At 42.1% G+C, this 144,179-nt stretch overlaps 4 protein-coding genes across 5 annotated transcripts; 2 read left to right on the top strand and 2 right to left on the bottom strand.

The window, feature by feature from the left end:
* Positions 1 to 7,270: 7,270 nt before the first annotated feature.
* LOC132498826 (negative elongation factor D-like) lies at positions 7,271 to 13,295 on the top strand. Its single transcript, XM_060112972.1, has 2 exons — positions 7,271 to 7,426; positions 11,061 to 13,295. Exon 2 carries the CDS (start codon positions 11,103 to 11,105, stop codon positions 12,837 to 12,839), a length of 1,737 nt encoding a protein of 578 aa, XP_059968955.1. The 5' UTR covers positions 7,271 to 7,426; positions 11,061 to 11,102; the 3' UTR covers positions 12,840 to 13,295.
* Positions 13,296 to 35,849: 22,554 nt separating this feature from the next.
* On the top strand, positions 35,850 to 40,480 carry NANOG (Nanog homeobox). 2 transcript variants are annotated; one of them, XM_060112926.1, is made up of 5 exons: positions 35,850 to 36,000; positions 38,141 to 38,409; positions 39,741 to 39,827; positions 39,974 to 40,053; positions 40,138 to 40,480. In XM_060112926.1, exons 1-5 carry the CDS (start codon positions 35,850 to 35,852, stop codon positions 40,478 to 40,480), a joined length of 930 nt encoding a protein of 309 aa, XP_059968909.1. The 2 variants fall into 2 exon arrangements, with proteins under 2 accessions (XP_059968909.1, XP_059968910.1); XM_060112927.1 differs by having other exon boundaries at positions 39,974 to 40,110; positions 40,198 to 40,480.
* A 30,456-nt stretch (positions 40,481 to 70,936) lies between these two features.
* Positions 70,937 to 83,382, bottom strand: SLC2A3 (solute carrier family 2 member 3). Its single transcript, XM_060111912.1, has 10 exons — positions 83,207 to 83,382; positions 81,517 to 81,609; positions 80,813 to 80,973; positions 79,728 to 79,968; positions 79,088 to 79,250; positions 78,613 to 78,800; positions 75,515 to 75,619; positions 75,048 to 75,149; positions 74,225 to 74,428; positions 70,937 to 73,683 (listed from the first exon to the last, which is right to left on the bottom strand). The coding sequence occupies exons 1-10, from the start codon at positions 83,219 to 83,221 to the stop codon at positions 73,471 to 73,473; spliced, it is 1,485 nt and encodes a 494-aa protein (XP_059967895.1). The 5' UTR covers positions 83,222 to 83,382; the 3' UTR covers positions 70,937 to 73,470.
* Positions 83,383 to 97,508: 14,126 nt separating this feature from the next.
* On the bottom strand, positions 97,509 to 110,261 carry LOC132499090 (large ribosomal subunit protein eL28-like). The gene is made up of 2 exons (XM_060113435.1): positions 109,990 to 110,261; positions 97,509 to 98,043 (listed from the first exon to the last, which is right to left on the bottom strand). The coding sequence occupies exons 1-2, from the start codon at positions 110,259 to 110,261 to the stop codon at positions 97,509 to 97,511; spliced, it is 807 nt and encodes a 268-aa protein (XP_059969418.1).
* Positions 110,262 to 144,179: the final 33,918 nt, after the last annotated feature.

Here is a 144,179-nt window from a genome sequence, read left to right as displayed (position 1 = left end):
AGGACTCATTTCAAGTATTTTCGTTTCAGCATACTTTGTAATAGGAGTATTATAAAGTGAATGTTTTAACAAGGTAAAGTATTTTTATATTGTGGAGTTACCTTCTGAACTTGTAGAAATGAGTTAGACTTTCCAGAACGAATTGGGCAGGGTATCCGTAACATCTGTATTTGTATTTTTTAAAAGTTATGTATAAATGCTTTTAAGAAGTAAATCAAGTTGATTTACTTCTCTCTTTTTTTTAATTTTTTTTTTTTTTTTTTTTTTTGGCTGTGCCATGTGGCATGTGGGATCTTAATTCCCCTGCATTGGGAGCACGAAGTCTTAACCACTGGACCTCCAGGGAAGTCCCTCACATCTATCTATTGAATGGAGAAGACTCTTACAACCTAACTTATCAGCACTTGTACTGTACTTGTACTCTGCCTTTTCTCCTGTTACAACAGACAACCTCTCTGTGCTCCTAATGCTAAATTCAGCATTTGTGCACTGGATCCCATCGCCTCCTGCTTAGTCAAGTACGTTGCTCTAGCAATTCTCTCCTATCTCCTTCTTTATCAGTATTTTCCTCTCTGTGCATTATATCTGTGAGCATCAAAATTGTTCTCATTTCTTCCATTCTAAATAGGCCTTCTCTTAAAACCCTTTCACCATCAGCTACTGTCCTGTGTCCTTGCTCCTCTTCACAGTAAATTCCTCAAAGACTTCAGTAGTCCTTGCCGCTATCACAGTCCAACATGAGCACCCTTGGATAGGTGGCTTTCCACATGACCAACACCTAGGCTTCTTCTAGCATGTGCGCTGCCATTTTCTAGGTTGTAAGAGTCTTCTCCATTCAATGGATTGATGCAGAAAGAGAGAAAGGATCATGCATGGGAAGGTTTTTAGAGCCCAAAATGGAAGTGGTGTCCATCACTTCCATTCACATTTCATTGGCCAGAATCAATCACATGATCATCTTTAACTTCAGGGAAGGCTAGGAAATGTACTGCAGCGATGTACCCCCAAAGAAGAAAACACAGATATTGGTGAAATTAGCAACAGGTGTCTTATCCCCATTATCCAGGCTGCTTTAAAAAGGGCAAGACCCTTGTGTTAGCAACAATTTTCCATACCTTTGCACAACCTCTAATCCTCTAATCCCTCAATATTCTCTCTCTCCTTTAGGTCCATCTTGCCGTATTCCCCTCCTTAACCATGGCCTATAATTACAATCACTCTTGGAGATAGTTTAACATCCTGGTCTTCCTCTTTCAGTAATTTCTACTACATAAAAATCCATCCCTGTTGGGCTTCCCTGGTGGCGCAGTGGCTGACAGTCCGCCTGCCGATGCAGGGGACACAGGTTCGCGCCCCGGTCCAGGAAGATCCCACATGCCGTGGAGCGGCTCGGCCCGTGAGCCATGGCTGCTGAGCCTGTGTGTCCGGAGCCTGTGCTCCGCAACGGGAGAGGCCACAGCAGTGAGAGGCCCGCGTACCGCAAAAAAATAAATAAATAAATAAATAAAAATCCATCCCTGGGACTTCCCTGGTTAAGACTGGTTAAGACTCCCTGTTCCCAATGCAGGGGGCCTGGGTTTGATCCCTGGTCAGGGAACTAGATCCCACATGTGGCAATAAAGATCCTGCCACAACTAGCATCTGGCACAGCCAAATAAATAAATATTTTTAAAAATCCATCCCTCCAGATCAGTCTGCAATCCCACCAACCCAGGGGTTAACCTTAGCCATATTTATTGTGGGATGACTAGAAATTCCACTTGTCCTGATACGAAGCTATATAACACAGGCATCCATGATTTTATATTGTTGTCAATAAGATTATATTATTACTAAGCTTATTTAACTTCCAGTTTACAGAAAACATATGGAATATAAGAATAAGCTATATGATATCAGGAGGAAATGACCAGAAAAATCCAAAATATGAGACATTAAAGAGTATCCAGTCTCTTCAGCATGTCAGTGTCATGAAAAAACACTGTTCTAGATGACAAGAGACTTAAAGGATGTTACAAACAAATGTAATGCTTGGTTTTAAATGGGATACTGGATTGGATGGTGGAGCTGCTGGATCAGGGATTCTGAACAAGATCAAGCTCCAAGAAATGGATGGAGATAACAATCTTCTTCAAGATTGAGGAGAAGTGGTCTGATTTCCATTTTTTCCTGACTCTCTAAAACCAAATATTTCAGATGAGATAGAAGCAGTAACTAGAATGATGGTTGAAAAACCACTGGACTCCTGCAGCTCCCATGAAGCACTTCATTTCTTGGTCAACTGAAACAGACATGGGCAGAATTGTCAACTACTAACCATTAAAAACGACCGTAGGAGATAGGTAGGTGCTCATTTCCCTCTGCCAACCCCCTAGCCACCATCTACCCCAAGGTCTTTATTTTTCTTCCTCATGTGGTCATTTGTATCCCTGAATATTTCTTCCTTATTGTTGCTGTATACTTAGGTTTTATGACTGCATATAGCAGTTAGTTTGGTTTGGTTTTTCAGCTTCTCATTCTTGAAGTCTCATTGGCCCTCCTCTGGGCCAATCTTAAGAAATATGTCTTGAAAGTCAGGAGAGATCTTTTTTGTTTTTTTAGTATTATTTATTAATTTTGCTGCACCGGGTCTTAGCTGTGGCACGTGGGATCTTCATTGCCACGTGCAGGATCTTTAGTTGCGGCACGCAGGATCTAGTTCTCTGACCAGGAATCGAACTCAGGCCCCCTGCATTGGGAGCATGAAGTCTTAACCACTGGACCACCAGGGAAGTCCCGGAAGTCAGGACAGATCTTGCCTAGCCAATGCTGATACCATGTAAGATACCAGCAAGTGTCTCTCTCTTTTCCTGGGGTCGACATGAATTCAATCTTCTTTCTCTAGAGAGGTTGCACCAGTGGTCAGTCAGTGATGCAGGGAAAGTCTGTCTAGTCCAGTGGTTCTCAAATTCGGCTACACATTGGTGTCATCAGAAGGAGCTTTAAAAAACAGACCCCTGGGATCTACACCGCCCCCCCAAATTCTGATTTAATTGGTCTCTGGACATCAGGATTTCTTAAAGCTACTCAAGTGATTCTGATGTTGAGAACCACTGCTCTAGTCTAGTGCTTTTCAAACTTTTATGAATCATCCAGGGATCTTGTTAAAATGCAGACGCTGATTCACTAGGCATGGGGTGGGACTCAATTTTGAGATTGTCTCATATGAACACAATTACATCAAGAATTTCAATTTTCTCATTTTCTAGAGCAACTGGGAAAAAAATGAACAGCGTAAGGAATTTTAATGCCTACTATCAGATATCCCCAGAGGGCTCAAGAATTCTGCGTTAATAGCTTGTTTGTATGCTGACGGGAAAGATCAAGTTCTGAGGGAAATAGTGATGATGCAACCGAGAGCAATGAGAATTCCCAGAGTTATGACCTTGAGCAGTCAGGGAGGATGAGATTAAGTGCACAACAGGAGGTTCTGGCCCTCCAAAGGAGTGTGGACCCGTCATGCAAGGACCGTTTTATGATGCAGAACTATACCGGCTTTTTAAAAATTTTTCATCAATAGATCAATCTATCAATTGATCGGATAAATAGGTATATCAGAGATTTTTTTAACAGTTGGACTAGAGAAAGAAAATTTTTGGTTCTCCAACTGAGAAATGAGCAAATGGTGGTTCTGCATTTTGTACTGAATGCTGAGATTCATAGATAATTGCTTGAGAAAAAAGATGATCCTGCACCTCTGTGTACAGAACTCTCCTTGACACCGTTGATGCCTCTCTGCTAAAACAAGCACCCAGGCAGGGGGGCTGCTTGGAACTGATCAATAGCCACAGATCTATTTGCTTACAGTTTGTTTCTCAGATACACTCATTATTTCTGTTAATGGTATTTCTGGGAAGATAGCTCTAAAGCTTTGTATCTTAAATTTAATTCATGTTAGTTAATAAAAACATGACCTTGGGCTTCCCTGGTGGCGCAGTGGTTGAGAGTCCGCCTGCCGATGCAGGGAACACGGGTTCGTGACCCGGTCCGGGAAGATCCCAAATGCCGCAGAGCGGCTGGGCCCGTGAGTCATGGCCGCTGAGCCTGCACGTCCAGAGCTTGTGCTCCACAACGGGAGAGGCCACAACAGTGAGAGGCCCGCGTATCGCCAAAAAAAAAAAAATTGGGCAGAAGATTTAAATAGACATTTCTCCAAAGAAGACATACAGATGGCCAAAATGCACATGAAAAGATGCTCAACATCGCTAATTATTAGAGAAATGCAAATCAAAACTACAAAGCGGTATCACCTCACACCAGTCAGAATGGCCATCATCAAAAAGTCTACAGGGACTTCCCTAATGGCACAGTGGTTAAAACTCTGTGCTCCCACTGAAGGGACCCAGGTTCGATCTCTGGCCCGGGAACTAGATCCCACATGCATGCCACAACTAAGAGTTCACATGCCACAACTAAGGAGCCCGCCTGCTGCAACTAAGACCCTATGCAACCAAATAAATTAATTAATTTTTTAAAAAGTCTACAAACAATAAATGCTGGAGAGGGCATGGAGAAAAAGGAACCCTCCTACACTGTTGGTGGAAATGTAAATTGGTACAGCCACTATGGAAAACAGTATGGAGGTTCCTCAAAAAACTAAAAATAGGGCTACCATATGATCCTACAATCCACTCCTGGGCATATATCCAAAGAAAACCATAATTCGAAAGGAGACATGCACCCCAATGTTCATTGCAGCAGCATTTACAATAGCTAAGACATGGCAGCAACCTAAATGTCCATATGTCCATTGACAGAGGAATGGATAAAGGAGATGTGATGTATACACACACACACACACACACACACACTGGAATATTACTCATCCATAATAGAGGATGAAAAATGCCATTTGCAGCAACATGGATGGACCTAGAGATTGTCATACTGAGTGAAGTAAGCCAAACAGGGAAAGACAAATATCATATGATGTTACTTATATTTGAAATCTAGGAAACAATTCTCACAGTAAGTATTTAAGGACTTCCCTGGCGATCCAGTGGTTAAGACTCTGTGTTCCCAATGCAAGGGGCACGGGTTCATTCCCATATCGGGGAACTAAGATCCTGTGTGCTGCGTGGCACAGCCAGAGAAAAAAAAAAAAAAAGTCCCTGAGTCATCACTCTCATTTATTCATTCACTCAGCAATACTCCCATTAATTCAGTATTCATTTTTTTTTTTAAAAAGTATTTAGGGGGCTTCCCTGGTGGCGCAGCGGTTGAGAGTCTGCCTGCCAATGCAGGGGACACGGGTTCGTGCCCCAGTCTGGGAAGATCCCACGTGCCGCGGAGCGGCTGGGCCCGTGAGCCATGGCCGTTGAGCCTGCGCGTCCAGAGCCTGTGCTCCGCAACGGGAGAGGCCACAGCAGTGAGAGGCCCGCGTAACGCAAAAAAAAAAAAAAAAAAAAAAAAGTATTTAGGGACTTCCCTGGTGGCGCCGTGGTTAAGAATCTGCCTGTCAGTGCAGGGGATATGGGTTTGAGCCCTGGTCCAGGAAGATCCCACATGCCGCGGAGCAACTAAGCCCATGCCCATGCACCACAACTACTGAGCCTGCGCTCTAGAGCCTGCGAGCCACAACTACTGAGCCCACATGCCACTACTGAAGCCCGCGCGCCTAGAGCCTGTGCTCCGCAACAAGAGAATCCACCGCAGTGAGAAGCCTGTGCACCGCAACGAAGAGTAGCCCCTGCTCGCCGCAACTAGAGGAAGCCCATGCGCAGCAACAAAGACCCAACGAACACAGCCAAAAATAAATAAATAAAGTATTTAATTTTGCATCAAATATAAAAGATACTCTGGGTACTATAATTAGATTATTTTGAGGCAGACAGAGAGCTGTTATCCCAACTGATTTGGTATGTTCTGTAATCAAGAAAATGTTCACCAAATTACACTTTTTAGGGTTTTTTATGTACATTTTATAGGGGACATGTTCTGTGTATAGTGAATAAATAACTACTATAGTATCACACACACAGAAAAAGAATCACTTCCATATCTATCTGCCAGAAAAAAACCCTATTTTCATATTTTGGTGTATAATCTAGACTTCAAAACACAGTTTGCTGATTACCTAAGTGGTAAATAAATATTTATGGAATGAATATATTTTTTTATAAAATTGCATCATAATGCAAATAATTTTTTGTATATGTACACCTCATTATTTAAGATTTTGTTTCTTTGCACCTTAATTAAATGGAACATTTTTCATGTGCCAATTGGAAACGTGTTCTTTTTGTGTTTTTGGTTGTTTATACACTTTGCCCACTTTACCACTGGGGTTCATTTTTGTGGCCCACTGACATCCAAGATTTGAACAACAGTTACCTTAGTTCTAGTCACCATCATCTCTGTAACCTCCCCACCAGCAAATTATTGGTCTTTCCATGTCCTTCACCCAATCTGTCTCTACCCTAGAGTTCTCCTCATCACTTACCACCCTTTTAGTACAAAACCCAGAGCCTGAATTGGAAAGTCTTCAGGATGGTCTCCAGTTGAGAACTCTCATCAATTCTCAGATTTAAATTTTACCTAATCACAACCCAGATTAAACCCCCAGGAGGTTCCATTAACTCTCCTACTCTAATCCCAAATCCCTAACTGTCTTCTCTAACACAGACTGCAGTCTCATGTTTGGTCACTGCCGTGTCAATAAATGTACTGGAAAAGAAACCAGAAGAAGGTAAGAGAACAAGTCTTACTTTTTTCTGGAGACCTAACTTTCTAGGCAGAGCAAACGGCTCCGTTGGGACCATGCTTGGCTTGTTAACTGAAAAGCAAGGCAACCAGAGGGGATGGAACAAAATGAGTGAAGGAAAGTGTTAACAGGAGTCAGAAACGTAGCAAGAGATCAAGCCGGACTTTTCTGACAGGTTGAGTTTGCACCAAGAGTAAAGAAGCAGAGTCACAATGCTGAGGTTCTTGACTCAATCAACTGGACTAATGGAATTGGCTTTACTTGAATGGTGAGGACTGAGAGTGGGTCAGGGGTCAGTGCAGGGCATCATGGTTGAGGTTGGGAGTTTTAAGTTTGACTTATGACCTATTAGACGTCCAAGTAGGGATACTGAACTGGGAATTTGGATATATATACACCTGGAGATTAAAATCCAGACCTAATCACTGTGTGGGTGGTAGCAAAATCCTTGTGATTAGATTTCCGTGCTTGGACAGTATATATAGGAGCTCAGAGCTCTCGGGCTTTAGCTTTGAGAGACATAGGAGGTCCAAAGTCAGGGAGAGGTAGAGAGAAGGAGAAGGAAGAAGCAAAGAAAACTCCCAAGGAGCAGCCATTGACATAGAAGGAATCTCCGGAAAGGATTGGGTCCTAGGAGCCACGAGAAGAAAGCCTTTAAAGTGGAGAGATCTCCGGATACTTCAGGTAAGAGAGGGCTGGGAAATGATCACTAGATTTTTGTAATGTTAAGATCATTAACTGGTGACTTTGACAAGAGGGGTGTCCATGGGATGTAAAAGCGTGACTGGAGTAAGTTCAAGAGACAATGAGCAGGAAATAAATCACCAACATGCAAACAGCAAAGAGAGAGAATGCTTTAAAAGGGTTTTCCTGTAAAAGAAAACTTAAAAATGGGGTGATAGCAATAGAGCCTTGTGGGATTCAAGGGGCTTTTTTCTTTTCTAACCTGGTAATAATTATAGTATGTTTATATTGTGGGTGGAAATGACAGGAGAGAGGGGGGAAAGGTTGTAACTAATGATTTGAACCTCACACATTTGAAGTTGCAAATTTTAAAATAGAATTAGTAACTTTGAATTTAAATTTTTTTAATTAGTTAATTTATTTATTTTTGGCTGCGTTGGGTCTTCACTGCTGCCCGTGGGCTCTCTCTAGCTGTGGCGAGCGGGGGCTACTCTTCGTTGCAGTGCGTGGGCTTCTCATTGCAGTGGCTTCTCTTGTTGTGGAGCACGGGCTCTAGGCGTGCAGGCTTCAGTAGTTGTGGCACGTGGGCTCCAGTAGTTGTGGCGCACGGGCTTAGTTGCTCCGCGGCATGTGGGATCTTCCCAGACCAGGGCTCGTACCCGTGTCCCCTGCATTGGCAGGCAGTTTCTTAACCACTGCACCACCAGGGAAGTCCCTTAAGGTATTTTTTGATGTAATTAAAATCCATATCAATTGACTTGAAGTAATAAGATTATCCTAGATAATCCAATAAGCCTGATCTAATTAACTAAGGCTTTAAGAGTAGAGTTGAGGCTTCTCTGAAGAGAACAAATTCTGTCTGTGGAGAGCAGCTTCACTGGTGCCAAAGGGTGCCAGCCTGCCTTTTCTGACGGCTGCCCCAAGGATTTCAGACTTGCCTAGACAGTTCCCACAATCCTGTAAGCCAATTCCTTGCTGCAAATCTCTAATACACATCTCCTACTGGCTCAGCTTCTCTAGTTAATCCCTGATTGATAACACAGGGTAATTAATACTGGCCTCTTAGAGTGAGCTGGAAATGTTCCTTTCTCTTCTGTATTTGGGAAGGGTTTAATTATTATTTTCATATTAGTAGAATTTCCCGGCGAAGCCCTCTGCTTATGTGAACACTTATCAGATACGCTTTTCAATCTAAGAAATTTATTCTGCTGTAAGTGTTCATTTGATTTATCTCAAATATATCTGGGATGTCATTTCACATCAGTATTTATTGACCTACTTCATAGTTTTTTTTATTGCTGCCTTATAGTCCATGGTATGGACTATAAAAAACCATGAGGTTTTTTATCTTGGCTGAGCTGCGTGTAGATCCTAACCACAAATCTTACCAGCAGTGTGAGCGTGGGCTGCTCTTCTTGTTGTTTCAGGGACTGGGATAGACTGGATAAACCCAGGACTGAGGAGCTTGGGTTCTCTCTGTAGCCCTCCTGTTCTCCAAGGGCCACATCCCCTTGGAAGTTCTCAAGCCTTCTGCTTTTCCTTGGTTTTCTTCACTCTGTCTCAGGTTATGTAAACCTTGACCTTTGGAATTTTGTTGAGGAAAAGCAAATGAAACAAACAAAACACAGATGCTGGGACTGGAGTTGCCTGACTCTGTTGCCATCAGTTACCACAGGCATCCTCAGTGCACAGTAAATTTTCTCTGCTAATACTTACGGATTTCAGTGGTAACAGAGTGTAGGTTCAGCTGCAGCAGAACTGAACAGTTGAATAGGAAGAGAGGCTTTATTATACAGAGAATATGTGATCTTCTGAGTCACAAATGGGGAATGAGCGTGTGTGTGTGTGTTATATTTTTTTCTCTCTGCAGCGCTTGGTGGGTGAAGTTAAGCAGGCTGTGTAGACTGTAGCTGATTCGGGAAACCAGATTCCATCTAAAGGGGGCAAGTCCTCCTCAGGTCCAGACAGTGGCTGTTCACCTGGGGATTTAGGATCACTCATATCAGATTTTATTTTTCACGTCAAAATTTGAATTTTAACATTGAGCCTCTTGGTGTTTTGTTGGTTTTTTTTTTGCGGTACGCGGGCCTCTCACTGTCGTGGCCTCTCCCGTTGCGGAGCACAGGCTCTGGATGCACAGCCTCAGCGGCCATGGCTCACGGGCCCAGCCGCTCCGCGGCATATGGGATCTTCCCGGACCGGGGCATGAACCCGTGTCCCCTGCATTGGCAGGCGGACTCTCAACCACTGTGCCACCAGGGAAGCCCAAGCCTCTTGATTTTTAAATGTTGGCTGTAATTCAAGATTTTGCTTGAAAAAGAACATCTTACAATATAAACAAACTATGTGTTTGCTGCTTTCTGCCCACAATGGCCAATTTTCAGCATCTCACTTAGTGATCTCACTCATTTCCTGGCTTCAGTGGTCTTCAAAGGGCAGTAGGTTCATCCCGTCCACAGTAGACTCAGGATCTCCTCCACTAAATCACTGTCTTCAGGGGACACTGCTCTGTCTGCCTGGATGGAGCCAGAAACCTGGTGGTCAGTGGTCTCACCCGCTCCCGCCCCACCAGCCCCCAACCTTCACTGGACCCTCAGTATCTCTCGGTGCTGCTCACTCCTCCACCCCTCCCCCTCCCTCCCCCTCCAGCCCACATCCACTATCAGCCTAACTAATACCTGTCTTCCTACTGGCCCCCTTGTCCCCAGTGGCTCCCTTCTCAGCCATTCTCCCTCGGCAGCCACAATCTCTTTCAAAGAAAATCATTTCATGTTAATTCTCTGCTTAAAATATTAGAAAAACTTACCTTTGTTCTTAGCTCAAAAACCAAAACCTTTCACTGTTACCTAGAGACAATTGCTTGGCTCACGTATAAGTGTTAAGATTATAGTTAAATGACTAAATATGTAGCAGGAAAAAAATTAATAAAATCAAGAAAAAGAAAATTCTAACTTCAATGGAAGATTCAATGAATGAAGAGGCATAGCAATAGCATATAAAAACACAAGGCATTTAGGGGCTTCCCTGGTGGCGCAGTGGTTGGGGGTCCACCTGCCGGTGCGGGGAACACGGGTTCGTGCCCCGGTCCAGGAGGATCCCACATGCCGCGGAGCAGCTGGGCCCATGAGCCATGGCCGCTGAGCCTGCGCGTCCGGAGCCTGTGCTCCGCAGCGGGAGAGGCCACGACAGTGAGAGGCCCGCGTACCGCTAAAAAAACAAAAAAAACAAAAAACAAGGCATTTGATCTTAGTCACTAATTTTGAGTCAAGATTTGTTTCAGAATTATTGCTTTTGATCTCTTGAGTGCCAAAGGTTAAAGGGACATGTGATTAGATTTTGAGAGAATATATTAGTTGTCTGGAGAAAGTATAGTTTTTCCTAATTTTTAAAAAGAGTAATAATTTTATCTGAGTATACATGCAGCATGTGATCATTATAGAGAAGCATCTCAATTGGCCAATGAAATCATCTCTGGGCCATAAGACTCAAATTACATCAAAAGTAGACAGTAGAACTGTCCTCCTATTATCTACTCAGGAAAATGCATACTCCTATCAAGAAAGATCAGTTTTAAGTATTAAAGCTTTGAAAAGAAGGGGGAACAGATCATGATCCTGTTTCTCTTCCTAAACAGGCAGCCAGGGTAGAGGACGCGAGGGCCCTGACGGGCGTCAGCATGGACCTGGACCAGGACGACTTCGGGAGCGCGGCAGAGTGGGGCGGCCAGCAGGAGAGGGGGGATGCACAGGAAGAAGAGGACGCCCAGGTCCAGCAAGAATGCCTGCAGAAATTTTCTAGCAGGGATTATATCATGGAACCCTCCATCTTTAACACTCTGATGAGGTATTTTCAGGCAGGAGGGTCTCCGGAGGAGGTGATCCGGCTCTTATCAGACAACTACACAGCTGTGGCCCAGACCGTCAACCTGCTGGCCCAGTGGCTCATTCAGACGGGGGTTGAACCAGTGCAGGTTCAGCAGACGGTGGAAAATCACTTGAAGACTTTACTGATGAAACAGTTCGACCCCCGCAAAGCAGATTCTATCTTTACTGAAGAAGGAGAGACCCCCGCTTGGCTTGAACAAATGATTGCACACCCCATGTGGAGAGATCTTGTTTACCAACTGACTGAAGCGCACCCAGACTGTTTGATGCTGAATTTCACGGTCAAGCTGATTTCCGATGCAGGATACCATGGGGAGATCACCGGCGTGGCGGCAGCCTGCCAGCAGTTGGAAGTGTTTTCTAGAGTTCTCTGTACCTCTCTGGCTACACTTTTGGATGGAGGAGAAGACAACCTTGCAGAAAATCTCCCTCAGTTTGCTAAGATGGTGTGCCATGGGGAGCACACGTACCTGGTGGCCCAGGTCCTGATGTCCATGCTGGCCCAGGAAGGGCAGGGGGGCTGGGCCGTGTGCAGGATTGCACAGGAGGTGCAGCGCTTCGCTCAGGAGAGAGGCCGCGATGCCAGTCGGATCTCTCTCGCACTGGGCACAGCTGCCTCCTACCCCAAGCTGTGTCAGGCCCTTGGGGCAATGTTGTCCAAGGGGGCCCTGAATCCGGCCGACATCACTGTCCTCTTCAACCTGTTTACCAGCGTGGACCCGCCTCCTGTGGAACTGATCCGGGTGCCGGCCTTCCTGGACCTCTTCATGGACTCACTCTTTAAACCAGGGGCCAGGATCAACCCGGACCACAAGCACAAGTACATCCATATCTTGGCATATGCAGTGAGCGTGGTGGAGACCTGGAAGAAGGACAGGCGTGTGAGCATCAATCAAGGCGAGCTGAAGTCAACGGCCAAAGCTGTTGAAACTGTTCACAGTTTGTGTTGCACTGAGAACAAAGGGGCTTCTGAGCTCATGGCCGAGCTGAGCACCCTCTATAAGTGTATCAGGTTTCCAGTGGTGGCAATGGGTGTGCTGAAGTGGATGGATTGGAGCGTATCAGAGCCGAAGTGCTTCCAGCTGCAGACCCACTGCACCCCCGTGCACCTGGCGCTGCTGGACCAGATCAGCACCTGCCACCAGCTCCTGCACCCCCAGGTCCTGCAGCTGCTGGTGAAGCTCTTGGAGATGCAGCACTCCCAGCTGGACGTGATGGAGCAGCTCGAGTTGAAGAAGACTCTCCTGGACAGGATGGTGCACCTGCTCAGCGAAGGCTACGTCCTCCCTGTGGTCACTTACATCCGCAGGTGTCTGGAGAAGGGGGACACCGACATTTCCCTCATTCGCTACTTTGTGACCGAGGTGCTGGATGTGATCGCACCTCCCTACACCTCTGACTTTGTGCAGCTTTTCCTCCCCATCCTGGAAAACGACAGCATTGCTGGCACCATTAAAATGGAAGGCGAACAGCACCCTGTGACGGAGTTTACAGCTCACTGCCGGTCTAACTTCATGCTGGTGGACTGATTCAGAGCATCCTCCAGAGATGGAGCAGAACATTCCAGGAGACCCGTTGTGGAAAAAGCCTTTCCAGAAGCTATCGATGAAGAGGCCCAGTCAGCATCCTGGCAATGGGCTCTGGAGGGAGGAGGTGGAGAACTTCTGTAAAAAGGAAAATGTTAGCAATGCAAGCGGAGAACTGCTATGATGAACAGTCCCCTTTCCTTGTAAATCCAGGGCTACCCCTAAATCCTGTTTTCGGTATTCATTTACCCCAGTATTGGAACTAGGTTCCCATTATCCTTCGTGATGTAGCCAACCGGCAGCCCCAGGGTGGTGGAAATTCAGAAAGTGGGACACTTAGATGAACTATTTTCAAAGTTGACTTAATTTTCTCACAAGACCTGAACAGTCAGTTCGTATTGCTCTGAATGCTTTAATTCTCCAAGAACAGATAAAAGCCTTTCTGTGGGTGGAACATGTAGATCCCAGTGTTACGTTGTTCTCGTAAATTAGACACTTGTCCTCAAAATGAAAAAATAAATAACTAAAAATTTATAAGGCATATGACTTTCTAAGTTTTTATGAAATAACTGCCGTCACCCCAGATTCAACAGGCAGGATTAAGCATAAGTCCATCACCAGCATAAGGAATTTTTCTACGTGCATAACTGAGCACACACCACTGAACCCACACATGCACCCACACAGGCAAGTCTAAGTGTGACACAGGCTGGGACCTGGGACCCTTTGCTGCAGGGCTCGCACCTGGACACACCTCTCCTCCAGCAACAAAATACAAAGAAACTATAAGGGTAAAAATCACTGCATGCGTGTATCGTTGGGGCAAATTATGGACAACAAGATACAAAAAGATCGAAACCCCAACTGCCACTTCTGAAGAGCTGGGAGCAAAAACAGGATGTATGGAGCAAAAGCGGGGTACTGCGCAAGCCCCCTGCACTCACCACCACCAAAGGGGCGGGCATACCCCTAAATCAGCCCTCTGGCCTGACCCCTGGACACACCTCTACCTTCACCCCATAGAAGGAACCATCTCGCTCCCTTGGGGAGCAAGCCAGTGAGCAGGGGAAACTTACTTGTTCTCACTCCCTCCTGCTACAGCAGGGGCCCCCATAAAGCCTTGACTGGATTTCTTGTTCAGGCCTGTTATCAATTTCTATTGATTAAGGAAACCAAGAACCCCGGTCGGTAACAAGGGCAGGTGAACAAAGACTTTCAAGGAAATATTCACTGTCTCTATTGTGAATTATCAGGAGACAATTATATTACTCTATTTGATACTTGGAGAGATCGAAATGATGGGAAACAATGATACACTGAAATTAGAGTCATTGCAACCAATCCAGTGCTGGACAGTGATCATCGAAATTTTAGTAATAAACATATTCTTGGTACTTTATTTTATTTATTTATTTATTTTGCTGTAAGCATGTTACTTGGAAACATTTTTATTATAAATAATACTTATTATACTTGGAAATTCAATAACTTTAATGTCCTTTTTTGCAAATCAGAGACTTTCTAGAAAATAGAAAATTCAGTCATATATTTATAAGAGCTTTTGAATGTGTTTCTATAACAATAAACTATATTTTCAGGACTTTTCTTAGGTAAAACTGGTGTTGAGAAGTTTATCTCTGAAATTCAAGCAGAGCATCTGGGAGAGAAGACCTAGAGAAAGACAACCATGGACCTATGTCAACAAGGGCTGGAAGCTGGTGACAACGTCACAAAGTCAGAAAGTTGGAGTCAGGGTGAATTAAGTAGAAATCAAATAATAAGCAAATTCATTGCCTCTTATCTTAGACTCTATTCTTACACCTATAACCAAATCACAGAAACTCATTACTAATTCACTCTTAATTTTTAGGCTACACGGGCACATCTAGTTCACAGAATAACTGGATTCCCCTGAACTACATTGCAAATCAATCTTTGGAGGATGGCATCAAAGACCTGAGCTTGGAAGAAATCATGAACTCAATACTACAAATTTTAGCCCAAGATGCACAATATATGGACCATCTGCAACATCTTCAGGGCACAAAGAGACATGAAAAAGGCTTCCTAAACAACTCAGACGCTTCTCAGTCTGCAGGTAGTCCATGGAATTATTAATATGATACTTTTTTTTTCTTTTTTCTTTTTTTTTTTTTTTGCGGTATGCGGGCCTCTCACTGTTGTGGCCTCTCCTGTTGCGGAGCACAGGCTCCGGACGCGCAGGCTCAGGGGCCATGGCTCACGGGCCCAGCCGCTCCGCGGCATGTGGGATCCTCCCGGACCAGGGCATGAACCCGTGTCCCCTGCATCGGCAGGTGGACTCTCAACCACTGCGCCACCAGGGAAGCCCTCTCTCTTATTATTCTTACAAGAACCCCATGAGGTAGCTACTACAGCTGTTAACATTTTACAGATACAGAAACTGAGGTCCTACATCAACTAGTAGGATTTGAACAGTCTTCTAGTCAGAAACTTCCGATTGAACTCAAAATGTTGTGGGTAAAAAAATAACCTGAAAAAAAAAAAACTGAGATGCTTGTTATATGCACAAACTTCTAGTCACCACCTCCTCTTTTTCCAAAATTCTAATTTACAGAGTTTGGAATTGGGTTATGGCATCTCAAATCTAATATTTAAAACAGCTTTATTGAGATATAATCAATGGACATACAATTTACCAACTTAAAGTGTACAATTCAATGATTTGGAATATATTACATCATTACTTTTTTTGGAATTTACATTTTCTACAGGCATCCTAGTTAATTCTATGTAAGTGTCCAAAGTGCAATAGTTTGAGAAAAATTATCTTAACCACTATGCTCAGTGCCTCTTTAAAAAAGTACATGTGGGGAATTCCCTGGTAGTCCAGTGGTTAGGACTCTGCGCTCCACTGCAGAGGGCGTGGGTTTGATCCCTGGTCAGGAAACTAAGATACCACATGCCACGAGGTTCAGCCAAAAAAAAAGTTCATGTGAACAAGCCCAGCACAGTACCTACACAGTAAAATTTAGACACTCAATACACATCGAATATGAACGTGCAGCCTGCAAACAACCATAAAAAGGAATGCAAACACCGAACTTCTACTTCATGTAAGACATTATGGTGAAAGATTAAAATTTGATATTCAGTGGAATCTAATATCCAATTTCTTTTAGATGATGAGATGACAGCATTTTATAGCAGAAAAATATTTTCTTCATAGTAGGGCTTGCTTTTATGTAGTGTAATTTTTAAATTCTTTCAATTTGCAATATTATGTAGTTCATGGCCCCTCTTCATCAAAATCTGTATTAAAAATATTTTTATTCATTTAGCATTTATTAAAATATTTACTGAGCATCTTCCTATATAAGTGACATGATGCTAGGTGCTAGATGAGCAAAGTAGACAAAAATCTTATTATCATGGCTTTCTCATGATTGAAGAGTCTATGTGGGGACTTCCCTGGTGGTCTAGTGGGTAAGAGTCCCCGCTCCCAATGCAGGGTGCCCTTGCTCGATCCCTGGTCGGGGAACTAGATCCCGCATGCCACAACTCAGAGTCTGCATGCAGCAACTAAAAGATGCCACGTGCCGCAACTAAGACCCGAGCAGCCTAAATAATTTTTTTAAAGGGTTTATGGGGAGTACTTAATGTTAATCATTTGTACAGTTTTTTTTTTTTTTTTTCCTTTTTGGCCATGCCCTGTGGCTTGGCTCTCAGCAATGAAATCACTGGACCGCCAGGGATTTCCTGTCCAGTTTCTTAATTTTCAACTTATCCCAGGCAATTATTATTTATCTCTACATTTTGGTCATAATCAGATGCCACAATTATATTAGCAACCTATGTTAGAAGATAGGTGGTCATCACAGAAAATTAAGCCATAAAAATGATATACTAACTGCTTTTTGAGTCATTTTCCTGTGAAGAATCACATATGTAAAAATATTAAGTAAGATGAAATGCTTTTCTCTTGTTAATCTGCTTTATGTCGACTTAATTCTTGGTCCCAGTTAGAGACCATAGGGTAGACGTAAAGTTTTCCCTTCCCTATAGCTATTTTATAGATAATGGAACTAGAAATCAGGTTAAATGAACTTGCCCAAGATCCAAATAGCTGGAATAATGGTAGATCTGGAATTCAAACCCGGGTCTGACTAACCTCAAAACTAAAATCTGCCTTTCCAACTTCCCCAAAACCATACCGCACTACCTATAATTTGTAGAAGTGAGTATGGAAGAATGTGATTAATCTGAATTTTGCAAGAGGAAAACAATCCTAAAAATGCTAGCTATCTACCGTGACCATAGAATCTTCATCTTTTTTAGTTATAACCTTTGACGTTTTGGAGAACACCCGCCATCCTTAAGATAAAGATCTTAAGGAAAAATAATAATGCCTTTAAAAGCAGTGAGTATGAAACAAATTATGTGTTCAAGGAGTAGGCAATAAATACAAGAAGAGAAAAAATGCAAGTAGAGGAAAAATGTAGAAAAAAGAGAAATAGAATCTAGAATAGATGAGGACATGGGTGAAATGGGAGTCCTTAAAACAAAATAGACCAACTGTCACAGCCAAGAGGAGCCTTGGGAGGCGTAATGACTAAATGTAATGTGGTATCCTGGACGGGATTCTGGAAGAGAAAAGGAAAATAGAGTTGAGCCCTCCTGCCCCTAGGCAGCCGGCAGCCGGAAAACGGAACCTAGACGCGGGCGTCCCTGTTTCCGGCCGGCGCACCGGTGCAGCACCAGAAGCGCAAGGCTTTGCGGGGCTCGGGAGAGCCTGCGATTGGGAGCCGCCCCACCAGGCGGGCTGCCGCGGCTTGAGGAGGCGTTTTCGCCTCGATGGCGACCACTCGTGGGCTCCCGAGGACGCCTGGATGGGCACCCACCCTAAATACTTTAAAATGATGGAATTAGATATAGGCGATGCCATCCAAGTGTATAGCATTCTTTGTTTACCAGGACCCCATGGAGAGTAAACACTGGCGTAAAGTAAACGGTGTTTAATTACGCGACCGCCAGTTCAATTTGACAGGAGGTTACAGACTGTGGTGCCTACACCCATCAGTGCTACGCTCAACCATTACAGATTCTTTCTCTTAGAAGATGGCATCTGTACTTAACGATGCTTAATTTATTCATAAAAGGTGGAATTTGAGACCCATCAGACTGCTTTGCTTCATCTTTTACCTGGAAGATAGTCAGGGTTGACTTAGCTACCCCCATTCCCTAAGTTTTCTTGCTGAAAAATAAAACTTTTCCAGATAAAAGTGGGGTATTTTTGTTTTTTCTTTATTTTTGTCAAAAATATAGGGTAGTTGCTCTAGAATGTTCTCACCTGGAGACAGTTTAATTACAGTTGTATACAAATTTATGCCTAGGATATGTTCGGAGGGGTGGAAGACACATGTTTCTTCTATCAACCGACACTCATAGCTTTCTCTTTCTTCAATGCTGCCACTGCTACGTCATTGTTGAGACTGCTACCTGTTTCCCTTACTTAACCCTCCCAGTGTCTTTTGGCCCTTCAGCTAGCCTGGAATGGCATTACATACACACTTTGACACCTGGAGGGTTTACTTCAGCTGCTTTTTCATCTCCAGGAGAAAGTAAAGCTTTTCTTTCAATTGGTTTTCATTCCAATTACTGTTACATCCCTCTTTAGTTGACTTTAAGTCAAAACTAAAAATATGCTCTTCCAGAGTGTAAACTCACAAGTCTAGATGAATAGGGACCAAAGAAGTTCTACCTACCAGAGCACTGGGCCTTCCTTTCCATGCTTATTTCCACTGCCCTTATTATATTGTAGGTAGGATATTACAAGAGAGATAATGAAGGACAGTATAAGCCTTGAAAACATCTTTATTAAATAGATCCAGTGATGCAACTTTTGTCAATTCCTCGCAATTAAGTAAGTTGTCTAAAGTATAAATAAATTACATGCACAAAGATGTTCCAAGTGGCATTGCTTGGAAGAGCCTGAATTACAAGCCACTTAAAAGTTTAGGGCAGGTTTCAGCTAATTTCTTCTGTAAGGGGCCAGAAAGTAAATATTTTAGCCTTTGCAGGCTATATAGTCTCTGTCACAACTTTTTTTAAAAATAAATTTATTTATTTATTTATTTTTGGCTGTGTTGGGTCTTCATTGCTGCACGTGGGCTTTCTCTAGTTGCGGAGAGTGGGGTCTGCTCTTCATTGCAGCGCACGGGCTTCTCATTGCGGTGGCTTCTCTTGTTGCGGAGCACAACTCTAGGCCCACAGGCTTCAGTGGTTGTGGCTCGCGGGCTCAGTAGTTGTGGCGCATGGGCTTCGTTGCTCCATGGCATGTGGGATCCTCCTGGACCAGGGCTTGAACCCATGTCCCCTGCACTGTCAGGCGGATTCCTAACCACTGCGCCACCAGGGAAGCCCTCACAACTTAATTCTGCTGTTGTTGCACAAAAATAACCACAGTAAATATGTAAACAAATGCACATTAGCTGTGTTCTTTATTTACAAATGGGCACTGGTGGGAGGACCCAAACTGGGTGCTGGAGGAAGGCTCTCCATCTTTTTTAGCTTTAACCTTTGACATTTCAGAGAACACCCGCCATCCTTAAGATAAAGATCTTAGGGAAAAATTATAATGCTTTTAAAAGTGAGTATGAAACAAATTATGTGTTCAGGGAGTAGGCAATAAATACAAGTAGAGCAAAAAAAATACAAGTAGAGAAAAAGTGTAGGAAAAAGGGAAATAGATTCTAGAATAAATGAGGACATGGGTGAAATGGGAGTCCTTAAAACAAAATAGACCAACTGTCACAGCCAAGGGGAGTCTTGGAAGGCGTAATGACTAGATGTAATGTGGTATCCTGGACGGGATTCTGGAAGAGAAAAGGAAAATAGAGTTGGGCCCTCCTGCCCCGAGGTAGCCGGCAGCCGGAAAGCGGAACCTAGACGCCGGAGCCCCTGTTTCCGGCCGGCGCGCAGGTGCAGCACCAGCCACGCCCCAGAGATTGGGAGCCCGCCCCTGGGAGCCCGCCCCACCCCGGCTCCGGGGCTCTAGGAGGCGGTGTTTTAGCTCGGTGGCGTCCGCTTGTCGGCTCCCAGGATGGGTACCCACTCTAAGTACCTAAAACTGATGGAATTAGATATAGGAGATGCCACCGAAGTGTATAGCTTTCTTTGTTTACCAGGACCTCGTGAAGAGTAACACTGGCATAAAGTAGTTTGCCAACCCCTGGTCTAAGGAAATAGTCCCAAAGCAGAAATATATAGCCAATGAATGGTACATTATGTACTCATTAAAACTTAGTTATAACTCGGGCTTCCCTGGTGGCGCAGTGGTTGAGAGTCCGCCTGCCGATGCAGGGCACACGGGTTCGTGCCTCAGTGCGGGAGGATCCCGCATGCCGCGGAGCGGCTAGGCCCATGAGCCATGGCCGCTGAGCCTGCGCGTCCGGGGCCTGTGCTCCGCGACGGGAGGGGCCACAGCAGTGAGAGGCCCGCGTACCGCAAAAAACAAACAAACAAACAAACAAACAAAAAAACAACTTAGTAATAACTATAATGAAAGACATAAGAAAATGCTATATTAAGTTTAAAAAGCAAGATACAGGAATGTGTGAATGGGTATGATCATGGCTGTAAATAACACACCAAGCATATAATAAAAAGAAAAACTAAATTACTAACTATGGCAGGGCAGTAAATGAATGACTTTGTCTTTCTTCAATAGTTCAGGTTTGTTTTTTTTAAATTTGCATTACTTTTACAATAAAGTGTTTTAAAATAAAAAAGAAAGATAAGGGAATTGCCTGGTGGTCCAGTGGTTAGGACTGTACACTCTCACTGCCAAGGGCCCGGGTTCCATCCCTGGTGGGGGAACTAAGATTCTGTATGCCGCACAGCGCCGCCCAAAAAAAAGATTAAAAACTTAGGAATATGAAGAAAGTATGGGCTTTTGTTAATGACGGTGTATCAATATTGGTTCACTAGTAGTGACAATTGTACTATACTAATCTAAGATTTAATAATAGGGGTTATTAGGTATGGAGTATATGAGAACTTCATGTACTGTCTTCTTAATTTTTCTGTAAATCTTATTCTAAAATAGCTTATTTTTTAAATTACCCCCAAGTGAATAAAATATACCTAGAATATTATTTTATTTTTTACTCAATATATATTTGCTAATATCGTTCAAATAATATCAAAGGTGAGTGAGTTTTTAATGTATTTTCTTAAAGATCAAGAAATATTTAAATAGGCCAAATGAAAAGAACTTTGTTAATAATGAACGCCAAATTCAACAAACCAAATATGTCAACTGCCACTTTCAACACCTAGGTGTTAACTTTGAGTTTATTCATAGGTAACATACAAAACAGCTGAATCAGTCAGGATTCTACCTGTAGGTTATACATATACATGTATTGGGTGGGCCAAAAATTTTGTTCGGGTTTCCGTAATATCTTACGGAAAAGTCAGAACGAACTTTTTGGCCAACCTAATATATAGATATCTATTTCAAGGAATTGGCTATGTGGCTCTGTGGATCCAATAAACCCAAAATCCAGAGGGTAGTCCAGCTGGCTAGAAGCTCTCAGGTAGGAGCTGAAGCTGCAGTCCACAGGTGGAATTTCTTCTTCGGGAAAACCTCTATTTTGCTTAAGCCTTTTAAACTGATTGGATGAAGCCCACCCACATTAGTACGAATAATGCTCTTTTACATAAAGTCAGCTAATGGCAGATGTTAACTGCATCTACAAAATACTTTCACAGCAACACGCAGAGTAATGTTTCATTGACTAACGGTACTATTTTGACTAGCCAAGTTGACACATAAAATCAAGCGTCATAGCTCATCCCTTGTCAACACGACACCCATACACATCTCCTTAAACCATATTTAATCTCCAAGTAAAAAAAATAGCAAAGTCATATTTCTACCTAACGTAACACAACTATCCTGTGTACAACCAAAAACGTGCCCTTTCCCAGTAAGAAAATACAAAGTGTGGGTGATGTTTACTCTTCTCCTTGATACACTGTATCTTAAATACTATGATGTACAGTTAATTATTATCGGACTTGCCTGGCTGTCCAGTAGTTAAGACTCCGCTTCCACTGCAGGGGCATGGGTTCAATCCCGGGTCGGGGGAAGTTCCGCATGCTTCGCGGTGTGGCTAAAAAATAAAATAAAATAAAATAAAGTTAATTATTATCAATACATCTATGTTAGATGATACGGGGATCAGAGAAGGATGCAAACAAAAATATTTGCTACACACACACACATTTGTAACTGCTATGGACTGAATTATGTTCTCCTCAACCTCTTGCATTGTGGCCCTAACTCACAATGTGACTATGTGTCAGATAGGGTTTTTTTTTTTCTTTTTTTTGCTGCACCGTGCAGCATGCAGGATCTTAGTTCCCCAACCAGTGATGGAACCCATGCCCCCTGTAGTAGAAGCTCAGAATCTTAAACACTGGACCACCAGGGAAGTCCCCAGATAGGTCCTTTAAGGAAGTAAATAAGGTTAAATGAGATGATACGGTAGGGTGTGAATCTAATAGGACTAATGTCCTTGTAAGAGGAAGAGATACCATGAGTGCACACACAAAGAGGAAAGGCCATGTGAGGGCACACCAAGAAGGCAGCCATCTACACGCTCAAAGAGAGTTCTCACCAGAAGCCAACCTCACCAGTACCTTGATCTTGGGCCTCCAGCCTCCAGAACTGTGAGAAAATGAATCTTTGTTGTCTAAGTGACTAAATCTGTGGTATTCTGTTATGACAGCCCGAGCAGATTAATACAGTAACCAAAAAGGGAAGAAATACTCATGACAATTACAGTCTGTTTCGGCAACTGGTCACATGGTCACATGGTCATAAGAAGTAGGAATAAATACTACTTTCTTCCACTACGCATTCCATATTTCCTTTGCATGCCAAAAGTAGTCTACAGGGGGCCTCCCTGGTGGCGCAATGGTTAAGAATCCGCCTGCCAATGCAGGGGACACGGGTTCAAGCCCTGGTCCAGGAAGATCCCACATGCCTCAGAGCAACTAAACCCATGTGCCACAACTACTGACCCTGCACTCTAGAGCCCATGAGCCACAACTACTGAGCCCACGTGCCACAACTACTGAAGCCTGTGCGCCTAGAGCTGTGCTCCACAACAAGAGAAGCCACTGCAACGAGAAGCCTGTGCACCACAACGAAAAGTAGCCCCCGCTCGCCGCAACTAGAGAAAGCCCACTTGCAGCAACGAAGACTCAACGCAGCCAAAAATAAATTTAAAAAAAAAAGTAGTATACAGAGATCTAATGCATACTATAGTGATTATAGACAACAATATTGTATTTTAATCATCAAACTTGCTAAAAGACTAGAACATATTCCCTTTGCCCTCAGCAAGCACTTCAGCTCTAGTGATTCTCTGCCTAATGGAATGACTCAAGCCTTCATTCCTGAAGAAGAGTCTGGGCCAGTAGTAGTCCTGTTTAGCTTGGGCTGTTGTAGTTTTCTATTGACTTTAACCACAGGGCATGACTTCTAGATCAGCAGAGCATAAGGTCTTGGTGACTGAAAGCAAAAATTTTGCTAGTGTATCAATACAATAAGAGTAGGCAATGCCACTCCCATTTCTAACCCCTGGATTCCCGGACTTGTATATCCTGGCTATGGGAGAAACATGACCATGTATTGGATGCCGATTTAGAGCACATACAGCCCTCCTGGAGGACGACGTTGCCCCAGGCCTGAAAGGTACTGCCACCTAGCTGGCACTATAACTAAGTCTTCTAAAAGCCCCCCCTTTTTTTCTGGATGCACCGCGTGGCATGTGGGATCTTAGTTCCCCAACCAGGGATCAAACTCGTGCCCCCTGCAGTAGAAGAGCAAAGTCTTGATCACTGGACCACCAGGGAAGTCCCGAGGCTGTTCCCCCTACAGTAGTAATATCAAGCCAACTACTTTAGGATGATGGGAAACATTGTGAGTTCAGTCAATTCCATAAGCCTGGGCTCACTGCAGCACTTCATTTGCAATGAAGTGAGCTCCTCAGACAGAAGCAATGCTGTGTAGATACCATGATGGTGCATAATGCATTCTGTAAGTCCACAGATGATAGTTTTGGCTGAATCATTGCATACAAGGAAGGTAGATCCATATCCAGAGTAAGTGTCTATTCCAATAAGAACAAAGTGCTGTCTCTTCCAAAACAGAAGTGGTCCAATGTAATCAACCTGCCACCAGGTAGATGGCTGACCACCCACCCCGGGGAATGGTGCCATACTGGGGACAAAGTATTGGTCTTTGCTGCTGGCAGATGGCGCACACAGCAGTGGCTATAGCCAAGTCAGTCTTGGTGAATGGAAGTCCATGTTGCTAAACCCATTCATAACCTCCATCCCTGACATCATCCTAGTCCCCACTACACCCTGTTGTCTCCTGGACTCCCTATCTCCCCTCCAATCCAAGAGAAATTTGCCAAATATCTTTGCTATTGAAATGTTTATTTTGCCATTATATAAAAATTAAAGGGAAAGTGAGTTATTTTTAACACTCAAATCTCTGTCAAGTTTTCACCATCAAATGTCTTCTTACACCCTGTCTGCTTGGTCCCTAAGATGTCTGAGTTTACAACCCTGTTCTACCTGTTCACTCTGGTTGATTTCACAGCTTCAACTACCAGTGGAACACTATGAACACACTAAATCTCTATGAGATGAGACCTCTCTCAAGAGTTTCATCCCTTATCCTAACAACATCTAGATGTACTTCAGGTACATCAGTCTAAATATACCTGGAGAACAAAATAATGCCATTTGCAGCGACATGGATGGACTTAGAGGTTGTCATACTGAGTGAAGTAAGTCAGACAGAGAAAGACAAATACCATATGATATCACTTATATGTGGAATCTAAAAAAAAAAAGAAGAACAAATGAACTTATTTACAAAACAGAAATAGAGTCACAGATGTAGAAAGCAAACTTATTGTTACAGGGGGTGCGGAGAGGCATAAATTGGGAGATTGGGATTGACACATACACACTACTATATATAAAATAGATAACTAATAAGGACCTACTGTATAGCACAGGGAACTCTACTCAATACTCTGTAATGGCCTCTATGGGAAAAGAATCTAAAAAGAGTGGACATATATATATGTAAAACTGATTCACTTTGCTGTACACCTGAAACTAACACATTATAAATCAACTATACTCCAATAAAAATTCATTATAAATAAATTTGTGTAATATATTCCTTAAAAAAATAAACATATCTAAAATTTAATTACTTCTCTGCTTGTAATTCAAAATTGAATGACTGGGGACTTCCCTGGTGGCGCAGTGGTTAAGAATCCACCTGCCAATGCAGGGGACACAGGTTCGAGCCCTGGTCTGGGAAGATCCCACATGCCGCAGAGCAACTAAGCCTGTGTGCCACAACTACTGAGTCTGCGCTCTAAAGCCCGCGAGCCACAACTACTGAGCCTGCGTGCTGCAACTACTGAAGCCCGTGCACCTAGAGGCCGTGCTCCTCAACAAGAGAAACCACGGCAATAAGAAGCCTGCGCACCGCAACAGAGTATCCCCCCGCTCGCCGCAACTAGGGAAAACCCACACGCAGCAATAAAGACCCAAAGCAGCCAAAAATAAATAAATAAATTTATATATATATAAAAAGAATAAGATCCAAACTCTTTAACATGACACAGGCTTGTATAATCTCACTCTTATCTGTATACTAATTGTAGCATCACCTCTGTCCATACTTGCACCAAACTCTGCATAGTACCCAGTAGATGTCAGGCTTTTTCATGCCTGCTGCCTTTTCTCTTACTCCTTGCTCACCTACCAAGCTTGAATTCAAGTACCACTTTTATGATATTCTGAACTCTCTTCCCTCCAAGAGACGTCCCTCCTTTGTACTCCTGCCTGTCTCACACATATTTATACCACAGTTCCAGTAACACTTTAATGCAGTAACACTTCAATCCAGTTTAATCCAGTAACACTTTAATACACTCATTTGTCTGCATGGCTTCTTCATATTACACTATAAAAACTTTGGTACTGGGAAGCATGCATAATCTATTTCTTTCTTCCAGCATCTGACACTTCAGAGATGCTTCATAAGTATTTGTTGAGTGAATGAATTCATGGATTTTCCAAAATATAGCATACATAGAGAAAATAATAATAGCTTACATTTACTGAGCACTTACAACATTCCATGTACCTGTTGGGAAATTTCCCCCTCTAACCCTCTTGAGTTCTCATGGCTGGACTAAAAATTCTTTTTATTTTAGAAAAAGAAAGAAATCTTAATAGTGAGCATGGAGGTCTCATAGAAATAGGACCTAAGAAGTGGCCAAAGCAAGCAGCTTTTTTACTTTTTAAACAATAGATTTGTGAAGAATTGACAGGACCAAGAAACTCAGATTTTGGGAGCTAAATTAGTGAAAAATCTAAGCATAGTTTGGAATTGGGGTAGTAAATTAAAGAAGTAACAAGGTTCGGGGGTGGTGGTGGTGTGATGAATTGGGAGATTGGGATTGACATATATACACTAATATGTATAAAATGGATAACTAATAAGAACCTGCTGTATAAATAAATTAATTTAATTTAATTTAAAAATTAAAAAAAAAAGAAGTAACAAGGTTTGCTTACACCAGCTTCTTGGTCAGAATCCCCTATTTCTGAGGATGACAGTGGACTTCTACCTGCATTTGTGGGGAGTGCACCTTTCACATGAGAGATTTATTTCTTGCTTCCAGGGAGACAGAGGGGAGGGTCAGAGTGTCCTTCTTGCATTGATCGTGTCTTAAGTAAGTTTAATTCAAAATAATCAATATGCCGTTGAGGCGCATTTTGGGGCAGCCCACCCTGGGCCCCAACATACCTTTCTGATGAGTTGGTATGTATTATGTCATTTACTTTTTATGTACATGAAAGAAACTGAGGCATAGAAATGTGAAACTACTGGTTACATAACCAGTGGGTGGAAAGGGGATTCAAATTCAGGCTGTGTGAGTCCATGTCTGAAACACAAAAGAATCTGACAAAGGTCTAAGGAACTTGGATTTGGAGATTCCTGGGCCTCTAACAAAAATGCAAGCTGGCCCGCTGGGGTGCAGGAAATGCCTTCTTTCTTCATCTGGGTGGTTGTTACTTGAGTTCTATGCATCAGTAAAAATTCATTATGCTGTACAACTTGAGATTTGGTCACTTCACTGTACATTATTTCTCAATTGGAATTTAAAAAAGAATGTTACCATATGATATCATTTATATGTGGAATCTAAAAAATGACACAAATGAACTTATTTACAAAACAGAAACAGACCCACAGACACAAAACAAACTTATGGTTACCAAACAGGACAGCAGGGGCATGGGAAGATAAATTAAGAGTTTGGGATTAACATATATACACTACTATATATAAAATAGATAAACTACAAGGACCTACTGTATAGCATAGGGAACTATACTCAATATCTTGTAATAACCTATAATGGAAAAGAACCTGAAAAAGAATATATATACAAATATGTGTAACTGAATCATTTTGCTGTACACCTGAAACTAACACAACATAGTAAATTAACTATATGTCAATAAAAAATGGTTAAAAAAAGAATACTTCCTTAAATTTGAATTCCTTTTTCAACGCCCTGCTATTTGCCCTAGCTTTGACTTCTCTCTTTAGATGAACTTATTTACTCCCAGGAGGCAGGAACCTCTTGTTCCCTCTTCCTGTCACTTCTTTATAATATTGGAATACTCTGGTGTCCTGAAATATTCGAAGTACAATATTTAGATGCACTATTGTTAGGGTTTAACAGCTTTATTTCATCCCAACACCAGTCAACTAGAGGAACAACTAAGGTGCTGGATTGTTTCCCTTATTCCACCCCCACCAGCATCACCAGCATCACCAGCATCACCATCACCCTCCTCAAACTCCTCCACAATCGCCTACTTTTTAAACTTCTCCTTCCTCATTCTCTAACACCTACTGAGAAACTGGGAAGCTTATTCTCTTCTGGGTCAATAATACCACCTGGTTCCAGAGCAACTGTATACATTTGCTAAACTTTGGTAGACATTCCTAAGGGTCCTCCCTTCCCTGGGGGCTAGACCTTATGGGGGTGAAAAAAAATCCATTTTTACTTGGGGTCAAGTATCCCCTGAGGGCAGGGTGGGGAAGGGAGTTATGCTGTGGTGTCAATAGTGTTGCACAGGGTCAGGATTCTGACAATTTGATTTGATGGTTTCCCCTTCCGAACTCGCCACTAGGAGACGTTAGAATTTGGGATGCAGAATAATTTAGTCCTTGCATATCAAAAGCCTTTAGTTAGAGTAAGATCTGACGAATCCAAATCAGAACCACAAGGAAGAAATTTGGGGTTTTTTTGTTTTTTTGTTTTTTGAGAGTTCTTGTAATTTTCCAATTTTCTGAATATCAGTGTTTTAGCCACTGGAGCTGATTTATTAACTTAATAAATATGCATTGAGATTTTTTTCCCTACTGCCAAGCATTGTATTCTAAACCAGTGCTCCTCAAATTTTAGGGCACACAAGAATCAGAGATTCTTAAAAGACAGATTCCTGGGCTCCACTCCCAGACTCTGATTCAGTAAATCTGGGGTAGCACCCAGCCCAAGAATTTGCATTTCTGACAAGCTCCCAGATGACACTGATGTGGTCAGAAAGCGGGACCATTCGTTGACTAGCATTGCACTAGGTTATAGTAACAAACCAGGCTCTCAAGGAGTTATTATTCCAGCCAGAATCCAAATACAAAAAAAAACTATCACTAAAGTGCAAAGTGACAGCTGCCGTGCGAGGAGTTAGGTACAAAAGAGAAGCACCTAAGTCACTGGAGAAGGGAGACTAGAGCAGGTGACACCTGATCTGAGTCTTGAAAGACTAAAAATGAACCAACCAAAGAGAGGGGAGAAAAGCATTCAGGACAGAAGGGTTTGCTTGGGTTGAGCAACTTGCCAAAGCTTGAAATTGGCTTGAGAGGCAGGCAGAGAGCAGGCTGTGAGCTTATTTAGAGAAGACTTAAGCAGAGGGATAATATGGTTGAACTGAAGATAAATCATTCTGGAGCACAGTGGGTGCTCCGGAGTTAGGGTAAAGCGGGTGGTACAGAACATCCAGGGGACAGACTGGTGAAGTGTTAGGAAATGAAATGATCATGACAGAGTTATTCTTAACTACATGAAGGTTCAGACGTTGGAAAAAGGAGTCAACGATGTGTCACATAATTTCCTGTTAAGTGAATCTTTTATTGGACTTCCAAACTTGTACTCATGGCAAGGTCATTGAAACAAAATTGGGCATGAGTAATTAACTTAAGTGGGATGATAGATACATTTTGAGGGTTTATCACGTTGTCTACTAGGTAAGAAGCCTCTTTTTGGGGAAAAAAAAGGTGTGTTTGTGCTCTTGTAACAGGCAAAGTAAGGAGAATATACTGTGTAATTCCATTTGTAATCTCTAATCCAGCACTTTTGGTGGTTGTATGGTTCATTTTTACAACACAAGTAATTTAAGAGTAATCTCCCAGAGGAGCCAGAAGGATTATTTGTTGCAAATTAAAAGTCAGCTCTTTTCCGAGAGTTCCAAGGTCATTGAATTCAGTTTAGGGAACCTGAGGCAAAGATCATTGTTGTTTTTTTAAGGGTTATTTTGAATACCACATTGAAGTGCAATTTAATATTTAAATGTTAGGAAATGGCTCCTACCCTCTATTTACTTACAAAGTCCTAGATCTTTTTAAACCCATTCCTTCATTAACACACAATGATCTGATCGAGAGCATCTACTATTGCCTATTACTGTTCTATTAACAGTCCTTCTCAAACAACTGCTTGCCAAAGATTCACCTGGAGAACTTTTTAAACAGACTCCTAGTCACCCCTACCAGAGATTCCTATTCAGCAATTCTGACGTAAAGCCCATCCATTTACGTCCCAGCAACTCCCAAGAGATGCTGATGATGCTGGCCTATGGACCACACTCTTCTAGGGCTGGAAATACTATACTAAAAAAAAAACAGACAAAAATTTAAATAACTGCCCTCACAGAATTTATATTTTAGTGGTAGTGGGAAATAGATGATGACAGATAGATAGAAGATAGATAGATAGATAGATAGATAGATAGATAGATAGATAGAATATACATTATGCAAGATGATGATAAGTATTATGAAGAAAACTCAAGTGGAGGATAGTGTGGGGGAGACATAATTGGAAATGGAAAATTAAAGATTTAAAGGAAGGGAGAGATCAAGCTGGTTATAATTCTGGGGGAGGAACTGATCAGGGGCAAAAGCCGTGATTCTGGAGGTTTCCTGGTTTGTTCCAGTATCAGGAAAGGGAGGCCAGTTTTGTGGGGATGAGGGAGAACACAAGGACACAAGACAGAGGTTAAGTACAAGGCCAGAAGAGGGCTTCTGTAATTCAGTATATTGACTTGTTACTCTGAATGTGAGAAAACTAAGGAGGACTGTGGGCAAAGGAATAGCTTCATGTGACATGTCTTTAAAAAAAAAAAATCATTCTGGCCAATACGTGGAGACTAGATTATAGCCTGAAGGCTAGGGTGCAAACAGGAAGACTAGCTGGGAGGCTATTGGAATAATCCAAGCGACAGATGGTGGTTTGGGGAGGGCTGTAGCCTTGGAGATACTTAGAAAAGGTCAAGTGCAGCTGGGGCTAGCACACATGCCAATGTGAGCTTACTCTTTTGCCAGAGGACGCAGGTCATTCAAGCCCCCAGCTCTCCTGTGACGCAGGCAGTAACAAATAAATGCATGTTCTTTATGAGAAATAACCATTTCTCGCTACTCTCCTGATTTTCTATGCCCTAGTCCATCTGATGATCAAAAACTCTCTCAATGGGCTTCCCTGGTGACGCAGTGGCTGAGAGTCCGCCTGCCGATGCAGGGGACATGAGTTCGTGCCCCGGTCCGGGAAGATCCCACATGCCGCGGAGCGGCTGGGCCCGTGAGCCGTGGCCGCTGAGCCTGCACGTCCGGAGCCTATGCTCCGCAGCGGGAGAGGCCACAACAGTGAGAGGCCCGCGTACCGCAAAACAAACAAACAAACAAACAAACAAAAACTCTCTCAAACAGTGGAAAAAGGAAACATGGGGAGAAAAAAAATTAAAAGAAAGAAACAATTAGATTCTTCTATATTTTGATGGCATTAGTCAACAAAGATGCCTTTAGGATTTTGCCCTGAGTGACTAGAAGGATGGAATTTTCATACACTGGGCAAAGGTATTAGAGAAAATGATGGGTTTCAATACTGTCACTTAACATGGCTCGAAGGCAGGGTGCAGTGGAAGGGATTGTGAGAGAAAATGACAGAACTCATCTATAGTGAGCTCTTGCTGTATGTAAGGCACTGTTGTGTCAGTGTTGTGGCCACGTTAATTATGTTTGAGCTTTGTGCTCAAAGATGGAGATGGAGAAGACTAGAGGAGATGGAGAAGACTAGAGGAGGAGCCTGTGTAAAGAGAAACACTGAGAGTTTGGTTTGGGAAATATTAATTTTGTGATGCCTACTAGAAGTTCAAGTGGAGATGTTAAGTAGGCAGTTGGATAGATAGAGACTTGAGTTTGGTAAATAGGTCTGGGGTAAAGACACCCATGTGAAAGACAAAAGCCTATATTGATAGATGGTATTTAAAGTCATAAGATAGAATTCCCTGGTGGTCCAGTCCTCAGGACTCCATGCTTTCACTGCCGAGGGCAAGGGTTCAATCCCTGGTCAGGGAACTAAGATCCTGCAAGCCTCGTGGCCAAATAAAATAAAATAAAGTCATAAGATAGGCTGAGATCACCAAGGTAGTGAGTATAGGTAGAGGTTTGAGAACTAAACTTGGGTACACTCTAATTTTTAGATATAGGGGTGAGGAAGAACCCGAAAGGAGACAGAGAACCACCAGGTTAGTAAAAGGAACACCAGGAAAGTGTAAACTAATGAGAGGAAGAGATTTAATTCAAAACTTAGTTTTTTGTTTGGTTTTTTTTTTTTTTTTTTTTTTTTTTTACTATTCCTGTGTTCTCTCAACTCTAATTTCCAAGGACTTATTAAACATCTCCATCTGTATTTATTTATTTATTAAAAGCACAAAGCTCAAACATACTACATATCAGACACTGGGCTAGATGCTAATTAACGTGGCTACAACAGTGCCTTACATACGGCAAGAGCTCACTATAGATGAGTTCTGTCATTTTCTCTCACAATCCCTTCCACTGCACCCTGCCTTCGAGCCATGTTAAGTGACAGTGTTGAAACCCATCATTTTCTCTAATGCCTTTGCCCAAATTGTTCATTTGCTGGAATTCCCTTCCTTATCCTCTCAACATTTTCCTGTCTCAGCTCAACTTAAGATCCTCCAAGAAGTCTTCCCTGGCTCCCTTCCCCTACTCCCATCTTCCTTGTTTATTCTCTGTTAGCATCTCTTGTATACCTCCTGGCATTGTTTGTTTGTTTGGTTGGTTGGTTTTCAATACTTATCGCACAACATTGTAATTGTCTTTTTGGTCTATTTTGACTACTCTACGAAACTGTTAGCTCCTCAGAAGTAGAGATGACATTTATTTATTTTTTTCCTCTCGGGCACATGCTAGGCACTCCTTTACTATTAGTTGAACCAGCAACAAATAAATATTTCCTGGCCCATCAATGTTTGTTATATCACTAAAATATATACACACATGTGTATATGTATATCGACAAGAAACTGTTACTTATTGAATGGGTTTGTTAGGTAGAGTGAAACAACGTAAAGAAGGGAGAAATAGGAGCATAAACTTACACAAGAATTAAACAAAAAGAAAACAAGTGAATGCCTACCAGTTTGGGCATACTCAGATAAACTCAAGTGGATAATGGGGTGAAGAGTAAAGGCAATGATCCACCAATAATAAATTCAATAATTCCACCATTAATAAATCAATAATAAATTTTATAATTCCACATGTTTGCTGTATACCCCAAGCCTGAGAACTGGGGGGCGGTGAAAGTCTGTGTTGATACTTGTGATGATTGCTACCGCCCCCTTATCCTTGACAAATGCAAAGTTAGCAGTGCCCACTCTCTTAAAAGACTGTGTGGCCCAAACTGCATTTCTTATCCATACATAAAGAGTAAATCATATCTGTAAAATGTTTCTCCTTTCTCATATTCAGCTTTTTTTTTTCCTTCTTCTCAGTTGCTGCTCTTAGAACAATAAAATTTACAATCCAGACTTCACTGAATCACTTTTTGCAGTTAAGGCTCTGGACCCGAGCCCCCTATAACACACCCCTCCTCCACCCACCCAGCGCACCCCAACAAACCCAGGGTCTCTGACAGCTTCCGAGGTACTCTCAGCCTTATTCAAATTGCTTTCCTGGACAAAGAATGTAGTAAGCCTGCCTTCCAGCCACCAGCCCCCTGCCCTTTGGTCTTTCTCTCCGGAGGCGCTTACCTTAGATACAATGGGGCCCAGGTGGGGGGATGGGGTGAATTCGTCTCAGGCTTTCATGCAAAGATTCCCATCAGCAAAGAACAAAACTTCCCATACCTGCAGTTTAGAGAGCTGCAGGCAAACCAAAGTATTTGGTGTCCTTGACTGCCCCCATTTACCAAACAGTGCTGGTTGAGAGCCAGGAAACCTAGTTTCCCCCTTTTAAATTTATTTTCCCCATTTTATTGAGATGTAATTGACATACAATGTTGTATTAGTTCAAGGTGTACAATGTAATTTGATATATATATATATATATATATATATATATGTGTGTGTGTGTGTGTGTGTGTGTGTTGCAAAATCATCACCACAATCAGTTTAGTTAACATCCATCACCTCACATTCTCACATTCCTTTTTTTTTTTTTTTCTTTTTTGGCCACGCAGCACGGCGTTCCCGGACCAGGGATGGAGCCCACGCCCCCTGCAGTGGAAGCGCAGAGTCTTAACCACTGGACCTCCAGGGAAGTCCCTCACATTCCCTTTTTTAAAAAAATCATATTCTATTTCTAATGAGACAGAGGCTATCTGCCTGAAGCACAATGTATTCCACCCACACTCTCCTTGACTCCCCTCTTCCAAACTCTTTTTCCCGTCCAGAATGATGGTCTGAGAAGACAAAGAAAAGATTACATAGAATTTCATCCCCTTGTGTGGACCTGGCAATACTCCTGAGCTTGCAAGGTGGCATCTTTGAACTATGAGCAAAAATCAGCTTACGTGGGAGCAAAGGCCACAGGTGGAGACCAGAGCAGCAGAGTGCATGGGAGGATTAGTCAAGAACTGTATCTTAGGAAAATATATAATTGCAATTTGCTAAGGGTTTACTTTTGGGGATAGGAGATTGGGAAAGAAGAAAAAAAATCTTAGAATTCCTGAATGTTGAATTTGGGAATGGGGAGGAAAATTGAAAACCGTAGATTGTTATACTTTTGTCCATAAATATGTTAGTGCTGGAACCCAATATTAAAAACTGTTCCTTTGGAAAACAAACCAAAAAAAAAAAAAGAAGAAGACGATGAGAATGAGGATGGAGTGGAGTTGAAGGGCCTGACAGGATTGCCAGGCCAGAGAAGGAAAAGCTAATTAAAGAAAGAGCCAGAGGGGAAAAAAGACAAGAAGATGACTGCTTGGGAAGGAGGAATAGACAGGAGGGCAAACACTGGTTCTAAAATGAATCTGTCGCATTTGCTCTGGCAAGTCCATTACAGGAATATCACCTGCCTAGAGAACGTTCTTTTTCTCCGTTTTCCATTGGGTTCGTTTACAGGTCAATAAATTTTATTATTTTATATCTAGGAGTCCAGTAATGTCCCGGGTAAAATAAGAAGGTGGTGCTTTCATTCTATCACACAATGTTAGATTTCAAGTTCTCTAGATTAAAATAAAAATCACAACAAAAAGGTAATTTCAAATTTAGAGGTCATGGATATAGGATCCTGAAAGAATTTCTATTAACAGCCACGTCTGTAGATCACTGACGTGTCAAATGAGTATTTAGCACTTTACTTTCCTTGATTCTTACAACACAGAGAAGGTACTTTTGCCCCTATTTATAGATGAGGAAACTGAGACTTATTAAAGTGGCTGAGCCAAGATTCTATCCAGTAATATGTGTATAAAAACAAATTTAAAATCCTCCATAGTAATGCCTTATGTATGACTAACCCGGCACCCAGGGTCCTAGGTCCGCAGGTCTTTTCCTCTGGCTTTTGTCCTGCTGAAAAGACTTGCTTTTCTGAAAGCTAAAAAAAAACAAGAAAGAACTTAGGTGGGAGTTGAAAACAAGTACTATTTTTTAACATCAAACGATGCCTTAACTAACATTCAGTATGTGTTTTATTGTGACCTTAGAGTGAACCAAAGAGGAAAATGGAGCTTGTTGAAATTTCTGCATAACTAGCCTGATTTTGAGACCCTAAGGGGTCTCAAGTCAAGGGAATTAATTGTCCTAGTGGGGATTTCAACCACCTTAGCTGGGCCCCGGGAACTGGAAGTACATCTTTGATTTTAAAAGGTGGAAGCAGGGTGAACCTAGAAGTACTTCGTTGCTGGGTTTATTTTGTTTCCAGGTTCCGGGGTCCCAGTTTTCCAGTTCCCCACCCAGTCTAGGCTACTCAGCAGCTCTCTTTTGCATTACAATGGCCTTGGTAAGGCTGGCAGACAGGATTAACTGGGAATTCGCAAGGGTGTGTGTGGGCGTGGGCCTGCCAGGAGGGGCGGGTCGAAGTATGGCTGAGCCTTACTTATAAGTCTAGAGCCTCCACAAAATTTTTTGTCATTTTCCTACATTGGGCTGGTAGGCTTCTGTTACCACACAGGTGACGTCCCTTCATCCCATGTTTTTAATACTTTTACACCTGGAGATCTTCACCTTTCTCTAAGCTCTTCTACCTAGCTTCTTAAGCCTGGACTTTTCCTACCATCTATCTAGCTCTTTGGTTTTCTCCCTCTCCTTCAACTCAACAACATGAGTGTGGACCCAGCTTATCCCCAAAGCCTGTGTGGCCCCGAAGCATCCAATTCTAGGGAATCTTCACCAATGCCTGAGATTTATGGGCCTGAAGAAAATTATGTGTCCTTGCACATGTCATCTGCTGAGACCCACGACATGGAGACTGGTAAGAAAATACTGAATCCTTGAGAGGCTAAGTTCCTTCAGGGAAAGGGAAAGAAGGAAAGAGGGTAAGGGTTATCTGTTTCCCTCTTGAGCCCATCAATATAAGCAGGTGTCATTATCTATTAATCCTCTCGACACCTCTTTTTCAACGGTAACTTGATGGGGTCATGCCCTTTCCCCAATGTTCCGGGCGATAAGAGCTGTGGACGGAGAGATGCGGGACATGGGACTCGGCCATTCAACTGTACCCGGTGTATTTGAGAACTTACGTGTGTAGGCACTGTGGAAACGCAAATGTGATGTGATAAACTGATGTGTAAATCTTAACGTATATGAAACGCACCTTTTGGAAATGTTTTACCTTTCTACTACAGTAGCGGTTGGCTCTTCCCCTAACCTCTGGATGTGTGGACATAATTGGGCAGCTGAGTTTGTAAGCACCTGCTATGTTCAAGTCTCCTAAATCCCGAGGAAGTGTTCACCCCATTTTATGGTGGATGATTCCAAAAGGTTTAATATACTGACAGTCAAAGTGGCGAGAGCTCAGATTTGAAATCCAGTTTGGCTTTGAATGCTATACTCTTAATATTTAGGCTTCTAATTGGTAATTTTGGGTGTGAGAGGTGCTCGGGATATTGTAAAAACGGCACAAACTATTTTGGAAATCAATTTGGCAGTAGTTGTTAGAAATGAGAAGGTAGACCAACCTTTACCCAGGGATGCTATTTTTAACATTTATGGCATAAAATAGCTTAAAGTCTGTTTACATTTATGATTACAACCATAGAAGTAAGTTGTGGAGAAAGGAATAAATAAACAAAATAACTTATATTTGAGTGTTGGATTTTAATGTTACCCTGTTTTTCCAAATTTTGTGTTAATGTCCTTTTATAATTTCAAATGTTGAAAATACAGCTACAGCGCTGGATTGTGAGACAAATAGCTCGGGAATGAGCAATGGACATGTCCTCCTAGCAAGCCAAGTGCAAGTCTGTATAGATCATTTTTAAGACATGCTCCATTTCTAGTCATTAGCTGAGGACTTTCCTTCTTAGATCTACTTGTGAAATTGTGAAGTCTTTTGCCTTTTAAAGCCTGTCCATTTATTCCACGACTAGGGTAGAATTGGAGTTAAGCACTGGGAATACGTCTGTGCAAATAAATCTAAGTAATACAGGAAATAAATTTTTAGTTACAAAGTCAATAATATATGCCAGGCCCTGTGCTAGACAATTTTTTATGTTACCTCATTTTGTTTTAAAATTTTTTATTTGTTACCTCATTTTACTCAGTGAAAGAAACACCATGAGATATACTGTACAACACGGGGAATGTGACAAGTATTTTATAATAACTATAAATGAAGTATAACCTTAAAAAATTGTAAATCACTATATTGTACACCTGTATTTATATAACGTACAGCAACTATACTTCAGTCAAAAAACCACCAAAAAAACCTATGATCAGCTTAGCCCAATTGCCAAAACAAACAAACAAAAAAACCATGAGGGAGGAATAATTTTGGAGATGAAATCCCAAAGTCTGGGTTGAAACAGGAGCTTTATCAGAATTCACATTTCCTGACAGTCTTGGTATTAAGACCGGGTAGCAAACTTGATTTTATAGGGTCCCCAGAACCTGGATCATCTGTTTCAAAATTAAGTACGTGGGAGTTCCCTGGTGGTCTAGTGGTTAGGATTCATCGCTTTCACTGCCGTGGCCCATGTTCAATCCCTGGTCAGGGAACTGAGATTTCCCCCAAGCCACACAGCTCCACCAAAAAAAAAAAAAAAATTAAGTAGGTGATGATTAAGGTACATAAAGGAAGTTACAGAAGGACACAAAGGTGGGAGTCAAATGATGATTCAGACCTTTGAGAACAGCCAGGGTGTGGGTTCCTGAGCTTTGATGGGCAGGAAGAAGAGGTCTGAGTCCCCCTCCGCTTCCCAGCAATACGTATTAGCCACGTCCATGACATGCAAAATGGCATTTGTGCAAAGGTTAGCCAAGTGTTCAGGATTGCTTAAAAATAAAGTTATTACTTATTATCTAGCTCTGAGGACTTTAATAGTGCTTTGAAAACAATAAACTTTCCATATTTGAAGCTTTAGAGAAAAGTGTCATTTTGTTCCCAACAGTCTCTCCTCTTCCTTCCTTCTCCATGGATCTGCTTATTCAGGACAGTCCTGATTCTTCCACAAGCCCCAGAGGAAAACTACTGGCCACGGCCGCAGACAAGAGCAAAGAGAAGAAGGAAGAGAAGGTCCTGGTCAAGAAGCAGAAGACCAGAACCGTGTTCTCTCAGACGCAGCTGTGTGTGCTCAATGACAGATTTCAGAGGCAGAAATACCTCAGCCTCCAGCAAATGCAAGAACTTTCCAACATCCTGAACCTTAGCTACAAACAGGTATGGTTGTTTTCTTGTTTGATACAACAAGAAATAAGAAACAAGGTTAATTTCTATGTACTCTGTTTATGCACCCCTACAAACAAGTTAACTTTTAATATGAAAATGGAACTCTTTGTAAGGTGTTTTGTGGCAATGTGTCCATTTTTTTGGACATTCTTTTCTTTATATTCTTTTCCATTACGGTTTATCACAGGATATTGAGTATAGTTCCCTGTGCTCTACAGTAGGACCTTGTTTATTCATCCGACATGAAACAGTTTACATCTGCTAATCCCAAACTCCCAGTCCATCCCTCCCCCACCCCCTCTCCCAATGTGTCCTAATTTATTTAACCACTTCCCTTGTTGCACAAACCAAAATTGTGAAAATGTTTCCAATTTTCCTTAAAAAAAGGAAGAATATACCCCCCTATCTTCCGAGTTAGAAGAGTCCCTAGCCAACACTTGTTCTTATTAAACTTAAAATTGTATGCTTTGTTTTTATCTGTTAATCATTTTTCATATATTTATTGGCCATTTTATTCAGTTACTGGCGCCATACTTGGAAAGTCCTATTCCATGATCTTATTATATATATATATTCTTCTACCTCTCTGATCTCATTTTCTAACTCAGAGTTTACAAACCATCTGCAAAGTTTAGTTTATTCTGTGCTGCAATATAATTTGATATTTTCTAAATAGCTGTCCTTGTGGTATGTTTCATAATTCCTGAATTAAAATACCATTATCACATTAACTGTAAATGTGCTTATATGGAGGTGGGCTTTTTATTGCAAACAAATTACCTTTAACTGTGGCTAATGGCGTGGGTAGACATTTAAATGTGAACTTCCTAGTTAGTAGCAGACTTGTGGTGTGTTCTGTTCTATCTGGTTAGGTTTATTAAACATAAAGTAGCCCACTGACTTGAGGGGCTTGAAATTCACTCACAGATTGAAGGTTTAAGAAAGGACTCTAGGGCTTCCCTGATGGCGCAGTGGTTGAGAGTCCGCCTGCCGATGCAGGGAACATGGGTTCGTGCCCCGGTCCAGGAAGATCCCACATGCCGTGGAGCGGCTGGACCCGTGAGCCATGGCTGCTGAGCCTGCGTGTCCGGAGCCTGTGCTCCGCAAAGGGAGAGGCCACAACAGTGAGACGCCCACGTACAGCAAAAAAAAAAAAAGAAAAAAGAAAAAAAGAAAGGACTCTAGAAGTTAAAATTTTGTTCCGAGTTTGAGATAGTTGTAGCTATCAGAAAAAGCAAACAAACAAAAACTTAATATTCTTTGATCCCAGTGCATCCTGCATTACTAGTATTTTGTGTTTTCCTGTTACCTTTTCCCTGCAGGTTAAGACCTGGTTCCAGAACCAGAGAATGAAATGTAAGAGGTGGCAGAAAAACAACTGGCTGAGGAATAGCAACACTGTGACTCAGGTAACAGGAAACTTATTTTTCTGCTCTTCCCTAACAAGGACTTTTTAGATAGATTTGTATCCACTGCTGAAGCATGCAATCCCAACTTCAGACAATTCTGATTTTCCTTGTACCTTTTCAGTTAATCCATCCTTCTCTTTCAAAAGGGCCCAGCAACTACAGAATACCCGGGCTTCTATTCCTACCACCAAGAATGCCTGGAGAACTCTTCCGGAAACCTGCCCATGTGGAGTAACCAGACCTCGAATAACCCAACTTGGAGCAACCAGAGCTGGAACAGTCAGTCCTGGAGCAACCAGAGCTGGAACAGTCAGACCTGGAGCAACCAGAGCTGGAACAGTCAGTCCTGGAGCAACCAGAGCTGGAACAGTCAGTCCTGGAGCAACCAGAGCTGGAACAGTCAGACCTGGTGCCCCCAAGCCTGGAATAACCAGACTTGGAACAATCAATTCAACAACCATGTTGAGGAATTCCTGCAGCCCCAGATCCAGTTCCAGGAAAATTCTCCTGTCAGTGATTTGGAGGCCACCTTGGAAACTGCTGGGGAAAGCTATAACACAATACAGCAAACTGCTAAGTATTTCAATTCCCAACAGCAAATCATGGATTTATTCCCCAATAACTCTCTGAACATACAGCCTGAAGATTTGTAACGATGGCTGTATTATTCAATCTCAATTTGAGCCGTGACTGTATTACTTCCCTAGAATTTTTCTTTTACAATTACGTCTCTCTCTGCCTTGATAAGCTGCTTTTCATTGTGCCTTTTGTGTCAATTTGGGGGTGTATGATTGGTGTCTAATCAAAGAGGTTTCAGAAGCATTGGCTTCTACGGACAACATGATAAAAGATGACTGGCGGCTGTAGATAACTAGGTTATAATACTATTTTTTGGATATCTTTAGGATCTAGAACCTAACCTCAAGAATAGGGAGCAAAAGTACAAAGATGTGTGATGAAGGATTCTTCATATTTTCTGGGATAGGGAGGCTTTACTTGTTAAGAACCTCAGTTGTTAAGGTGAAGGGTTAAGCTACAATATGCTTCATTGATTTCCTCTACCCCTTTTTGCTATTTTACTACAACGCCTAATTTTTTCCACCACTCTAGTATTCGTAGAAAGATGTCTTGATTTGTCCACATCATAATACTACCAGTTGGCTGGTTCGTTTATAAGTACCAATAAATAAAAAAATTACCCATTTTACATTTAGTTGTCTCTCCCCTGATTTCACCCAGTGATTCTCAATGAGTAAAAATCTAAACATGGGAATAGTTTTTGATATGGGGGGGAAGAAGTTAATCTTTTAGCCATCTGGGAGACTACTATCTTAGAAGTGAGTAAAGGAAAGGTAACCAAATATACAATACTAGATGACTAATTAAACCTGAACAAACTTATTTCCTCCTCGTGTGTGTAATGTTGAAACAATAAAATCTGTGGTTGTTTGCAGTTAAAGAAGAGTGCCACATCTGGAAGATGGGGGGCAAAGAAGTGATAAACAAGAGTTCTTAGGTTTGTAAAGAGGCTAAATGAAGAGCAGCCAGGGGCGAGGCAAAATAATGGAAGGTAGAGGGAGCTGATGGAGGGAGGGGGAAAGGTGGACGAATTAGAATCTCCCCCTGTAACTCACATATGAAAGGTTCTGTGACTGCTCTTCTGCTAGAAAAAGCTATGTTGAAATAGGCTTTCTTTTTCTTTTCTTTTTTTTTTTTTGGCTGCATCAGGTCTTAGTTGCAGAACGTGGGATCTTCGTTGCAGCATTCGGACTCTTACTTGCAGCAGGCAGGCTCCTTAGTTGTGGCATGCTTGCGAGAGATCTAGTTCCCCAACCAGGGATCGAACCCCGGGCCCCCTGCAGTGGAAGCGCTGTGTCTCTTACCCACTGGACCGCCAGGGAAGTCCCGAAATAAGCTTATTTTTAAGTGACAGCTTTTATTTTTTAGGACACTGTTTAAATGTGTAGACCAGCTACAAAGCACAGGTTTTTTGTTTTGTTTTGTGTTCTTGTTTTTTTTTGGTGGGGGGCCACGCTGCATGGCCAGTGGGATCTTAGTTCCCTGACGAGGGTTTGTACCCGTGCCCCCTGCAGTGGAAGCGCAGAGTCTTTACCAATGGACCGCCAGGGAAGTCCCCCCAAAGCACAACTTAATGCATTGTTTTAATATATGAATCTATTAATGTTTACAATTTTTTTAAAAAAAATTGGATCATAGACCAATATATAAGTAAATTCTAAGGCTGATTTGGAATAGAATTTTATCTTTTTTTCAGGTAAACTGTTCTCACCTTAGAAGGAGCTATGCTTGATACTAACTCTTTTTTTTTTTGCGGCACGCGGGCCTCTCACTGTTGTGGCCTCTCCTGTTGTGGAGCACAGGCTCCGGACGCGCAGGCTCAGTGGCCATGGCTCACGGGCCCGGCCGCTCCGCGGCATGTGGGATCTTCCCGGACCGGGGCACGAACCCGTGTGCCCTGCATCAGCAGGCGGACTCTCAACCACTGTGCCACCAGGGAAGCCCTAACCCTTTTTTTAACTGTCCTTTTCCCATCCTGGCTTGCCCCAAGTTGATCTGATTGGGAGCCTTTAATTCCTCACTCTGCCTTCTTGCTCCATGGAAACCTCCAACTTGCTGCAGCAGCAGAGATGCTGAGAATAACCAGAGCGGTTTTCTTAGTCATTTCCCTCGTGGCTCCCCTCAGTTTTCCAATGTTGCTCTATAATACTATCAGACCCAATGAGTTTAGACATTTGACTAATGAGGAAGTCAGGGATAACTAATTTCTGCCAAGATCTAAGTTCAACACAGTATTCTTTTTGAGCGGCAGATATTTTTGCCAAGCATCGTGTTAACTGAACAGAGAATGGAAACAGAAAGCATTGATTGTGCTACATGAAATCACTGTCAGCACTTTCTAGTCTTGTAATCAAGTAGATTTGAGTGTGACTTTTAAAAAAATCAGGATTATCACTGTTGCTACCACCTGGCTTTTCTTACATTTTAGATGCATGAGTGAAGGAAAAATTCTCAGAAGAGATTAAAGTAGAATTTTTTAAGATGTCACTTTAATATTTCCAGAATTCTTAGTTGGCTCTAAACTACTTCACAAGATGAACTGACAACAAATTTGAGGAAATAACTAAATGGTGAACCAGAGCCTGGAAACTTTGGGGAAAATAGCTACTATAAAGTGAGATAGAACCCAGGAAACTGCAATGTTAGCTCTCCAATTCTGAGCTGTGCCATGTTCCAATGTTTTACAACCTTGTCTTTGCTTTGGATTAAGTGCAGCTATAAGACACTGGGAATAGGCAAGGAACAGCTAATTCAGGAAGATTTTATTAGAGTGGCAGAAAGGAGTACCTGTTATGTTTAAAGCATTATGCTGGATACTGGAGAAGAAAGGAAGCAAGTAACAGAAGGCAGAAAAAGGAAAAAAAATTGAAAAGAAAGCAGAGAGAGATGGATTTCTGATGTTCATCATTTTATTTGCTTTTGGAAATTAGCCATTTACAGAAATGCCATTCATCTATTGTTTCTTTTTTTTTTTTTTAGATTTTTCTTTAATGTGAACCATTTTTAAAGTCTTTATTGAATTTGTTACAATATTGCTTCTGTTTTATGTTTTGGTGTTTGGGCCCTGAGGCATGTGGGATTCTTAGCTCCCTGACCAGGGACTGAACCTGCACCCCCTGCATTGATTGGAAGGCAAAGTCAAACCACTGGACTGTCAGGGAAGTCCTTCATCTATTGTTTCTTATCCCCAATAGGTATTAAAGGTAAAAAACCTAAGGCGGCAGGATAGTAAAATCCACAACCACCAAGGAACCAAAGAAAGTTTTTATTTTTAAAATTTTTTATATTTATTTATTTATTTATTTTGGGCTGCGTTGTGTCTTCGTTGCTGCGTGCGGGCTTTCTCTAGCTGTGGCGAGCGGGGGCTTCTCACTGCGGTGGCTTCTCTTGTTGCGGAGCACGGGCTCTAGGTGCACGGGCTACAGTAGTTGTGGCACACGGGCTCAGTAGTTGTGGCACGGGGGCCTAGTTGCTCCATGGCATGTGGGATCTTCCCGGACCAGGGCTCGAACCCGGGTCCCCTGCATTGGCAGGCGGATTCTTAACCACTGGGCCACAGGGAAGTCCCCCCAAGAAAGTCTTTTAAAAGTCTTTTTAAAAGACTGGACATTTTGGGCTTCCCTGGTGGCGCAGTGGTTGACAGTCTGCCTGCCGATGCAGGGGACACAGGTTCGTGCCCCGGTTCGGGAAGATCCCACATGCCGGGAAGATGCCACATGCCATGGAGCCTGCACGTCCGGAGCAGGCTCCGCAACGGGAGAGGCCACAACAGTGAGAGGCCCCCGTACAATCAATCAATCAATCAATCAATCAATAACTAGACATTTTGATTGCAAATTAAAAGAATCTTACTCTTAAAAACTAATTTAAGCAACAGAGAAATACATAATGAAGTGAATCTAGTAAACATTAGCAATTTAGTATATTCCTATAGGTGTTTTAGTATATGTAATATGGGTGGTTTTTACATGTCAATTTTAATGGGCTGTTAATACATTGTAACAGGATTAAACCATACATTCCTCTTCTGAAAGCCTTTTTTTTTCCACTTGGCATTACACTTTTCAGCCTCTTTGCATGTCAAAATTTAGAGATCTATCTGAGATAATTTAGAAAAATGTTAAAAATTGACAACTACATTCAAGAACATTAAGATTCCCTATTTTCCTTATTAAATGTTTTAGCCGAGGTTGAAATAGTTTCTTCCTTAAATATTCTCTATCAAAACATTTCTGATAATGAAGAAAAGAGTGAAATTCAGGTAAGCATGTATCTTTCCCCATCAATGAATTTAATTGCTATATTGACTCATGCTAATTGCTGTATAATATTACACATAATTTGTTTCTGTTTTATTTGCCATTACAAATTATGTTGCTGTTAACGATAGCAATTTAAAGTCTTTCAGTTATCCTCGCTTTTGGTCACGGGATTACCAAGTATATAAGTATAATTAATAGAAGGAAATAAGGTGAAACAGGAAATTATAAAGTCACCTGCCAGCCTCTCATCTTTCCACATCCCTTTTGAAAATCTTGCTCTCTTCATCCTCCTCCCTAAAGGAGGTGGATGTTACTTCCAATGTCATATTTTACTTTATTATATTTTAGCTTTTAAAATTCACATTGTCTTGATTTTCAGCTTGCATCTCCATTTCAGTTTGTGACTGAAGAAAAGAGGCACACTTGGTTGAATTTGCCTGGGTCTTCTGAATTCCCGTCTGGATTCAAAGCCCAGAAGTGGGAGGAGTATAGATTTTGCTTAGTGAATTTCAAGCACCCAATTCTCAGGGTAAAGGACAAATTTCATCCTGTTCTGAATAATCCTACTATCCAGAAAACTTGGTGTCTACAGGGAAAAAAACGCCATGACTTTGAGACCCAAAGGTAAAGGCAGACGACTGTGAGACGAGGCAGGAAAGGGGGGAGGGCCTTTAGTAAATACTGCATGCCTCCCGGGGCCCAGAGAGCTTTGCCTCAAGTGGGAGATAAAGGGAATTTGTTAGATAAAGAAGCAGTTGGGGCCGACAAAAGGTTCTGGCACAGGAAGTTAGTCTGACCGAAATGTAGGCATTTGAATAGATTCCTCTGTGTGAGGTTGAAGTGAAACCAGATTGAAAAGCAGCAGCTGGTGGCGAGCTTCTCCTTAAGGGCTTCCCAGTTCCTGGGTGGTTGATGTCTACCCTGTGGTCCTGGGAGAGAGTGTCCTTGAGAATTTTAAAAGGTTAAATGCCTGAGAAATTACTTTAATGCAAAGTAGCTCTACCTCCAAGTGTAAGTGCGAAGCAAGCTATTGAACAGAAAACCTCACAGATCAAGTTGAGATGCTAGAATCCTATTAAATGAATTAAACTCACATGGCACAAAGCACGGGGCAGGAGATGGGTCAGTCTAATGCACTTAGGGTCTAAAGAGGGATAGAAAGTGTAGCAATGTTCGTGTGACCCGTCTCTCGGATGCATGATGTGGTGACAATGACTGAGGATGGAGGACGAGAATTTGAGATTGAATTAAGGCCACGGTTTTGCAGAAGAAATGTAGCTGGACAGTCAGGCAGGCTTGCTCTGTCTAGGACATTGAAGGCGGCAGGTACTCCTGGCCACAAACATAGTTCTCCTTAGCTTGATGAGCAGCTGTGGAATTTATTTTCACAACTTAGGCAGAATACAAGTGGGGTTGGAATGGGTGTCACCAATGGATGGCCAGTTTAAGAGCTATGGATGTTGGGTGCCTCTAGTACATAAGGATATTTAGTGTTGGAATAAATAAGAGTATCGGGTTCCTCTTGGTCCTCCCGTTCTGTTCTTCATTCTGTGCACATGTACATCTAAATCTCATGTCGTATTTAGCTATAGTTAATGTGCCATATAGGTTACATAAATTTCATTTGTTTTCCATAGTCAAAGTGAACATTCTCAGACAATACAGTAAATGCACTTTACACCGATTTACACCAATTAGCCACACGATTCCTGTCCTTCTGCAACTCTTCCCTAATTCTTAGTTAGCCTCCCCCAGATCCTAGATATCATTTCTTAGGTCTCTTATCCGTCCTCAGCCACTTAAACCAACAATCCATTGCCCAAACTGTAAGGCCAATTCCCACAGATTCCCTGATCAATTTCTATCTCATTAAGTCAATAAAAATGGTTCCTTTTATCTACTGAGACTCTACCCTCTATAGATAAAAAGCCCTTTATCTGCTATATCAGTCTTTGTCAGGATAAGAGAAAAATGATTTATTATTCTTAATTCCATGGATGGCTCTTTGCCTTTCCTTATGCTGTTTGCACCTTCCAAAAGAATTGTAAAAAAGTCGAGTTTCAACTTGGAGGAAAATACTTATATTTTACATTTATACAGACCTCTTTTATGTAGGAAAATGGTTAAAAATTTTATTTCATATGATCCTTAAGCTACCCTCTGAAGCTAACTACCTTTTATATATAAAAAAACTGAACTTCCCTGGCAGTCCAGTGGTTAAGACTCTGCACTTCCAGTGCAGGGGCACAGGTTCCATCCCTGGTCCGGGAACTAAGATCCTGCAAGCCACGCAGCAGGGGCAAAAAAAGAAAAAAAGGAAAAAAGAAACTGACATTCTGGAAACTTAACACATCCAGTGTTGTATTAGATATTATCTTAGTGGACTCCAACTAACATTTATAGCAACTATGTGCTCAGTACTGTGATAACTACTTAAATTTCATTCTCTCATTTAGTTTTCATAAAACAAGATGAGATATTCATTTTTTAAGGCTTTTTATGGCATGTGATTTTTAAAAATATATTTTATTTACTTATTTTTGGCTGTGTTGGGTCTTTGCTGCTGCGCACGGGCTTTCTCTAGTTGCGGTGAGCGGGGGCTACTCTTCGTTGCGATGCGCGGGCATCTCATTGCAGTGGCTTCTCTTGTTGCGGAGCACGGGCTCTAGGCGCGCGGGCTCAGTAGATGTGGCTCGCGGGCTCTAGAGTGCAGGCTCAGTAGTTGTGGCGCACGGGCTTAGTTGCTCTGAGGCATGCTGGATCTTCCTGGACCAGGGCTCGAACCCATGTCCCCTGCATTGGCAGGCAAATTCTTAACCAGTGTGCCACCAGGGAAACCCAATAATATACATTTTTAACAAGTACCCTAGATAATACCCAAGCACAGTAAAATCCAGAGAATCAGAGTCTCCTGAAAAGAATTTGAATTCATTTTTACAACAAAAAAATCCTACCGGAGGAGGTTCCAGGCTGGTGAACATATGGAGGTGCTGGGAGGGTGATGCCCTCCTGGAGAGGGCATGGAAGTTCCACACCTCTCCCCTATACCTGGCCCTGTGCATCTCTTCCATCTGGCTGTCCCCGAGCTATATTCTTTGTAATAAACCAGTGATCAAGGTCACAATAAGTACATGGCTACAGTTCCTTCAGGAGGTGCACATATGCTAAACCAGGCATCCTCATTTTTAAATAAACCTGAGAAAATTTGGAAAATAGAATTAAATAAAAACTTAAAAACCACTTTTGAGAAAATCATAATTATTTTAGCCAAAAGGAGGTAAATATAAAATAAATTGGATCAGTTTAGGTATGAAAAAAATCCTACTGGATTTCTGTAGCTAATTTTGCAAACTTTTACACTAGTTTGGCCAATCTATTACAGTCATTCTTTTTTCAGTGCTCAAGTTGTATTGTCTTAGGACAATGAAAGTTCCTTCAAGCTAGTTGCCTATGTACGTTTGTTGGGAGAACATTGGTCATATAGTTCATTTTTGGAGGGATAGCTGGCTGTTCTGGCCCATTTTACACATTCCCCTGGAATTGGCCATTTCTCCAAGGAGCCTTTGTTACTTTTACTGAGGAATGATATTCAGAGACCAAATTTCTCATCACTGATGTTGCTTATGGTTACTCCGGTTCCCAAGAGAGCTGCTGCTGTTATTGGCTTTACATGCAGACAATTAAAAAGCCAGAAAAATTTCAGAGGCCTTTCAGCAGACTTTCTCTTACATATTATCCAGAATTGATATAAGCCCATGATTAAACTAACAATTTGGCCAGACAAATGAGATCAGCATAATTGTTTTGTATCAAATAAGATTCACCTCCTGATAAAAAGACAATGGCCTTTACAAAGGAAACAAAAGCAAAAATAAACAAATGGCACCCAATTAAACTTAAAAGCTTTTGCACAGCTTTTTCTGATGACTGTTGATTTTCAACAAAAGGAAAAGACAACCTACTGAATGGCATAAAACATATGCAACTTATTTGACCAATAAGGAGTTGATATCCAAAATATATAACAGCTCATACGACTCAATATCAAAAAAAAAAAAAAAACCCAGTTAAAAAATGGGCAGAAGACCTCAACAGACATTTTTCCAAAGAAGGCATACAGATGGGGACTTCCCTGGTGGTCCAGTGGTTAAGAATCTGCCTTCCAGTGCAGGGGACGTGGGATCTGGTTGGGAAACTAAGACCCCCCATGCCACGGGGCAACTAAGCCTGCGCACTGCAACTGGAGAGAAGCCCACACACCACAGCTAAGACCCGAAGCAGCCAAAAATAAATAATTTTTTTTAAAAGAAGGCATACAGATGGCCAACAGACACATTGAAAAGATGCTCAGCATAGCTAATCATCAGAGAAACGCAAATCAAAACAACAATGAGACATCATGTCGTACCTGTCAGAATGGCTACCATCAAAAAGACCACAAATAGGGACTTCCCTGGTGGCACAGTGGTTAAGAATCCGCCTGTCAATGCAGGATCCCACATGCCACAGAGCAACTAAGCCCGTGTGCCACAACTACTGAGCCTGCGCTCTAGACCCTGCGAGCCACAACTACTGAAGCCTGTGTGCCTAGAGCCTGTGCTCCACAACAAGAGAAGCCACCGCAATGAGAAGCACGCGCACAACAAAGAGTAGCCCCCCCGCTCGCCGCAACTAGAGAAAGCCCACGTGCAACAACGAAAACCCAACGCAGCCAAAAATAAATAAATTTATTTTTAAAAAAAAGACCACAAAAACAAATGTTGGTGAGGACGTGGAGAAAAGGGAACCCTCCTACACTGTTGATGGGAATGTAAATTGGTGCAGCTGCTATGGAAAACAGTATGGAGGTTCCTAAAAAAACTAAAAATAGAACTGCCATAAGATCCATCAATTCCACAGCTGGTATATATCTGAAGAAAATGAAAACACTAATTCACAAAGATATATGCAACCCAATGTTCACAGCAGCATTATTTACAATAGCCAGGATACGGAAACAAACTAAGGATCCATCAACAGATGAATGGATAAAGAAGATGTGTGATTTATATGTGTGTGTGTGTGTGTGTGTGTGTGTGTGTGTGTGTGTGTGTGTGTGTGTGTGTGTGTGTGTGTGTATAGGAATACTACTCAGCCATAAAAAAAGATAAAATTTTGCCATTTGGGACAACATATACAACAATAAATACTCAGAGGGTATCATGTTTAGTGAAATAAGTCAGACAGAGAAAGACAAATACTGTATATTATCCTTTATATGTGGAATCTAAAAAATAAAACAAACAAATGAATATAGCAAAACAGACTCACAGATATAGAAAACAAAGTAGTGGTTACCACTGGGGAGAGGGAAGTGGGGAGGGGGAAGATAGGGATAGGGGATTAAGAAGTACAAACTACTATTTATTGATATAAAATAAATAAGGGGACTTCCCTGGTGGTCCAGTGGTTAGGGGTCCACCCTTCCACTGTGGGGGGCATGGGTTGGATCCTTGGCCTGGGAGCTAAGATCCCACAAACCGTACAGCACGGCCAGGAAAAAAAAATAAAGCTACAAGGATATATTGCACAGCACATGGGATATAGCCAATATTTTCTAATAACTATAAATGGAGTATAATATTTAAAAATTGTGAATCACTTTGTTGTACACTTGAAACTTATATAATATTGTAAATCAACTATACCTTAATTAAAAAAAAGTCAGTGGCATTTAGGAGAAGTTAAACCAATTGGGTATGAGTGGAAAACCAACAGTTTCTGCTACATAGTAATGAGTGTAGAGCTGCTGCAGATACACAGTTGTAAAGTTAATTTTACAAGGTAGAGAGCCCATGAATACTACCAAATATCTAAGCAAACTGCATATTTGACTGAGTTCACTTTAATATTAAGTTTAAAAAGCAAGCAAAAAAATCATATGAATAATTTATTCTATTTGGATTTAAAAATACATGCCACAATATACCAAAAAATATTCTGGTAGGTTACAAGTATATATCCAGAGTTTGCATTTCAGATGAGTGGATAAATGATGAATTATTTAGGACATAGAAATAATAATTGCTTTTTAGCTTGTGTGGTGGAAAATTGATAGAGTCCTGCTTCATTGTTTGGGTCACCTATATTTTAGATTTGGTGCACCACCCCAAGAAACAGTAGTAGGGATTTTTTTAAGTTAATAATAAAAACACTATATTAAAGAATTTCAATTAATTTACTAATAAGGGAATTTCTTATGACTCGATTTTTTAAAACTTTCATAATTCAGACATCCCTGTTTTGAAATTTGAAAAGAAAAATCCATGTTTATTGCACACTGTTAAAAAAAAAAAAGAAATTCTGAAGGATGTATAGTTTTTTTTTTTTAATGAAATTTCTTCCATTATGTCTGTCTATTACCCCTCTCCAGCTCTCATGCACAAGTAACTTTAGAATTTGGTGTATATTGTAACTACAGATCTCTTTACATAAATGTGTGTGTGTGTGTTAGTAATTTCATATAGTCTATCTCAATTGCTGAGACACTGATTATATTCAGATTATGAAACCAGTTCACAAAGGAAAAAAACTTGGAATGTAATATCAGCTATTATGTATTGTGTAAAAATGTTTCACTTTATCAACTGGCTTATCCCAGGGGACAGCAAGTATTTGATATCAAGACCAAAATAAATTTAAAATGCATTAAGGTTTGCTGTGATGATTTAATTAGGTAATCATCTGATATGTTTTTTTTCTAGTTCATAGAATATATGCAACAAATGTCAGTTATGTGCATGGAAATATAAAATATGAATACCCTTGAGCATTTCTAGGAATTTATGTAAGGCATTATGCAGACAACCACACAAAGATACTCACTGCAGCATTGCTGGTCATGGATTAGAAAAAAAATATGTTTAAGTTTAAATGTCCACCAATAGGACTTTGCTTAAACATGTCCTGATATATCCAAATACTGCAGTGTTTATGCAGCCACAAAAGAAAAAAAAAAAAAAAGGATGAGGCAGATTAAATGCATGGGGAAAAAAATCCATTGCTTATTAAGGTAAAAAGGCAAATTATTTTACAAGTTAAGGTGATTCTATTTATGTAATATACAGACATAAATAAAATGTGGTAAAGATAGATATATACCAAAAAGCAGTGTTTATCTTTAGGAAGGAAAATTTTGAGGGAATTGTCACTTTCTGTTACTGGAATCTTTTTAGAGCATCTATTATCACGTAAAAATAATAAATATTTCTATTTGGGAAGAATAAGAGTAGCATCTATGGAAATAAATAATTACCAGTCAATAAAAGTAACCTTTTTGAAATATGAAAATAGACCATGTATTTGTCTTATTACCTTTAGGGAAGGCTAGAATCCTGGAACTCTGGGTTCTGAACCACAGATTAGACAAGTCTGCTTTGGGCAAAGCCACCAAAGGTGGCATGAAGCTCACTTGGAGGGTCACACCTCCTCCCAGTGCTCTGGGCTCACCAATTTCCTGTTTTAGAACCTTGGGAGGTTTCCTTCTCCTCACCATATCTTCCAGGACAAGGGAATGGTTGCCTAGGCATGTTCAATTGCGTGTAGTTCAGATGCAAATCCACGTACAATGGTAATTAGATGTACATAGATATGCCTGATAAACTGGCGGTGGGGGGAGGTTGTGGAGTTTCCTAAAGGGAACCAACTGGAGGCCCTGAGAGAAAAAAAAAAAAAAAGAAAAAAAAGAAAAAGCCTAGCAGAGTAAATGACACTTGTTTGACAAGTGACTCATAGTGGTTTTGACCCCAAGTAGTGAAGGAAACACGCACACGTTTTGGGCAGAGTGTGATTAGGTATTGTGATGAAGGTACAAATGGCTGAGGACAAGCAGAAAAGAGATCTGTTGTTATGGGCTTTTAACTGAAAGCATTACCCATCTCATTCATATTGATCCCGTGCATCAGCAGGAAGACTGGGCGGCGGGGGTGGGATCAAAAAAGAAGTATGAGAAAAAATACAAACCCCAGGGCCTCCCTGGTGGCGCAGTGGTTGAGAGTCCGCCTGCCGATGCAGGGGACACGGGTTCGTGCCCCGATCCCGGAGGATCCCACATGCCGCGGAGCGGCTGGGCCCGCGAGCCATGGCCGCGGGGCCTGTGTGTCCGGAGCCTGTGCTCCGCAACGGGAGAGGCCACAGCAGTGAGAGGCCCGCGTACAGCAAAAAAAAAAAAAAAAAAAAAAAAAAAAAAAAAAAATACAAACCCCAATATTCTATTCCAAAACGTACAGGGAGAACATGACCAAACCCACGTAATGATTAATGCCATAAGTTCACTCATGTGTTGAATGAATATTTATTAAACATTGCTATTTGTTATAGACCCTGTTCTCTTTTTTTAATTAATTTTTTAAATTGAGGTACAACTGACATATAACCTATTAGTTTCAGGTGTACAACAGAACGATTGGATATTTGTATGATCGGGGAGGGGGAAATTTCCCCCTCTACCCTTTGGGTTCTTGTGGCCGGACTAATAATAAAATTGACACAAGAAATATTAACAGGAGAAAAAGAAACATTTTAATTCGTGTGCCTGGAGGTTTCATAGAAATAGGACCTAACAAGTGGCCAAAGCAGCCAGCTTTCCTACTTTTTAGACAATGAAACAATAAATTTGTGAGGAATTAATATGATAAAGAAACTTAAGTTTGGGGTGCTGAGTTAGTGAGGAATCTAAATGGAGTTTAGACTTGAGGAAGCAAAGCAAAGAAGTAACAGGCTTCTTGGCCTGAATTCCCTATCTCTGACAATAAGGGTGGGGAGGGAACCTTTCAAAGGATAGATTTATTTCCCGCTTTCGGGGAGAAAGAGCGGAGGGTCAGAGCGTCCCTCTCGCATTGGTCATGTCTTAAGCAACTTTAATTCAAAATAATGAACATGCCATTGGGGAATATTTTGGGATGGCCTGCCCTGAGCCCCAACAGTGTATATTGCAAAAGGATCACCAAAATGAGTCTAGTTACCATCCATCCCCATACGTAGGTACAAATTTTTTTCTTGTAATGAGAACTTTTAAGGTCTACTCTCTTAGACCAATGTTCTAAGCGCCAGACATACAGCAGTGAAACAACCAGAAAAAACACCTAAAAAAATATTAGAACCAGGAAACTGTAGCAATTCTAAGCATTCACTATGTGTTTGCGACTGTATTTTATACCATCTCCAAGAAGATTACAAGTTCAAATAATTTGACTCATTTTCATTCATCATCACACATCATATCCAGAATGTTTTTATAGTGAGAAAATATTATCACTTTTGGTAAGACTTTGTTATGTGAAGGAAGGTTATAAATTGTATAAAGCAGTTATTGATTATAGCATCCATTCCAAGATGGCCTAAACAACTTGGTACAAGTTAACCATAGTTTATAAAAGGAAATTACCCCGTGCAAAAACCACTCAAATATTTGTCAAGAATAAAGGCTGCGGCTTCTCTGATGGCGCAGTGGTTGAGAGTCTGCCTGCCAATGCAGGGGACACGGGTTCGTGCCCTGGTCCGGGAAGAACCCACATGCTGCGGAGCGGCTAGGCCTGTGAGCCATGGCTGCTGAACCTGCGCGTCCGGAGCCTGTGCTCCGCAACGGGAGAGGCCACAACAGTGAGAGTCCTGCATACCGCAAAAAAAAAAAAAAAAAAAATCATTTTATTATCCTATCTTTTTTTTTTTTTTTTGACTGCACAGTGCAGCTTGCAGGATCTTAGCTCCCTGACCAGGGACTGAAACTGGGCCCTGGGCAGTGAAACTGTGGAGTCCTAATCACTGGACCACCAGGGAATTCCCTATCACTCTCTTTCAATACTACTTTTCTTGAAGTATATTTTATCTGATATCCTCCCATTCTATTTTGAACCTATGCCAATCCAATTTTCAACGACATCACTCCACCAAAACTGTTCCTGCCGAGATCACTAACAATCTCCATATTTCTAAATCCAATGGCAATTCTCAGTCCTTATCTTACTAGGCTGTAAGGAAGAACTCAGCCTTTCCATAATAAAAATAACTCTAAGTCACGTATTAAAATAAAAATTCAATTAACAGGAAAGATGCTTACTGTCCAACTCCCTTGGACAAACATCATATAATACTCTTGTAGTTTTTCAATATTATACTCTTCTTTGTTCTTCTAAAGTGTTATTCCGGGACTTCCCTGGTGGTCCAGTGGTTAGGACTCTGAGCTCTCACTGCCAAGGGCCCAGCTTCAATCCCTGGTCAAGGAACTAGGACTCCATAAGCCTCATGGAGTGACCAAAAATAAATAAAGTTTTGTTCCTTTTGTTTTCAAATGTATATTTGACCCCTTTTATAATATGTGTTATCAGTACCTCTTTCACATGTATGTTATCAGTAGACCTTTCCAATAACCTTTTTGGAGTTTACTAATTTATGATAAGGTCTACCTTTTCCTTACTTGCTAAACATTAAATGTCTCATCTTCCACACTGATGAAGCCCCTCTTTTTCTACCTACTATTGCCTAATGATAGGTGTGCATCACCTTGGAGTGGGTCTTTGGTGTATTCATGTATATAAAGAAGAGCCTATAATTTTCATTTAAAAGCTGGGGTGCTGGTACCTAGATCCTATCTGTTAAGCATTTTACTTACTTCCTATACTACAGTTCTCATAAATGACAGTGTTTTACTTCTACTAGAAAATTAGCACATTCTTGGATGAATCTAGAGCAACACAGCTCCTGAGACCAGTGGAGGTGGGCTTCCAGGATCTGACCTAGTGTGTATACGGTATAATCCCTTGGTGCCCTACTTCCTTCAGGTGCCAAGGAAACTCCATTTTTCTGAGCTGTTTTCAGAAAGATACTGCTGTTTTTGGGTAAGGATCATAAACTGACCGGGTCTGTCTCTTTACCCATCTATCTGCATGTAGCTTCTTTGTTACTGCTTCTTACTTGGACACCAGAAGACTTCAGTCTACCATTTTTGGACCTAGAATACATCTACTTTGTATCCATATGGCTTATCCCAAGGGTCAGGATGGGAGCCCACTCCTACTTAGTTCATTGTAAACGATTATGTTTTTCTTTCTGCAAATTTGGAATTGGTATACCAGAAAAAAATGTGGTGTTTTTCTTTTTTTCTTGGTTTATTCTGGCAAATCTTCCAACATTAATGTAAAGCTCTAATTAAATTTTAACCACCCTCAGGGCTCTGATGAGTTAGAATGGAAACTATGACACTAAGCCAAGGATGTAGTGATTTAGAAACAAAATGTGCTTTGAGTCATTATATGCTTCTAATTATCATGAGTATCCTGTAAACTGCAAGTTAATGAATTGTGGAGCGCAACCCACAGGAAATCCTCCTTGAGCCCAGGAAGATTCCAGCAGTTCACCTTTAACACCTAGAGGGCACATTGTAGTCTTATTTTCAAGGACTCACTTCTATTCCAAGTTCTTTTTCAGAATGAGCACAGGCTGCAGTAGGCTATTTTCTTGTCTGTCTTCTCTAACAGAAAATGGCCTCAAATGATTGGTAAACTCCTGCAGAGCAGGGCATTGTATGCCACTGTTTACCCAGGATCATGCTTAGTGCTGGATAGAAAAACATGCATAGACATCTGTGATAAGGAAAATAATGAAAAGAAATAGAAATGAAGAGAAAAAGAAAGACAAAGGCAAGAAAGCAGTCTAATAAGTGGCAGGGGGTCTCAGCAAGAATGAACCTCCCAGTCAGAACTAGACACATCTTACCTACAGAGATAAGAGGTGAATGTTTGGGTCCAGGGAGTCAGGATCCTTCTGGGAGTGCAGGCAAATTTTTGAGTTTGTGCATGCATGTTTTTCTCAGTAGAGTCAAAAACTTTTATCAGATTCTCAAAAAGTTCGACTAATATAGAATATAAGCTGTATTCAGAATCAGTGGTTACCAACCCCTGACCCTTCCCCTCCCCATCGCACCTCTATGACTGCAGTGAGGGTTTCACGGGTGTATACATCATGGACGTATAAATTACTGAATTGTACACTTTATGCACAGTTTGTGGTATGTCAATTAAACCTCAATACAGCTGGGGTTTTTTTCCCACTAATTTATTTATTTATTTATTTTGGCTGCCTTGAGTCTTTGTTGCTGTACGTGGGCTTTCTCTAGTTGCAGCGAGTGGGGACTACTCTGTTGTGGTGCACAGGCTTCTCATTGCGGTGGCTTCTCTTGTTGCAGAGCACGGGCTCTAGGCACACGGGCTTCAGTAGTTGTGGCTCGTGCGCTCAGTAGTTGTGGTGCACGGGCTTGGTTGCTCCGTAGCATATGGGATCTTCCCAGACCACGGCCTGAACCCGTGTCCCCTGCATTGGCAGGCAGATTCTTAACCACTGCACCAACAGGGAAGCCCTACAGCTGGTTTTTAAAAACTCACTAATAGGCAGACAAACAAGCCACTTTAAAAATGGGCAAAATATTTGAACAGGCACTTCACCAAAGAAGACATTCAGATGGCAAATAAACACACGAAAAGTTGATCAACATCATTGGTCATTAGAAATCTGCAAATTAAAGTTACAATGAGATTCAGTACACATCTCAGGGATGTCTTTTGGCTAAAATAAAAAAGATTGGTCATATCACATGTTGGTGTGGAAGTGGAGCAACTAGAATGTTCATACAATACCGCTAGGATGTAAAATGGCTCAACCACTTTAGAAAACACATTGGCTATATTTTATATCCCAACTCGTGATGATCAGTCAGGATTGGGAGCCACTGCTTTAATAGGCTGTGTTTAGAAAGATGATAGGATCTAAGATTGAAACACTTAAATTCTAACTCAACTCTCTTGCCTTTTATGGTAATGTTGGGCAGCTGCCTGAACCCCTCTGAACCTCAGTTGCCCCAACTGTAATATCAAAATAATAATAACTGCCCTTTCCATTTCAGGGTTTTGGGGAAAGTAGATATGCAATTGTCTTGTAAACTAGAGGTAGCCATACAACTGTTTATTATTAATAATAAATAATGCAATAGTGGGCAGTGACCCAAAAAGGCAGAATTAAGTATGTTTCCATTAAGAAATGAAGGAGTTACCTGGTCAGTTAGTTCTAAAGGAAACTGCTGAAAGTAAATTTCTTGGGACTTTTCTTTCCCATTCCATTCAATTCTTTTTTTTTTTAATTTTTATTAGAGTATAGTTGATTTACCATGTCGTGTTAGTTTCAAGTGTACAGCAAAGTGAATCAGTTATACATATACATATATCCACTCTTTTTTTTTTTTTGGCTGCATTGGGTCTTCATTGCTGTGAGTGGGCTTTCTCTAGTTCTGGTGAGCGGATGTTACTCTTGGTTGTGGTGCACGGGCTTCTCACTGCTGTGGCTTCTCTTGTTGCAGAGCATGGGCTCTAGGTGCGAGGGCTTCAGCAGTTGCAGCAGGTGGGCTCAGTAGTTGTGGTGCACGGGCTTAGTTGTTCCGTGGCATGTGGGATCTTCCAGGACCAGGGATTGAACCTGTGTCCCCTGCATTGGCAGGTGGATTCTTTTTTTTTTTTTTATAGTTAGGCAAATCCATTTTTTTTTAAATAAAATTATTTATTTATTTTTGGCTGCGTTGGGTCTTCGTTGCTGCACGTGGGCTTTCTGTAGTTGTGGCAAGCGGGGGCTACTCTTTGTTGCGGTGCTTGGGCTTCTTATTGTGGTGGCTTCTCTTGTTGCAGAGCATGGGCTCTAGGTGTGCGGGCATCAGTAGTTGTGGCATGCGGGCTCTAGAGCGCAGGCTCAGTAGTTGTGGGGCATGGGCTTAGCTGCTCCGTGGCATGTGGGATCTTCCTGAACCAGGGCTTGAACCCGTGTTCCCTGCATTGGCAGATGGATTTTTTTTTTTTTTTGGCAGATGGATTCTTAACCACTGTGTCACCAGGGAAGTCCCTATCCACTCTTTTTTAGATTCTTTTCCCATATAGGCCATCACAGAGTATTGACTAGAGTTCCGTGTGCTATACAGTAGGTCCTTACTAGTTATCTATTTTATATATAGTAGCCATTCCATACACTTTAAAAAAAATATTTATTTGTTTATTTAGTTGGCTGTACCAGGTCTTAGTTGCGGCATGCAGGATCTTTGTTGCGGAATCTCTCGTTTCAGCATGCAGGATCTAGTTCCCTGACCAGGAATTGAACCCAGGCCCTCTGCATTGGGAATGCTGAGTCTCAACCACTGGACCACGAGGGAAGTCCCTCCATACACTTCTAAGGTGAATGTATCAGGAGTTGCCAAGACCACCCCCAGGCTCAGTGATTCACTAGGAAGACACATAGGACTCAGCATAGAGTAGTACTCACAGCTAAGATTTATTATAGTGAAAGAGTACAAAGCAAAATCAGCAAAGGGTTCGTGGGGCAAAGCCTGGAAACTGGGTGCAAGCTTCCCCGAGTCCTCTCCCAGGGCAGTCATGGGTATACTTCATTCTCTCAGCGATGACTTGTGACAACATTTGTGAAACACTCTCTACCAGGGAAGCTCATTGGAGACTCAGCTCCCTTGCCCCATCCACACAGTTATTTCTGCCTTACTCTGTTGGCCAAGTCAAGTCATATGGCTGAACCTAAAGCTGAGGGGAAGCATATCTCTCCCTTTTAGTAGAAGGAACTTGTCTTTGTTCATTTGGGCTGCTAAAACAAAAATACCAAACAGGGTGGCTTATGAACAGCAGAAATTTATTTCTCACAGTGCTGGAGGCTGGGAATTCCAAGATCAAGTCACCAGCAGGTTCAGTGTCTGGTGAGAGCCTGCTTCCTGGCTCATGGACTGCCATCTTTTTGCTGTAATCTTACATGGTTGAAGGGGCAAGGGAGCTTTCTTGTGGGGCTTTTATAAGCACACTAATCCCATTCATGAGAGCTCTGCCTACATGACCTAATCACCTCCCAAAGGCCCCACCTCCTAATACCATCACCTTGGGGGTTAGGATTGCAGTATATTAATTTTGGGGGACACAAACATTCAGACCATAACAGAACTACAAAAACCACTTGGTAGAGAGCATGGAATTGGGTGTGGGTGGGTGAAGAATAGGGGCCATACATATTCCACTTTCCCACATAAAGTCAAAATGTTTTCTAAAGTGCTGGTACAACTTTACACTCTTACTAGCAGTAAAGACAGTCCCCATTTGGCATTCTTGCCTGCAGTTGATATTTACAGATATTCAAAGGTCTGCCAGTCTGGTAGGCATGAATAACAAAAGGAAAACATGGATGAATTGGACTTAATCAAAAATTTAAAGCTTTTATAAACTATCTTAACTGCTGTGGTCTGAATGTTTGTGTCCCCCCAATTCATATGTTGAACTCCTAATGACCAATGTGATGGTATTAGTTGCTGGGGGCCTTTGGGAGCTGATCAGGTCATGAGGGTGGAGCTCTCATGAAAGGGATTAGTGCACTTATAAAAGCTCCATAAGAAAGCTTCCTTGCCCCTTCTGCCATGAAAGAATACAACAAGAAGACTGCAACCCAGAAGGTGGCCCTCATCCAAACAAGCAGGCACACCGAGCTTGGGCTTCAGCCTCCAGACCACAACTGTGAGAAATAAATTTCTGCTGTTCATAAGCTATCCAGTCTACAGTATTCTGTTAAAGCAGTCCAAAAGGACTAAGATATTAACCATTTTTAAATGTACAGTTCAGTGGAGTTAAGTATATTCACATTGTTGTGAAGAAGCAGATATCCAGAACTTTTTCATCTTGCAAATACGAAGCTCTATACCCATTAAACAACTCTTGTTTCCCCTTCCCCCAGCCCCTGGTAACCACCATTCTCCTTTATGTTTCTATGAGTTTGACTGCTTTAATTTTTTTTTTTCTTTTTAAAAAAAAAATGTGGGGACTTCCCTGGCAGTCCAGTGGTTAACACTCCGTGCTCCCAATGCAGGGGCCCCAGGTTCCATCCCTGGTCAAGGTACTAGATCCTGCATGCCACAAAGAATATCCCACATGTGGCAACAATGATCTCGCACGCAGGAACGACGATCCTGTGTGCCACAACTAAGACCCAGCGCAGCCAAATACATAAACTAAAAAACATATATATTGAAAAAAAAATTTTTTTTTGGCTGCGCCATGCAGCATGTGGGATGTTAGTTCCCCAACCAGGAATCAAACCCACATCCCCTGCATTGGAAATGAGGAGTCTTAACACTGGACTGCCAGGGAAGCCCTGAGTTTGACTGCTTTAAATACCTCACACAAGCAGAATTATACAGTACTTTTCTTCTTGTGACTGGCTTATCTCACTTAGCATAATGGCCTCAAGATTCATCCATGCAATGGGATATGCAGGATTTCCTTCCTTTTGCAGCCTGAATAATGTTCCCTTGGATGTGGGGCTTCCCTGGTGACGCAGTGGTTAAGAATCCGCCTGCCAATGCAGGGGACACGAATTCGAGCCCTGGTCTGGGAAGATCCCACATGCTGCGGAGCAACTAAGCCCGTGTGCCACAACTACTGAGCCCATGTGCCACAACTACTGAAGCCTGCACGCCTAGAGCCCGCGCACCGGAAAGAAGAGTAGCCCCCACTCACCACAACTAGAGAAAGCCCCCACACAGCAACAAAGACCCAATGCAGCCAAAAATAAATAAATTAAATAAATTTTTAAAAAAATTCCCTTGGATGCATATTGTACACTGTGTTTATCCATTCATCCATCGCTGAACACTTGGGTTGCTTCCACTTCTTGGCTATTGTGAATAGTGCTGCTATGAACATGGGTACGCAAATATCTCAAGACCCTGCTTTCAATTCTTTTGGTCATATATCCAGACGTGGGATCGTTGGATCATACAGTGCTCTATATTGAATGTTTTGAGAAAACTCCATAGTATTTTTCATAGTGGTTATACCATTCTACAAGCCCACCAACAAAATTTAAAACTTCTGTATTTCAAAGGACACTATCAAGAAAGTGGAAAGAGGGAATTCCCTGGCAGTCCAGTGGTTAAGACTCCGCACTTTCACTGCTGAGGAACTGGGCTTGATCCCTGGTCAGGGAACTAAGATCCCATAAGCCGCAGTGTGGGGAAAAAAAAAAAAAAAAAGTGAAAAGACGATCTACAGAATGGGATTTGCAAATAATATATTTGATAAGAGACTCATCCAGACTATATAAAGAACTCAATAAAAATAATAAATAGGGCCTCCCTGGTGGCGCAAGTGGTTGAGAGTCCGCCTGCCGATGCAGGAGATACGGGTTCGTGCCCCGGTCTGGGAGGATCCCATATGCCGCGGAGCGGCTGGGCCCGTGAGCCATGGCCGCTGAGCCTGCGCGTCCGGAGCCTGTGCTCCGCAACAGGGGAGGCCACAACAGTGAGAGGCCCGCATACCGAAAAAAAAAAAATAATAATAATAAATAAATAAATAAATAAAAAATAAAGAATAGCCAAAGCAATCCTGAGAAAGAAAAACGGAGCTGGAGGAATCAGACTCCCTGACTTCAGACTATACTACACAGCTACAGTAATCAAGACAGTATGGTACTGGCACAGAAACAGAAATATAGATCAATGGAACAGGATAGAAAGCCCAGAGATAAACCCACACACATATAGTCACCTTATCTTTGATAAAGGAGGCAAGAATATACAGTGGAGAAAAGACAGCCTCTTCAGTAAGTGGTGCTGGGAAAACTGGACAGCTACATGTAAAAGAATGAAATTAGAACACTCCCTAACACCATACACAAAAATAAACTCAAAATAGATTAAAGACCTAAATGTAAGGCCAGACACCATCAAACTCTTAGAGGAAAACATAGGCAGAATACTCTATGACATAAATCACAGCAAGATCCTTTTTGACCCACCTCCCAGAGAAATGGAAATAAAAACAAAAATAAACAAATGGGACCTAATTAAACTTAAAAGCTTTTGCACAGCAAACGAAACCATAAACAAGACCAAAAGACAACCCTCAGAATGGGAGAAAATATTAGCAAATGAAGCAACTTACAAAGGATTAATCTCCAAAACTTACAAGCAGCTCATGCAGCTCAATATTAAAAAAACAAACAACCCAATCCAAAAATGGGCAGAAGACCTAACACATCTCTCCAAAGAAGATATACAGATTGCCAACAGACACATGAAAGAATGCTCAACATTATTAATCATTAGAGAAATGCAAATCAAAACTACAATGAGATATCATCTCACACTGGTCAGAATGGCCATCACCAAAAAATCTACAAACAATAAATGCTGGAGAGGGTGTGGAGAAAAGGGAACACTCTTGCACTGTTGGTGGGAATGCAAATTGATACAGTATGGATGTTCCTTAAAAAAATATGGAGAACAGTATGGACGTTCCTTAAAAAAATAAAAAAAGAACTACCATACAAGCCAGCAATCCCACTACTGGGCATATACCCTGAGAAAACCATAATTCAAAAAGTATCATGTACCAAAATGTTCACTGCAGCTCTATTTACAATAGCCAGGACATGGAAGAAACTGAAGTGTTCATCAACAGATGAATGGATAAAGAAGATGTGGCACATATATACAATGGAATATTAGCCATAAAAAGGAACGAAACTGAGTTATTTGTAGTGAGGTGGATGGACCTAGAGACTGTCATAGAGAGTGAAGTAAGTCAGAAAGAGAAAAACAAATACCGTATGCTAACACATATATATGGAATCTAAAAAAAAAAAAAAATGGTCATGAAGAACCTAGGTGCAAGACAGGAATAAAGATGCAGACAGGCTTCCATGGTGGCGCAGTGGTTGAGAGTCCGCCTGCCGATGCAGGGGACACGGGTTCGTGCCCCAGTCCGGGAAGATCCCACGTGCCATGGAGCGGCTGGGCCCATAAGCCATGGCCACTGAGCCTGCGTGTCCGGAGCCTGTGCTCCGCAACGGGAGAGACCACAACAGTGAGAGGCCTGCGTACTGCAAAAAAAAAAAAAGATGCAGACCTACTAGAGAACGGACTTGAGGATACGGGAGGGGGAAGGGTAAGCTGGGACAAAGTGAGAGAGTGGCATGGACATACACACACTACCAAACGTAAAATAGATAGCTAGTGGGAAGCACCGCATAGCACAGGGAGATAAGCTCGGTGCTTTGTGACCAGCTAGAGGGGTGGGATAGGGAGGGTGGGAGGGAGGGAGATGCAAGAGGGAAGAGATATAGGGATATATGTATATGTATAACTGATTCACTTTGTTATAAAGCAGAAACTAACACACCATTGTAAAGTAATTATACTCCAATAAAGATGTTAAAAATAAATAAATAAATAAAAACTCAAGTACCCAATTAAAACAGAAGCAAAGGACTTGAATAGACATTTCACCAAAGAAGATATAGAAATGGCCAAAAAGCCCATAAAAAAGATGTTCAACAGCATTAGTCATTAAGGAAATGCAAATCAAAACCACTCTGAGATATCATTTCACACCCACTAGGATGCATAAAATCAAAAAGCCAGATATTAACAAGTGTTGTTCAGAATGCAGAGAAATCAAATCCCTCACACACAGGACAAAAATATCTACCCATTCAATTACGGTGAATATCTGCACAATATTCTATTACAGGATGTTTCAAAATTTAGTTTTACCAGTTTCCTATCAGGAGATTTAGGTTTTTATATGACTACTTATTCTCTTATTTTCCTTTTTGTTTTAATCTTTTTATTACACAGATTTATTTTTACATAATTTATATAAGGTTCACCCATTGAAAGTGTACCATTCAATAATTTTTAGCATTTATATAGAGTTGTGGAACCAGATTATTAGATGAATAATCTAATTTTAGAGTGTTTCCATCACCCTAAAAAGAAACTTTGTACCCATTAGAAGTCATTTTTTATCTCTCTGTGTCCCCCACCCCCCTTTGTTTTCCTCCCCTTAGTTCTAGGTCACCACTAAGCTACCATCTTTCTCTCTATAGATTTGCCTGTTCTGGAAATTTCATATAAATTGAGTCATATAATATGTGGTCTTTTGTGACTGGCTTTATACACATATGGTTTCAAGGGTCATCTATATTACAGCATGTATCAGTACTTCATTCCTTCTTGTGACTAAGTACTGTTGCATTGTATGGATATGGATATACCACTTTGGTTTTCCGTTTATCTGTCAATGGATATCTATCAATGGATATGGTTTGCTTCCAGTTTGGGGTTAATTATGCTGCAACAAACATGTGTGAACAAGTTTTTGTGTGGACAAGTTTTCTTTTTTCTTTTTTTTTTTTTTTTGCGGTACGCGGGCCTCTCACTGTTGTGGCCTCTCCCGTTGCGGAGCACAGGCTCCGGACGCGCAGGCCCAGCGGCCATGGCTCACGGGCCCAGCCGCTCCGCGCCATGTGGGATCTTCCCGGACCAGGGAACGAACCCGTGTCCCCTGCATTGGCAGGCGGACTCTCAACCACTGCGCCACCAGGGAAGCCCCAAGTTTTCATCTTTCATGGGTAATATATCTAGGAGTGGAAATGCTGGGTTATATAGTAACTATTTTCTTTATAAACTCTACTTATTTATTTTGTCTTGTTTCTTCTCCAAAACACATCTTTTTCAAAATATTCCTCCTCTGATATATACAAATGGTATGCAGATAAGGAAATACAAGGACCGAAAAAATGCTCAATCTCGTAATAAAAATGCAGATTTAAAATACAGGATTCGGGCTTCCCTGGTGGCACAGTGGTTAAGAATCCGCCTGCCAATGCAAGGGACACGGGTTCGAGCCTTGGTCCAGGAAGATCCCACATGCCACGGAGCAACTAAGCCCGTGCACCACAACTACTGAGCCTGCGCTCTAGAGCCCGTGAGCCACAACTACTGAGCCCACGAGCCGCAACTACTGAAGCCCACGCGCCTAGAGCCTGTGCTCCCAACAAGAGAAGCCACCGCAATGAGGAGCCCGTGCACCGCAACGAGGACCCAACGCAGCTAAAAATAAATAAATAAATAAATTTTAAAAAATAGAATAAAATACAGGACTCCTTTCTCACTTCAGGTTGATAAAGATGAGACGTTTCATAATAAAACTTTTTAGTAAAAGTGTATAAAAACTGGTACCCTTATACATTATTGGGTATTTAACTTTAGTCCAGTTCTTGAGCATATAGTCAAGAGACAGGGTGCCAGTTCCAGTTTTGACGATGCATTCAACTTTTTATTATTATTTATTTTTATTTTTTATTTTTTTCGGTATGCGGGCCTCTCACTGCCGTGGCCTCTCCCGCCGCGGAGCACAGGCTCCGGACGCGCAGGCCCAGCGGCCATGGCCCACGGGCCCAGCCGCTCCGCGGCACGCGGGATCCTCCCGGACCGGGGCACGAACCCGCCCCCCGCATCGGCAGGCGGACCCCCAATCACTGCGCCACCAGGGAAGCCCCATTCAATTTTTTAAAAGTGAGATTTGAATTTAATCTCTGAAACCTATGCCAACTCAGTTGATTTAGTCATATCAATTAAGTCACAAAGCCTAGAGCAATCCAGAAAGGGTAGTTAAATTCTCTTCAGAATAAGAAAGGCGGGAAATACCTGCCTTTGAAGGTCTGCACTTTGCCAAGCGTGTCCTGCGTTTTAGCCGGAAAGGGCTTCAGCCGCATGGAATCTACCGGGTTGCTGGTGCCGCCTGAGCCTGCGCAGCAAAGGCTCACGGGAGACCTGGCGCGGCCGAAGCCCCGCCTCCTGCGGGGTCCGCGGTTCGGTCCAGAGGCCGCCCAGCCTCCCGTGACTGCGGGGCGGGGGAGGGGCAGGGGAGGGGAGGGCGTGGGCGCAGGCCCTGGGCCAGCCCTGGGGCTGGAGCGGTGGGAGCGGAGGGAGCTGGACTGCCGGCGGGACCTGCGGTTTCAGCGGTGCCGTCGCCACCGTGGCCCGCCCGGATCACGGACAGATGTTACTAGATTCGTTGGTGCCCTCTGGGACTCGACATCCAAGAGGGCGGCGCGGTGAAGACCTAGAGCGTAGAGCCAGAGCGGGCCGGCTCAGCCTGTGTTCCGCGGCGGGAGAGGCCACAGCAGTGAGAGGCCCGCATACCGAAAAAAAATAAAAATAAAAATAAATAATAATAAAAAATTGAATGCATCGTCAAAACTGGAACTGGCACCCTGTCTCTTGACTATATGCTCAAGAACTGGACTAAAGTTAAATACCCAATAAGGTATAAGGGTACCAGTTTTTATACTGGTACCTTCAAAGGCTCAGGCCTCACCTGGACCCTCGACCCAGACATCATCCTGCAGCTCAGAGGCCTTGGGCTCAGAGGGGCTCCCTCTGCCGCTCCCCCTGTCTCACTTGCTGGGTCCTAGGCAGGGGCCTCCAGCGCAAGCGCAGCTGGAGCCAGCCAGTTGGAACCTTGGCCAAATTTCTGAAGCAAACACTTTTGGGACCCCACACCTCCCCACCTCCTAAAATGGCACTTTGCAACTTGAACTGTATCTGAAGTCCAGAAGGCTCTGGGAGTTGTGGAGGAAGGAGACCCTGTCAATCAAGGACTGCTTCAGCCAGCCATCTAACATTAATTGTGCCAGTTATCAACTTACTGCCTCAGCTCCAAATTCGTCCTTCAAGACCTGTCTCGTGGGACTTCCCTGGTGGCTCGGTGGTTAAGAATCTGTCTGCCAATATAGGTTCGAGCCCTGATCTGCGAAGATCCCACATGCGGTAGAGCAACTAAGCCCGTGCACCACAACTATTGAAGCCCGTGCTCCGCAACAAGAGAAGCCACCACGATGAGAAGCCTGCTCACCGCAACGAAGAGTAGCCCCTGCTCTCTGCAAATAGAGAAAGCCCGTGTGCAGCAACAGAGACCCAATACAGCCAAAAAAGAAGACCTGTCTTGTGGTAATGCGTGGAATTCCATCTATTTATTTATTTATTTATTCATTCATGCTGTGCTGGGTCTCCGTTGCTGCGCATGGGCTTTCTCTAGTTGCGGCGAGCGGGGGCTACTCTTCGCTGTGGTGCGCGGGGCTACTCTTCGCTGTGGTGCGCGGGGCTTCTCATCACAGTGGCTTCTCTTGTTGCAGAGCACGGGCTCTAGGCACACGGGCCTCAGTAGTTGCGGTGCGTGGGCTCAGTAGTTGTGGCACATGGGCTCAGTAGTTGTGGTGCAGGGGCCTAGTTGCTCCGTGGCACGGCACGTGGGATCTTCCAGGACCAGGGATCGAACTCTTGTGCCCTGCACTGGCAGGCAGATTCTTAAACCACTGCACCACCAGGGAAGTCCCTGAAATTCCCTTTAGATCATCTCTTAGCGAGTTGAGCGCAATAAAGTTTTCTCAGTAGATGGTGCTAGAAGGATATTGTAGAGGGAATTGGGCTTCTGCTGGTTCCAGCGGCTACACCACAGATCAGGAGGGTAGATGAGAGAACATTTGGTGGTGTCCTGCCCCAGCCAAGCACGAAGAATGCAAGCTCCCTCAGCCACCTCACGGCCCCGGCCCACGTCTGGCAGTCACTATTCACCCCAGGCCCCAGGCCTCTCACCTATTTGTGGCCTGACTTGCTCTGAGCACTCAGGTATCTGGCCACCAGCCTGTGGCTTGCCTGGAGAGTTGTCTACTGCTTGCCTGGGGAATGCACACCAGCTCTGGCCTGTGTAATCTAGCAAACTCCTCTGCTAGCCAGTAGACTGCAACTATGCCTTTTCCAGTGAGATCTGAACCTCAGCTTTGGGGAGGTGGCCTCCCAAAGTTGTCCTTCCTTGGATACTCTCCCTCAGCCCTAGGATACCATACTGAGTTCTCTTCCATCATTTTTAACTTGTTCTTATCATAGCCTAATTTTATTTTTTTTATATTAAACTTTCCCTGTTTAAGTCAATGTGTGGTTTTGGTCTTCTTCTTTATGTGTTTAGTTGTAGAAGTTTTGGTATTCTGATAGGAGCCAGACTGATATACTTAATAAAAATCAATTGTATGTCAGGCAGTGTTCTAGGCATAACAAGACAAGGTACTTGCTTTTATGGAGCTTATCCTCTGCAGACATTAACTAAACCCTAATCCACAAAATAGACTCAGCCATACAAAATTCTGAGGCAGAATATTCCAAGCACAAGAGGATAAATGTCAAGAACCTAAGTGATCATGAACTTGATGTACATGAGAACTAGAAAGACCAGTGGGGCTAAACTTCAGTGAGCAAAGAAAGTAACAAGAGCAAATCCTTTGAAGAAGCAAACCCTTTAGGCAAGGGAAGCAGAATTTAGTGTCAGGACAGTTATGAGAATGAATGAAAGCAGATACAAAAAGCTACAGCAGGGTAATAAGAGTAAACTAGGACATATGGTCACCCAGTTTATAGGCCACAGCAAAGAAGTCTGGATACTACTTTTTTTGTTTTGTTTTGACTTTTTTGTTACTCAAAAATCTCCATTTTTATTTCATTTATTTACTTATTTTTATTTTTTTGCCACACCGTGTGGCTGGTGGGATCTCAGTTCCCCAACCAGGGATCAAACCCAGGCCTCTGCAATGAAAGTGCCAAATCCTAACAACTAGACCACCGGGGAATTCCACCCCCAACAAAAAAAAAAATCTGCATTTTAAAGTTTAGCTTTCTGACTCTGTTCTTTTGCCTTCAACGTTCTTGATTTTCTGCTCCTCAATAAGGAAAGCATGCTTGATCCTGTCATGGACACATTTACCTCCCATGGACCCACCATAGGTCCTGCTGACATGCTTTTTCATTTTAGACAACCTCATAAAAACTTTAGGTCTCACAGCACGAGCCCCTCAAAGTCAGCCTGAGCACACACTATATGTAGGTTTTGGGGTTCCAGATGGCCTAGTTTTGTTAGAGGCTGTTGTAGGACAGCCTAGGACGTACATCAAACGCTGGGCCATTCTGCATGCCTCTAGATACCATCCCCTGGATACTATTTTAAGTGGAATTGGAAGGCTTTGAGCAGGGAGTGACTTGATCTGATTTTTTTTTTGCAGTACGCGGGCCTCTCACTGTTGTGGCCTCTCCCATTGCGGAGCACAGGCTCCGGACGCGCAGGCTCAGCGGCCATGGCTCAGGGGCCCAGCAGCTCTGCGGCATGTGGGATCTTCCCGGACTGGGGCACGAACCCGCATCCCCTGCATCGGCAGGCAGACTCTCAACCACTGCACCACCAGAGGAGCCCTTGATCTGATTTTAAAAGATCACTCTGATCATGTGAAGAATGAATTATAAGGAAGCAAAGGTGGAAAAAGGGAGCTAAGGCAACCACAATTTTGGAGAATACGGTGCACTCACTGGGGCTCTTTCAGGACAGCCAGGGTGTTTCATCCTTTCATCCCCTCTAACACACAGAGTCCCACAGTGTAAAGACTATGTTGGGGGTAAAGAAGCCTTTATGGAGCTCCTGCCTGGGCCAGTAGAAATATCTGTAGTAAATGAATGGAAACTAGGGAAGGAGTGTCAGAACTACGTGAAAGGGAAGCGTGGAGGTGCGGAGGGCCTGTACTGGGTATGAGGCGTTGTTTTCTTTTTTCTAATTATTTATTTATAACATTATTTTTTATTTTTATTTTTTAGAACTCACAGCACACTTATTTACAAAACAGAAACAGACTCACAGACTTAGAGAACAAATTTATGGTTACCAAAGGGGAAAGGTGGCGGGGAGCGGGACAAATGAGGAGCTTGGGATGAACATACACACACGACTGTATATAAAATAGATAGTCGGGCTTCCCTGATGGCACAGCGGAGCGGCTGGGCCCGTGAGCCATGGCCGCTGAGCCTGCGTGTCCAGAGCCTGTGCTCCGCAACGGGAGAGGCCACAACAGTGAGAGGCCCGCATACCGGAAAAAAAAAAAAAAAAAAGTCAACAAGGACCTACCATTGAGCACAGGGAACTCTACTCAATATTCTGCAATAACCTATATGGCAAAAGAATCTGAAAAAGAATGGGGATATATATAGAATACATATGTATAACTGAATCACTTTGCTGTACACCTGAAACTAACACAACATTGGTAATCAACAGTACTCCAATATAAAATAAAAATTAAACAAAAAAAGAAAGAAATGGTGAATCAAATGAAAGGTAGCAGGGACCTTGCCCCTGGAGGGGTTATTAAGCCAGGGGACTGTTTTTCCTGTCATTGATTGGAAGCTATTGAAGAATTTTTAAGTAGGACAGTGATTTAAATGTATACGTATATATTATATGGATGCCTGACATCAGTGTAGGATGAATTTTAGAGATCGAAGACTGGAGGAGAAAGGAAATAGGTAGGAGCATAAGAGAAAAATCAGAAGCATTCTCACAGGGGAAAGCAAGCAACATAATTTATTAGGTATGCAAGGCAATGCACTAAGGCTTTTCCATTTCATCTGCATAATAAACAAGTATTGCTATTTTCATTTGTACGAGACTCTCGTATAAGAAACTTACTTAAGGTTACAACAGGTACTGGGTGGCCACATTGGGATTAAAGCTGATTTTGTTGTCACAGGAAGGACCAAAACAAAACAAAAAAGCCAAGCCTGTGATGTTATATATACATTCAGAATTTTTATTTCAAAACAAAGAACCATAGTAACAATAATAGAAAATCCGTTTGGAAATTATTCACAATCTGGTCGCTGAGAAATGGGAAGACTTCCACACTGCATGACTGCCAAGCCACTGATTCTGAGGAGCCAGAGTGGAGGTGCAGTCAGAGGAAACTCAGCCGTTCCAGCAAAGCCCCACCCCATGGCTCTGTGAGTTTTTATCCAAAGGCTCAAGGACCAGAGGGAATGGTGAGAACTTAGAACCAAAATACTGGCAACAGGCAAGGGTTTGGCTAAAGGGCCTGAAATATGTAAGCACCAAAGAGGGAGAGGGAGATCAAGTAACACATGAAAAAGGGAAGAAGGGCCCAATCTCCATTTCTAAAAATACTGGGTAACTGGAGGGGCGTGGAGGTGTCCGTGGCCTCTGGCAAGTGTAAACCCCTCCATCTCACCTAACTCTCTGAACTGCCCCAGAGTTCGAAGCTTCAGTTTGTTTCTTACTGCCTTCAAAGAATGCCTCCCTCTCCCCTGGGACTCCCCTCCAGCACCCCCCAGAGGCACCGAGTCCCGAGGTCACACTCTTTCCTATCTCCCCCAGTTGTCGGAGCATGGAGTGAGCCCTCCACTCTCAGTCTCAAAATTTAGGGAGTTCTCCCCTTCCTCTCCAACAAGGAAAGGCCGCTAGATAAGACTGAACTCTAAAGTTTGAAAGAAAACCATAGATTCAAATTCCACCCAGCAGAGGCAGTGTTATCGACATACATAGGAATTAGTTTTAACACATTCTACCCAAAAGGGGGCCTTAGGAACATAGAGGAAACAAGTTACCGATAAACTACTTCCACCCAGAGCAAGGTGACAGTGCACATACACTCACGCTCAAGTGTGGGCTCCACTACACATCCACGCACACTGTCAAGTGTGGTCTGTGGGAAAGTTCAAGTCCCTGGAAGGACACTTGACATAATACTATGGTAACATGGTAACAAGGGTAACGTGACATGGTAACAGATATAAACGAGCATGAGATGACCCTAATGTAACAACGTACTTCAACTGAATAATAATCGTTCTGGAAAAATCCTCTCCCAGAGCTGAGGTTACAAATTCCAAGGTAGCTATGAGCATCTCTGAATTCTTTTAAAGCTATGGCTTAAAACAAAATAAAAAACAACGTCTAAAATCTTCTAAAGAACAAACTGAAGAAATAACGAACGTCTACCAAGAACCGATATTTTGGCTTGTTCATTTGGAAGGCTCTCCCACCAGATGATAGGAGTTAAAAAAAAAAAAAAAAAAAGTGAGTTCACTACAAAGAAGACGTTTGGTCCAGTGAGGGGAGAGAGGATTTCTAGAAATAACCATCCCTTCTCTGGACTCCATCCAAAATTAGAACCCATCAACTACCATTAACTACAAAGCCCATCTAAGTGATAATCCTAGATTTCAAGTAATACTACGTATAATCTTCAACAAAGGAAAAAGTTCCAAAGGAAACTAATAGCTTCTTTATACAGGCACATGACTTTTCTGAGAAATTTGAGTTTTCACCTGAAGGACTGAAATTGTTAAGAGGCAACATGCAAACCTCGCACACCACGTCATACACCCTCCAACAATGCATCACATTTCTCCCTACATTCGTCCCTTCTTATTGCACCTTAACCTCCTCAGTATTAAATCTTCCACCCTAGAACCTCTTTAAGCACCTCCCTCTAACCTCAATTTCCTTATGCTTTCATTATTTGGTAAAATTATTTTATACTTACAAAAATAAATATTTATGCACTAAAACCAGAAGATAAAATAAATAAAACTCAAGTTAATTTGCTCTGCAGAGCCGTATGGAAGTGAGGAAGACGATCTTATAGAACCCCTCTCTGCTCTCCACAATCTTACGTGTATCTGCTTCCTGGTAAGTCGAGGTTGGAGGAAATGCAGCCTCATGCCCACTCCCCTAAATGCCCTCGAGAGGCAATAGTAGAGCCTAAGGGAGCAAGAGCTGGCAAAGTTGTCCTATGCAAAGCAGCCAATCCCTCCTGAAATGAAGGCAGGTTCACTTGGTCTCTCCTGAACAGAAGAGAATGTCCAAGAAATGAAATTTTTAAAAGCCTTTGAAGGTAACAACTAACCCCAGCATTGGGATCCTCTGAGCGCCCAAGAGTGTGTGGGATGAGAAAAGAATTGAGTAGCAGCATTCAGAAACAGTCCTGGGTTACAACCTGATGAGGTCTCTCCCTTGCTTAGGGAGAGGTTACTTTTTCATGACAGGAGGGAGGTGGGAAGGAGGCACTGCTTAGACGTTGGTGTCCTTCGTGGGCTGGATGCTGTTCATCTCCACGATGGGGCCTTTCTCACCTCGGTTAGCCCCCGGCACCTGCCCTTCAAAGGCTCGTGTAATTTCCTCAAAAGTCCTGCCACGAGTCTCAGGGACTTTGAAGAAGGTGAAGATCCAGAAGATAACAAGGAAACCCGTGAAGACAATGAAAACGTAGGCTCCCAGATAGAACTAGGGAAAGGACACAAAAAAAGGAGAGTCGGTGTAAAAATCTGGTCACTGATAAACTCCAGTTTCCCTCACAATCGTATTTCCAATAGGCCTGAAGCCATAACCCTTCTAGACTTCATGAAGACAGTAAGGTTTCTTCAGAGACTTGTTTATGATTTCATTGGTAACTTACTATATTTCTCTGCAATGTTTTGTCATTCCTTTTCCTAGTCATTGAAGTTAGCTGTTTCCAAATACCTATTGAGTATTTTAGGCCTTTTGATTATGAGTTTTAAGATCTGGGTTTCTGAAAGACTCATGGAAACTGGGAATGCATTCTAGATGTCCACTGCTGGTTCCTTTACTTAACAAATCAGCTCTAGGTCATTTTATAATAGGACCTACCTCATCATTAACATCATAAAGCCATTAATGCTAAGCCAAATGATGGATTTTAAATATTGGTTTGGAATCCTAAGGCTTATTATTACCATTCTGTTTCTAGGCAGAACTATGTATTAGCTGGTTTCAAGATGGGCTGGGTGAGTTTTAAGTTACTTACTGCAGCTGAGGGGAAGAGCAGTCCAACCAAAAAGTTGGAGGTCCAGTTGGAACAACCAGCCACTGCCATGGCAGTTGGGCGGGGTCCCTGGCCAAAGAGTTCAGCCACGATAAACCAGGGAATGGGGCCTGGGCCAATTTCAAAGAAGGCCACGAAGAGCAAGATGGCCCCAATACAGATAAAGCTCATCCAACCATAATTATCCTACGAGAAAGGAAAAAAGTAAAGTTAGTATTAGAGACAGCATGCCCCAGGCAGCATCCAGCTTCCCAGAGATGAGGACTGACTAATAATGAAAAGTTCCTTCTGACCCGTGGTATAAAAGAGTTACTGGACCTAGAAGCCTTAGGTCCTTGTTTCTTCTTTTTTTTTTTTTTGGCCTCACCATATGGCATGTGGTATCTTAGTTTCCTGACCAGGGATTGAACCCGTGCCTCCAGCACTGAGAGTGCAGAGTCTTAACCACTGGACCACCAGGGAAGTCCTAGAAGCCTCGGGTCTTTGAAACCTAGCAGTGTGATCACAAATGTCATTCTGCACTGAGACCATTTTATCAGCTGTAAAAGGGGAATAATGACCTCAAGATTTCTTTAAGAATTAAATGAGATAATGTATTTTACAAACTATATGTTATATAGATATAGGGATTATAACAATTTAATTATCTCTCTGATAATCCACTTGTCTTAAAACCCTGGGCATGTTGCCTCTCCCAAATGTCATTTGTATGATCTCCAAACCTCAACTACCCACCCCCTCTCCTTTCCGTACCACCCCCTCGTACCACCCCCTCCCACCCGCTTCCTTCGCAGAGAGCACTCACCTTTAATAACAAAGAAATCGTCATGAGGACGGAACAAAAAGCCATCCCTCCAAGGCCTATGAGGTGTAGCGTCCTCCTCCCTGCCTTTTCTACCAGGAACACCTAAAAGAATAAAAAAGAAATATCTGCATTCCCTTTCATGAAAGCAACTATATGAGCTCTGGAATCTGCCTGACCAACAGCAGGATACCTGTTATAGTCACACTTCCTCTCTTCCGGCTTCAAGTTAAAAGCATCCTACATAATCCACTCTATACCTCCTCTTGCCCATCCATTCCCTATTTGTTTGAAGAGTGAAGACTGTTTTACCCATCATTCAATAGCCCTTTTCCCCCAAAAGGAATTAAACGAAAAAAGGTTTAACTAAATGACAGAAGGAGGGTGTGGAAGGACCTGCAACCCATCCTTGAACGTGTGTAGCAAGAATTCTTCTCCCAGCTCAACAATGATCAAAACATCCGACTTACAGACACCACGGTGAAGATGGTATTAACCACGCCTGCACCAATAGTGGCATAGATCGGCTCCTTGACACCTGCATCTTTGAAGATTCCTGTCGAGTAATAGAACACCTAACAGGGAACAAAAGATGCAACTGTGAAATACAATTGTGCATAGCAGTTACATGGAACCCTCCAAAAAATCAACTCAAAAAAGTCCCAGAAGTTAAGGAGTACTTCCCAGGGATTTTTGTTCAATCTTTTCTGCAAAAGGAATGATCTTCTGTTATCTTATCTCTATTCTCTTCTTCAATTGTCTTCAATTCTAGCTACTTATTTCCACATTTTTTTCCTTCTAACTATGCTTCTTCTTACTGCTCCATTTAGCCTCTTCCTTAAGTTTACTTTAGTAACTTACATATAGAGGCTTAAGTCCCTTTAAGTTTTTCAATTACACTTTTCCAATAGACTTACTCCAACTCCCACCCCGACCAACAATGACAGGCATTGATTGATGTCTCCACTTGATAGTGAAGAAACTGAGGAGTAACCTCAGCCTGATCGTGATTTAGAAGCAGAACTTGGGCTGGAATTCCAGGGACTAGGTCTTTGCAAGTGTTTTACAAACTAACACCAGCTATTATTTTAATTGAATAGACACTATTAAATAAACTACAACTTAATGTATACTATTTTTATTATTTGCTCAACACTGTGCTACTACGTAGGGCTGCCACAACTACCACAGCTAAAGAGATGTCAAAACACTGGTCTCGGGCTTCCCTGGTGGTGCAGTGGTTGAGAGTCCGCCTGCCAATGCATGGAACACAGGTTCGTGCCCTGGTCCAGGAAGATCCCACATGCCGCGGAGCGGCTGGGCCCGTGAGCCATGGCCGCTGAGCCTGCGCGTCCGGAGCCTGTGCTCCGCAATGGGAGAGGCCACAACAGTGAGAGGCCCGCGTACCGCAAAAAGAAAAAAATAAAAAAAATAAAAAATAAAACAAAAAAACCCCACTGGTCTCAGACCTCAAGATAACAAGGGAACAGGATCTAGATCGCTCAGTCCCTCAGGTTTGGTTTAGGGGTTTATGATTTCACCCAGAGTACCTGCCCTCGTAGCAGCCAGTATTCATCAGACTTTTTGATGAACATGTGCTTCGACAATGGGAGTGACCGTCTCCAGAAACAAGTCTTCAAATCCCTACAACCTAAGATAGAAACTATGTATATTTTCCAAAATAAGATTCAGGCTGAGCTCTTGGAAACTGAGATGTGGAGTGTCATCCTCATTGAAAACTGCTGCTCTAGGAGAGAAGCGTGGAATTTAAAAAAAAAAAAAAATTGAAGAATATTTAATAATATAAAGCTTGTGAGGAAAGACGTTTGAACAGTTAAAACTAGAGATGAATAGCTATGCCAATTCTCTTCCTTATATAAAAGCTCACATATCAAAAACCTAGCACGTATATACGCATCTCAAGCAAACTTCTTACAGTAAAATCTTGCTGCCTGGTGCCACGGAGCTAGGCCACATCATCTTACCTAAAGGCAGTTTACTCTGCTGGGTAAACACTATCCAGCCTCTTACCCCTCTGCCTTTAAGGGAAATTAGAAAACATCGTTTGTTCAAAGGTAGGCTGGAAAACTGACTTTCACACACCATTTCCTGAAAGGGCGGGGGTAGGGGCTGGGGGATGGGTAGGTCCGGCTGGCAGAGAACTCATCTATCATTTGTAACTTTCCCGGGTGGTTTTTTCTGATCCTGTTGTGCAGGGCTTCGACTCGGGGGAGGCAAGCAGGCGCCTGGGGTATAGAATTGAAGAAGGCGGTCCGTCTCAGGACACGTCTTATATCTGGACACCTCACTCTAGTCCCAGCCTCACTGTTCTGGAAAGTCTTGAGAGTATATTTGATTACAGTGGTTTTTCAAATGTGGAAATTTGAGATTGAGATCCATCAAAACCACCTGAGAGGCTTTTTCAAACTATCTTTCCTCCCAAGGTCTGATATGACAGCCTCTAAGTCCTCAGAAGATGCACTGCTATTTCAAACACAAGTATCCTTGTGGTGCGTTAGGGAGACAAGGCTAAGGACAAACTTGGTATTTTGGGTTATCATGTATTTTGCAAAACTCTTTGTCATGAAATGATTTGATCACACTGATCACATTATGATGGGAAACCCTCAGGGCGTGAATCAGTACTTAGAAGGGGGACAGGGGTGGGTGTTCTTCATATCCAAATCTTTTATCTGCAAAAGGATAGGTGTAGGAATACCCTCTCTGCCCACAACCAAAACTCAAGAGCAGAAGCTGATTTTTGCATAGAATACAATGGCTACCTGCCCACTGCTAGCTTCCATTTTGCCTCACACTTAACTATCATAGTCACTATTCTAAGTTGTAAAAAATATAGAGAATGATAAGCCCAGCTCACTCTGAAGTTGTCTGTGTGCCCACACACCTCCTAATTGCTCCCCAGGGCTTTACACTGATTTTAAATTGTACAGTCCTGGGAAAAAACCCAAGGTATATCAACTCTCAGATCTGCTTGGATTATATGAATTACGTTATTGCTGATAACATCATGTAATAAGACAGATCAGAGTTAAAGAGGACTGAAAATTTTTAAAATGAGTGGTCAAAAAAAGAGGATTAATAAAAATTGACAAATTGTGATACTCTGTGTATTAAAAAAAATCTGGAAGAGGACAAATGTTAACTATAAGTTCCAAGGCTAAGGGTGACAAACTTTTAATTGAGTCTCTCATCTTTCCACATGGAAAACATGAACTATAGATAATTTTAAGAAATAGAAATTCCCTGGCAGTCCAATGGTTAGGACTCCACGCTTCCACTACAAGGGGCATGGGTTTGATCCCTGGTTGGGGAACTAAGATCCAACCAAAAAAATAATAAAAAATAAATAAATAAAAATGAAAAAAATGAAAAAAACAAAATGGAAACCTGGAGAAAGAGCATTTTTTGAGAGGCTGCTCTGTGGCAAGCATTGTGAGGGACCCCTGGATATAAAAGAAGGTGAGCAACAGCCAATGCTATTCACCTCTGGTCAGGTGTTTTAAGTGGAATACTGTAGGACACGTTTGACATACAAGTGGGCACTCACAGCATTGATCCCCGAGAGCTGCTGAGACAGCTGGAGCATGATGGAGATGATGATGGGCTGTCGGTAGCTGGGGGCTCGGAAGAGCTCCACCACAGTGACTTTTTTTTCCTGTGCCATCCTTAGACTCTCATCTTTCATCTCTTGGATGTCCTGAGCCACATCCTGGGTGCCCCACAATCGCTGGAGAACTGGTGAAAAGCATGAAGAGGAAAGGTTAATAATAAGGTGCTGTCCCGAATTCCTTTTCCCCATGAGACGGATGGGAAGAAGCCGCCCAGAGGAGCCCCGCATCTGGCGGCTCAATCAGCATCTGGCTTTAACTCGCCTTCTCACCCCATCCTTCAGGGGCTGCAAGTTTCTGACTTAAGCATAATCAGACAGGGAAAGGAGAGGACAGAAACCAGATCCAATGTCCTCATCCTAAAACAAACCACAAGCCTAAGATTCCTGCAGTGAAGGTGTGAAGGGTACTCACTCTCCTTAGCACTCTCCTCTTCCTTTTTGTTAATGAGCAAGAATCTAGGACTTTCAGGGCAAAATGGAAGGGCGGCACATTGGAGGATGGCTGGGATGATGGTGAAGCCCAAGAGCAGGGGCCAGAGCTCTTCAGTCCCCAAGATGGTTTTTAGACCAAAGATCTAGAAACCGGACAAAGAAAATACTATAAATTCCATACTTTACAGGCTACACGTTGATTTAAAAAAAAATGTTCAGAAGATCATCTGTTCTTTTATCACGGGAAAAGATAGTCTACTACTTTGTCTACCCTGCCTGCTTCCTTAGCCGTCTGGGAACTATAGTAATATTAATTAATGTCTGAAACATATATAGTTGAATATGTGCCAGACATTCTTTTTTTAAACTGAAGTATAGTTGATTTACAATGTTGTGTTCATTACTGCTGTACAGCACAGTGATTCGGTTATGCATATATATATATATATATATATATATATATATATATATATATATATATATATATATATTCTTTTCCATTATGGTTTATCATAAGATATTGAACACCGTTCTCTGTGCCAGACATTCTCTTGACTGTCTTCTCTATGTAAATTCATTTAATGAGTTGTGAAACTAACATTCAATAAGTTCTAGAGTACCTGGGCCACCAGGATCCCAATAACGATGCCCAGCTGGTTGAGAGTGCCAAAGGCCCCCCGCAGGGCAGTGGGAGATATCTCTCCAATGTACATGGGCACGAATCCTGTGCAGAGTCCACAGAAGAGGCCAATAACCAGTCGGCCCAGGATCAGCATTTCAAATGACCCCGTTATTTTGCAGAACCCCATAAGGCAGCCACCAGCGATGGCCAACAGGTTGACAATAAGCATTGAATTGCGCCTGAAAGATTAAACAAAAACAAGGGAAGTTAGCAAAGTAGACCCGATCTCCCCCTTCTTCCCTAGTCATTCTACTCTTCTCCAGGCTCATATATCTTTTGGTCTAATTTTTCCACTTTCTAGTATCAGAACATATCTGGTTGCGATAATCAAGATCAATGGTTCTTACACCTCAGTATGCATAAAACTCACCTAGAGAACTTGTTTAAGATTCTCCCCTCTACGTCCTAGCTGTAGGCTAGGATTTTAGCAAGCACTTTAAGGCCAGTTGTTCTCAAAGTGGTCCACAAACTAACAGCATCAGCTAGAAATTTGCTAGAAATTAAAATTGTCCCACCCTACCCCAGACTCATCATTAGGCCTGAATCTGGGTTGGAGCCCAACAATCTGTGGGACTAGTTTTCCCTTGATGGGAATTTGAGGTGCTCTCATTCAAATGCATCATCACCTCCCTGCTTTAAGCCTCAATACTTGTCCTCAATGCAACCAGTACCGACCCCTTCCTTGCCCAGTTTCTGATCAAGACCTGCCAAACCGGGACTTCCCTGGTGGCGCAGTGCTTAAGAATCTGCCTGCCAATGCAGGGAGCACAGGTTCGAGCCCTGGTCTGGGAGGATCCCACATGCCGTGGAGCAGCTAAGCCCGTACACCATAACTACTGAAGCCCACACGCCACAGCTACTGAAGCCCACGCGCCTAGAGCCTGAGCTCCGCAACAAGAGAAGTCACTGCAGTGAGAAGCGTGCGCACAAGCAACGAAGAGTAGACCCCGCTCACCGCAACTAGAGAAAGCCTGCGCGCAAGACCCAACTCAACCAAAAAAAAAAAAAAAAAAGTATTAATACCTGCCAAACCGGTTGACAAAGAGTCCAACAGAAAAGGAGCCAACCATACCACCAACGGAGAAGATGGCCACAGACAAGGACCATATGGACGTGAGTACCACCTCAGAGGGAGGGTTTTTAAACCTCTCTTGCAAAGTGTAATTGAGAAAGTCCTTTATGATCTGCAAATTAAAATGGTTGGTGGGAGAAGAGACCATTACAACTGGATGAGAAAAGAAACAAACATTGGGGATCTTCCCCTCCCTAAGAGAACAGCATTACAGTTACTTTCTTGGTAGCAGATCAAGGGAATAAATAGATGGCAATGGAAGAGACAGGTAACACACTGGAGTTAATGTTACCAGCTCTGATAAGAATAATTTTTTATTTGTCCTGAAAATTCCAGTAGGTAGTAGTACTGATGTACTCTTGTTCAGTGACTATCCCAGCCACCCTCCCGCCCTGAGACTTTGTAACTAACCCCTAAGAGATAATAAAGGAAGTGTGTCACCGTAGGATGAGAGGAAGAATGGGTACAGTCCAGGGTACAGGGAGCCCCTGAACCTTTTGCCTTGATCAATGATTCAATTAGACCCCCACCAATATCATTCCCCCTCTAGGTCTTAGCCAAGCTACCTACCAAGTCTGTCTAAAGTTGTTAATTCTGGAAACACTACCTAAAGGCATAATTATCCTATTCCAAACTCGAACTGCCTGGCACTCACCACCTCAGGAGCATTGATGACTCCGGTGTTGTAGCCAAACTGGAAAGAGCCTATTGTAGCAATCGTGACGGCAAAGATCAGAGGGGCGGTGACCTGGTGGGGGAGGGAGGAGAGAAGAAACAGTCAAAACTCTTGATGAATGATTGCCTCTTATTAAGGAGATGTACATATCAGGAGAACTCAGCCTGTGAGCGGTATGAAAACAACAAAAACTTAGCGATTTAGATAATCAATGAGGAACACGAAAGAACTGAAGAGCTTATCTGGAAATACATAGGTGAACATATAGAGTAAACTTGGGGAAAGTGGCAAGAAAATTTGGGAAAAGGGAGACGTTAAGAGAACTGGATTAGTCAGTTTGGAAGCATTCAAAAAACAGCCCCAGGTAAGAGCAAGCATAGAACTGTGCTCAGGAATAGAAAAAATTGTGAGGGCAGAGTAAAATGCCTTAGGATTGCTAAGAACAATTGACTCTGGAAACAGCTAGATCCAGCGTACGCTCACCCGTACCCCAGATTCCACAGAAGCCCGAGTACTGGTGGTGTGTCGTCATCACCAGGCTGCTCTTAACTGCATCACGTAATCTACAGGATCAACCTACTGTATCCTTGGTCCCATCTGAAATTCTTCCCGTTCACTTAATAATGTACTGCTATCCCCCACCCACCCACCAGGGGGCGAGCACAAGCTCACGCCCAACCCCAGATGGAGACATTTTGTGAGGGGCTGTGCAGTAATCAACCCAGTCATCACTCACCTTGCTGGGAATAATTCCAGTGGGCGTAATCTTACTTTCCACCTCAAGGTAGCTCAATTTTTACGCCTGAGAACCCCAACCCTTCCTCATCTTAAACTCCTTCCCTCTCAGGTCAGACAGTGGCAGGCCAGGAGTTTCAGTTCCCCAAATTGATGTTGCCTCCCAGGCATCTAGTACCCCTGAAGCCCCGCCAGGGCTTCCTCTCCTTTTAGTAAAATCCTCTCCTTTTACTAAAAACCTCTTCTTTTTCTCCATCATTTACTATTCTTGAGGGCCTTCCCACTTTTTCATCCCTTCTCTTATTTTCAAGTAAGTTACCTTAGTGAATGAAAATACGTTTCTCTCTACAGATATTGCATCCATAATAAAAATAATACATTAAAATATTGTGCATTCACAATCAACCACAACAGGAAGGACAACTGGAATTCTCTCTCCTTAGTATCCAGGGAATCCCATAGGTCATAGAACAGATGGCTGGACACCGACCCAGGCCCCAAAACAAATCCCAGGTCCTTTCAAGGTCTAAGGCGTCCAGAGAAATCCTCTTGCTGCTTCTCAGACCCACACTTGTAATCAACACAACCAAGCAGCCCCTGATCCCCTGAACACTCAACCGGTTTCACCCTCACATTCTCAGTAGCCTGTAATTGTATTAAAGAAAGAAAAAAAAAAACGAGAAACAAATATAACTTCTCCAGGTGACTTTCCCTACCACAGGAAGGTGAATCAGACGGGGATAAATCCTTTATAGGAAATGACATCCACAGAGAACTGGTGGAACTGTGGCAGTGCAGGCTGGGGAAGAAACGGAAAGGCTTTATTTAAGATGGCTAGGTGACTCCGTATAAAAGAGCACAGCCATCACCATTAAGGCTTGCCTTCCGGAGCGTACCCCAAACAAGCAAAAACCAGTAACTGTATGGTTCTTACCTTCGCTCTCCCCATGGCCCTCAATTAATTCCTTTCAAGTCTTCAATAAAGATCTAGAAGTGGGATTCCAGAGACCCCTCTTCCAGCCAACAAAACCTCCAAAAATGTCCTTCTCAGCAGCAAGTCTTCCGGCAGGTCCTCGGTACCGCTCCAACGTCTCCTCACGCACCCTTAGGATGGGCACCTACTTAAAAGCTCCGCAAAGGGCGGAGCCTGGGCGACAAGCCCCCAGCCCCACCCAGCCCCCGCCCCCAGTGATCTCCGGACCTCCCGGAATTTTGTGACCTCAAGCTCTGCCCCCACCCTAGACCACACCCCCCCATCTCTTTAAAACCACATCCTCCACCCTCCCTACTCCGTGTTTTTTTTTTTTTTTTTAAGCTCGTCCTCCTTCCCTCTTCTAAGAGCAGCTACAGCCTCTTAGTTTCACAGACAAAAATGCTACCAGAAAAGCCTGGAGGGAGGGCAGATACACTTTATGTTTTGCTCTCGCAAGGGCTCAGAACTGAATCAATCCGTAAAGAGATGAGAATAAACGCTATCTATAGAAGGCAAAGTCGAGTGGGTGCTACCATATGAGAGTTAATGGTGTTTGACGCAGTGTAAACAGAAGCTCTTCCTAATCCTATGAATTTATCAGCTGCTCTTTGATTGTAGACTGTGTCCACAATCTTGAAGGGGAGGGAAGGACAGTCTGAGAGAAGGAAAGCGAGTGGAGGAAGAACTGGAAGAATTTGGGGCTTTGCTTGTCCTCTGATGAGCATGCTCTCTCCTGGGAGAAAACCTGAGTGTCTAGGAGCCAAACCAACTCTCCTGGGCTGCAGAAAGCAGAGGATCGGCTGCCCATAGGACACAATCCAAATTCCTGAAAATACGGCATTCACCAACTCCCCACCCATTCTGAATTCTACCCATTCTGTGGTGTTTTGCCTCTAGTCTCGGGTTTACAGTACCTCGAGAGAGGACAATGATCAAATTCCGTTAAACAGGTATTTGCGGAGCACATACTACCCATCAGACGGATTCATCAGTATATAGGACAAAAAAGTCCTGGCCCTCTAGGAATTTATGGTGCTTCTCTTCTTCCACTTAAAACATTAAAAAGGGAAGAGGCCAACCGATTCTTACACAACTGGAGTTCATTAGCCATATCCTATTCCTTCTGGGCTGTGAATTTCTTGAAAGAAAAGGGTGAGATAAATATCTGATTTCTAAGCCATACAAGCAAAGTGAGCAAGATTGATTAGGAGAAGCAGGTAAGAAAAATGTGAGCACAGGAAGATGAAGGAAAATAAAAGGAGAGAGAAGTGCTCCTGTGTGAGAGGTAACGAAGGAGGAAACGTTCATTGTAGGTAGAGTTGGGTGGCTTTGCTGGGGGGAAATATCAGTAGTCAAATTCCTAATGCCTATGAATCTGTAGCCTAGCAGGCCCTGCAGGGAGAGAGCGGGTGGGGTGCGACAAACCGGTAAAGAGGTAGAATTATGCTAGAGGAGCCACTGAAGAACGTACACCTTCCTTTGGGGTTTTGGTTGGGAGCCTCTTATTCAAACTGGCACTACTGGACCTGAAACAGACCCCATCATGTGGTCTTTCCTGAAATGAGGATTTTTAAAAAAAACTGAAGTCTATAACTGACTTACATGATTATATTAGTTTTAGGTGCACAACATACTGATTCGATATTTTTATACATTACAAAACGAAACCACTAAATGAGAATATTTTCTAAATCTCGTTGTTAGCTGAGAGAACTGGCGATGAGTGAAACGTGACAACCAAAAAAACCTTCCCTGAGGTCATTCCTCCCCTCCCCCACTCTCCCAATCTTCCAGGAAACCCTGAGCCTAGAGGCCCCTTTAGTTACCACAGCAACTGAATTTAGCAGCCAAAGGACAAAATATCCTGTATGGCAGCGCTGCCAATAAACATTCAATCTGAGTCATTTATGTAATATTAAGTTTTCTAAGTGGCAGCATTAAAATTTTTAAAAGAAAAACATAGGAAACAAGAATAATTAATTTTAATAATTATTTTATTTGACCTGATATAGCCAAAATAATACTATTTGAGTTTGATTAAATTACAATTGATTTATAAATATATTAAACTATAATTGACTAAATTATTTATAATCAATTTAAAAATTATTAAGATAGTTTACTTTTTTCCTACTAAGTCTTTGAAATCCCATGTGTATCTTACATCCCCACTTAGACTCTGTTTTCTACAGCTAAAGTAATATGTCATTCTAATCAAAACAACGAAGTTGTGTTTAACGGGAAAATATTTTAAATGAACTAAAATTAGCAATTCGATTCCTCAGTCCCACCAGCCATATAAGTGCTCAGCAGCCCCAGGAGGCTGGAGGCTGGACCCTGAAGCCTCACAGTGATGTGTTGCCCACGCGAGTCTTTTCTCCATTCTTTGACTTTTATTTATTATTTGTCTCACAATGTCATTCTTTTTCTTCTTCTTCTTCTTCTTCTTCTTCTTCTTTTTTTTTTTTTGTCCACACAGCTTGTGGGATCTTAGTTCTCTGACCAGGGATCGAACCCACAACTTTAGCAATGAAAGCACAGAGTCCTAACCACTGGACTGCCAGGGAATTCTCTCACAATGTCATTCTTGGCTCTAAATCACTGTCTTTTATTTCTCCCTCTCCCTTGCCTTAGAATAATTATTCCATAATGTTTTGCAAGAGTAAATGGCACCAGTGAAAGTAAAAAGTAGGTCTTTTTGCCCTTCATTTACTCAGAGCAGGCTCCAATGTAATTCCAGAGCACAGTTATTTTTCCAATACTTATTGAAAGAACAGATGAAATCATTGTAAAGGCCTAGGATTATACCTATCCCAAATAATTTGTGTAAAACCAGTGTAGTGAAACAATACTGAAGGGTCAAGATTTAGATGTCTGAAATCTGTAGGTATTTTCTGCTTGGTAGAAAAAGAGGGAGGGTGAAGGGGAGAGAGATCTGAAACCTGTTTTCTCTGGCTAAACTCAGTCTGAGAAAATTACCTTTAAGAAAGTTAAGCAGCTTAGAGGGAGAGAGAACACTTCTATCAATGTATATTTTTAAACGGTAACAACTGGAATTCAGCTGGATCTCAGGAATCTAAAAGTATGCTGAATATATTGAGATGAATACTCCTTGAGCAAGTGGGACTTACTATAAGTTCCTGCTTCTCAGAAACCAGATCAGGAACCGGACTTGTCCCCAAGGTGACAGGGACCTCCAAGTTAGGCAACCCTCACTGTGGGCCACAGATAACAGTTGTTCAACACGACTGTTTGCTGATGTGTTGAGGGGATTGGCTGGGGGACTGGGGTCTTGGGTGCACTTTGGAAGCAGGCACCACGAGATTCCAAGCTCCACCCAGGCTGGAGCCACAGCTCTGGTGACCAGTCTCCACGGAGAATGCCAGCGGAGGAAATGTGGTCGATAAATTTCAAAATGGAATAGGTTGGGGAGGAATGTTATGAAATCCCCACCTAATAGTTTAATGGAGGTCTGCTTAGAAGAATGGGAATGAATGAATCATGATCTGAAATCTCTTAGATCCAAATGCAGGTAATCTGCCACCGTGAATCTCAATCTCCTTTTCAGGTTGCCCTGTGAGAGGATGTTTTGTAATATGATAACCAAGCAGGAAAACAAACAGATCCCAAATCCTAAAACCAGGGAACAAAGGGCTGTAAACATATTTACCTTGTCAAAGTAAAGACAGGGAAAACTACCTCTTCAACAGAACAATGTAAATGGCATTTCAAGGCACAAAAAAAGCTGCTTTGAAGATATCCAGAGCTAATTCTACTCTTTGCTCATATTTGTAATATTCCTCATAAAGAACAAGTTTTGCATAGAACGTTATTTGTTAAGTTTCTTTTATTAGGTTAGGTGTAGATGGAGTTTATTTTGAATCTGAAAAAACCTTAGAAAATAAACTCTCAGGGTGAAGAGAGAAAAAATTTGAGAAATGTTGATTTTCCTGTCTAAACTGGGTTGCAACTAACTATTCATTATTCCAACTGATCCTGAAGGACCTAATCCCAGCTCCCAGATCCTTATTACTTTCTTCCCTCCTCCAATATTCAAAAGTTAATCCATCACACACCAGTGCTAGATGAATTACCTTAAATCAAAAATTTAATTACATCATCTCCTAATCAAGTAACTTGAACAAGTTATTGAAGAAGTCTAGATCAGTTCCGTCCAATAGAAATATAATGAGTCACACATGAAATTAAAAAATTTCCAGTAGCTACATTAAAAAAATGAAAAAAAAGAGTTGTCACTTTTAATATTATATTTTATTTAACTTAATATACCCCAAATATTCTCATTTCAACACATATTTAATACAAAAATTATTAGTAAGATATTTTATTCTCTCTCTTTTTGGTGTTAGATCTTCAAAATCCAATCTTCATTTTACACTTACAGCACATCTTAATTGAGACTAAATTTTCAACGATCAAGGAGAAATGTAGTCCTATTAATTAAGCTGTGTTTAACAAAAATATTTTACACAACTTAAAACTTTTTTTTACACTGCTTCAATTTGTTTTTAATTGAAGTATAGTTGATTTACAATATTATGTTAGTTTCAGGTGTACCACATAGTGATTCAATATTTTTATAGCTTATACTCCATTTAAAGTTATTACAAAATATTACCTATGTTCCCTGTGCTGTATAATACATCCTTGTCACTTATTTATTTTATACACAGTAGTTTGTGCCTCTCAATCCCCAACCCCTGTTTTGCCCCTCCTTCCCTCTCCGCACTGGTAACCACTAGTTGATCTCAATATCTGTGTGTCTGTTTCTGTTTTATTATATTCATTTCTTTGTTTTATTTTGTAGATTCCACATATAAATGATAACATACAGTATTTGTCTTTGTCTACACTGCTTCAATTTTTTTTTGCTTCAATTTTTAAATACAAACTTTTTTCCTTTAATGTTTCTTTTTTAATTGAGGTATAATTGATATACAACATTATATTGGTTTCAGGTGTACAACATGATTCAATATTTGTAAATACTGTGAAATGATTACCTTAATAAGTCTAGTTAACATCTGTCATCATACACAATTACAGAATTTTTTTCTCTTGTGATGAGAATTTTTAAAATTTAAAAGTTAGCAACTTTCAAGTATGCAATACAATATTATTAACTATAGTCGTCAATGCTGTACATCACTATAACTTATTTATTTTATAACTGAGAGTTTGTGCCTTTTGACTCCCTTCTCCTATTTTGTCTCCCCCAGAACTTTGCCTGTGGCAACCACAAATAAACTGTTCTCTGTACCTATGAGTTTTGTTTTTAGATTTTACATATAAGTGAGATCATATAGTATTTGTCTTTCTCTGCCTGACTTACTTCACTTAGCATAATCCTCTCTAGGTCCATTCATGTCGCTGTAAATGGCAAGATTTCATCCTTTTTTATGGCTGAGTAATATTCCACGGACACTTAGGTTGTTTCCCTATCTTGGCTACTGTAGATACTGCTGCAATGAATGTGGGGGAGCATATATCTTTTCTAGTTAGTGTTTTCATTTTCTTTGGATAAATACTCAGAAGTAGAACCACTGGATCATATGGTAGTTCTATGTTTAATTTTTTTTTTAAGAATTTGGGGATTAAAAAAAAATATTTATTTATTTGGCTGCGCCAGGTCTTAATTGCAGCATGTGGGATCTTCCTTGCAGCAGGCTGGCTCTTTTAGTTGCGAAATGTGGGATCTAGTTCCCCCACCAGGGATCGAACCTGGGCCCCCTGCATTGGGAGCATGGAGTCTGGAGTCTTACCCACTGGACCACCAGGGAAGTCCCATTGTATACTAAAGTTGTAGAAATATGTGGAAATTGCCAGGTGATGGAAAAACTGATGAAGTCCTTTCAGAGAGATGTAGAATCAAGACAATGGAACAACAGTACAAACAGCTTCAAATTTAACTGAAGCATTGCTTCCTCTAGAAACTTTCCTGATTCTTCAGTCTGCTCCTGCGTATTTTAATTGTCTTCCTTGTCTGTCTCCCTCATTCACATTTCCCTTAAGAGTAGGGATTTTGGACTTCCCTGGTGGCACAGTGGTTAAGAATCCACCTGCCAATGCAGGGGACACAGGTTCGAGCCCTGGTCTGGGAAGATCCCACACGCCACGGAGCAACTAAACCTGTGTGCCACAACTACTGAGCCCGCACACCACAATGAAGAGTAGCCCCCATGTGCCACAACTAGAGAAAGCCCGCGCGTAGCAATGAAGACCAAATGCAGCCAAAAATAAATAAATTAAAAATAAATAAATAAAGTAGGACTCCTGTTAAAAAAAAAAAAAAAGAGTAGGGATTTTTAAATTTTCTCCAGTCTCGGCTCCATATAGGGCTGGACATGTGAATAAACAACTGGATGAACGAATGAACAAATTAAAACTTATCAATACGAGTTCCTATTTGCTTGAGGAAGAGCACAGTCATGTTTCCTGACCACACAAACAGGACAAGGCTGGCAGTGGAAGTAAACTCAGTGAGTACATGAACCCATAACCAATTATGTGGGGTTCTTTACTCTACACGCCTGAGAGCGATCATTGAATATATAATATAGCACTACTGCAAGACTAAACCACAGACTATCGTGCTCATAACTGACCTTCTAAAATCATTCCACATGGTATGACGAAAATCAGTCCACATGGGACAAAATATTGACATCAGGATTGCTTTGGAAAATCTGGGGAATCTGGTCATTATGTTGATTTTAGAGTTCTCACCAACAGTCTGTAATTTTTTTTTAAATAAATTGATTTATTCTTTAATTTTTGGCTGTGTTGGGTCTTTGTTGCTGTGCACGGGTTTTCTCTGGTTATGGCGAGCGGGGGCTACTCTTCGTTGCAGTGTGTGGGCTTCTCATTGCAGTAGCTTCTGTTGTTGCAGAGTACGGGCTCTAAGCACGCAGGCTTCAGTAGTTGTGACATGCGGGATCAGTAGTTGTGGCTCGTGAGCTCTAGAGTGCAGGCTCAGTAGTTGTGGCACACCAGCTTAGTTGCTCTGCGGCATGTGGCATCTTCCCGGACCAGGGATCAAACCCTTGTCGCTTGCATTGGCAGGCAGATTCTTAACCACTGCGCCACGAGGGAAGCCTCTGTAATTGTTTAAACTTTTACAGTTTGTAAGTGCTTAGCACATAAAAAGATTTGATGTTTGTTGTATTGATTACAGAGCACAGATAGACACAATACTCTTTTTTTTAAAATAATAAGTTTCAATAGGACTTTAAACCTGCCAGCCACAGGCCCTTTCATTTTATCGTAGCCACTTTTGTTACTCAGATGCATTAAAACATTGTCTATAATTTTAACAGCTGATGTCTTAATGTTGACCAAAATTCTTTTTGAATTTCATTTAAAGAAAATTTTGTTGGGACTTCCCTGGTGGTGCAGTGGTTAAGAATCCACCTGCTAATGCAGGGGACACGGGTTCGAGCCTTGGTCCGCGAAGATCCCACATGCCGCGGAACAACTAAGCCTGTGCACCACAACTACTGAGACTGTGCTCTAGAGCCTGCAAGCCACAGCTACTGAGCTCTCGTGCCACAACTACTGAAGCCCGCATGCCTAGAGCCCGTGCTCCGCAACAAGGGAAGCCACCACAATGAGAAGCCCGCGCACTGCAATGAAGAGTAGCCCCCGCTCACCGCAACTAGAGAAAGCCGGCACGCAGCAACAAAGACGCAATGCGGCCAAAAATAAAGTAAATAAATTTTTTTTAAAAAGAAATTTTTGTTTTTGCCTAGTATCACTAGTCTCCAATGCCAGGATCCATTGTGGGCTGTGACTCACAAGGAGGGTAGCACTGGTGCACTGCAGCCGGCTCCTGAGAGCCAGTTGCGCACACTGCTTCCCAGCACTGTGTTCAGTGAAATCACGCAGGTAGCTAGACATCTATCACAGTGTGGGTATTTACACCATGGAAATTGGCAAATGCTACAAATCAGATTTGTTTTCTTTTTCCTTCTTTCTTTCTTGCTTTTTTTTTTTAAGCCCAGAATCCTAACCACTAGGCCACTAGGGAACTACCTTTTGTTTTCTTTCTTTCTTTCCTTTTTTTTTTTTAAAGCACTGATTTAACAGTGACTCCACTGAAAGTAAATAAGGCTTCTTAGAGAAATAACTGATTCCATACCTGGGGCTAAGAGATAGATAAGGCTGGAACATCTTACTGTGTCAGGAAGCATAGAAGTTTTCAAAGATCAATGTAGCCATGTCAGAAGGACACAGGAGCCGATTTAAAAGGGACTCCTACTGGCCAAAGTTACGATAATTTGGGCATCAAAAAGAGAATACTGTCTGAGGTTAACATATTGTAAAGCTAAAAAATCCATAATGATACCAAAAGGAAAAAAAAGGTAACATCAAGTAGTCTAAAACGAAAGTGAATAGAACGTATTTCTGTTAAATCTTATTATTCAATCATATTTTTTAAAATAAAGAAATAAATTTATTTATTTTTGGCTGCATTGGCTCTTTGTTGCTGTGCGGGCTTTCTCTAGCTGCAGTGAGCGGGGGCTACTCTTCATTGCGGTGAGTGGGCTTCTCATTGCCGTGGCTTCTCTTGTTGCGGAGCACGGGCTCTAGAGTGCAGGCTCAGTAGTTGTGGCTCACGGGCTCAGTAGTTGTGGCTTGCAGGCTCTAGAGCGCAGGCTCAGTAGTTGAAGCCCAGCCCTGTTGTTTCTTGACTGCTCCTCCCTTGTCTCTGCATCTCTTCCCTTCCCTGATTACCAAGTGTTTGAACCTCCCCTCTAGTACGCAGGGAAAGTCAAGAAACGGGGGGCACAGAAAGGCTTTCATGCTCAGGGGCCCCATAGGGTCCTGCTCAGTTTCAGTCCCACAGATTAAAGGCTCAGTCTCACAAGACTGTCCCCACTTCAGTTCCAATTGAAAGTCTGAGTTGTTACTTGTGCTTCTGACTGACTGGCTATAAATTGGAGGTTCCTATCACCCGTTTCTTGGGTTCAATCAATGTGCCAGACTGGCTCACAGAATTCAGAGAATGTTTACTTACATTTACCAGTTTATTACCCAGGATATTATAAAGTATTCAGATGAAGAGTGTCACCTACAAATTGGCACTTGCCATCTACCTCTACAAGGATCAAATTATGAGCTGCTGCAGGTGCTGACTTTTAACAGCCCCCTGAAAGGAGTTCAGGGTGGCAATCACAAATGAAGTACTCTGTGCTCTGGGAAAAAAACTGGCAGAACAGGTCTTCAGATAGTTAGATATTTTCAGGAGCCGATTTTATGAGCCCAATTCTTGCATCTCCTCATACCTAGAAAAGCACTAAAATCCTTCATGGTGAAGTCTGCTCCTAGTGACTAGCAGAAATCTTCTGCCAAAAAATATGTGCTGGCTTGCATGTACTTACCCTTCACCAAAATCACATATATACTGATCTTCCCCCTCACCTCTTTGGAGCAGTTTCTCAGAGCTATCTGAAATGCTGTCTCCCAGGCTATAGTCCTCATTTTGCCCCAAATCAAACTTAACTCACAACTCTCACCTTGTGCATTTTTTTTCTGTCAACAAGAGGTACATAGATAGGGCAAGGTCTGGAAAGATCCTAAGAGCAGAAACCTCTGTCTGCATGGAAATGGGATGCACCACACTCTCCAAATATGGAAATGATCATCAACCTGGAAACTCATCAAATCTCTTTGTTCCAGAGTTTTGTTTTGCTTTTTTTTTTTTTTTTTTTTGGCTGCGTTGGGTCTTTGTTGCTGCACACGGGCTTTCTCTAGTTGCGGCGAGTAGGGTCTGCTCTTTGTTGCGGTGCACGGGCTTCTCCTTGCGGTGGTTTCTCTTGTTGCGGAGCATGGGCTCTAGGCACACGGGCTTCAGTAGTTGCAGCTTGTAGGCTCTAGAGCACAGACTCAGTAGTTGTGGCACACAGGCTTCAGTAGTTGCGGCACGCGGGCTCAGTAGTTGTGGTGCACGGGCTTAGTTGCTCCGCAGCATGTGGAATCTTCCCAGACCAGGGCTCGAACCCGTGTCCCCTGCATTGGCAGGCAGGTTCTTAACCACTGTGCCACCGGGGAAGTCCCTGTTCCAGAGTTTTTGTAGAGTTTAACCTGTAGCTCCTCCTTGCCCCAACCTAGGGGTCAGTGGGTAGCGCTAAAAGTGTTAACCCTCTAATCGTTTGGTCTCTCTGGTGCCCAGCCCCATCTTTAGGCTATCCAGGGGCCGCACCCTGAATCACTTCACTGGCATAAATTTAGGTGCGTCCCAATGGGCTCCTTATGAATAACAGACATTCCTACCAGTCAGGAAATTCCAAGGGTTTTAGGAGATTTTATGCCAGGCATGGAGACAAAGACCAACTATATTTCTTATTAAATCACCCAGCCCTAGGAAACAAATACAAATGGTTATTTAAGAATTTATAAGTAGTTAGGTATAGTTGAAACATAAAGGTATATGTGGGAGAATAGTAGAAATAAGACTGACTCTTAGGCAAGGGAATATATGTGGTTTCTAAGAGCAAAGACTTCGGAGCCAGATTGCCTAGGTATAAATCTGGTCAATATCATTTACCAGCTATGTGTGTCAGCCTAGGCAAGTTATTTTCTCATTTAGAAAAATGGATTCTTTGTGTCTATCAGACTCATTAGTAGATAATGCATGTTAACTGGTATGGTAGTCGTTTTCCTTAAGTGGCTCAGTTTAACATAGTGTTTAATAAATGTGTATTAAATAAATTATATAGTATAGATTAAAAGAATCTGAAATCTTTCTAAAAATTAGTAATGTTAAAACTTTAATTCTGACAGCCACAGGTCCCTTTATATTTTACAGTAGCCATAACTTCAAGGCCTTGAACTTTTTGAGATTCTAAGAAATATAACTTTAAAGACTCCTGGCCCTGATAGAATTTTTCATTCTTTCATATTCTTAGGGATGTACACTTTCTAAGAATACTTAAAATTACATCCACTTAAATTTAGGGTATTACCTTTGCCTTTGACTTGAGGCTATATTTCGAAAATCATTCTACCAACATTCCCCTTGAGTCAGAAAATGCCTTCTAACTGGTACATTTATGTTTAGTTGTTTTTGTATTGTTCATGAATAAAATATATGAGCAAATATGATTGAATAGGGACTTCCCTGGTGGTGCAGTGGTTAAGAATCCGCCTGCCAATGCAGGGGACACGGGTTCGAGCCCTGGTCCGGGAAGATCCCACATACCGTGGAGAAACTAAGTGAGTCACAACTACTAAGCCTGCTATCTAGAGCCCGAGTGCCACAACTACTGAGTCCACGCACCAAAACTACTGAAGCCTGTGCGCCTAGAGCCCATGCTGTGCAACAAGAGAAGCCACCACAATGAGAAGCCTGCGCACCGCAACAAAGAGTAGCCCCTGCTCACCGCAACTAGACAAAGCCCGCACACAGCAACGAAGACCCAACGCAGCCAAAAATTAATAAATTAAATAAATTAATTAAAAAAAATAAGCCAAAGTCCTTAACAGACACCCCACCAAAGAAGATATGTTGATGGCAAATAAGCATTTGAAAAGATGCTCCACTCATATGTCATAAGGGAAATGCAAATTAAAATACCACTACACACCGATTAGAATGGTCAAAATCTGAAACACTAATAATACTAATTGCTGGCAAGGATGCAGTGCAATAGGAACTCTCATTCATTGCTGGCCTGAATGCAAAATGGTACAGCCATTTTGGAAGACAGTTTGGTAGTTTCTTACAAAACTAAACATACTCTTAACATATAATCCAGCAATCTCACTCCTTGGTATTTACCCAAAGAAGTTGAAACTTATGTCCACCCAAAAACTTGCACACAGATGTTTATAGCAGCGTTACTCATAATTGCCAAAACTTGGAGGCAACCAAGGTATCCTCCAACAGGTGAATGTATAAACAGACTGTGGTACATCCAGACAATGGAATGTTATTCAGCACTAGAAGGAAATGAGCTATCAAACCAGGAAAAGACATGAAGGATCTAAGGATCCTTCCCTAATGCCTCCCTAATGCATGTTAATAAAATAAAGAAGCCAATCTGAAAAGGCTACATACTGTATAATTCCAACTCTATGACTTTCTGCAAAAGGCAAAACCATGGAGACAATAAAAAGATCACTGGTTGCCAGTGGTTGAGAGTGGGTGATGAGAGGAGGGATGAATAGTTGCAGCACAGAGGTTTTTAAGGGCAGTGGAAATATTCTATATGATACTGTAATGATGGATACATGTCATTATCCATTTGCCCAAATCCATAGAATGTACAAGACCAAGAATCATCCCTAATGTAAAGTCTGGATCTTGGGTGATTGTGATGTGGCAATGTACATTCATCAATTGTAACAAGTGTACCACTCTGGTGGGAGATGTTTATAACGGGGGAGGCTATGCATTTGTGGGGGAAGAGGGTGTATGGAAAAAAAATCTCTGTACCTTCCTTTTAATTTTGCTTTAAACCTCAAACTGCTCTAAAAAAAAAAATCTTTAAAAAAAATTACCAATTCCCTATACAAGCAATTTTCTCCAATCTTGAAAGCAGAGGCTGTGCTCATTTCATTTCATATCTCTTCCTCCAACACCATTTCCATCACCCTCTCAATACTTGGCACAGTTCATTATTTAGAGTATTTTGGAGGAATTAAATAATTTCACATACAGACAGTTCTGTATGGAAGAGAATGTACTGATTGGACATAAACTCTTAATTCTTATTGGTAAACCACAATGTCAACTAAAAGTTTATAATCTGTCTCTTGTCAGTTTCACCAACACAACTCACCTTTTAAGCCCTACCTAATCAGTCAACTAGGCTTGTTCCTTGTCAATTTTTTAATGAAATTCAATTATTAATTTCTATTGAACAATTAATTTGTAAGAATGTCCTATGAAAACAATGCACTTTGCTGTTTAATACTATACCCCAAACTTCTTTGAACATATGCCCTTATTTAGTACTGTCTCTTCAGAAACTTCATTTCATGCTTTTAAGTCTGTCGTCAATGCAAAGTAATTTTTTTTTGGATCAAGTACTTTTTTTTTTTCTTTTGGCCGCACCCCACGGCTTGCGGTATCCTAGTTTCCTGACCAGAGATTTAACCTGGGCCCACAGCAGTGAAAGCACAGAGTCCTAACCACTGAACCACCAGGAAACTCCTTGGATCAAGTACTTTTTAATACTTGCAGAAATTAAATTGATTCTACCATACCATAGCATCCTGTTTATTATACTTATTGCTAAAATAATCAATAATAAGTCACAATATGCTCTAAACAATAGCTAGGAAGATAAATAGATCATTATAGTTGACAAAGGCAGAGCTGAAGAAAAAGGAAGAACCAGGTTACTAAGAGGGGGAAGTGAGCGTCTATGTCACAATTCAAACCAAGAAAAAAAAAACAACCCACTGCCTTATACAACAACCGCCCACAATTCAGCCCCAAACTCTCCCCAGTGCCAACAGACACCCCACCAAAGATATTAAATGGAAAGTTCCAGGAATAATTCATAAGTTTAAAACTGCGGGCTTCCCTGGTGGCGCAGTGGTTGAGAGTCCGCCTGCCGATGCAGGGGACACGGGTTCGTGCCCCGGTCTGGGAAGATCCCACATGCCACAGAGCGGCTGGGCCCGTGAGCCATGGCCGCTGAGCCTGCGCGTCCGGAGCCTGTGATCCGCAACGGGAGAGGCCACAGCAGTGAGAGGCCCGCATACTGCAAAAAAAAAAGAAAAAAAAAAGAGTGAAATCTGAGTCCCACCTCTGGAACATGAAGAGTTTAGAGCTTAGACGTTTGAACTGGTCATTTAACTTCTCTATATCTCAGTTTCAGTATTTAACTGGAGGTCATGATACCCAGCTCAAAGAATTTTGGGGATAAAGAAATCAGATAATGCAAGTGGAAAGGAACCTGATAAACTCTAAAGCCCTAGCAGTCATTTAGTCAGTCTTTATGCATTTTTCATCAACTGTTTATTGAATACCTACTGCATGCTAGCTACAGTTCTAGGCACAAGCTATATGAACGTCGCTAAGACAATGTCCCTCTCCTCATGGGGCTTAAAATTTAATGTAGAAGGCCCATGAAAGGTTAATTTTATGAGCCAGCCTGGCTGGGCCACCATACCTAGATATTTGGTCAAACATTATTCTGGATGTTTCTGTGAGGGTGTTTTGTTGTTGCTGTTTTGTTTTGTTTTTCCCCCGGCTGACAGCTTTATTGCTGTGGGGAAGGGGACAGATCGCTCAGGAGCTCTTGGCGGGATGGGTCCGCTTCCTCGGCACCATCACAGGCTTCTGGCTGCGCAGGACGTTGCTGGCTCTGCAGAGGGCGGCCATGCGCAAATCCGGGCGCCACTTGTTTCGGATTATGTGCCAGATGCTGGTGAGGGTGGCCCGGGCGTTCTTGTTGTTGCTGGTCCGCACGTAGCAGGTGGCCAGCTTTCGCGGGCTGGATCTCTGCTTCGTGACCGCCACGAGCCCTTTGCCGGCCGCCGCCGGCTCCACGCCCACAGCCTTGCGGTGAATGAGCTCATTGTAGCGGAAGGAGTTGCGGGCCTTCAGGTTACTGGGCTCGGTGCCGTACATCTGACTCTTCCTCTTGATCAAGACGCTGGAGCCGTTCTGCACGACCATCCATTGCAGATGCGCGGACACGGTGGCACCTCCTTTTGTTGCGGCGGCCGGAGATGGAAAGCAGGGTGTTTTGGGATGAGATTTACATTTAAGGGATGGATTTCGAGTACAGCTGGTTGTCCTCCATAATGTGGGTAGGCCTCGTCTAATCAGTTGAAGACCCAAAAAGAACAAAGGAGGGACACCTTCCTCCCCACCCCAACCCGGTCCCCCGCAAGAAGAATTCTACCAGCAGACTGTTTCGGACTTCAGCTGCAACGCCAGCTTTCCTGGGGCTCTAGCTGGATGGCCTTTGTACTTGAACTGCAGCACTGGCTCTTCCTCGGTCTCTAGCCTGCCAGCCCACCCTGCAGATTTTGGACTTGCCAACTTCTATAATCACATGAACAAATCCCTCAAAAAAAATATTTTTCTACATACAAGTATCCCCTGCTTTTTGAAAGTACGCTTTATGCCACTTCACTTTCATGAAAGATATACAAACATTAGTACCTGTTTTCACTAGCCAAAAGAAATCGGAAGAGGATTTGCACTTTCAGGGAAAAAGGTGAAAAGTGAAAACAGCATTAAGTAAGCATTTGTTTTGCAACGAGCCGTTATAGAGACAGCGGCCAGCCCCAGCTTTGAGAGTGGCACTGCAAGTTCCTTCCCCAGGATCTACACTCAGCATTTCAGCGTCAAGCTGCCATAGCTTTGAACTACGCCTCTGAGCATCTCTGCTTTATCTTGATTTATTCTGTGCACCCATTAGCAAGATGTGTCCTAAGGTAATTGCCTCTTTGTTTTATGCCATTTCAGCTTAAGAAAGGTTTCATTAGAAGGCTGTACTTCCAGATAACTGGGAAAACCTGCATTTACACATTCTATTGGCTATGTTTCTTTGCAGAACCCTGACTAATACAGATTTCGGTACCAAGAAGTGGGGTGCTGCTATAACAAATACCTAAAAATGTGGGTAGAGGCTGGAGGAGTTTTGAGACACACGCTAGAAAAAGCCTAGATCACCTGGAAGAAATTGTTGGTAGGAATATGAATGATAAAGGCGATTCTGGTGAAGTCTCAGATGGAAATGAGGAACATGTTATTGAAATTTTGGGGAAAGTTGATCCTTGTTATGAAGTACCAAAGAACTTGGTGGAATTGTGTTTTAGTGTTTTGTGGAAAGTAAACTTTGTGATAAAATAGGATATTTAGCTGAGGAGATTTCTAAGCAAACTGTTAAAGGTATGATTTCCCCTTGCTGCTTATAGTAATGTGAGAGGAGAGAAATAAATTGAAGGAGGAATTGTTAGGCAAAAAGGAACAAGAAATTGAGGATTTGGAAAATTCTCAGCCTATCTATATGGCAAAAAACAAGAAAGCTTGCTCTGGAGAGGACACCATGGGTATAGCTGGAAAATCATCTGATAAAGGGATTAGGAGTGAAATTCCTGGGTTTAATCAGCCATCTCAGCAGAATCTAGCAATAGAGTTGGTGTTACACCAGCAGAAACACTGCCAGACTAGACTAAAAGGTGAAGAGATAAGAGAAATTGAAGGAAAGCTATCAACTTCTGAGATTCTACAGGATAGGGCAATAGATCTATCAACATATGTTATCCTTTAAGGGAAGAATGGCCCTGATTCATGATGATATCATGGGAGTGATATCGGAGAGCTGCCACTCCCACCACAGACTCAGAGCACACAGGCCATCAAGGCAAGGCTCTCTCCTCCTCAGTTTCAGTGGGTCAGGCCAGTGGCCAGGGCTCAGGGAGCAACAGGGCCACCTCAGTGGGCCTGGAGGTCAGAGCACTGAGCCAATAAGAATTATTTTTGAGACTTAACATTTAATGGAATATTGATTTCATGGATATGACAACAAAAGCACAGGCAGCAAAACCAAAAATAAACAAATGGGACTACATCAAACTTAAACACTTTTGCTCATCAAAGGACACAATAACAGAGTGAAAAGGCAACCTATGGAATGGGAGAAAATATTTGCAAATCATATATCTGATAAGGGGTTAATATCCAGATTATATAAAGAACTCATCAACAAAATAATCAAATAAACTGATTATAAAATGGGCAAAGGACATGAACAGACATTTCTTCAAAGATGATATAAAAATGGCCAACAAGCATATGAAAAGATGCTAAACATCATTAATCATCAGAGGAATGCAAATTAAAACCACAATGAGATATCTCTCTTCACACTCATTAAGATGAAAAAAAAAAAAGAAAGAAAAGCTACCATCAAAAAAAAAAGAAAAGAAAAGCTACCATCAAAAAAAAGAAAGAAAACCAGAAAATAACAAGTGTTGGTGAGGATGTGGAGAAATTGGAACTATTGTGCACCGTTGGTGGAATTATAAAATAGTGCAACTGTGATGGAAAACAGTATGTCAGTTCCTCAAAAAATGAAAAACTTCTAGGTACTGAAAGTATTGAAAGCAAGGGCTCAAAGAGGTATCTGCACACCCATGTTCACAGCAGCACTATTCACAATAGCCAAAGGTGAAGCAACCCAAGTGTCCATCAGTGGATGCATGGATAAATGAACTGTGCTGTATACATACAATGGAATAGTATTCAGTCTTAAAAAAGAAGGAAATCTTGTCACATCCTACAACAGGATGAACCTTGAGGGTATTATGCTAACTGAACTAAATTAGTCAAAAAACACTCTGTATGATTCCACTTAAATGAGGTGTCTAAAGTCGTCAAACTCATAGAAACAGAAAGTTGCACGGTGGTTGCCTATAGCTGGTGACAGGAAGAAAAGGGGTCCTGTGGTTTAATGGGTACAGAGTTTCAGGTTTTTGTTTTAGTTTTTGCTTAATTTTATTGAAGTATAGTTGACTAACAACGATGTGTTAGTTTCAGGTGCAGAGTTTCAGTTTTGCAAGATGAAAAAGTTCTGGAGATCTGTTTCACAACAATATGAATATACTTAACATTACTGAGCTGTACAATTAAAAGTGGTTAGGATGGTGAATTTTATGTTATGTGTTTGTTACCACAATAAGAAACAAAAGGGAAAAAAATCTAATGGAATTTACCTTGCCAAGTTTTGGACTTGTTTGGGACTCTTCACCCCTTCCTTCTTTCTGATCTCTCCCATTTTGGAATGGGACTGTCTATCCTACGTCTGTCCTACCACTGCATTTTGGAAGCACATAACGTGTCTGCTTTCAGAGGTTCACAGCTGGAGAGGAATTTTGCCTCAGGTTGAATCATACCTCGTGTCTCACTCACACCTGATTTGGATGATATTCAGATGAGACTTTGTAGTTGGAATGGATACTGGAATGGGTTAAGCCTTTGGGGGCTGTTAGGGTGGAGGTAATTGTACTTTACATGTGAGAAGGACATGAATATGGGGGGGCCAGAGGGTGGGGTGTTACAGACAGCAAGGAGGCAGCCACCTGCACGGAGCCAGGTCTCAGGAGAAACCAGCCCTGATCTTGGTCTTCCAGCCTCCAGACCTGTGAGAACATAAATTTCTGCTATTTAAGCCACCCAGGGACTTCCTGGAGGTCAAGTGGTTAAGACTCCACACTCCCAAAGCAGGGGGCACAGGTTCGATCCCTGGTCGGGGAACCAAGATTCCTGCATGCTGCTGTGCGGAGTGGCCAAAAAAAAAAAAAAAAAAGCCACCCAGTCTGTGGTATTTTGTTATGGTAGCCCTAGCAGACTACTACAACAGACAACAAACAAACAAACAAATGTCAAGTAATGACAAGGGAGCACCTGGAAGAATATATGAGCAAGGTATGGTAATAAAGAGTTGGGGAGGAGGGTTATTTAAGGCAGGGTGCTGAGGGTAGATCTCAGTAGAGATGACATTTGAACAGAAACCTGAATGACGTGAGGGAGCGATTCTTGGGAGCGTTTGTGAGAAGACTGTTCCAAACGGAAGGCATTTCAAACACAAAGACACCAAGCGAAGGATGTGCTCTTGGCCTGGTGCCACAAGACTGAGGTGCAGGAGTGCGGTGAACTGGGAGCAGAGAGGATGGAAAACCTGTTGGAGAGAGAAGTAGGAGTCTGATCTCCCAGGGGCACGGTAAGTGGTGGCTTGGATCCTGGATTGTATTTGAAATGCGACAGGAAGCCAGGAAGCTACAAAGCCATTTTAGGTTTTGGGGTGAAGGAGTAACCTTCGTTGATGTATGTTTTTAAAAAGGTATTTGCTGTTGAATGGAGAAGATGAGAGAGGAGAGCAAGAGAGGAAACAGAGACCAACTAGGAGGCCGATGGTCCAGGTGAGACATGATGAGGGCTTGGACGGCGGTGGGAGTAGTGGTAGTAGTGAGTCGTTGTATTTGAAATATATTTTCGAGATACAACCAACAGGAGTAACTAACTGGATGTTGGGCGTGAGGAAAAAAAAAAGGAGTCAAGAATGGTCCTGGGCTTCCCTGGTGGCGCAGTGTTTGAGAGTCCGCCTGCCGATTCAGGGGACACGGGTTCGTGCCCCGGTCCGGGAGGATCCCACATGCTGCGGAGCGGCTGGGCCCGTGGGCCATGGCCGCTGGGCCTGCGCGTCTGGAGCCTGTGCTCTGCAATGGGAGAGGCCACAACAGTGAGAGGCCCGCGTATCGCAAAAAAAAAAAAAAAGAAGAAGAAGAACGATCCTAAGGGTTTTGGCCTGGGTAACTGGAGTTGCCATTTACTTCGGTCAGGAAAACAGAGAGAGGAGGGGTCAAGTCAAGAGTTTTGTTTTAGACGTGAAGTCTGAGATATTGTTGGGATACTCACTAATAAGAGTGCACTAATAATAGAACACTCTCCTTGTTTTCCCCGGATTCCGGCAATATACAGGTACAAAAGATATGGTTCCTGCCTTTACGGTCTCATGGAAGGGGGTGGAGAGTGACATATAAACCAATTTTTTTTAAATTAATAGGTTATATTTGGAGAGAGCAGTTTCATGTTTACAGAAAAATTGCTTAGAAAGTACCCATAGACTTTCTCACCTTCCGTATTATTAACATCTTGAATTAGTATGTACATTTGTTACAACTGATGAACATTCACTGACATACCTTAGTCACCCGAAGTCCATAGTTTACATTAGGGTTCACTCTTGGTCTTGAACATTTTACAAATTTGGACCAGTCGTCCATCATCACAGTATCATATGGAATAGTTCCACTGCCCTAAAAAACCTCCAGCTGTTCATCCCTCCCCCCCATCCCCCACCCCCAATCCCTGGCAACTAGCGATCATTTTACTCTCTACACAGTTTCGCCTTTTGCAGAACATCATATAGTTGGAATCATACAGTATGTCGCCTTTTCAGACTGGCTACTTTCACTTACTAATGTGCATTTTAGGGTCCTCTATGCCTTTTCATGGCTTGATAGCTCATTTCTTTTTAGTGCTGAATAATATTCTATTGTCTGGGTATACCATATTTTATCTCTTCACCCACTGAAAGACATCTCGGTTGCTTCCAAGTTTTGGCAGCTATGAATAAAGCTGTTATAAATACTCACGTGAAGGTTTTTGTGTAGATGCAGCTTTTCAACTCATTTGGATAAATACCAAGGAATGTGATTGCTGATTGTAAACAAGTATTTTAAATGTCAATTTCTATACAAGGGCCAACAGGGAACACGGAGTATTGCTTGCAGGAAGCAAAGAGCTTTCTTTGAGTTCCTTAAGTTTACTCTAGCAATGCTCTAAAACTATAAATGTCCTTCCTTCTCTGTATGACTATTAGTCTGACACTATCACCAGGATACCCCTGCCTGGCTCATTTACAGGAAGGCAGCCACTGAAGAGCGATAACTGAAGTGCTCATGCTGACTCACATCCACCTTTTCAAAAAACCATAAGCAAGTGCCAATCTGTTGATGACAGAGGAAGCAAAGCCACTTTCCAGTACGTTTCATAATTAAATGTCTATGTTCTTTAAGCAGTGATCTTCCCTAACTTTGGTGAGCCCAACTCCGCTGAAAAAAAATCCATCAAGTTCTATACGAAGAAAAAAGCTACTGAAGCTCTAGGGTGGTGTTTATTCATATGGGGTTCTAAGATGGACCAGGCAGGTATACAAACCCCCTAAAAGTAAATGCAAGTATTGTATTTCAGTGTACTTTTCTGAGGGGTAGGGGGACCATAGTAAGCTCTTATCACAGTCCCCAAAAAAGTGCAAGATCAGAAAACAGCCAAAGGAGCTGCCAAACCTTGGGTGTGTACGAAGGGGGAGGAGAAGAATCTGACCTCCCCTGGGTCATCAGATGAACTATAGTGTGGAGACCTCGCGGGCATTGTCTGCTTTCTCAGTGGTTCACCGCCCACTCTTAGAGAAGGTCTGGGCTCTAATTCCCTCCTAGCAGGGGGGAGGGCAAGAGTCCAAAGTCCTCCAGGAGTGCAAGAATAGTGCTCCCTATCACTAAAGGTACTTTAGCAAGAAGTAAAACCAATCCTCAGGACAGGGCGTAGTCTGAACAGGCTAAAAATCTTCACCTTTACGCATACACTTGGTCATGGTAATATTTTAGCATTGCCTTTAGCAACTCAAAGAGGAAGGGCTGTGAAACAGTTAAGGCAAAGGTCTCTCAAGCTAAACTTTGAATCGTGAGATCTCCTCATTAAAACTGTCCACATTATATGCAGATGACAGATTTTGTACAGTGCCAAGCAGGTGCCACACAGGGTTCTGGCCACTGTACTTGTAATCATTCTATGTCTCTCACATATGCTTCCTTTACAAGCGTCATGTGGTCTTTCTGTGTAGTGAAAAATCGGCTTCCCTAATTTACGCAACTTTCTTACCAATAATTGAGGCCATTCGGACTTCTTGTTTTCAGCCTCAAATTGAATCAGGCAGTCACAGAAATATTTGGATGAGGCGGGCCCAGAAACCCAAGAATCTCTTCTGGTCTGTGTCTACCCTGTAGGTTAGCCCCGCCTGCCTGCGTTTTTTTAGGAGGCTGCTACGTAAGAGAGTGCAGACGTGCTTCATAGACCGTCGACCGTCAGCCAAATCTCCGTGGCGACCAGTTCCATCACTCAGAGCTGACCAAAGTCTCCCCACCCTTTTTTCTTCTGCTTCTCCCCTCCTCCAACGGAATTTATTTCGTGCTAATGCTACCCAGGGATGCAGGCAGTATCTTTATCTCCCCTGTTGTCCTGTTTTTCCTCATCCTCTTTGGCTCTCCGTCTCCATTGGACATGAATCTGCACAATCCCATGGTGTAAAGCCCTGAGTACTTCTTCCATGGTGGGATGCAGATGTATTGAATGAATGTGTACTTATTTCAAAAATGTGTGCAATGAGTGTTTACTTTGATGGCCTGACCCTATAATCCTATAACTGTTTAAGTGTTCAAATGGTGGGGGGGGAAGTTACTTTGATTACAATCACAGTCTAAATTCTTTAAATATTAAGTTCCAGGTGGACTTTTTAATCCAACTTAATTCCAATTACACGTAAATGGCTGTTTTAAGCTACTTGTAAATAAACAAGTTTATACATGTTTTTACAAAATTAAGAGGAACAAGATAATCCATTAAATTTCATACTCTTGACAAGTGGCCCTTTAAGAGCTTTGAGTCTTAGCTTGATGTTCTCAGGCCAGCTCCCTCTCGATACCGTTAATAAGCAGAAACAGATCAACATACTGATAGCAAGAATGAGGAAGAAAGACAAATGGCCTGAAAAGCCCACAATGGGATATAGATCTGGGTTAATTCATTTATGCATTTGTTTACCTCTGCTATGTTGCCAGGCCCAGTTTTACATACTGAGGATATTGTGCTGGTAAGAGAACGCCAGTCCCTGCTCCCGTGGAGCTTAAATTCAAGTGGGTTGGGGTTATGTACACGTTTTTACTTTCTTTAAAAAATTTATTTATTTTCTTTATTTATTTTTGACTGCGTTGGGTCTTCGTTGCTGCATGTGAGCTTTCTCTAGTTGCGACGAGCCGGGGCTACTCTTCGTTGCAGTGCGCGGGCTTCTCATTGCAGTGGCTTCTCTTGTTGTGGCACACGGGCTCTAGGTGCGCAGGCTTCAGTAGTTGTGGCTCGTGGGCTCTAGAGTGCAGGCTCAGTAGTTGTGGCACACGGGCTTAGTTGCTCTGCGGCATGTGGGATCTTCCTGGATCAGGGCTCCAACCTGTGTCCCCTGCGTTGGCAGGCGGATTCTTAACCACAGAGCCACCAGGGAAGCCCCGTTTTTACTTTTTATTTCTATTAAAAAAATATTTTTGGGGGGTGTTCCCTGGCGGTCTAGTGGTTAGGATTCAGCGCTTTCACTGCTGTGACTTGGGTTCAATCCCTGGTCGGGAAACTGAAATCTCACAAGCTGCGCAGTGCAGCCAAAAAAAAAAAAAAAATTCCTTTAAAGCAGCTGTAGCTAAGAGCATGGATTCTGAAGCCAGGCATCCTGGGTTTCAATCCTAGCTCTGATACTTGCATTGTGTGATTTGGGGAAGGTCATTTAGTCTCACTGTGCTTCTATTTCCTCACCTGTAAAATGAAGGTAATAATAGAGTCTGCTTCATAAGATTCATTATGAGAATTAAATCATTTAATATGAGTAAAGTACTTAGAATAGTGCCAGTATATATTAAGTGTCACATAAGTGTTTGTCAAATTTAAAAAAAAAGAAACAAATGTATCTATTTAATTTCATAGCAGAATGCATATGCTCAGAGATACAGAAGCTGCTGCAGGTCATGAATTAAAGCCTAGATCCCCATTTTTTCAAAGAACCTAAAGACTTTCCAAAGATTCTCCAATTACATGGGAGAAGTTCAAACAAATCATCACAGAACTATTCTCCTCTATAGTAGTAGTAAGAGGTTCTTGATAAACTGAAGGTGTTTTTATTACGTGCCTGGTTCTTATCAGGTTACATCATTTACAATTCACAACAATAGTTTAAATTTATTATTATCATCCTCATTTGCCATGAGAACTCTATAAGTAATTTGCTCAAGGACCCACGATTTGGGGCAGAACTAGCTGTCTGACTGTACTATAGTATATTCCTGTAGATTAAGAGACAGATACAGCCAATGTAGGTTCAGAAAAAACTATCTAGGATAGCCAGTGTTTTCCTGTTCTCACCCCCTACCCTTTTCCTCCCAGAAATGGGGCCTGTTCTTCCTCCCTTCTTAAGCAGCTGATCATAAACAGGAAGCATAGCTGGGTGCAGTAAGTTTGTGGCTGAGGATAAGTGGCTGTAGACAGACATCCTCCTAGGTGGAGCCTACCTGAGGGAAGAAACACCCCTGCCACTTATCAGGGTTGTCTTTGTCAACAAGAAACACCAAAAGGAAAAAAAAAAAGAGGGGTATCCTTCAGGAATAATGGATTTGGAGAGCCCAGTGCCTGCTTTTGTACCACCCATAAACTAAGAACATTTTTACATTTTTGGAAAAAAATAAAAATAAGAACTTTATTTCGTTGACTTGTAAAAACTATATAAAATTCAAATTTCAGTGTCCATAGGTAAAGTTTTACTGTACACAGCCATGCTCACTCATTTATACAAGGGCAGAGCTGAGTAGTTATGACAGAGACTCTATGGCCTGCAAAGCCTAAGATATTTAGGATCCGATGCTTTACAGTGAAGTTTGCCAACTTCCGAGTTAGGCAGTTGATGAATCAAGTGGAATAGGGCCATAAAGTTGTAAAAACCCATAGTATAGGGTTATACTAGGCCCAAGTTAGGGGAAAGAATGGGATGGGGCAGTGCAGCAGGAGGAGACGGTGAAGAGAGAGAGAATGGAATACATCTGGGTGGCATACAGACATCCCGAGAAAGTAAAAAACCTCTGAGGACTTCCTGTTAGAGAATGCAACAAAGTGGGCCCACCAAGATGGAGATGCAAAAGGCCAGAGACTAAGCAATAGGAAATTCTCCAAATTTCTCTCACACCACATAATAGGGACTGGGAACAACACTTACCAAGGTTGAGTGTGACCTCCCAAACTTGCTCCCTAGGTTCACCCAGGGCTGATAGGTTCACCTGTTCTTTTTACTTATCTATATAGAAACACAGTATAGATATTATTGGGCTGGCAAAAAACTTTGTTCGGGATTTTTCATAAGAGCTTATGGAAAAACCGGAACAAACATTTTGGCCAATGCAGTATCATACCTAAATCCCTAAGCAGCTACTTTGAACATAGCACTGCCCTCCAAATATTTTTTCCATTTTATCGAGATATAAGTGACATACTGCCCTGTATAAGTTTAAGGTGTACGGCATAATGATTTGACTTGTGTACATCATGAAATGATTATCACAGTAAGTTTTGTGAACATTGATCATCTCAAATAGACAAAAATTTTTTTAAATAGAAAAAAAATTTTTGTGATGAGAATGCTTAGAATTTAGTCTTGTACCAACTTTCATATATAACATACAGTAGTGTTAATTATATTTATCATGTTGTACACTACATCCTGGTGCTTATTTATCTTATAACTGGGAGTTTGTACCTTTTGACCGCCTTCAACCAGTTCCTCCTCCCTTCACTCCCCGCCTCTGGTAACCACAAATCTCTTTTTCTATAATTTGTTTGTTTTTGAAATATAATTGACCTAGACTGCCCTCTTTTAAGGAGGGGAAAACTCAGGACTGGATTAAAGAAATGGCTAATCGAGTGGCTAACTTAGTGGACTGTTGGATGATCTCCAAATGCAGTCTTCCTATCTTCCTTAGCTACACGTCATTTTCTGTGACCCCCAAAAAGGTGGCAGTCACACTGCATTTTATATCAGTGCTGAAGATGGTATAGGGAAGAGGGCTGTAAGGATGGCTGAAGTGTACAGCGATGCACTGTGAGACTGTTGCCAGGGATTTCTGTGTCTTCTAATATTCCTTTTTACAGTTGGTAAGTGGAAGTCACAAAAGTTGGAAACTGGAGCCAAAATGTTACCACCTCCATCACCCATTTACCTAATGAAATCATGTGTGAAGAAATGGGATGCGGAGACTGTTAGAGAACAAGGACCTTAGTGGAATCAGGTCCCTCAGTAAATCATTATAAATAGAACTCATTATTAAACCTAGATCATTAATTTGCTTATTCTACACTTACTGATTTCTATCACTGCTTGCTGCTGAGTCGTATTTTAAAACACACTGTGGGAGCCTGTTTTAAAAAATAAAGCCAATCTCTACATAATTTTTTTAAATCCTGCATAATTCTATAATATCAATATAAATGATTGTTCTAATTAATTTCTTCGCAAATTCAAGATTTTAATGTGGCACAATAAGTGTGTTTAAAGTAGAACACGTTGAATTTTCTAATGATTAACTTTCTACAATATGTCGGATGCTGTTTTGAAGACACATATATTATTTGCTGATTATGTTTACCCAAAGTCCTAAAAAGTTTACATGAAAGGGCACTACCAAGTTCATAATTAAAATATAATGCACAAACAGCATGTCATGATACATAAATCGCCTCGTTTTTTAAAACGGGGCGCTGGCTTATTTTTCTCCACGGTACAAAAAGAGAAAGATAAACACCAACAGAGGAATGTATTTACATCTCAACTGAAGGGAAAATGAATGAGGCAGGAAAAGAAGAGTCCCAGAATTCGAGTTTTTTCCACTTTCCTGGTTTCTCCTCTCAAGCACTTCTTCAGCCATGGTAGTGCGCCAAACAACTCCCCGTTTGCCTGCAACCTGTTTTTTCTCCATTTCCCTACACAAGTGTATGCTCTTCTTTGATGCCTCCCTTAATTCTTTTTTTTTTTTTTTTTTTTTTTTGCGGTACGCGGGCCTCTCACTGTTGTGGCCTCTCCCGCTGCGGAGCACAGGCTCCGGACGCGCAGGCTCAGCGGCCATGGCTCACGGGCCCAGCCGCTCCGCGGCATGTGGGATCCTCCCGGACCGGGGCACGAACCCGTGTCCCCTGCATCGGCAGGCGGACTCCCAACAACTGCACCACCAGGGAAGCCCCCTCCGTTAATTCTTAACTGCTCTTCCCCTCCCAATCTTGCAGCGTCTTTCTCAGCGACTTATTCGTTCTAAATCACCTCTTCTTTCGGTACCAGCTCTCTGCCTCTCCTGCACTCACACCCACCCCCATCCAGTTTCCAAGCCCCCTTTCCCTTCACTTGCTCTCTACTCTCACTGGTATCTCTCCCTCCTTGGCCAAAATTGGCCCGACGAAGAGACCAAGAGCTGACACAGACGTTAAACACACGTGCAGTGACCGTCTGGGGCGGGGACGCACGGCCGGGGGCTGGACAGGATGCTGCGCCAGGGGCGCTGTGCCTTCTCGCACGTCCGCGCCTGAGCCCCGCCCCCGGCCAGATGCTGAGGGGGCCCGGCGGGCGCGCCCGCCCCGGTCCTCGGAGAAAGCTGTAATTTCCTGAATCTGAAGCATCTCTAGGGAGATGCAAAATGTTCCACAAGGGTTCTGCCTCTAGGGCGGGTTTTTGTTCTAGGCAACTAATCCCAAACCGCCCTTTCAGCGCCACTCGGCAGTGTACTGCCGTCTGCATCCCCCCTGCTCTTCGACCTTACCCCGACTGTTTAGCCTCGGGTCTGGTCTGGTCTTGTTTTCTGTTCTTTTCTCTCCCCTTCTGCCTCCCTTCTCCCCTCTTCTCTTTTCTGTGTATATTGCACATTTCACATTACCACACGGCCTCGGATCTTTACAAAATCGTCCCGTTCTTTACGTACCTGCAGCACCCTGATTCTATTTTTTGAAGTCAATTTCATTTACATGCTGTGTGTCCAGGGCAATGACTTTTGACAGATAAACGCACCCATGCACCCACCGCCCGACGGATTTGCATCTTACAAAGTGTCCTCAGCACCCTGATTCCTGCTGCAATTCCTGTCATTTTTTAATCATACTGTATAGCTTTAGTCTCATGCATTCACCCTTTTTATATATTGGCAAATATTTATTAAGTACCTTCTATGAAACAAACACCGATGTTACAGAGATTAAAAACTAAAACTACTCAATTTAAAAGGGAAGGCAATATAATGTGACTCATGTTTTCTGCTCTCCTTCCACTTACGTATTTCTGATCATCCCCCCATCCCCTTTTTAGACCCTTAGACAACTTGGTCAGCTGACTAATCCTTCCTGAGAAATAAATGACTTCTTTCTTCCTAAGTTTTCTTTTTTCCTGAGGAAGGCTGAAGGTGAAGGAAGCACATTAGACCCAGAACAGCTGCTGAGGAGAAAGCAGGGTGGGAAAGCACTAAAATGGGGAGAATTCCCTGGAGGTGTGGATGGGAGGCTTAATGAGAGTGGGAATTGTCACAGGCACTGTTCCCAAACAAATAAAGTCTGAGAATGCAGCTGTAAAGGCTACTGGAAGGCTCTTTGGGCAGGGGGGACAGGATGTAAGTCCCTGGGATAGACTCATAAAAGAAAATGTCAGCATATACCATTGAGTTTAATCAGACACATTTAGAAAAGATGGGAAAGTAGGCTACTGACCAGAGATGAAGAAAATTTGAAGACCCCCCTGTCCCTAAGGGTATGCTATTTGGCGGGGAGGGTGAAAAATCAATCTAAGAAAAGTAGGCATGGGAATTCCTTGGTGGTCCAGTGGTTAGGACTCCACGCTCTCACTGCGGAGGGCCCGGGTTCAACCCCTGGTGGGGAAACTAAGATCCCGTAAGATGCGTAGCCACAGAAAGAAAGAAAGAAAAACAAATACAGAAAGAAAAGCAGGCATAAGGACACAAAGGTGAAAACTAAGAAGAAAAGGAAGGAAAAACAACAACAAAAAGATTGGCTGCAATGTTGATGTAAACCTAGCCCTCTTCCTGAACCAGTGACATAGGGCTTCCACTTCCCTTTACTGTCACATGTTGCTCAAGTCTAGAAATGGAGATGTCTGACCACCAACTTCAAGCGAGGGGATAACCTCTAGATTCACACAGTAGATGTTCAAATTACAAAACCGAGCCTCTTAACAGTGCTGAGCTGTTAGAGTTGAAACATTAAAAAAAAAAAAAAAAAAAAGAATTTGCCCTCTAGTGGTGTTAGAAGTGAGGATGAGTTCTTTCTTCCTTTTATGTCTTTTTCTTTCTTTTTTCTGCTTTACTTAAGTATAATACACAAACAGGAAAGCAGGTAAAAATGAGTTAACGTTAAGTATACAGCTGGGTGAGCAGGTAAAAATGCGTTAATGTTAAGTATACAGCTGGGTGAATATTTACATCCATATTCACCTGAACAGTACAACCACCACCCAGATTAAGATCCAGATTCTAGAACACTTCTAGCTCCCTAGAAGGTTTCCTTGTGCCTGTCTATAGCCTCCCTCCCCAGAGGAACCCACTATACTGACTTCTGTCATCATTAATTTTGTTGTTCTTGATCTCTATGTAAATGGAATCATATAGTATGCACTCTTTTGTGCTAGGATTTTTTTTTTCACTTAACATAGTGTCTATGAGTATTACATGGTGTGAATCAGCAATTCATTCCTTGTTACTGCTGAGTAGTATTCCATTTATGGATATGCCAAAATTTATGTATCCAGCCTCCTGTTGATGTACACATTCACACTACTCCATTATTGTTTTTAGTTTTGAGCTATTATAAAACATCCCTGTCATTTGCCATACATATGAATTCTTTTTTTTTTTTTTTTTTTGCGGTACGCAGGCCTCTCACTGTTGTGGCCTCTCCCGTTGCGGAGCACAGGCTTCGGATGCGCAAGCTCAGCAGCCATGGCTCACGGGCCCAGCCGCTCCACAGCATGTGGGATCTTCCCGGACCGGGGCATGAACCCGTGTCCCCTGCATCGGCAGGCGGACTCTCAACCACTGCCCCACCAGGAAAGCCCCTGAATTCTTTTCTCTTGGGTGTATACTTAGGAATTGGATTGCTGTGTTGCTATTTTTTGGCAATAAATAATAAATTCAAAATAAAAACAAAGTGAGCTACATCTCTGTCTTAACATGTGTATGGTATTTTAATAAAAATCTTTTATATACATTGTTTTAATTGATCTTCAAAATTTTTTTGTGAAGTAAGAAGAGTAGGTAATGCTATCTCCATTTTACAGGTAGAAACTGAAACAGGGAGATTTAAATGCCCAATTTAAAGACATAAAATTAATAAGTTATGAATTAGGACTAAAAACCACATTTCTAGTCCTAATTTATGACTCAAATTCATTTTTCCTTTTCTCAGATACAGAAAACTGCTGTTTCTTATATGTTATCCAGCCTCATGTGAATGGAAAGGTCACCCAAATGTCCAGGTTCCCTCAACTGTCCCAGTTTAGCACAGAAAGACCCTGGGTAAACTGGGATGGTTGGTCACTCTATAGAACAAAGAAAGGAGTCAAATGGTATCACAGCTTGCAGCTGGGCACAAAGAAACAAAACCTATCTGATTTAGCTCGTTCACACTCCTCCATTCCCAAAGAAAAAGATATTTTTAATCAAAGAGCAATGCAATATCCACACATTTATGTACCATGTATGTCAGTTGTATTCCCTGACTCTCAAAATCATCCAGACTAGTGCTACTCAAGTTGTGGTCCCCGGACCAGCAGCATCAGCATCTCCAGGGAGTCCGTTAGAAATGCAAATAAAAAACCCTCTACCCCCACTTAAACTCCCCTCTCTCCCGACCTAAGAATCCGAACTTCTAAGGGGTGGAGTTCAGGAATTTGTGTTTAACAAGCTCTCCAGTTGGGGTCAAGGGAAGCAATGGGAAAGGGAGCTCAGGTTTGAGAAGTACTTATCTAGCCCATTTCCTTTACAGATAGATGGATCCTATCTGGTTTTAAAGGTATCTCTGGGCAGAATAATTCCATTACCTCACTGAGTAAACTTTCCTTATGTAAAACAAATCCTATTGTTGGTAAAATCTTCTTTCTTGCTTATTAAATCTCTTATCTACCATTCTGGTCCTAGATGAGAATGTACAATATCATTTCACAGTTGACTTTTTGTTGTCCTTTTCTAAGGCCATTCCAAGTGTTCTCCACTATCACTTAAATTATAGTGTCCAGGGCATTCCCTGGCAGTCCAGTGGTTAGGACTCTGTTAGGACTCTGTGCTTTCAACTGCCTAGGGCCTGGTTTCAATCCCTGGTTGGGGAAGTAAGATCCTGCAAGCCTCACGGCATGGCCAAAAGAAAAAAAAAAAAATTAAGGTGTCCAGATGGAATCCTAGTGAAAAACCCTAGTACATCTAAAGAAAGACCTTGTGGTTCCAACGTGAATATTCATGAATCTTTAAGAAAATCATTTTTCAAAGTACAATACACCCAAAACCACACAGGTATAAAAATCATAAAGCTTACAAACAGAAAGAAAGAGTTAATCTGGATCACAGGAGAGGGAATAAAAGAGGACACGACTGGCAGAATGAAAAACAGAATGAATTTACAAGCTGGGGCTGGATTTGGGCACCCAATATATGCTCCCTTAGGATTTTGTGTAATTTGGCTGGCATCCACCTACATAGTGTGTCTGTACTCTGTTCCAGGACTCAATCCAAAAGGTCACCCTCCAACTCCAATCCAGCTTCTCACTGTCCATCTAATTCTAGGCTCCCTCTTCCTTCCCTTTCTCCTCATTCTTCCCCACAGAGGGGTTGCTATGGGGATGGGATCACAGTAAGCCAACTGGTAAAGAAAAGCAGTGACAGAAGCAGAGTGGGAGAGTACAGAGAGAAAAATAAAAGACTAAGGCAAAAGGAAAAGGCACAGACATAGATGAGACTTCAGACAGTCAAAAGAGGAACTGCAGGGACTCCCCTGATGGCACAGTGGTTAAGAATCTGCCTGCCAATGCAGGGGACATATGGGTTCGAGCCTTGGTCCAGGAAAATCCCACATTCCGCGGAGCAACTAAGCCCGCGAGCCACAACTACCGAGCCTGTGAGCCACGACTATAGAGCCCGCATGCCACAACTACTGAAGCCCGCGTGCCTAGAGCCCATGCTCTGCCACGGGAGAAGCCACCACAATGAGAAGCCCGCACACCACAACAGAGAGTAGCCCCTGCTCACTGCAACTAGAGAAAGCCTGCGAGCAGCAACGAAGACCAACGCAGCCAAAAAAATAATAAATAAATAAATAAATAAATAAATAAATAAGGGGAACTGCACAAGTGATAAGATACCATAAACAACTTACAGAAATGGATGGAGACATACAGCCCACAGTTAGAGGAACAGAGCAGAGGCACTAAGGCAATAGACATAAGCAAGCCCAGGGACCTGAAATATATGTAGAGACACGGAGGGGAAAGACACAGTCATGTCTTGAACCAGATCGTGCAGGATTCTGGAGGAAACAGCTGCAGCAGAACCTTGCTAAGGACAGAGACAGTCCCTGGGAAGTGTTTATTTATTCTCATATGCCTCCATGAGTCATTTCAATTTCCAAGGAAGGGACCAGCAGGAGGTTATAAAGAGGATATGCTTACTTGCTTACTTCTGTATTGTTTTCCATTTCCTTTTCTGACATGTATGAAAAGGAACCTCCCAAAGACGAGCAAAAGCTAAGGTCTTTCCCTTTGACATAACCCTTTTAGCCTCTTGACTGTTCCTCCATCCATCTCAATATTTGAATCTCAAAATTTCTACAGTTCCTTCTCTTTCTGGATCCTTTGTCTTTTCTTTCCATTTCCCCAGGTTATAAGCCACCATCTTCAGGCTCCTTTTGTCTCTCTGATTCTCTTTTCCAATATCTCCCTGTACCTAAACTCATACTTGTCCCTATATCTTAGCCAGAAACTTTGCTTCTTCCAAATCCATTCTCTATTTCTGCCCCTTAGCTGCATTCTTGGACCTCTCAATCTTTGGAGAAGATAACATTTAATAAAAACAGTAAGAAACAACAGTTTTCTAAATCTGAGAAGATTTTAAATTTTTTAAAGGCAATTTTTAGAAAAATTAAAATATATACATACATATATGCCGAGAGAGCCTACAAAATTGCACAGCACTCTGTTAAAGAGTGTAGAGCCCCCCATGTTCCTGCTGTCAGCTTGCTTACAATTTGGTCCATGGAGGGGACCAGAAAAGAAAGTGCTTAAGGAAGTCAAAGAATTGAGAGACTTTATTCATGTGGAAACAATGCAGAAAGGCTTCTGAAGTTAGAATCTTCCAGAAGTTAGAGTTTGGAATAGCTCTTGAAAGATGGGTAAGATAAGAGGTAGGCAGAGATTAGAGAAGGGCATCTCAGGAAGATGGGATGGCCTGGGCAAAGGAATGGTGCTAGGAAGTCTGTGCAGAGGATTGGGGAAGAGTGCTTTGTCCAATTTTGCTGAAGAGTAGGGTCCTTACAGGAATCTAGTAAGAGATAACACTTTTTTAAAAGCAAGTTCAGGCTCTACTGCAGCAGTCTTTGAATACTGGACATGCTACTTTGAGTGTAAGCCCTTAGTTGAAGAGTAAAGCAAAATCTTACTGTATTTTTCCCCTTTTTTACAGCACCAACATACCACTTGTACTCCAGAGACATCAAACGCATTACTTTTATCTTACATGCTTTGCCACAACTAACATATAGTCTCCTCACTCTGTGCTTCTTCTAACTTCCCCTCTCCATTTCATCCCTCCACCTCAGCTCTGAACCCCACTCTGTTGCTTCATTTCATTATCCTATCCATTGTTTCAGCCAGAAGGCTTTCTGGATAGAAACCAACTTGGTACAGTGGCGGAAAGTGTTTTCTGCAAACAATCTTCTCTCACGTATATTTTTAGAACAATGACATGGTTGAAAGTTAGAAGACCCAGGTAGCTGCTCAGACTATGGCATTAACTTGCTGTGCTATACACTATGCTAATAATTAGTTGTTAAATCTGTGTCTCAATTCTCTAATCCTAAAAGGTAGTCTTAAGGCTGAAGGGAAAGGACCCCAGCTGATTTACCCTCTGCCATCTCAAACACACTGTCTATACAAATACTTGGGGATTCATGCATGCAGAGCAATTATTACCCATGGAAGAAAGGAGATGAATTATGTAAATATTTTGACTACTAATTAGGTATGCACTCATCATTTCTCTCTCAAACACACACTCGAAATTTCCAAATGCTTAGAAGTTTCCCTGGTTTATTTTCGTGCCTGGAGCATGTAGACATATTCAATAAATATCTGAATGAATGAATGAATCTCTAGCTCTAAAACACAAAGGTATCGGGGAAGGCTTATTTTTTGCCACTAGATCCTGAGTGGTATCACAGTTGTAATTTGAAAACTTAGAAGCATCTGAAAAGAGCTACCTAGTTGCTGTTTCTGGGTATGGCTAAAGAATTTATTGCTCCCCTTGCATTTCAGAGTTTCCATCAGCATTTGCTCCTTTCAGGTACCCTGAGAGTGAAGCTATTTACCCCTGTCTCACTAGTTCCTCTTTGATCTCGACAACTGCCATCAATACCAAGAAACAAAACGGCCCCAGGAAAAGACTGGAGCTGCTCCCAGCATGGAGCACATGTAGTGAAAAGCATTCCTCTTGGTCCCCACACCTTGGCCTCTAAGTACAGCCAGTGACAGGACAGTGACTCTGCCTCCACCTGTCTCATTAATAGCAAACTAGTGAACATGTCTGCACAGCCATGTCCCAAAATAGCCACATGCCTCATTGGGGCACCTGAAAGATAAGGAGAACAGAGCTTCTGGTTTAAGTTGTGTTGTATTTATCTAGTAGAAAAGCAGGATTGTTCCTCTTCGCAAGAAACATGACCTTACAGATGGAAAGAATGAGCAAAATATGGGGAAGAGAAAGTAAAGGCCAGAAAGGTCAGTGAGATAAATGAGAGCTTGATTTTACTTTATTTATAATATTTATTAATTTATTTTGGCCATGCCTTGAGGCTTGCGGGATCTCAGTTCCCCAACCAGGGACTGAACCCAGGCCCTCGGCAGTGAAAGCACTGAATCCTAACCACTAGACCACCAGGGAACTCCCTGATCTTGCTTTAAATGAGAGCATATGAAAATAATGTCCAAATGTGATCACTGAACATTGTTAATATTCTAGAAAGGATGGAGACTGAGAGCGGTGACAGAAAATTGGGGCTCTGAAAACATTTTCTTAGGTGAAAAAAAGTTGTGCTTCAATATTGTCCCCTTAAATTATAGAAAGATTATTAACAGATGGTTGGCATGAGATAAAGGGAGAGAGCAGTGATTAGTTGGAAGCAGAATTAATTCATTAAGTTTAAATTATGTCGATTTTTTTCACATAGGTTTTATTAACTTTTTTTTTTTCAGTGAGGTTAGTAAATAACCTCAGGGAAATACCATGGTCCAGGGTTTGTAAATCTAGACACTACTGGCATTTGGGGCCAGAAAACTCTTTCTTACTGGGGCTTGTCCTATGCATTGTGGGATGTTTTGCAGCATTCCTGGACCCTACCCACTAGATGTAGGTAGCATTCTCTTTGCCACAAGTCATAGCAATGAAATAAGTCTGCAGAAATTGCCAAATGGCCCTGGGGAGCAAAATCACTGCTAGTTGAGAACCAGTGCTCCAGACTGAGAAAATCTCTAAGAAGTTCCTTTTGTAAAGGACTGAAATACCGTACCCATCTGGAAATCAACTATTTGAAAAACTCACTTTTTTGGAATATAGATTAGAAAAACAAAGTAAGGAAAAAAAAATTTCTCTCTAGAGTTCAAAGCTTTACTCACAGAATGGCTCAGGTAGCCCCTCTCAGAAAGCACATACTCTCTCTCCATTTTAAGTTATTAAAAAATATTCCAGACATACAAAGCAAACTGTTAATATCTGATACAAAGCATAAGTTGGTTATTTGATTTTCAAATCAACAACAGACTAGGAGAAAATTAGAAGAAACGTCGTATGCCTCAGGCAGGCACCCTAACACATTAGTGACAAGACAGAACACAGACAAATTATAAAAAGTGAACATATTTCTGAAAGAATAACAAATCAGAGGGAAAATAGTCCTACATTTTGGGTGTGTTATTCAGGTCACTTTAGTCCTTGGCATCCTACTTTAAAAAGGATATGACCAGGATGTTGAAGAATCTGGAAACAAGGTCCTGCAGAGTAGCTGGGGAAACTAGGATTATTAGCTTAGAGAATAAAAGACATAAGGAGAGAGCATGCTAATTTCCTTCAGACATTTGCTGTGTTTCCAAAAATATGTATTTTTCAGTAACCCCAGATGGAAATGGGCATCATATTTATACTGCACTTACAATCATCTCAATGTAATAGAAAGAACTTTCTGGTAATTAGAGCTATCCAATACATAATAGGCTACCTTGAAAGGTAGTAAGTTTCTCACTGCTGACTTACTTCCTGATTTCCAGAGTCATAGATCTATAGCCTGTCTGATATCTCCATTTGAGTGGCTAAAAGGCATCTCAAACCAAGCATAGCCAGGACAGAAGTGTCGCTTTCTCTTCCAACCCCCCCAGATCTTTTCCTTCCTTAATCTTCTCCATCTAGTAAACATTCTTACTATTCACCCTTTTGCCAAAGCCAAAATGCTAGGAGCTATGCAGGATTTCTCTCCCACCTCCCACATCTAATCCAACAGCAAGAACTGTCAGCTTTACCTCCAGAATCTACCCAGATTCCTTCCACTCTCTTATCTCCACTGCAGCACCCTTGTCAGAACCATCAAAATCTGTCATTTGATCTGCTGCAGTAGTCTCTTAATCAGTCTTACTGATTTCATTCCTATTCTTCTATAACTCATTTTTCACAAAAGTATCAAAACTGTACCTGGCCTCTACCTCTTTTTCCTGCCTTACTATCTACCACTATTCCCTTGATTCATTAAGCTCTAGCCACAGGAGGGTTGTTTTGTTTTGTTTTGTTTTGTTTTCCTGTCCCTCTATTATATCAGGTTCACTTCTGGCACAGGACTACCTGGAGATGCCTTCACAAGGTCTTCACATGTCTGACTCCTTCTTGTCATTTAAGGCTGAGCTCAAAGCCTCTTCCTCACAGAGTCTCCTTCACCAGGCTGTCCATGTTGTCCTCCTACCCACTCACCATTTATCACGTGTCTGTTTTAACTGTTTTCATAGGTCTTATCACTATCTGGAAATATTTCTTTGGTTATTATCTGACCCCATTACAACAGGGACCTTGTCTATCAACATTATTTGTCCCATATACTTAACATCTAGAAGGAGCCTGTACATACTAGACACTCAATTAGTATTTGTGGAATAAATGAATAACCGAATAATAATACAGAGAAACTGGATTATTGTTCCTCAATTTGGTAAAAACTTGGATTAGATGATTACAGATTGCTGAACTTTATTAATGTCTCAGTGAGATGGGTGACTATGAATTTATAATGGTACCATCCTCTTCCAGGTTGTGTGTGTTTATTTATTTATTTATTTATTTATTTATTTGCAGTATGCGGTATTCTCACTGTTGTGGCCTCTCTCGTTGCGGAGCACAGGCTCCGGTCACGTAGGCTCAGTGGCCATGGCTCACGGGCCCAGCCGCTCTGCAGCACATGGGATCTTCCCAGACAGGGGAACAAACCCGTTTCCCCTGCATCGGCAGGCGGACTCTCAACCACTGCGCCACCAGGGAAGCCCTGTGTTTATTTTTTTTAGCATCCTGGGGGTAGTATCAAAGAAGGCTAAACCAATCCTGGGGATTTTTCAGGTGGGTAAAACACAAGGACTGTTAGGCAAGGGACTCATTCAACCAAGCATTTACCTTTGGAGGGTTAAGTACAGGAAATGACATCTCTCTGCAGAAGCACTGCTCAAGGTGTTAGGGTATGGAGAAAATATTGCATTCAGAGAAATAAACCTTTTCCCAGCCTCTTCAAACCCTTGTTTTCCCCATTTACCCAGATGACCAGACTCCATGCTTTTTCAGAAAATAGATTTTGCTAATTTTCATTCCTTACTCTCACCTCACCTTTAATCCATTCCTTCTAGAATCCTGCCTATTTTAGAGGTTTCCATCCTCCTCTCCGTATTTTATGCTTCAAGACACTGTTCTATCCATTATTCCTGTTTCTGCCTTAAATTTCTCACTTCCTGCTTATCTACCCCTGCTGCCAAGCGATTCTAAAGTACCACCATCCTGAAGCACTCTCATTCTTCCTATACCTCTACTTCCCATAAGGTACTCTGTTCTTCACTGCCAAAATCCTCCAAGGAGTGACCTACACTCAGTTTCTTTTTCTTTCCCTCTCATTCAACATCAAGTTATTTCAGAATGTCTAGTGGTCTCACAGACGTTCAGCCCTCTATATGAAATTACATACCTGCTACTAACAATATTTTTGGTGTGACTGGAATTCTTATTTATTTTATTGAAATAATGATTAATCCTATGGCCACACCTTTGTGAGAAGGTAGCTTCTCCCTGAAAAAAGTGGACATTCCCATATCTAGAGAAAAGAGGTGGGTCCACAAAAAGAAAACCAGAACTCTTACACATATGTATAAGGAAACTTGACATTGCTCCCTTAGACTTTGAGTTTAGATGTGTTTGAGGACCCTCCCAAGAGGTACAAAGTAACGCTGGCCTCTGACAAATGGAACTAGGCCAGAAGCTTCTCAGGAAGATAGCTCTGTAATGAATCACCTTGCTAAAAGTAAAACATCTATTACTCATAACTCTTGTAGTATTCCTTTTCTCTTCTTTTATCTCCTAGTCTTTAGAAAGTTTTGCTACAACATTCCAGGCTTATCTCAGCTGCCTTAAGTACTAGAGTATACAACCACAATCAAAGGAAAAGAGAAGCATTCGGCCTTCTTCGTGCTCCTTCCCTTAGGCTACCAAGATGGTAGTTATAGTCTTTAGCAATAATTTCCAAGGGACACATGCATTTTTTTGCTTGAAGGTTCAAGCACTCTTCCCCACATTCCATTGCAACATCTCTATTGAAGCTTCTTCAGCTGCAAAAAACAGGAATGACCTAACTGCAGAACCAGTGACCTCCTTGGCTATTATCCTAATCAAATTCTCTTCATCATCTAAATTGCTAATGAGCTCCCCAACCTCTCTCAGCATCCACACCATTCTCTAGGTAGTCTTCTCAAGGTCTCTCATTCCTAATTCTACTACTTTTTCATTGATTCTTCCCCCTCAGTGACTTTTTTCTTTCTTTTTTTTTTTTTTGTGGTATGCAGGCCTCTCACTGTTGTGGCCTCTCCCGTTGTGGAGCACAGGCTCCAGACGCGCAGGCTCAGTGGCCATGGCTCACGGGCCTAGCCACTCCACGGCATGTGGGATCTTCCCGGAACGGGACACGAACCCGTGTCCCCTGCATCGGCAGGTGGACTCTCAACCGCTGCGCCACCAGGGAAGCCCCCCCTCAGTGACTCTTAAATGTCAGGTTTATCTCTGACCAGATTCTCAGTTATCTCAACTTTTCCCACAGAAGAAGGGGACTTCCAAATCTATGGTTTTTCACTCCAAACATTCTTTTGAATTCCAAGCCAAATGTACAATGGCCTGTCATGAATCTCCACATGAACATCTTGTAAGTATCTCAAGCTCAACATGCCTCAAACCAATCTTCCAAAGCTGCTTCTGCTCTTCCTCCTCTAGTTGATTTGTCCACACTGGTTAATGGCCTTACTAGTTCTCTAGTTCCCAAACAAAAATTTTTCACTCTTGTATCTCCTTCACCTTCCAGTTGTCAGGTCCTTTCAAGTCTGCTTTCAAAAAATGTCCCTCAACCCCTGAATAGTTACTGACAAAATCAAATCTTGTTTTGAAAAGATTCTGTTAACAACTGGCTATCCACAAGCATAAGAATGAAGTCGGATCCCTTCCTCACACCATAAATAAAAATTAACTCAAAATGGATAACAGATCTAAAAAAAAAAAAAAAAAATGGATAACAGATCTAAACGTAAACCTTTCCAACTTGAGTTAGAAAGAGCTTTTGTGATATTACATCATAAGTACAAGTAACAAGAGGAAAATTAGATTAATTGGACTTCATCAACATAAAAATTTTTGTGCTTCAAAGAATACCACCAAAAATGTGAAAAGACAACCTATACAACATGAGCAAATATAACTCATATACCCGAAAAAGGGCACATCCAGAATATGTAAGAATTTACAACTGAACAAAAAGACAATACAATTAAAAAATGGACAAAGAACTTGAATAGACATGTCTCCAAAGAAGGTATACAAATGACCAATAAGCAAAGAACATATTCAACATCTTTAGTCAATGAGGAAATGAAAATCAAACTCATAGTGAGATAACACTTTACAGCCACTAGAATGCTGTAATAAAAAAAGATACATAATAACAATTTTTGGTGAGATATGAAGAAATTAGAACCCTCATACATTGCTTGTGGGTATGTAAGATGGTACAGTGCTTTGGAAAATAGTTCGGTAGTTCCTCATAAATTTAAACATAGAGTTACCATGACCCGGCAGTTATACTCCAATATATATACCCAAGGGAAATGGAAGCCTATATCCACATAAAAACTTGAACAAGAATATTCATAACAGCATTATTCATAATAGCCCAAAATGGAAAAAACCCAAATGTCCATCAACTGGTCAATGGATAAACAAATTTAGTAATAATCATCATACAATGAAATATTATTTGTTCATAGAAAGAAATGAAGTATTAACGCATGCTACAAAATGGATGAACCTTGAAACATCATGCTAAGTGACAGAAGCCAGTCACATTAGGTCACATATTTTATGATTCCATCCATGAAATGTCCACAACAGGCAAATCTATAGACAGAAGTAGTTTACTGGTTACCAGAGGCTGGAAGCAGTTAAAGAGGAATGCAGAATGACTGCTAATTGTTATGGGGTTTCTCGTGGGGGTGATAAAATGTTTTAAAATTGATTAATGGTTGCACATGTCTGTGAATATACTTAAAAACCCTTGAACTGTAACACTTTAAGTAGGAGAACTGTATATGTAAACTATGTCTCAGTAAATGTGTTATATAAAAAAAAAAATCCCTCAAATCTGTCTTCTATTCCCCATGCTCATAGCCACTGCCTCAGTTTACAGTGAATAACTAAATGGTCTCATTTTCTTAAATTTCCTCAACATATCCTCCCCACCCACCTATCATATACCTCCATATAACTATAGTTGCCTTTTTAATACATATCTGTTTTAAGCAAAGTATATAACATGTGAATTATAAAGGATAAACCACATAAAATTAAAACTTTCTATTGTGATAAAACATCATCAAAAATTTTTTAAAGAAAAACTGGCAAAAATGTGTGAAAGCCATGACAAGGGCTTCATTTTCATAATATACAAAGAGAAAGGAACAATAAAATAAGAACCATACAGGGCTTCCCTGGTGGCGCAGTGGTTAAGAATCCAGCTGTCAATGCAGGGATACGGGTTTGAGCCCTGGCCTGTGCACCGCAACGAAGAGTAGCCCCCGTTTGCCGCAACTAGAGAAAGCCTGTGCAGCAACGAAGACCCAACGCGGCCAAAAATAAATAAATTGTAAAAATCCCCAAAAAAACATACAATAAGAAAACTGGACAATAATGCACAAAAATAGGCCAAGCACAGAAACAAGTATTCATTTAGGAAGATCAGTAATGGTCCAAATGAAACGATATCCAAACTGACTAACAATAAAAGAAATGAAAAAAAAAAAGATTTTTTTCTTCCTACAGAGATGGGCAAAAATTATGAAGACTGACAATACCCAAAGTTTTAGAAAATAGACACTTGGAGTGAATATTAAATTGTTAACCTTTTTAGAAGGCAGCTTGACAATACCTATTGAAATTTAAAATTTCATACTTTCTGATCCATAATTTCTGCTTTGGAGGAATCCTACAAAATACTGGTACAGCATATACAGATAAAAGTTGTACTTCTGGGCTTCCCTGGTGGCACAGTGGTTGAGAACCTGCTTGCCAATGCAGGGGACACGGGTTCGATTCCCTCGTCCAGGAAGATCCCACATGCCGTGGTGCAACTAAGCCCGTGTGCCACAACTACTGAAGCCCGCGCGCCTAGAGCCCGTGCTTTGCAACAAAAGAAGCCACCGCAATGAGTAGTCCCCCGCACCGCAACTAGAGAAAGCCCGCACGCAGCAATGAAGACCCAACGCAGCCAAAAAAAAAAAAAAGTTGTATTTTTATCACTGTAGCATGTTCACTACTGAGAAAGGCCTTTCCTAGCCATCCTTCCTATGAAGCTCCTTCTCTTGCAGTTGCTGGGGTTTTTTTGGCCGCTTGCAGGACCTTAGCTCCCCGACCAGTGATTGAATCCACGACCTCGGCAGTGAGAGCTCAGAGTCCAGACTCCAGGGAATTCTCTGTTAATTTCTATTTTAAGTGTTCGCTGCTTCCTTCAATGCTCAGCCTGAGATCTGCAGGAGAGTGGACTCTCCATAACTGTAGAATAAATCAATGGTGTAGCTATTGATGCATGTAACATGGTAACTATGTAGTTGTTTAAAAGAATGAAATATAACTATATATATTGACTCGAAAACATGGCTAGGTATATATTTTAAAAATAATACATATGGGGCTTCCCTGGTGGCGCAGTGGCTGAGAGTTTGCCTGCCAATGCAGGGGACACGGGTTTGTGCCCTGGTCTGGGAGGATCCCACATGCCGCGGAGCGGCTAGGCCCGTGAGCCATGGCCGCTGAGCCTGCGTGTCCGGAGCCTGTGCTCCGCAACGGGAGAGGCCACAACAATGAGAGGCCCGCGTACTGCAAAAATAAATAAATAAATAAATAAATTAATTAATTAATAATAATAATAATACATATGTTCATTATTAAAAAAATTTTAAATACACAAATCTAAAAAGTAAAAAGTTAAAGACATTCACTGCATTCTTATTAAATTTCAAGATTAACCATTATTAAAAACTTTGGGGATGTGTATACACATATATGAACACACATGTTATATATGTACATACATTATAGAATACATACGCATGCTCTGTTTTTATACATGTATAATTTTTTGTTTATTTATTAATTTTTATAAGTCCTTGTCTACATTAAAAAAATTTTTTTTCATTTATTTTTGGCTGCATTGGGTCTTCATTGCTACACGGGGGCTTTCTCTACTTGCGGCGAGTGGGGGTTACTCTTCGTTGAGGTGCACGGGCTGTTCATTGCAGCGGCTTCTCTTGTTGCAGAGCACGGGCTCTAGGTGAGGGGGCTTCAGTAGTTGCAACACGTGGGCTTAGTAGTTGTGGCATGTAGGCCCTAGAGCACGCGGGCTTCAGTAGTTGCAGCACGTGGGCTGGGCTCTAGGGTGCCTGGGCTTCAGTAGTTGTGGCTTGCAGGCTCTAGAGCGCAGGCTCAGTAGTTGTGGCGCACAGGCTTAGCTGCTCTGTGGCATGTGGGATTTTCCCAGACCAGGGATCGAACCTGTGTCCCCTGCATTGGCAGGCGGATTCTTAACCACTGCGCCACCAGGGAAACTCCCAAAACAGAATATTGATCACCCTTTTTAATTTGTCACATCTCCTAGGTAAAATAAGATATAATTTCTATGTGCATTATTATTGAAGTAGTAAAAATATGAGTACACATGCCTCACATTTTTGTTGTAGTTGCTAATGTTGTGTGATCTGCCACCCCATAGAATATACACAACATTACTACAAAAAAGGCAGTGGTCAAAAGTATGGTTAGAATGATCTCATTCCTGGGCCTCCCTGGTGGCGCAAGTGGTTGAGAGTCCGCCTGCCGATGCAGGGGATACGGGTTCGTGCCCCGGTCTGGGAGGATCCCATATGCCGCGGAGCGGCTGGGCCCGTGAGCCATGGCCGCTGAGCCTGCGCGTCCGGAGCCTGTGCTCCGCAACGGGGGAGGCCACAACAGTGAGAGGCCCGCATACCGCAAAAAAAAAAAAAAAAAAAAGAATGATCTCATTCCTTATAAATAAACGAGTTATATATAAACACATGCACATGTGCACAGGAAAAAATATGGAGCATTACACCAAATGATTAACTAGTGAGTAAGATTATAGAGACCTTTCACTTTATCTGATATCTATTTTTCTGGAATAAACTTAAAAAAAAGAAAAAAGAATAAGTATACTTTGTTTTCAGTGAAAAATACTTTTAAACGCAGATCTGATTATATCACTGCTGTGCTCCACACTTTTCAATGATTTGTTGCCTACAGAAGAAAACTCACATGGATACAGGAAGCACTCAAGGCCTTACACAATTTCATTCACTCCTATCTAATCTGATCACACAAACTACATCTGTACTCTTTTTATTGTGATTTTCTCTGCCTGAAATACGGTTATTTACCTTTTCTGCCTGTTGCCATACCACCGAGGCCCAGTTCAAATGTCCCTCCACTTGTGTTCTTTCCAATCCTCAGGAACAATTAATTATGCTCTCCTGCGTGCTTACACAGTACCCCCCCTTTTTTTTACAGTTCTATTATAGGACTAACTATAATCTTATGTACTATAGTTGAGTGCACATATGAATTTCTTTAGAGTCCCTTTGTTTTCTTCCGGCGCTCAGAACAGGGCCTAGATTACCAAGACTGCAGTTCCGAGGGGGAGAACAATAGGCAATGTCACTACAGAATATTAGACTTATGGGACTCATAAACTCCCATGGTGACACCACATAAGATCGTGCCAATTGTGTCTGCACACCCAGACTCCCATTCATGTCACGGTTTATGCCCATAGCGCCTTCCTTCCCCCAGCCCAGCCGTGCCTGATTTCTAGTCTTGCATGGAGGACCTGAGGGAGAAATAAAAAATGCAGACAGGAGGAAGGGGTGTGGAATTGTCCCAAAGGCTCCCCCTTTGAGAAGGTAGGTTGAGAAAGACCTGAAGGCTCCGTGGTAGTTGCCCTGACAAAGCAGGAGGGAGGGAGATAGGAGAAACTTGCGTTCTAGGTTGAGGGGATAGAGTGAGAACGGGCTGGAAGGTTGGACGGTGGCGTGTTTGTGATCCTGCAAAAATGTCCCCATGGCTGACCTGTAGGGGGCCAAGGGATGAGCAGAAGCTTGGAAGTAAGAGGGGATTGCGTCACAAACGGCCTGATATGCCAGGTGAAAGAGTCTGGACTTCATTCTGAGGACCACAGAGAGCCAGTAGGTTAAGTACAGTAAAAACATGAACACAAATTTCAGAAAGATTACTGATTGTACTAAAACTATTTAGGAGCTTTCTATAATAGATGACAATGGCTGGAACTGAGGTACTGGCAGGGGGCTCAGAATATCAGGTATCAAAAGGACTTAAAAAGTACATTTACTAGAGTCTGTCATACAGAGTGAAGTAAGTCAGAAAGAGAAAGACAAATACCGTATGCTAACACATATATATGGAATTAAAAAAAAATGTCATGAAGAACCTAGGGGTAAAACGGGAATAAAGACACAGACCTACTTGAGAATGGACTTGAGGATATGGGGAGGGGGAAGGGTAAACTGTGACAAAGCGAAAGAGAGGCATGGACATATATACACTACCAAACGTAAGGTAGATAGATAGTGGGAAGCAGCCGCAGAGCACAGGGAGATCAGCTCGGTGCTTTGTGACCGCCTGGAGGGGTGGGATGGGGAGGGTGGGAGGGAGGAAGATGCATGAGGGAAGGGATGTGGGAACAGATGTATATGTATGACTGATTCGCTTTGTTATAAAGCAGAAACTAATAAAAAAAAAAGTACATTTAATGCAAACCTCTGTTCTCAAGGAAATTTCCTTGAGAGGCAGATCTTATGATTTTCTGTTTGATTTTATTTTTCCGAAAATACAGGTGGGAAAATAAGACACAGAAATAGTTGTGACAAAGCAGGAAAAAGAAATACAAAACCTGTCGGTGGGGTATTCTTTCAATAAACGTCTACTGATCAACTACTACATATTGGGTCCTAGGCACAATTCTCCGTATACCATAGAAAGACATATCAAGGCTTAAAGCGACTGCTAAGCTTCAAGATATGTGCTATCTGATCATGGAGAAAGAGCATTTCTGAGGGCTGGGGGCCCTCCTTGTAGGATAAAATCTTTTAGAAAATATTTCAGCTATTTCTCAGTTTGTTTCTCTAGAGCATAGGGAAGGTTACATACTCGTTAGATGATCGGGTGATCCCCTTTAGCATTCCTCACCTTGAATTGGGTTTGGAAGGATAACCTTAAGTTTATCCACTGTAAGAAGGCTGTATGGATTGACCTTCCCTTCTCTTTCTCCTATGTTGGAAAAAAACTATTCCTCCTTCAACTTGCCACAGTTTTTACCAGAGGGACTTCCCCACGTCGGGGGCATGTTTATTTTCATCCTGAACTGTTCCATATCACTTTCTCTCTCCTGCTTGGCTTTTATCACCAACCCCATGGAGCCATAGATAACACTTTATAATTTAAGAACAAAAGATATTTGGAATGTTAGGTACTCAGACAAGGAGAGATGTCTGGGATGGAGCATAAGCAGGAAAAGGGGAAAGGTGAGGTCGGCTGACATCTCCTGGCAGTAGGAGCAGGAGTTCCCATCTCCAAAGACCTCTCATTGCCTGGAGACACTGGTTCTTGCTTAGGATTAAGTTAGGTTCTAGAAACTCTAAGAATTAGATCATCTCTAAGGTCCCTTCCAGTTTTAAAATTTTACAATTCTCATAAGATTTCCACAACATATCTTTTCACAAGGTCAATTTGTAAAGAGAACGAGATAATTCTTAATTAAAATTAGAATTGGGGACCTGAGACTCATAGATAAATCTGGAAATAGAAGTTACATTTCTGGGATCTCCTACAGTTCCTTCAGTGGATTCCTATAAAAGTTATCCAAAACATTAACAACCTTTTGCCTTTAACTTTTGGCCCCTCTTACAATCCAAACACCAGTAAAATAAGGAGTATTAGCTAGGGAATTTGTTTAAGTTGTGCAATGTGTTTTGAAGAAAGTAATTTATTTTTAATACATGGGATAAAAGAAACAGGTAGAGTTGTCAGATCTAGCAAAAACAAAAAAAATAAACTAATAGAATGCCATTAAATTTGAATTTCAGGTAAACAATGAATAATTCTTTTAGTATAAATATGTCCCATGAAATGTTTGGGACATACCTATACCACAGAACTATTTCATGTGGCAACTCTCAACAGGGAGCTAAAGTTCTGTTCCATCTCATGGGTTGTTAGGAGGATTAAATCAGAAAAAGTGGAGCAAGTGCCTAACATAATAAATAAAAGTTCTTTTTGCTTTCCCCTTAGGCCGAGGAATATGATATTGATAATTTCAATCATCCATGTATAGACTGCAAAAAAGTCCAACCCCAGTCACCCTGCATACTTCTGGTTCATTTTTCCCTGCTGTCCATCTGTCTTAGCCACAGAAATGAAAAAAAAAAAAAAAAGAAAAAATACTCAGTATTGGCTGAAACATATTTAGAAAAGTAAATCTTCTAGTGGCTATTAAAAAGTCATAAACTGGGCTTCCCTGGTGGCGCAGTGGTTGAGAATCCGCCTGCCGAGTGAGAGGCCCGCGTACCGCAAAAAAAAAAAAAAAAAAGTGTGTATGTATGAGGTGGGGGGTACATAGTTTTTCAAAATTATTTTCTGAGTAAACAAGCCAAAAGGGAGATCACTGCTTCTTTCTTTCTGTGTTGCTCTGGCACCCACCTTCCACCCTAAATCTCTTCCTTTCTCTGTGGTTCTATTTCTTATACCCCATCAAAGCCTATCGTATGGGGACTTCCCTGGTGGTGCAGTGGTTAAGAATGCAGTTCTTCCTTGGGGCTTCCCTGGTGGCGCAGTGGTTAAGAATCTGCCTGCTAATGCAGGGGACACAGATGCGAGCCCTGGTCCAGGAAGACCCCACATGCCGCGGAGCAACTAAGCCCATGCACCACAACTACTGAGCCTGCACTCTAGAGCCTGTGAGCCACAACTGCTGAGCCCTCGCAGCACAACGACTGAAGCCGGCGCCCTAGAGCCCATGCTCTGCAACAAGAGAAGCCACTGCAATGAGAAGCCAGCACACCGCAACGAAGAGTAGCCCCCCTCGCCGCAACTAGAGAAAGCCTGCACAGCAACAGAGACCCAACGCAGCCAAAAAAAAAAAAAAAAAAGCTTATCATGAACAGCTTCCTTTCCTTTTACCTTCTGCCTGATCTTTTGCCTAAATGTTCTCAAGTTTACTCTTCTTTTGGGGGCTTTGCCGATTCATTGCTAGGACAGCACTCTCAGGCCTAACTAAATACACCAACCCATCACTAGCTCACCTCATCTGGACTCAGCTGGATTCTCATTTCCAGCCCCGGTAAACCCACAGGACCAGGAAGGGAGCCCCAAAGGCACACATCGCCACCTGGCGGCCGATTGCTAACCAGACCTGGTGACACCAGGACGCTCTCAGTGACACGGGGACAGGCCTGAAGGCAGATTGGCAAGAAGTACCCGTCGCGGATGGAACTGCCAGGGTTAGCTCCCTCTGCTTGGGTAACAGCATCTTCTCTGGCTGGAAACATTCTTCCAAATCTGTTTCTCTCAAAATTCATTTCATCTTTCATAGTCCAGTGTAAATGCCACGATTCCTTTTTCTGACCTTTCGAGTTAGAGGATCTCACTCCTCTACAAGTCCCAGAGTGGGGTCAGCACTTCATTATAAGTCAGGGAGCTCCGCATTGCCTAATCCGAACTATTTCTCCTCCTCTAGCGCCTCAAAGACTCAGGTCCTTTGAAGTACATGCCATCAGGATATTGCAATCTGCTGATCTCCTGGGCCACTTCCCCTCATTCCCTGGAAATTTAAAAACCTGACTCATTCTCATGGTTACACAACTCCTGCTGTCCTCATTTCTAGTGACTTCATCATCCATGCACTGGCCTCAGTGTCTTATCCGCTCATTTCCAATCATCTTGTTTTCCAGCCCACCTTAGTCACTTATCCTCATGGTGACACCCTAGCCCTGGTTATTAGTAATAAATGCAGTCCTTCCGAAACTTCTATTTCTTGCATCTCACACTGAGTGTTATCACCTCTTCAACAATTTCTGGACAGAAGTAGAATTTTTAAGCTATTGACTCTATCAAATTTTCACTGCCATCCTCCTATTTTTACTTTCCATACCTCCCAACTTAAATTGTTTGATTCATCACTTTAAACACTCCTTTGTATAAACTTGCAACTCCCTAGCACTTCTTTCCCTCCTGCTGTATTCCTTGGTAAAATCCCAACCCTTGTTAAATCCAGCTCTAATTACTCTGCTTGCTTGCATTCACTAACTAAATAAACATAACTGGAGAAAAATCCACAACGGTGCTAACTGGTTTCACATTAAATTAGCTGCTCTGCAAAGCTTTATTTTCCCAAATCAATTCACTCCCTATTGTCCAAGAAAACAGTTTCACACCTTTTCCTCTCATCAGCGAACTCCATCTTATCAAATCCAAGGGTCAATTCTCTATCCTTCTAACTTGACCACTCCAAAACATCTGACAAAACTCATCACTCTCATTGTTCGAGTAAATTTCTTCCCTTGGCTTTTCATACACCAATTTGCTCTGGTTTCTCATTTATCTTACTGCCTTTTATCAGCATTTCTAAATGCTGGAATGTTCCCAAGGTTCAATCCTTAAGACACTTTTCTACACACACTCACTCCCTGGGTTCTCTCCTCCAGGTCGATGGCTTTAAATACCATTTACATCAAATCTCAGTCTCCAGTTGGACCTGGTCTTTAGGCTGTAGACTTGGATGTCTCCACATGGAGGGCTAATGAGAAGCTCAAAGCCAGGAGTGCCCCAGGCTCCTGCTCTCTCCTCTCCTAACTTGTTCTTCCTCCAATTTCCTACCTCAATGGCTTAAGCTAAAAATCAAGGAACTAATATTGACTTCCGTATTACGTTTGAACCCCATGCCCAATCCATTAGCGAGTCCTGCCTGTTGAATCTGGCAGTTGTTACCACCCGTTACTAACACCGTTGCCCAAGTCACCGTTCTCTCTACCAATACAACAGCCAATAACTGATCTCTCTGCTTCTACGTTTGCCCCCTGCAGTCCATTCTCCCACTCACAGAAACAGTGATCTCTTAAAAACATACATCTGCACTTACTTGTCCTCTGGTCAGAATCCTTCCAGTGGCCTTCCAACATATTTAGAAAAAAAAAAGTAGCATGGTTGGGTTCTAGTAAAGGCCCTTTTCCTGGTTTCCAGACAGGCATCTTCTCACTGTGTCCTCACACAGCAGAGGAAGACTGAGTTAGCTCTCTGTCTTCTTATTTATTTATTTATTTATTTATTTATTTATTTATTTATTTATGGCTGTGTTGGGTCTTCATTGCTGCGTGTGGGCTTTCTGTAGTTGTGGCGAGTGGGGGTTACTCTTCATTGCGGTGTGCTGGCTTCTCATTGTGGTGGCTTCTCTTGTTGCAGAGCACGGGCTCTAGGTGCGTGGGCTTCAGTAGTTGTGGCTCGCAGGCTCTAGAGCACAGGCTCAGTAGTTGTGGCGCACGGGCTTAGTTGCTCTGCGGCATGTGGGATCTTCCTGGACCAGGGCTCGAACCCATGTCCCCTGCACTGGCAGGCAGATTCTTAAACCACTGTGTGTCCGGGGAAGTCCGCCTGACTTCTTTTTATAAAGACACTCATCCCATCCATAAAGGCTCCATCCTCATGACCTAATTACCTACTAAAGTCCCCATCTTCAAACACTATCACATTGGGGATTAGATTTCAACTTATGAATTTTGAGGGAACACAAACATTCAGTCCATAACAAGATCACATAACATGTAACCTTTTGAGGTTGCTTCTTTTCACCTGGCACAATTTCCTTGAGACCCATCCAAGTTGTTGAATGTATCAGTAGTTTGTTCCTTTTTATTGCTGAGTAGTATTCTATGATAGGAATGTATCATAGTTTGTTAACCTTTCATCAACCTAAGGACAATTAGGTTGTTTCTAGTTTTTGGCTCTGACAAATAAAGCTGCTATAAACCTTCAAGTACAGGTTTTTTATGATTACGTTTTTATTTCTCTGGGATAAATGCCCAAGAGTGCAATTGCTGGGTGATATGGTAAGTGCATGTTCAGTTTTGTAAGAAACTGTCATATTCTATACCAGAGTCGTTGCACTATTTCATACTTTCACCAATAATGTATGAAGGATCCAGCTTTTCTGCATGCTTGCCAGAAAATGGTGTTATTATTTTTCATTTTAGCCATTCTGAAAGGCACGTAGTTATACCTTATTGTGGCTTTAATTTGCATTTCCCTAGTGGCCAATGATGTTGAGCATCCTTTCATGTGCTTATTCGTCATCTGTATAATTTCTTCAGTGAAATGTCTGCTCAATGTCTTTTGCCCATTTTATTAACTGTTGATTTTTTAAAATAACAGCTTTATTGAGATATAACTCACATATTATACAATTCACCATTTAAAGTGTACAATTCAGTGGTTCTTAGTATATTCACAGGGTTGTGCAACCACCATCATAATTAACTGTAGAACACTTTAATCGCCCCCAAAAGAAAATCGTTACCTGTTAGCAGCCACTCTCCGATTTCCCCAAAACTCCCAGGCTTAGGCAACCACTAGTCTACTCTTTATCTTTATGGATTTGCCTACTCTAGATATGTCATATAAATGAAATCAAATAATATGTGGTCTTTTGTGACTGGCTTCTTCTACTTAGTACAATATAATGTTTTCAAGATTCATCCATGTTGTAGCATGTATCGGTACTTTATTTCTTTTTATTGTTAAATAATATTCCATTTTAGGGAATCCCCTGGTGGCCCAGTGGTCAGGACTCGGCGCTTCCACTGCCGAGGGCTGGAGTTTGATCCCTGGTTGGTGAACTAAGATCCCACAAGCCACGCGGTGCAGCCAAAAAAAATTTTTTTCCATTTTATTGGACATACCACATTTCATTTATCTGAGCATCAGTGGACAGACATATGGGTTGTTTCCACTATTATGAATAAAGCTGCTATGAGCATTCAAGTCAAGTTTTTGTGTGGACATATGTTTTCATTTCTCTTGGGTGCACCTAGGAGTGGAATTTCTGGGTTGTAGGGTAATTCTATGTTTAACTTTTTGAGAAACTGCCAGCTGTACCATTTTACATTCCTACCAGCACTGTATCAGGGTTTCCATTTCTCCACACCCTTGCCAAAACACTCCAGTATCTGTATTTTCAATTATAGACAACCTAGTGAGTGTGAGGTAATATTTCATTGTGATTTCCGATGTGCATTTCTCTAATGGCTAATGATACTGGGCATCATTTCATGTGCTTATTAGCCATTTTTATATCTTCTGAGAAATGTCTACACAGATCCTTTGCCCATTTAAAAAATTGGGTTATTTGTCTTTTTATTATTGAATTGTAATAGCCTTTATATATTCTAGATACAAGTCCCTTATTATATACGTGATTTGCCAAAATTATCTCCCATTCTGTGGATTGCCTTTTCATTTTTTTAAAAAAATAATTAATTAATTTACTTATCTTTGGCTGCATTGGGTCTTCGTTGCTGTGCGCAGGCTTTCTCTACTTTCAGAGAGCAGGGGCTACTCTTTGTTGTGGTGCACGGGCTTCTCATTGCTGTGGCTTCTCTTGTTGTGGAGCACGGTCTCTAGAGTGCAGGCTCAGTAGTTGTGGTGCACAGGCTTAGTTGCTCCGTGGCATGTGGGATCTTCCTGGACCAGGAATTGAACCCATGTCCCGTGCATTGGCAGGCAGATTCCCAACCACTTCGCCACCAGGGAAGCCCCTCTTCACTTTCTTGATGGTGTCCTTTGACATGCAAATGTTTTTAATCTTGATTATGTCCAACATATCTATTTTTTCATTTGTTACTCATACTTTTGGTGTCATATCTAAGAAACCGTTGCCTAATCCAAGACCATAAATGTTTATATCTATGTGTTCTTCTAAAAGTTCTATGGTTTTAGCTCTTAAACTTAGGTCTTTGATCCATTTTGAGTTCCTTTTTGTATATGGTATGAGGTAAGGGTCTAACTTCACTCTTCTGCATGTGGCTATCCAGTTGACCCTGTAACATTTGTTGAAAAATCAGTTGAACACGGATGCATGGGATTTATTTCAGTACTCTCAATTCTTTTCCATTGATCTATATGTCTAACCTTATGCTAATACCACACTGTCTTGATTATAGTTTACTGTTGAGTTTTGTTGAAAGGGCTTTTTATTTTCTAGATGCAAGTCCTTTGTCAATATGTGCTTTGCAAGTATTTTTTGTGGCCTATCTTTTCACTATCTTTATAGGGTCTTTCGCAGAGCAAAAGCTTTTAATTTTAGTGAGGCCCTATCTATCTATCTATCTATCTATCTATCTATCTATCTAGGCCTGTGCTTTTTTTTTTTTTTTTTTTTCTTTTTGCTGTATGTGGGCCTCTCACTGTTGTGGCCTCTCCCGTTGCGGAGCACAGGCTCCGGATGCGCAGGCCCAGCGGCCATGGCTCACGGGCCCAGCCGCTCCGCGGCATATGGGATCCTCCCAGACCGGGGCACGAACCCGTATCCCCTGCATCGGCAGGCGGACTCTTAACCACTTGCGCCACCAGGGAGGCCCAGGCCTGTGCTTTTGATGTCAAGCCTCTGTCTGTTTTTGTAAATAAAATTTCATTGTAACACACCATGCCTACCTCCTTACATAATGTCTGTGGCTGCTTTAGTAGCCATGTTGAATAGTTGTAACAGAGACCACATGGCCCACAAAGCCTAAAACAGTTACTATCTGGCTCTTTACAGAAGAAGTTCTTGACCCGCTGCTCTAACCTGCTAAACCTTTACACTCCAGGGCCCTTACACACTCCCTCTGTCTGAAACACTCTTTCCTTGGATCTCCTTCTCACGGCTGTCTCCAGTGTTATTCTGGTTTCTGCTCAAATTTACCTTAGAGAGGCCTTCCATGACCATATTATTTAGAATACGCAACCCTCCCCATCATTCCACCATCTACTCCCTTACTTTATTTTTCTTCATAGAATTTATCACTTCCTTCACTAGAATAAGCTCCATGAGGGCAGTCTCAGGCACCAACAGTGCCTGTCATATAATATCACTCAAGAAATACTTGAATAAACAAGTGAGTCACAGAGAACTACAGAGAAATATGTGGAAACCATGTCTTTCCAGGAAAAATAATTCTATTGATATTTATTATCACATAAACTATTTTGTCAGAGGAACAATACTTGAATGAAAGAACAATAGGTCTGATTCCCTTCATGAACTGTATAATGATGTTTATGTGTCATTTTACCTCCATGGCATTCCCTAACGTATCGAGCTAAAGAGTTACATATGGCTGGGGAGCAAGGATGCTTGTAAGTCTTTACATTTGTTTTCTAACTCTGTATTCCTTCCTGATCTCCTCTTGAGCCTGAACTGAAATTCAATGGGTCGATAATAATGTAGGTTATCTTTTTCACACTACAATTGATTTCTCCTGATTGCTCTTGAATTCTGAACCCCTTGCTCTGTCTGTAGGGGAACAATGTAGAACAGAGGAAAGGAAAGAGAGCTTTGGCATAAAGATACTGGTCACAGGCCAGCTCTAGCACTAGTTATGTGACCTTGAAAACATATCTCAAGATCTTAAACCTTGTTTTCAGATAGTAACATCTGCCTCACGAATAAATGTATGTAAATAATAATTAATTCCCAATTATTTAACATCTTCTATATGCCAATGTGAGATGATATATATATCTGTCCCCGGTTCCTGGCATAGAGCTCTTAAAACCCTTGTAATTTCCTGAGTCATAAGAACACTGGGAACATCTCTCATTCTAATAATTGTCTTTGACCAGGTCCCTGACACAGGGCTCCTGAAATGCTTATAAATTCCTAAGTGATAAGAGCACTAGGAACATCTTTTGTTCTGATGAGGTGAGTGTGGATGGGCTCCTGGATGGGGGCTGGTCACCAGCAAGACCAAGCCGTGATTAGAAGCTTGGAATTATCAGCCCACCCCTCATCCTCCAGAGTGGGGAGAGGGGTTGGAAATGGAGTTAATAATTGATCGTGTCTACGTGAGGAAGCCTCCATAAAATCCCAGTAGTAGGAGGTTTGGAAAGTTTCCAGGTTGGTAAACACATCACACCGGGAGGGTGACGCACCTCAACTCCATGGGGACGGAAGCTCCTATGCTCAGGACCCTCCCAGACCCTGCCCTATGTATTTCTTTATCTGATTGTTCATCTGTATCCTTTATCATATCTTTTAATAAACTGGTAGACATAAGTGTTTCCCTGGGGTCTGTGATCCATTTTAGCAAATTAATGGAACCCAAAGAGGGGGTCATTGTAACCTCTGATCTATAGCTGGTTGGTCAGAAGCACAGGTGATAACCTGGGCTTGCAACCAGCGTCTGAAGTATGTGTGTATGGGGGCCGGGACAGCAGCAGTCTTGTGGGACTGAGACCTTTACTTGTGGGACCGAGACCTTTACTTGTGGGACCTGGTTAGATAGTATCAGAATTGAGTTAAATTTTAGGACATCCAGTTGGAGCCACAGAGAATTGCTTGGTGTGCAGAAAAACTGAGATTTTTTTCCTTTACAGCCAAATACTTTGCTAAGTGCTGAGAATATAGTATCTAATTTAATTGTCACAAATATCAGCAAAGATCGATGTCATCCAAAGAGTTCATTATAGTGTCTGGCTAATAGGTATGAAATAGGACAAACTTTCACAGCCATTTGCATCTGGCTATGTCAAAATGGCCTTGTCAAAAGTAAAATCACTGTTTTTTTGTTTTTTGTCTTTCTTGGGGTATAGTTGATGTAAAATCACTCTTTTTAATGCCAGTAACAACAGCAACAACTATCTTAAACCTTAATGGAACTATCTTAAACCAACAACTATCTTAAACCTTTGCTTATCCTTAATTCCCACTAAAATTCTGGGGACTCTGTCGTTTAATTTCTCTATTATTGAGATGTTTCGCAGGCACGTACTTGTTTTTTAAAAAAACAACCACCACAACGGCGATATATGATATCTTAATAACGATAAGGTTGGCATAATTAGGAAGCCTACAAATAAGAGAGGTAGACTACCCTATGATTTTTGAAATGGAAAAACACAGTAGTATCCAATCTTAAATAGTCAAATCTAATTATTAAATAATTATGCAGCAGGGGGAGCTTGGTGGGAGCTGGGGTGGACAGGGGGCACAGTGGCTTTGCTCACCATTGGTAAAGGGGTGAACACATTTTTAAAAAGGATCACTCCTTGATTTCTGTGTCTCACACCTTGTCCTCACAGTGTTTCCACCAATGTCTTTCCAAAAGAGCCTTAACAACTATCATGTAAACGTACCATCTTTAAAATTTGACTTTTTAGATTTTCCAAAAGATGCGATGTTTTGGAAAATGTGCTAAGGAAGAGCAATTGGCCGCCCTGTTCTTCCCCCAGCTCTGCTTTCCTTAGTTTGACCAATAAAAAAATTGGGAAAGAATCTGGCAGTCTGATAAGACCGCCATTCAAGATTCCAGTGAATTCCCTGAGAACGGAGCTTATTTAAAGTCTTTCTGGATATGATCACATGGGCTAAACCCTTGGCTTCAGGCAATATGTGATTTAGTCACCAGATGAAGCCTACCCTGTCCCCATCCCAGGCCAAAGGGTCATAAATTCTTTAATATCTTTTTGTGACTCTTCATCACAGTGTTTTGCAAGTAATATGACTCAGTAACACTTTAGAGTCTGCTCTATAAGAAGAGCTCTTATCATGGTGCAAATTCAGCTATGATCCTTCACACCTATATAGTCATGGCAGTTTTTAAGGAAATTCCCTCTCGTCCAGTTGTGTATAATTTTACTGAGGCCTGTTTGCAATTACAATGCTGAACATGGATATTTTATCATTTTTATTATTCTTGATGTTAAAGCACAAAATGCCACAAATGGCAAATACTAATTAATTGTGAATAAAAATAATATAGGAATGTACCAAGTCTATTGGCTGCAACAGTCTCTCCCACCACCACTTATGTAGGTCCACATTAATAAGACAACAAAAGTTTAGGGAAATGACAGGTATTGAGATTACTAACATAACCATGACAAAACAAGCTGATACCAATCTGACATAAATTCTTAATACTCACATCCTGTTTGTTGCTCTCCATCTCTGCTATACTAAGAAATGACTCGCCCTCCAATTCTTCTTTAAGGTATTGCTTCCTGTAAATTGTAATTGGCTAGTTATTTATTTGCTTTATCTACTTAAGCTCCTTGAGAGATGAGGCTGTGTCAGCCCCCCGGCCCACTGGCACACCAATAAGTACTTGTGGAAGTAGGTGAAACCTCACATAATTCTAGTGTCTTAGATTAACTCCATTCTGGGGTCCTCAACAAAGCTCTCTCCACTTGTTCAGTAGCCAGTGGGAAGAATTTTATCAAGTAAAGGGAGAGAAAACGGAAAGAGCTGAATATGGTGCAAAACGGAACCTCTCTATTTTGAGTCATTGCTCTGTCACCAACTAGCACAGTTTCCCCATCAGCAAAAGGAGCAGGGATTAGGTGAACTTGCTGTCATAAAACTCTGTGGCTTATTTTGCCATATAAAATTAATTTGAAATAAACCACCTCCTCACAGCTTCACCTGAGCCTAAACAGCATCAGTGAGCTGCAGTGGAGTCAGAAATCAGGACTGTGCTTAACCAGTTATCAAGTCCGAGTGTTTCCTCCTTGACCAGCTCTCCTGACTTGGATGCATAGTTGGGGATCAGCTGAGATGTATGGTGAAACACTAGTATTATCTCCTGAGTTTATTAGGAGGAAGGGGAGAATTAGGACAGACCATTCCTTTGACTATTCCACAGCCTCCATATTACCCTTTCCTTTTTTTTGGGGGGGGGGGGGCGGGGGGTACGCGGGCCTCTCACTGTTTGGGCCTCTCCCGTTGCGGAGCACAGGCTCCGGATGCGCAGGCTCAGGGGCCATGGCTCACAGGCCCAGCCGCTCTGAGGCGTGTGGGATCTTCCCGGACCGGGGCACAAACCCGTGTCCCCTGCATTGGCAGGCGGACTCTCAACCACTGCACCACCAGGGAAGCCCACCCTTTCCTTTTCATTTCTCTCTGCAGCCCCTGCCCCCCAGTGTCTCTCCTTTTCTCTGTCTGCTAGTTCTTGGCTTCCAGGTCATCATCATTCGGCGAAAAAATAAAAACCAAAAACGTCTACAACTCTCAAATAAATATACTTTAAAAGTAAGGTGCTATACTTGCAGTGAATGAATGAATGAGCCATAATTTTCTAAGGAAATTTCAATTTTCATCTTTCAAAAACCTACAGAGCTATCGTTTGCATAGCACTTAAACTCCTGGTAGGTATCTTTCAAGGCCAGCACAGTTCCCTTTGCCTGGATGGTTTTTCCACGGCTCTCACTTTCTTCAGGTCTTTGGTCAAAAGACATTTCCTCAGACCCATTCCTTCCCCCACCCGCAATTGAATATGCCAGTCCCCTCCCCATTTCTTACTACATATTTTCTTCTTAAGATTTATCACTGTCTGGCATTTTATTACACATCCACGCATTTTCTTGTCTATCCCTTCCCTGGAGTACAAACTCCAGGAGGCCAGGGCCATTGCCCACGTCGTTCACTGTGAGGTCTCCAGCACCTGGAGCAGGGCTCGGACACGGTAGGTGCTCAGGAAATAACAAATATTCTCTCAACTACTCTGAGGCTACTTGCTCGTTTCTCCAGAGCCCCAGGACCCCCTTCTCCCTTAGGCCCGCCCAACCGTCAGTCACCACCCACCTCTACCCGAGCCCAGCTCGGAAGCTCGTCCTCCCGCCTGCCAGCCACAGGGACAGCGCTGCGGTTGGGGCCGGCGGCTCCGCTCAACCGCCCATCTCCGGGCTCACCCACGCCGCTCCGCTGGTCCCAAGAGGCCACGCCCGGGGGTGACAGCGATGCCGCCACTGCGCTTCCGCCCGCCCGGCTGCGCGGCCTTTAGGACCCCCGCGCAGCTACGAGATGCCCAGGATTCTGTTTTGAAAGATCCGTTGATGTGGGAGGAAAACGTGACTTGTGGGTCCGGCTGCCTCCATTAAGCGGGACGCAGGCAGCCACCCGCGGCGTGAGCAGGGGTCGCGCTCTTGATTCCTCCAACCGCGGCCCCAGTCCTACTTCTCACCTTCGCGCCAAACTGACCGGCCGGGCCGTAGCCCACCCCGCTCCCACCCGGCGCCCCGGCATCTTCGAGGAGAGAGCGGGGAACCCTTTACGGGGAAACGACTCTGGGCCCCACCATCCGTAAGGCCGCCGTTAAGAAGGTGTTAACATTTCTGCTTTAAGAGATAGCGGTTCCCTCTCAGCGCCTCCGCACCCCGGGGGTGTTGCCCTCAGACAACTCTGCGGGGTGGGCCGGGGTCGAGGCTGAGAAGGCAGAGGGCAATTTCTAGTGGTTCTTTTGGACCCGGTGGCTCTTTTCTAATGAAAAGCCCCAAATGTCTTTCTTTCCACCTCCTGGAAAGGACTCTTTAAAATTTGGGGTTAGGAGTAATAAAGGTCGTCCCGCGCTGCCTCGTGGGTGCTGTCCGGGGAGGGGTTGGTGGGCAAGAGAGGGACCGGTGCTTTGGAGATTGTTCTCCCCCTTGTCCCCTAGCTAACTTGGAATTATTTAGAGCCTCATAGTGATAGCATGGCCTTTAGCAAGGGCTGTGTCAGTAGTGACAAGGTTTTTTTTTTTTTTTTTTTTTTTTATGTTTTTTTGCGGTACGCGGGCCTCTAACTGTTGTGGCCTCTCCCGTTGCGGAGCACAGGCTCCTGACGCGCAGGCTCAGCGGCCATGGCTCACGGGCCCAGCCGCTCCGCGGCACGTGGTATCTTCCCAGACCGGGGCACGAACCTGTGTCCCCTGCATCGGCAGGCGGACTCTCAACCACTGCGCCACCAGGGAAGCCCACAAGGTGTTTTTTTTTTTTTTTTTTTTTTTTTTTTTTAATGTCTGCATTACACTTCTCAAAAGGGAATATTCCCAGTGAGCAATAAACTCAGGAAAAAGGTGTGCAACTGAATTGGTCATATCAGGGAACTCCAAATTAAAACCACAGGAGATGCTACCGTACACCCACTAGGATGGTTAAAATGAAGGAGGAGGAAAAGGAAAGAGAGAGAGAATGCCAAATACGGGAGGCCAGAACTTTCATACGCGGTTAATGGGGGTACAAGTTGATAAACTGGTGCACTTTGGAAAATATTTAGCAATATTTATTAAAACAGAACATATGTATATAATGGAATGTTACTCAGCCATAAAAAAGAATGAAACAATGCCATTTGCAGCAACATGGATGGACCTGGAGATTATCATATTTAGTGAGGTTAAGTCAGAGAAGGATAAATATTATATGATATCACTTATATGTGGAATATTTAAAAAATGATAGAAATGAACTTGTTTACGAAACAGAAATAGACTCATAGACATAGAAAACAAACTATGGTTACCAAAGGGGGAAGTGGGGGGGGCGATAAATTAGGAGTTTAGGATTAACATATACACACTACTATATATAAAATAAACAACAAGGACCTACTGTATAGCACAGGGAACTATACTCAGTATCTTGTAATAACCTATAATGGAAAAGAATCTAAAAAAAAAAAGTATGTATACTGAATCACTTTGCTCTACACCAGAAACACAACATTCTTCAATAAGAAATACAACTATACTTCAGTAAAAATTATTTTAAAAAAACCAAACAGAACATATGCCTGCCCTAAGATCCAACAATTCCACACCTAGATATATACTCAATAGAAATGCATACACACGTTCATCAACAAATAGGTATTAGAATGTTCATCTCCGCAGTATTCATAACAATGCCAGACTGGAAATAATCCAAATGTCCTTTAAGAGAAGAATGGATAATTACATTGTGTTATATTCACACAGTGGAATATTATACAGCAATGAAAGTGAATGTGCTACAGCAACCTGCAATTATATGGATGAATCTCACAAAGTTGAGTGGAAGAAACCAGGTGCAAAAGAGGACATATCGAAAGATTCCATTTATATAAAGGTTCAAAAACAGGCAAACCTAAGCTGAGGTGTCATAAACCTAAATCTGTGGTTACCCTTTGGAGGGTTGTGACTGGGAAGGGACACCAGGACTTCTGGGGTGTGTTCTGTGATTTTGTTAGGGTGCTGTTAACTTTGTAAAAACAATAATCGAACTGAGCATTTTTCCATATGTGTTTTACTTAAAAATGTTTTTAATTAAGAAAAAAAAAGGGACTTCCTTGGTGGCGCAGTGGTTAAGAATCTGCCAGCCAATGCAGGGGACACAGGTTCAAGCCCTGGTCCGGGAAGATCCCACATGCTGTGGAGCAACTAAGCCCTTGTGC

Source organism: Mesoplodon densirostris, chromosome 11 (genome assembly GCF_025265405.1).
Source record: "Mesoplodon densirostris isolate mMesDen1 chromosome 11, mMesDen1 primary haplotype, whole genome shotgun sequence".
Lineage (NCBI taxonomy): Eukaryota > Metazoa > Chordata > Mammalia > Artiodactyla > Ziphiidae > Mesoplodon > Mesoplodon densirostris.
This window is presented reverse-complemented; position numbering and strand designations above follow the sequence as displayed.

Coding starts and splice junctions, on each gene's coding strand:
- LOC132499090 (XM_060113435.1), bottom strand. CDS start 110,261: ATGCTTCAGATTCAGGAAATTACAGCTTTCTCCGAGGACCGGGGCGGG. Junction 98,044..109,989: donor CCAGTGAGAGTAGAGAGCAA/GTGAAGGGAAAG, acceptor TCAACTGATTAG/ACGAGGCCTACCCACATTAT.
- LOC132498826 (XM_060112972.1), top strand. CDS start 11,103: ATGGACCTGGACCAGGACGACTTCGGGAGCGCGGCAGAGTGGGGCGGC.
- NANOG (XM_060112926.1), top strand. CDS start 35,850: ATGAGTGTGGACCCAGCTTATCCCCAAAGCCTGTGTGGCCCCGAAGCA. Junction 36,001..38,140: donor GACCCACGACATGGAGACTG/GTAAGAAAATAC, acceptor TGTTCCCAACAG/TCTCTCCTCTTCCTTCCTTC. Junction 40,054..40,137: donor TCTTCCGGAAACCTGCCCAT/GTGGAGTAACCA, acceptor GAGCTGGAACAG/TCAGACCTGGAGCAACCAGA.
- SLC2A3 (XM_060111912.1), bottom strand. Junction 80,974..81,516: donor TCATCAATGCTCCTGAGGTG/GTGAGTGCCAGG, acceptor TTTAATTTGCAG/ATCATAAAGGACTTTCTCAA. Junction 75,150..75,514: donor CCATCTTCACCGTGGTGTCT/GTAAGTCGGATG, acceptor TTATTCTTTTAG/GTGTTCCTGGTAGAAAAGGC.